At 48.3% G+C, this 105,003-nt stretch overlaps 1 protein-coding gene across 1 annotated transcript; it reads left to right on the top strand.

Moving 5' to 3' along the window:
- Positions 1-16,478: 16,478 nt before the first annotated feature.
- Positions 16,479-83,490, top strand: IGFBP2 (insulin like growth factor binding protein 2). The gene is made up of 5 exons (XM_069982379.1): positions 16,479-16,757; positions 16,968-17,891; positions 72,287-72,492; positions 73,728-73,868; positions 77,254-83,490. The coding sequence occupies exons 2-5, from the start codon at positions 17,543-17,545 to the stop codon at positions 77,413-77,415; spliced, it is 858 nt and encodes a 285-aa protein (XP_069838480.1). The 5' UTR covers positions 16,479-16,757; positions 16,968-17,542; the 3' UTR covers positions 77,416-83,490.
- The last annotated feature ends 21,513 nt before the right edge of the window (positions 83,491-105,003 follow it).

The following is a 105,003-nucleotide window of genomic DNA, read 5'->3' as shown; positions in this document are numbered from 1 at the left end:
ACACTGATTGAGCCCTGAACCTGAATAGTTACAAGCAGGAAAGACCCACTTAGCCAGAAACCTTCTTCTTCACAAGCAGTGAACCGTCATCGCGCCTTGAGCCTGCATCTTCACAAGCAAGAAACAACAATTGATCCCTGAACCTGCATCTTTACAAACAGGAAACACCCACTGAGCCCTAAACCTGCATATTTACAAACAGGAAACACTCCTTGAGCCTTAAACCTGCATCTTCACAAGCAGGGGACACCCACTGAGCCCTGAACCTGCATTTTCACAAGCATGAAACACCCATTGGGTCCTGAACCTGCATCTTTACAAGCAGGAAAAATCCACTCAGCCCTGAACCTGCATCTTTACAAGCAGGAAAAATCCACTCAGCCCTGAACCTGCATCTTTACAAGCAGGAAAAACCCACTCAGCCCTGAACCTGCATCTTTACAAGCAGGGAGCACTCGCTTAGCCCTGAACCTACTTCTTCATAAGCAGTAAACACCTACTAAGCCCCAAACCTGCATCTTTACAAGCAGGAAACACCCACTCGGCCTTGAATCTCTAACTTCACAAGCAGGGAATACCCACTGAGCCCTGAACCTGCATCTTTACAAGCAGGAAACACTCACTGAGCCCTGAACCTGCATCTTCATAAACAGGGTGCACTAACTGAGCCCTGAGCCTGCATCTTTACAAACAGTAAACACCCACTGAGCCCTGAACCCCCATCTTCACAAGCATTAAACACCCAGTGCACTTTGAACATGCAGCCTTCGGCTACGTTCACACAGAGCAAAAGGGGCGGATTACGCAAGGAAATATTTCCGCCTGAAATCAACTGACGCTGAATTCCGAGCAGAATATAAGCAGGATGTAAGCAGAATCCCTGCGTATTCCGCTAGGAAAGTGTTCAGCTCGTAATCAGCTCTTGACAAATTCAGCGCGGAATACTCGAGGAATCCGCATGCATTCAGCTCTGAAATTCAGCGAGTATTTGGCGAGTAAACTAGACTATACCAGAACATATACTAGAATCCTCCTCCCCCCCTTTTTTCCCCATTTCCGCGCTGATTCAGCGCGTAATTTCCACTTGTATTACGCTTGTATTCCGCGCTGAAACAGAAAATCAGAGCCCCATTGGTTTGTATAGGCTTCCGCTAGCGGAAGAATGAACATGTTCATTCTTCTGGCGGAAAGCGGATTAGTTCAGTGCGGAAATTCCACCGTGCGAACTGCAGAGCAGAATTTCCATTCAACACAATGGAAATTAGCTCTGCACCTATTTTAACGGCTGAAATTTCAGCGCTGATTCAGCGCAGAAATTCAGCTGCTTTTGCTCTGTGTGAACGAGCCCTTACAAGGATATAGAAAAGGCAGTCAAGGAAATTAAGGGAGCAAAACAGAACGCAGCTTATAAAACGCTGTAATGGGCGGGCCATGTCACTGCATGGGGCACTGACAGCTAGCGCCCTAACCCTGTCCTGAGCGCCCAGTTCCCTGCACTCACCATATCATTGGTGCCACATTCCCTTGACCCCACTGAGCTCTGAGCTGAATGTACCAACTCAGCCCAGCCAGCAACAACCAAACACTATTACTATAGGGGCACAGCACAGGGGGAAATTTCTATGGGGGCACAACACAGGGAGACATTACTATGGGGGTACAGCACAGGGGGGCATTATTACTATGGGGGCACAGCACAGGGGGACATGATTACTATGGGGCACAGCACAGGGGGCATAGCACAGGGGACATTATTGCTATGGCGGGCACAGCACAGGGGGACATAATTATGAAGCAAAGCAGAGGGGCACATTAACCCCTTAGTGACCACCATGCTGCCTTTTCACGGCGGCCACTAATGGGCTTTATTCCGATGCGTAAGCCTTTTAACAGGGGTGGGGGGGTGGGGCATCGGAATAAATTACCGCCCGGCGGCGGCTGCAGGATGGGAGATCAGCGGTCAGTGTGACCGCTGACACCCTCCTGTAACTGCCCGGAGCGGAGGATTCTCCGCTCTGGGCAGTTTAACCCGTTAAATTGCGCTGTCAAACCATTACAGCGGCATCTAACGGGTCCCGGTGGATCCCGTACGGCGCCGTGGGTCGCTTACGCGATTGTGATGTCCCGCGGCGCCGTCCGGGGTCCCGATGTCTCCATGGTGATCCTGCGGTCCTAATGAAGGTCCCCGGGGTCACCATGGAGATGCCTCATGCTGACAGGGGTGGCTGTGGCTATTGCCTGTCAGCATGAGGCATGATACAATACACTGCAGTACATCAGGTACTGCAATGTATTGTATCAGTGATCAAAGTATTTTACACTAGTGCACAGTAATGTACACTAGTGTGAAAGTGAAAAAAAGTGAAAAAAAGTGTGCACCAAACACAACACAGCCCCCCCCAATAATAAAGATGCATTACATTCCCTATACCCAATAAAACGTGACTTAAAAGTGATCAAAAACACAAATCCTATACATATTTGGTATCGTTACGTCCGTAACGACCCAATCTATAAAACTATATCAATAATTATATCGCACGACACACGCTGTAAAAAAACAATAAAAAAAACAGTACCAGAATAGCTGTATTTTATCAATCCACTTTAGAAAATACGTCATAAAAGAGATCAAAAAGTCATATACATATAAAACTTGGTATCAATAGAAACTACAGCGCAAAAGATGAGAACGCTATGGATCTTGCAATGTGGCGACAGTTTTTGTGGGTTTTTGCTAGGAAGATAGTTTCTATTGCGCCAAAGTGATAATAGTTAAAAAAACCTATATAAATGTGGTATCGCCGTAACCGTAGTGACCCAGAGAATACATGTATTATGTTATTAGTGACCGCCGATACGGATTTTTACGGCGATCACTAATGGGCTCTATTCTGCTGCCATCAGCTCTTTATGGCAGAATAGTGCAGCGGCGCCGGTAATGCCCGCAGCCCCCTCCTCTCAGGTACCGGAGGTCGCTGAGGGGTTGGGGCAGAGTGTGGGGTCAGTCCCGGCCAGACCCCTCACCGGCGATCGCCGTTATTACCAGTATAACGGCGGCCACCGGTAACAGACATTGCCAGCGCAGCTGAACGCTGTCATCTCTTCTCACCGTGAATCCACAGTGAGAGGAGATGAGAACATGTCCCCCCCTGTCCCCAGAATTAACCCTAGTGACCTGGTCACTGACCCTCCCCTCCCAGGGCGGCCATCTGATCCAAGATGGCCGCCGCCATCTCTGTGAACAGACTCTGTTCACAGTGATGGATTACTAAAAATGATCAAAGCTTCATTCTCTCCAGCACCGGAGGTGGCAGAGAGCATGTAGCAATGATCGGTGACCACCCGGTATGGTCCCAGTACAAGTGATCAGCGGTATATACTATATACCACTGATCGCTTGTTCCAAATGGTGTCGGCACTTTTTTACGCCTGTCACCAAAGTCAAGTGCCCTGGATTACCCGTAACCACCCTGGATTACTTGTAACCACCCCAGATTACCTGTAACCACCCCAGATTACCTGTAACCACCCCAGATTGCCTGTCACCACCCCAGATTGCCCGTAACCACCCCAGATTGCCTGTAACCACCCTAGATTGCCTGTAATCTCCCCAGATTGTCCGTAATCTCCCCAGATTGCCCGTATCCACCCCAGATTGCCCGTATCCACCCCAGATAGCCCATAACCATCCCAGACAGCCCATAACCATCCCATAAAACATATATCCTCCACTCCAACCACTGGGTAAGATCGGGCGCTGGTCCAAGATAGGCCTTTCTGTGCTTCGCCAGTGTCCTCCTACATCATCTTTGGGTCCCCGGCTGAGTAATCCTTCCTCCACTTCCGAAATGGACTTTTCTGTCCCGGGGTCCTGATCGGCCTGTAACCACCCCAGATTACCTGTAACCACCCCAGATTGCCCGTCACCACCCCAGACAGCCCATAACCACCACAGATTGCCCATAACCACCCCAGATTGCCCGTCACCACTCCAGATTGCCCGTCACAACCCCAGATTGCCTGTCACTATCCCAGATTGCCCGTAATCTCCCCAGATAGCCTATAACCATTCCAGACAGCCCGTAACCACCACAGATTGCCCGTAACCACCCCAGATTGCCACAGACTGACTGTAACTACCCCAAATTGCCTGTAACCACCCCAGATTGCTTGCAACCAGCCCAGATTGCCCGTCACCACCCCAGGTTGCCCGTTGCATCCCCAGATAGTCAGTGAACACCACTAGATTGCCCGTCACCACCCCAGATAGCCAGTGAACACCCCCAGATTGCCCATCACCACCCCAGATAGCCAGTAACCACCCCTAGATAGCCAGTAAACACCCCAAGATTGCCCATAACCACCCCATATAGCCAGTAAACACCCCATAACCACCCCATACAGCCAGTAAACACCCCCAGATTGCCCGTAACCACCCCAGATTGACCGTAACCACCCCATATAGCCAGTAAACACCCCATAACCACCCCATACAGCCAGTAAACACCCCCAGATTGCCCGTAACCACCCCAGATTGCCCATAACCACCCCATATAGCCAGTAAACACCCCATAACCACCCCATACAGCCAGTAAACACCCCCAGATTGCCCGTAACCAACCCAGATTGACCGTAACCACCCCAGATTGGCACAGACTGCTCGTAACCACCCCAGATTGCCCATAACCCCACTAGATTGCCTGTTGCCACCTCAGATAGCCAGTAAACACCCAGAGATTGTCCATTACCACCCCAGATAACCAGTAAACACCCACATATTGCCTGTAACTAAAATGACACTCCTTCTCTTCTGAGCCCAGCTGTGTGCCCATACAGTGGTTTATGCCCACATATGGGGTACCATTGTACTCAGGAGAACCTCCGTTATAATTTTTGGGGTGCTTTTTCTCCCCTGTTCCTAGTGAAATTGAGAAATTTCAAACCAAACAAACATGTTATTGGAAAAATTCAATTTTTTTCATTTTTATGGTCTAGTTTTGAATACTTTCCTCCAATACCTGTGGGGTCAAAATGCTCAACACACCCCAAGATGAATTCCTTGAGGGATGTACTTTCCAAAATGGGGTGACTTTTAGGGGGGGTTCTCTTCTGCAGACACTACAGGGGCTCTGCAAACGCACCTGGCTCTCAGAAACTTCTTCAGAAAAATCATGCACTGAAAATGCTAATTGGCGCTCCTTCCCTTCTGAGGCCCGCTGTGTGCCCACACAGTGGTTTATGCCCACATATGGGGTACCGTTCTACTCAGGAGAACCTGCGTTACATATATTGGGGTGAGTTTTCTCCCCTGTTCCTCGTGAAATTGAGAAATTTCAAACTAAACAAACATGTTATTGGAAAAATTCTATTTTTTCATTTTTACTGTCTTCTTTTGAATACTTTCCTCTAATACCTGTGGTGTCAAAATGGTCACCAAACCCCAAGATGAATTCTTTGAGGGGTGCACTTTCCAAAATGGGGTGACTTTTGGGGGGGTTCTATTCTGCTGACACTACAGGGGCTCTGCAAACGCACCTGGCGCTCAGAAACGTCTTCAGCAAAATCTGAACTGGAAATGCTAATAGGCGCTCCTTCCCTTCTGAGCCCGGCTGTGTGCCCATACAGTGGTTTACACCCACATATGGGGTACCATTGTACTCAGGAGAACCTGCGTTACAAAATTTGGGGTGCATTTTCTCTCATGTTTATTATGAAAATGAGATACTTTAATCTTAACAAATATATTATTGGAAAATTTCTATTTTCCATTTTTTTCCGGCCTAATTGTGAATACTTTCCTCCAGCCCCTGTAGGGTTAAAATGCTCATTATACCCCTAGATTAATTCTTTAAGGTGTCTAGTTTCCAAAATGGGGTCACTTATGGGGGTTTCCAGTATACAAGCCTCCTAAATCAACTTAAAAAAAGAACTGGTCCCTAAAAAAAAGTTTTGGAAATTTGATAATTTGCTGATACATTTCTAAGCCCCGTAACACCCTAAAAAAGTGAAATATGTTTACGAAATGAAGCCAGAATAAAGAGGACATATTCATAATGTGACTTACTAACTAATTTTTGTCATGTGCCTTTTTTTTTTTAGAAGCAAAGAATTTCAAAGTTTGTAAAGTGCAAAATTTTCAAATTTTTCATTATATTTTGATGTTTTTCACAAAAAACACACAAGACAGTGACCAAATTTTGCCACTAACATAAAGTACCATATGTTACGAAAAAACAATCTCAGAATCGCTAGCATACGTTAAAGCATCACTGAGCTATAAGCGCATAAAGTGAGACAGGTCAGATTTTGAAAAATGAACCTGGTCATTAAGGCCCAAACAGGCTTGGTCCCTAAGGGGTTAATACTATGGTGCACAGCACAGGGGCATTGTCACTATGGAGGCACAGCACAGGGGGCATTATTACTATGGGGCAAAGCACAGGGGGCATTATTACTATGGGCACAGCAGAGTACATTGTTTCTAAATAGAAGGCACAGCAAGGACATTACTATATGGAGGGCATTATTGCTATATGGGGGCACAGCAGAAGGCAATATTTCTATATGGGGGCACAGCAGGGGACATTATGACTAAATAGAGGCACAGAAGGAGACAATATTACTATATGGGGGCCACCCTACAAAGCAACCAAGACTTTAAGTGTAATATATCACTAGAATAAAAATCAACTACCAAATATAGTATAATCCATAACTTTATTAATAAAGAATGACAGTAAAAGAATGGCAGTAAGAATTCAGAAATCCACACATGACATTATTACTATATGGGACACAGCAGAGGGCATTATTACTATATGGAGGGTACAGCAGGAGGCATTATTACTATATGGTGGCACAGCAAGAGACATTATAACTATATGGGGGCACAGCAAGAGACATTACTATATGGAGGAACAGCAGGAGACATTATTACTATATAGAGGAACACCAGGAGGCAGTAGTACAATATGGAGGAACAGCAGGAGACATTACTATATGGTGGGCACAGCAGGAGACAGTATTACTATATGGGGTGCATAGCAGAGGACATTATTACTATATGGAGGGCATAGCAGGAGGCATTATTACTATATGGAGGCACAGCAAGACACATTATGACTATATAGAGGCACAGCAGGACACATTACTACATGGAGGGCACAGCAGGAGGCATTATTACTGTATGGATGGAAGCGCAAGCGACATTACTATATTGGGTACAGCAAGAGGCATTATTACTATATGGGGCAAAGCAGGAGACATTATTACTATATGGTGGGTACAGCAGGAGGCATTATTACTATATAGGGTGCATAGCAGGGGACAATATTACTATATGGAGGGCACAGCAGGAGGCATTATTACTATATGGAGGAACAGCAGGAGACATTACTATATGGAGGGCACAGCAGGAGGCATTATTACTATATGGAGAAACAGCAGGGAACATTATTACTATATGGAGGCACAGCAGGAAACGTTATTACTATATGGAGGGTACAGCTTGAGACATTGTTACTATATGGAGGCACAGCAGGGGACATTATTACTATATGGAGGCACAGCAGGGGGCATTATTACTATATGGAGGCACAGCAGGAGACATTATTACTATATGGAGGGCACAACAGGAAGCATTATTACTATATGGGGGCACAACTGGGGACATTATTACTATATGGGGGACAGCAAGAGACATTACTATATGGAGGGCACAGCAGGGGACATTATTACTTTATGGGGCACAGCATGGGCCATTATTACTATATGGGGGCACAGCAGGGGGCATTATTACGATATGGAGGACACAGCATGCCCCATGATTGGTTCCAATTCCCATCTTGTCTTTGATGCTCCAGCCTTGTCTCCAATGACCCAGCCTTCTCTCCGATGCCCCATGCTTGTCTCTGATGCCTCAGCCTTGTCTCCAATGCCCCATCTTTGTCTCCGATGCCCCATCCATGTCTCCAATGCCCGTCTTGTCTCCAATGCCCCAGCCTTGTCTTTGATTGCCCATCCTTGTCTTTGATGTCCCATTCTTGTCTCCGATGCCCCATCCTTGTCTCTGATGCCGCAGAATTGTCTCTGATGTACCATCCTTGTCTCCCGATGCCCCAGTGTTGTTTCTGATGCCCCTGCCTTGTCTCTGATGTCCCATCCTTGTCTCTGATGCCCCATCCTTGTCCCTGATGCCACAGCCTTGTCCCTGATGCCCCAGCCTTTTCTCTGATGCCCCATCCTTGTCTGTGATGCCCCATCCTTGTCTGTGATGCCCCATCCTTGTCACTAATGCCCCAGCCTTGTCTGTGATGTCCCTGCCTTGTCTTTGAGGATGGATTGTGCAGTTGTTACTGTGAATTCCTTGATCGCTGGCTGCATCCAGACCCAACGCAGAACCACTAGACACAATGAGACAGATGAGATTCACACTCCAGTCACATTCACATTATTAGACTGGCAGTCCAATACTAGATACAGGACTGATAACAGACTCACAGGCTTTCTCTATTACTGGTGGAGGAAGGAAGACTCACAGGCTTTCTCTATGAGTGGTGGAGGAAGCAGGACTCACGGGTTTTTTCCATGAGTGGTGGGGCAAGCAGGACTCACAGCCTTTCTCTATGAGTGGTGGTGGGGGAAGCAGGACTCACAGGTTTTTTCCATGAATGATGGGGGAAGCAGGACTCACAGGCTTTTTCTATGAGTGGTGAGGGAAGCAGGACTCACAGGCTTTTTCTTTGAGTGGTGGGGGAAGCAGGGCTCACAGGCTTTCTCTGAGTGGTAGGGGAAGCAGGACTCACAGGCTTTCTCTATGAGCTGTGGGGGAAGCAGAACTCACAGGCTTTCTGTATGAGTGGTGGGGGAAGCAGGACTCACAGGCTTTCTGTATGAGTGGTGGGTGAAGCAGGACTCACAGGCTTTCTCTATGAGTGGTGGTGGGGGAAGCAGGACTCACAGGCTTTCTGTATGAGTGGTGGGGGAAGCAGGACTCACAGGCTTTCTCTATGAGTGGTGGTGGGGGAAGCAGGACTCACAGGCTTTCTCTATGAGCGGTGAGGGAAGCAGGACTCACAGGCTTTCTCTATGAGTGGTGAGGAAAGCAGGACTCACATGCTTTCTCTATGGGTGGTGGAGGAAGCAGGACTCAAAGGCTTTAGCTATGATTTTATATCATCCATTCAGCTAATTACTTTTTCACTTCTAGTCAGACCCATATTGACCAGCCAATCACCACACAAGTCTCAATCTAATAGCCAATCCTTAATAGGTTTTGCTGGACGTCACATCTGAAGCACTTTCAGATGACTAGAACCTATGTGCCGTGCTAAGAGGCTGCACCATACTCCATCCTGAGCCATTCCTAGAGTAAAGAAAGCGGAGCCCCCCAGGAAAGCCCAGTGTCCCCCCTTTGCAGGTTGACACATTCCATAGGTGCGTTTTACTGAAATAAGCTTTAGGGTCCATGACTGCTTAGTCATAGTTCTGGCACTGACACTTGCATGATGGACCCGACCATGTGAATTCCACAGACCGGGCCGTCACTCCTCATTACTGCGTCCTCAGGGGATTTATAACATCTTGTCTCTGAATTACAGACATTTTATTTCCGTTCCTTAGGGTCTTGTAGGAGCTGGGAACGCCTCCATATATTTCTAGGTGAGAGAGGCTCGGTGCAGAGTATAGAGGGTTAACCTTACAGTCTGGGGGGCTTTACTTCTACGGGAACACTCACCCCTCTTGCTTAGGAGCCCCCCGTCATAGTGGCCACCTTCTAGATTTTCACGAGGGGTCATTCATGCCTTGTGGACACCTTGTACCACAGTAGTGTCACTAGCAATCATCAGCTTGGGCAAAGTGTAGCTATATTGGGTGCAGAGGTTAGCTTTACACCAAGGACCTGGTGCTTAGGGGGCACAAAGATCCCCCTATTACATAAGGACTTGGTTGGCGTTAAAGTCAGCACAGATATGCTGGGATCAAGGTTTAGAGCAGGCCGAAACGCATCTAGCATTTTTCTGTTTTTTGTATGTAACGATTTTATGGAATTAACACAATAAATACGGGATTTTATTGGACTGCTGGAATACGTTTCTTTTATCCATGCTGCAACGTCTGATCACCCACAGGTGAGGTCCTTTGCACTCCTATTCCGGGAAAGAGAATAGCCAGCTATATTGCAGCAAGTAAAGCATATACAGAGTAGCAGCGGTGAAAAAACTTTTGCCTGGTGGTTAGGGGGCACCTGGACCTGGTGGTTAGGGGGCACAAAGATCCCCCTATTACATAAGGACTTAGTTGGCTTTAAGGTCAGCAAATATAAAGCCTGTAATAGACCATCAGTAGGCTGCTGCTAATCTATGAATATATTTTATATTTAGTACTTTCCGTGTCCTGATGTGCAAGGGGGCATCGGAGACAAGGATGGGGCATCGGAGACAAGGATGGGGCATCGGAGACAAGGATGGGGCATCGGAGACAAGGATGGGGCATCGGACACAAGGATGGGGCATCGGAGACAAGGATGGGGCATCGGACACAAGGATGGGGCATCGGACACAAGGATGGGGCATCGGAGACAAGGATGGGGCATCGGAGACAAGGATGGGGCATAGGAGACAAAGATGGGGCATAGGAGACAAGGATGGGGCATCGGAGACAAGGCTAGGCATCGGAGACAAGGATGGGGCATCAGAGACAAGGATGGGGCATCGGAGACAAGGATGGGGCATCGGAGACAAGGATGGGGCATCGGAGACAAGGATGGGGCATAGGAGACAAGGATGGGCCATCGGAGACAAGGATGGGGCATCAGAGACAAGGATGGGGCATAGGAGACAAGGATGGGTCATCGGAGACAAGGATGGGGCATCAGAGACAAGGATGGGGCATAGGAGACAAGGATGGGGCATCAGAGACAAGGATGGGGCATCGGAGACAAGGATGGGGCATCGGAGACAAGGCTAGGCATCAGAGTAAAGGATGTGGCATCGGAGACAAGGATGTGGCATCGGAGACAAGGATGGGGCATCAGAGACAAGAATGGGGCATAGGAGACAAGGATGGGGCATCGGAGACAAGGATGGGGCATCAGAGACAAGGATGGGGCATAGGAGACAAGGATGGGGCATCGGAGACAAAACTAGGCATCGGAGACAAGGATGGGGCATCGGAGACAAGGATGGGTCATCGGAGACAAGGCTAGGCATCGGAGACAAGGATGGGGCATCGGAGACAAGGATGGGGCATCGGAGACAAGGATGGGGCATCGAAGACAAGGTTAGGCATCGGAGACAAGGCTAGGCATCGGAGACAAGGATGGGGCATCAGAGACAAGGATGGGGCATCGGAAACAGATGGGGCATCGGAGACAAGGATGGGGCATCGGAAACAAGGCTAGGCATCAGAGACAAGGATGGGGCATTGGAGACAAGGATGGGGCATCGTTAACAAGGCTAGGCATCAGAGACAAGGATGGGGCATCAGAGACAAGGATGGGGCATCAGAGACAAGGATGGGGCATCGGAAACAAGGCTAGGCATCGGAGACAAGGATGGGGCATCGGAAACAAGGCTAGGCATCGGAGACAAGGATGGGGCATCGGAAACAAGGCTAGGCATCAGAGACAAGGATGGGGCATCGGAAACAGATGGGGCATCAGAAACAAGGCTAGGCATCAGAGACAAGGATGGGGCATCAGAGACAAGGATGGGGCATTGGAGACAAGGATGGGGCATCGTTAACAAGGCTAGGCATCAGAGACAAGGATGGGTCATCGGGAAAAAAGGATGGGTCATCGGAGACAAGAATGGGTCATCGGAGACAAGAATGGGGCATCGGAGACAAGGATGGGGTATCGGAAACAAGGCTAGGCATCGGAGACAAGGATGGGGCATCGGAAACAAGGCTAGGCATCAGAGACAAGGATGGGTCATTGGAAAAAAGGATGGGGCATCGGAAAAAAGGATGGGGCATCAGAGACAAGGATGGGGCATCGGAGATAAGGATGGGGCATCGGAGACAAGGATGGGGCATCGGAGACAAGGATGGGGCATCGGAGACAAGGATGGGGCATAGGAGACAAGGATGGGGCATCAGAGACAAAGTATGGAGCATCGGAGACAAGGATGGGGCATCGGAGACAAGGATGGGGCATCGGAAACAAGGCTAGGCATTAGAGACAAGGATGGGGCATCGGAGACAAGGATGGGGCATCAGAGACAAGGATGGGGCATCGGAGACAAGGATGGGGCATCGGAGACAAGGCTAGGCATTAGAGACAAGGATGGAACATCAGAGACAAGGATGGGGCATCAGAGACAAGGCTAGGCATCAGAGACAAGGATGGGGCATCAGAGACAAGGATGGGGCATCGGAGACAAGGATGGGGCAACGAAGACAAGGATGGGGCAACGGAGACAAGAATGGGGCATCGGAGACAAGGATGGGGTATCGGAAACAAGGCTAGGCATCGGAGACAAGGATGGGGCATCGGAAACAAGGCTAGGCATCAGAGACAAGGATGGGTCATTGGAAAAAAGGATGGGGCATCGGAAAAAAGGATGGGGCATCAGAGACAAGGATGGGGCATCGGAGATAAGGATGGGGCATCGGAGACAAGGATGGGGCATCGGAGACAAGGATGGGGCATCGGAGACAAGGATGGGGCATAGGAGACAAGGATGGGGCATCAGAGACAAAGTATGGAGCATCGGAGACAAGGATGGGGCATCGGAGACAAGGATGGGGCATCGGAAACAAGGCTAGGCATTAGAGACAAGGATGGGGCATCGGAGACAAGGATGGGGCATCAGAGACAAGGATGGGGCATCGGAGACAAGGATGGGGCATCGGAGACAAGGCTAGGCATTAGAGACAAGGATGGAACATCAGAGACAAGGATGGGGCATCAGAGACAAGGCTAGGCATCAGAGACAAGGATGGGGCATCAGAGACAAGGATGGGGCATCGGAGACAAGGATGGGGCAACGAAGACAAGGATGGGGCAACGGAGACAAGGATGGGGCAACGGAGACAAGGATGGGGCATCGGAGACAAGGATGGGGCATCAGAGACAAGGATGGGGCATCGGAGACAAGCATGGGGCATCGGAAACAAGGCTAGGCATCAGAGACAAGGATGGGGCATCGGAGACAAGCATGGGGCATCGGAAACAAGGCTAGGCATCAGAGACAAGGATGGGGCATCGGAGACAAGGATAGGGCATCGGAGACAAGCATGGGGCATCGGAGACAAGGCTAGGCATCAGAGACAAGGATGGGGCATCGGAGACAAGGATGGGGCATCGGAAATAAGGATGGGGCATCGGAGACAAGGCTAGGCATCGGAGACAAGGATGGGGCATCGGAGACAAGGATGGGGCATCGAAGACAAGGTTAGGCATCGGAGACAAGGCTAGGCATCGGAGACAAGGATGGGGCATCAGAGACAAGGATGGGGCATCGGAAACAGATGGGGCATCGGAGACAAGGATGGGGCATCGGAAACAAGGCTAGGCATCAGAGACAAGGATGGGGCATTGGAGACAAGGATGGGGCATCGTTAACAAGGCTAGGCATCAGAGACAAGGATGGGGCATCGGAGACAAGGATGGGGCATCAGAGACAAGGATGGGGCATCGGAAACAGATGGGGCATCAGAAACAAGGCTAGGCATCAGAGACAAGGATGGGGCATTGGAGACAAGGATGGGGCATCGTTAACAAGGCTAGGCATCAGAGACAAGGATGGGTCATCGGGAAAAAAGGATGGGTCATCGGAGACAAGAATGGGGCATCGGAGACAAGGATGGGGTATCGGAAACAAGGCTAGGCATCGGAGACAAGGATGGGGCATCGGAAACAAGGCTAGGCATCAGAGACAAGGATGGGTCATTGGAAAAAAGGATGGGGCATCGGAAAAAAGGATGGGGCATCAGAGACAAGGATGGGGCATCGGAGACAAGGATGGGGCATCGAAGATAAGGATGGGGCATCGGAGACAAGGATGGGGCATCGGAGACAAGGATGGGGCATCGGAGACAAGGATGGGGCATAGGAGACAAGGATGGGGCATCAGAGACAAAGTATGGAGCATCGGAGACAAGGATGGGGCATCGGAGACAAGGATGGGGCATCGGAAACAAGGCTAGGCATTAGAGACAAGGATGGGGCATCAGAGACAAGGATGGGGCATCAGAGACAAGGATGGGGCATCGGAGACAAGGATGGGGCATCGGAGACAAGGCTAGGCATTAGAGACAAGGATGGAACATCAGAGACAAGGATGGGGCATCAGAGACAAGGCTAGGCATCAGAGACAAGGATGGGGCATCAGAGACAAGGATGGGGCATCGGAGACAAGGATGGGGCAACGGAGACAAGGATGGGGCAACGGAGACAAGGATGGGGCAACGGAGACAAGGATGGGGCATCAGAGACAAGGATGGGGCATCGGAGACAAGCATGGGGCATCGGAAACAAGGCTAGGCATCAGAGACAAGGCTAGGCATCAGAGACAAGGATGGGGCATCGGAGACAAGCATGGGGCATCGGAAACAAGGCTAGGCATCAGAGACAAGGATGGGGCATCGGAGACAAGGATGGGGCATCGGAGACAAGGATGGGGCATCGGAGACAAGCATGGGGCATCGGAGACAAGGCTAGGCATCAGAGACAAGGATGGGGCATCGGAGACAAGGATGGGGCATCGGAAATAAGGATGGGGCATCGGAGACAAGGATGGGGCAACGGAGACAAGGATGGGGCATCGGAAACAAGGCTAGACATCGGAGACAATTATGGGGCATCGGAAACAAGGATGGGGCATCGGAAACAAGGATGGGGCATCGGAAACAAGGATGGGGCATCGGAGACAAGGATGGGGCATCGGAGAGAAGGCTGGGGCATTGGAGAGACTGGACTGGACTGAAACAAGGATGGGGCATTGGAGAGACTGGACTGGACTGAAACAGTCGGAAACAGATGGGGCATCAGAAACAAGGCTAGGCATCAGAGACAAGGATGGGGCATTGGAGACAAGGATGGGGCATCGTTAACAAGGCTAGGCATCAGAGACAAGGATGGGTCATCGGGAAAAAAGGATGGGTCATCGGAGACAAGAATGGGGCATCGGAGACAAGGATGGGGTATCGGAAACAAGGCTAGGCATCGGAGACAAGGATGGGGCATCGGAAACAAGGCTAGGCATCAGAGACAAGGATGGGTCATTGAAAAAAAGGATGGGGCATCGGAAAAAAGGATGGGGCATCAGAGACAAGGATGGGGCATCGGAGACAAGGATGGGGCATCGGAGACAAGGATGGGGCATCGGAGACAAGGATGGGGCATAGGAGACAAGGATGGGGCATCAGAGACAAAGTATGGAGCATCGGAGACAAGGATGGGGCATCGGAGACAAGGATGGGGCATCGGAAACAAGGCTAGGCATTAGAGACAAGGATGGGGCATCAGAGACAAGGATGGGGCATCAGAGACAAGGATGGGGCATCGGAGACAAGGATGGGGCATCGGAGACAAGGCTAGGCATTAGAGACAAGGATGGAACATCAGAGACAAGGATGGGGCATCAGAGACAAGGCTAGGCATCAGAGACAAGGATGGGGCATCAGAGACAAGGATGGGGCATCGGAGACAAGGATGGGGCAACGGAGACAAGGATGGGGCAACGGAGACAAGGATGGGGCAACGGAGACAAGGATGGGGCATCAGAGACAAGGATGGGGCATCGGAGACAAGCATGGGGCATCGGAAACAAGGCTAGGCATCAGAGACAAGGCTAGGCATCAGAGACAAGGATGGGGCATCGGAGACAAGCATGGGGCATCGGAAACAAGGCTAGGCATCAGAGACAAGGATGGGGCATCGGAGACAAGGATGGGGCATCGGAGACAAGGATGGGGCATCGGAGACAAGCATGGGGCATCGGAGACAAGGCTAGGCATCAGAGACAAGGATGGGGCATCGGAGACAAGGATGGGGCATCGGAAATAAGGATGGGGCATCGGAGACAAGGATGGGGCAACGGAGACAAGGATGGGGCATCGGAAACAAGGCTAGACATCGGAGACAATTATGGGGCATCGGAAACAAGGATGGGGCATCGGAAACAAGGATGGGGCATCGGAAACAAGGATGGGGCATCGGAGACAAGGATGGGGCATCGGAGAGAAGGCTGGGGCATTGGAGAGACTGGACTGGACTGAAACAAGGATGGGGCATTGGAGAGACTGGACTGGACTGAAACAAGGATGGGGCATCAGACTGCACCCGAGTGTCTGCTGGGCTGAGGACAGACGAGACCCCTTATAGTCACTTATAGAAGAGATACAGTGATGAGAGGGAAATAGACAGAGCGGCCACAAAGCGAGAGAGACAGAGCCCAGAGAGTGGGAGGAGGAGGAGACAGGCAGGAGGGGAGAGGAGAAATAAAAGCAGAGGAAAGGTGCAGAGAGAAGTGAGAGAGACAGGAGCAAAGTGCTGAACCAGCTCCAGCTGCCAACTAGTGTCTGACTGCACAGGGCAGGGGCAACAGGGTGCAGCGACAGACTGGGGTAACAGGGTGCAGCCACAGACTGGGGTAACAGGGTGCAGTTACAGGTAGAGGCCAGAGGATGCAGCTATAGACTGAAGGGAAGGGCTGGTGGTAATTTGCAGTCCCTCGTTGTCGGGCAGTTAGAGGGGCAGCAGTCAGACCCCCGGCAGTTAGAGGGGCAGCAGTCAGACCCCCGGGCAGGTAGAGGGGCAGCAGTCAGACCCCCGGCAGTTAGAGGGGCAGCAGTCAGACCCCCGGCAGGTAGAGGGGCAGCAGTCAGACCCCCGGCAGGTAGAGGGGCAGCAGTCAGACCCCCGGCAGGTAGAGGGGCAGCAGTCAGACCCCCGGCAGGTAGAGGGGCAGCAGTCAGACCCTTGGCAGGTAGAGGGGCAGCAGTCAGACCCCCGGCAGGTAGAGGGGCAGCAGTCAGACCCCCGGGCAGGTAGAGGGGCAGCAGTCAGACCCTTGGCAGGTAGAGGGGCAGCAGTCAGACCCCCGGCAGGTAGAGGGGCAGCAGTCAGACCCCCGGGCAGGTAGAGGGGCAGCAGTCAGACCCCCGGCAGTTAGAGGGGCAGCAGTCAGACCCCCGGCAGGTAGAGGGGCAGCAGTCAGACCCCCGGCAGGTAGAGGGGCAGCAGTCAGACCCCCGGCAGGTAGAGGGGCAGCAGTCAGACCCCCGGCAGGTAGAGGGGCAGCAGTCAGACCCCCGGCAGGTAGAGGGGCAGCAGTCAGACCCCCGGCAGGTAGAGGGGCAGCAGTCAGACCCTTGGCAGGTAGAGGGGCAGCAGTCAGACCCCCGGCAGGTAGAGGGGCAGCAGTCAGACCCCCGGGCAGGTAGAGGGGCAGCAGTCAGACCCTTGGCAGGTAGAGGGGCAGCAGTCAGACCCCCGGCAGGTAGAGGGGCAGCAGTCAGACCCCCGGCAGGTAGAGGGGCAGCAGTCAGACCCCCGGCACGGTTCCGGACCCCTTCCCACCGTCTCTCCAGGATGCGTCTCCCCGGGCACCTGCTGCTCTTGCTCGCCTGTGTGTGCGCCCCATCCGCCGCGGACGTCCTTTTCCGCTGCCCGCAGTGCACCCCGGAGCGCCTGGCCGCCTGTCCCTCCGCCCGGCCGCCCTGTGTGGAGCTGGTTCGGGCTCCGGGCTGCGGCTGCTGCTCGGTCTGCGCCCGGCTGGAGGGAGAAGCGTGCGGTGTGTACACGGCGCGATGTGCGGGCGGACTCCGCTGCTATCCGCACCCCGGCTCCGAGCTCCCCCTGCAGGCGCTGGTGCAGGGGCAGGGGACGTGCGCCAAGAGGAGGGACACCGAGCCCGGGGGCAGCCAGGAGCGCCTGACAGGTACCGGGGCTCATTGCTGGGGGGCAGAGGTTTATTATCACTGCAGGGTGGGGTACATTCAGTATTGGGGGGGCAGAGGTTTATTATCACTGCAGGCTGGGGTACATTCAGTATTGGGGGGCAGAGGTTTATTATCACTGCAGGGTGGGGTACATTCAGTATTGGGGGGCAGAGGTTTATTATCACTGCAGGGTGGGGTACATTCAGTATTGGGGTCCCCTGCCCCCCTGCATTCCTTGTGTATGTTGCCTTTAGTTCCCCACTTGTGTTGAGCTTTTGGGGCCATTTGTTGCTCTGCCCCCCCCCATTCCCTGTATTTATAATATGATTATATTGGGGGGGGGGGGGGGGGAGTGGGCAGTGGGCCCCCCATCTCCGTGTATACCCGCTATATACCAGAAATCTCCTCACTAGGTTTTCTTTTTTGACAATGCAGAAATAACAAACCCCAGTAAAGGCGGCTACGGCCACAAACAGTATACAGGTATATAGAGGTGCAGGTGTACACAGTATACAGGTATATAGAGGTGCAGGTGTACACAGTATACAGGTATATAGAGGTGCAGGTGTACACAGTATACAGGTATATAAAGGTGCAGGTGTACACAGTATACAGGTATATAGAGGTGCAGGTGTACACAGTATACAGGTATATAGAGGTGCAGGTGTACACAGTATACAGGTATATAGAGGTGCAGGTGTACACAGTATACAGGTATATAGAGGTGCAGGTGTACACAGTATACAGGTATATAGAGGTGCAGGTGTACACAGTATACAGGTATATAGAGGTGCAGGTGTACACAGTATACAGGTATATAAAGGTACAGGTGTACACAGTATACAGGTATATAGAGGTGCAGGTGTACACAGTATACAGGTATATAGAGGTGCAGGTGTACACAGTATACAGGTATATAGAGGTGCAGGTGTACACAGTATACAGGTATATAGAGGTGCAGGTGTACACAGTATACAGGTATATAGAGGTGCAGGTGTACACAGTATACAGGTATATAGAGGTGCAGGTGTACACAGTATACAGGTATATAGAGGTGCAGGTGTACACAGTACACAGGTATATAGAGGTGCAGGTGTACACAGTATACAGGTATATAAAGGGAGAGGTACACGTAATATACAGTCACACACAGTATATAGGTACAGGCAGTATACAGGTACATGTAATGTACAGTCACACACAGTATATAGGTACAGGTAGTATACAGTCACACACAGTATATAGGTACAGGCAGTATACAGGTACATGTAATGTACAGTCACACACAGTATATAGGTACAGGTAGTATACAGTCACACACAATATCTCCACCATGACATTGACCTGCCTGGAAAATGTGACGTCTTTGGTCAATAAACATTGTGAGGCCAAACTGCCCTCAGGGGCAAAGTGTGAACACGGCCCAGAGACAATAGCAGATAATGTGCAGATTATTATGGGGTGCAATCCTATGTAGAGCCAGTAGGGGGGGTCCATGCAGCGCTCTCTACAGAGGTCTACCATGTGGGCACATTTATACAGATGCCAACTCAGAAAGACAATCCCTGTACATATACTCATGTCATAGAGGGGTCCCCTCCACAGGACCCCTCTGTATAAGCCTAATGGAGAACAGCTGCTCTGCTAAACACTGGCTCCTGCCCTGGTGATCCCTAGCTCCTGCCATGGTGATCCCTAGCTCCTGCCATGGTGATCCCTAGCTCCTGCCCTGGTGATCCCTAGCTCCTGCCCTGGTGATCCCTAGCTCCTGCCATGGTGATCCCTAGCTCCTGCCATGGTGATCCCTAGCTCCTGCCCTGGTGATCCCTAGCTCCTGCCCTGGTGATCCCTAGCTCCTGCCGTGGTGATCCCTAGCTCCTGCCCTGGTGATCCCTAGCTCCTGCCGTGGTGATCCCTAGCTCCTGCCCTGGTGATCCCTGGCTCCTGCCATGGTGATCCCTAGCTCCTGCCCTGGTGATCCCTAGCACCTGCCGTGGTGATCCCTAGCTCCTGCCATGGTGATCCCTAGCTCCTGCCATGGTGATCCCTAGCTCCTGCCGTGGTGATCCCTAGCTCCTGCCGTGGTGATCCCTAGCTCCTGCCGTGGTGATCCCTGGCTCCTGCCATGGTGATCCCTGGCTCCTGCCGTGGTGATCCCTAGCTCCTGCCCTGGTGATCCCTAGCTCCTGCCCTGGTGATCCCTAGCTCCTGCCGTGGTGATCCCTAGCTCCTGCCCTGGTGATCCCTAGCTCCTGCCCTGGTGATCCCTAGCTCCTGCCGTGGTGATCCCTGGCTCCTGCCGTGGTGATCCCTAGCTCCTGCCGTGGTGATCCCTGGCTCCTGCCGTGGTGATTCCTGGCTCCAGATTCTGTCACTTGTCCAAAGATTTGCCATGTTATATAGCCATTGTTCAGTCCTCGCTGCTGTGTCTATATAACTACGTGAGGGAGGGGGCATGGATCCATTATGTTTCCTGTATGGATCCAGTAGGTTGCCTGTATGGATTCTGTATGGATCCTATATGTTTCCTGTAGAGATCATGTATGTTTCATGTATATTTCCTGTATGGATCCTGTATGTTTCCTATGTGGATCCTATAGTTTTCCTGTATGGATCCTGTATGTTTCCTGTAGGTTTCCTGTATGGATCCTGTAGGTTTCCTGTGTGGATCCTGTAGTTTTCCTTTATGGATCCTGTATGTTCCCTGTATTGATCCTGTAGGTTTCCTGTATGGATCCTGCATGTTTCCTGTATGGATCCTGTATGTTTTCTGTAAGGATCCTGTATGGATCCTGCATGTTTCCTGTATGGATCCTGTATGTTTTCTGTATGGATCCTGTATGGATCCTGCATGTTTCCTGTATGGATCCTGTATGTTTCCTGTATGGATTTCCTGTATGTTTCCTGTATGGATCCTGTAGTTTTCCTGTATGGATCCTGCATGTTTCCTATATGGATCCTGTAGTTTTCTTGTATGGATCCTGTAGGTTTCCTGTATGGATCCTGTAGGTTTCCTGTATGCATCCTGCATGTTTCCTGTATGGATCCTGTATGTGTCCTGTGTGGATCCTATATATTTCCTGTATGGATCCTGCATGTTTCCTGTATGTTTCCTTTATGGATCCTGCATGTTTCCTGTATGGATCCCATATGTGTCCTGTATATTTCCTGTATGGATCCCATATGTGTCCTGTCTGCATCCTGTATATTTCCTGTTTAGTTCCTGTATGGTTCCTGCACATTTCCTGCATGGATCCTGTAGGTTTCCTGTAGGTTTCCTGTATGGATCCTGTAGGTTTCCTGTATGGATCCTGAAGGTTTCCTGTATGGATCCTGAAGGTTTCCTGTATGGATCCTGAAGGTTTCCTGTATGGATCCTGAAGGTTTCCTGTATGGATCCTGAAGGTTTCCTGTATGGATCCTGAAGGTTTCCTGTATGGATCCTGTAGGTATCCTGTAGGTTTCCTGTATGGATCCTGTAGGTTTCCTGTATGGATCCTGAAGGTTTCCTGTATGGATCCTGTAGGTTTCCTGTATGGATCCTGAAGGTTTCCTGTATGGATCCTGAAGGTTTCCTGTATGGATCCTGTAGGTTTCCTGTATGGATCCTGTAGGTTTCCTGTATGGATCCTGTAGGTTTCCTGTATGGATCCTGAAGGTGTCCTGTATGGATTCTGTAGTTTTCCTAAATGGATCCTGTAGTTTTCCTGTATGGATCCTGCATGTTTGCTTATGGATCCTGTATGTTTCCTATATGGATCCTGTAGTTTTTCTGTATAAATCCTGTAGTTTTCCTGTATGGATCCTGTAGTTTTCCTTTATGGATCCTGTATGTTTCCTGTATGGATCCTGTAGTATTCCTTTATGGATCCTGTATGTTTCCTGTATTGATCTTGTAGGTTTCCTGTATGTTTCCTGAATGGATCCTGTAGTTTTCCTTTATGGATCCTGTATGTTTCCTGTACGGCTCCTGTATGTGTCCTGTGTGGATCCTATATGGATCCTGCAGTTTTCCTATATGGATCCCGTAGTTTTCCTGTATGAATCCTGTAGTTTTCCTGTATGGATCCTGTAGTTTTCCGTTATGGATCCTGTATGTTTCCCATATGGATCCTGTAGTTTTCCTGTATGAATCCTGTATGTTTCCTGTATGGATCCTGAAGTTTTCCTTTATGGATCCTGTATGTTTCCTGTATTGATCTTGTAGGTTTCCTGTATGTTTCCTGAATGGATCCTGTAGTTTTCCTTTATGGATCCTGTATGACTCCTGTATGTGTCCTGTGTGGATCCTATATGGATCCTGCAGTTTTCCTATATGGATCCCATAAGTTTTCTGCATGGATCCTGCAAGTGTCCTGTATGGATCTTGTAGTTTTCCTGTATGGATCCTGCATGGATCCTGTAGTTTTCCTGTATGGATCCTGTAGTTTTCCTGTATGCATCCTGTAGTTTTCCTGTATGGATCCTGTAGTTTGTCTGTATGGATCCTGTATGTGTCCTGTATGGATCCTGTAGTTTTCCTGTATGAATCCTGCATGTTTATTGTAAGGATCCTGTATGTTTCCTGTATGGATCCTGTAGTTTTCCTGTATGGATCCTGTAGTTGTCGCGTATAGATCCTGCATGTTTCCTGTATGGATCCTGTGTGTTTCCATTGCAGCAGGGTATACTGTCCCTTATGATGCTGCAGTACAGTCCCAGCCCAGACGCCCTTTGTTTTACTCCTTAGACTGTCTGGTTTCTGGAGCAGCTGGAGGTGATTTATAAGGTGTCTGCAGAGTATACAGAAGAGCGCCAGGTGCGCCGGTTACAGAAAGGTACAGAAAGGTCGGAAATACGGGAGGGAACGGGAGCAGCGGACGCTCAGGTCACATGATCTATCACTCATCTCATTGGGTTTTTAAGCTAAATATCCGGTGTCCTGTGGGTTACTGCTTATATCCCTGGTGTCCTGTGGGTTACTGCTTATATCCCTGGTGTCCTGTGGGTTACTGCTTATATCCCTGGTGTCCTGTGGTTACTGCTTATATCCCTGGTGTCCTGTGGTTACTGCTTATATCCCTGGTGTCCTGTGGTTACTGCTTATATCCCTGGTGTTCTGTGGGTTACTGCTTAATATCCCTGGTGTCCTGTGGTTACTGCTTAATATCCCTGGTGTCCTGTGGTTACTGCTTAATATCCCTGGTGTCATGTGGTTACTGCTTATATCCCTGGTGTCCTGTGGTTACTGCTTATATCCCTGGTGTCCTGTGGTTACTGCATATATCCCTGGTGTCCTGTGGTTACTGCTTATATCCCTGGTGTCCTGTGGTTACTGCTTATATCCCTGGTGTTCTGTGGGTTACTGCTTATATCCCTGGTGTCCTGTGGGTTACTGCTTATATCCCTGGTGTCTTGTGGTTACTGCTTAATATCCCTGGTGTCCTGTGGTTACTGCTTAATATCCCTGGTGTCCTGTGGTTACTGCTTAATATCCCTGGTGTCATGTGGTTTCAGCTTATATCCCTGGTGTCCTGTGGTTACAGCTTATATCCCTGGTGTCCTATGGTTACTGCTTATATCCCTGGTGTCCTGTGGGTTACTGCTTATATCCCTGGTGTCCAGTCGTTACTGCTTATATCCCTGGTGTCCTGTGGTTACTGCTTAATATCCCTGGTTTCCTGTGGTTACTGCTTAATATCCCTGGTGTCCTGTGGTTACTGCTTTATATCCCTGGTGTCCTGTGGTTACTGCTTTATATCCCTGGTGTCCTGTGGTTACAGCTTATATCCCTGGTGTCCTGTGGGTTACTGCTTATATCCCTGGTGTCCTGTGGGTTACTGCTTATATCCCTGGTGTCCTGTGGGTTACTGCTTATATCCCTGGTGTCCTGTGGGTTACTGCTTATATCCCTGGTGTCCTGTGGGTTACTGCTCATATCCCTGGTGCCCTGTAGTTTAGAGCTGCAGTCCATTGTGTTCTGTCATTTGGAGCTTAATTCACTGTTGTCCTGTGGTTTAGATTGCAGGTCCCTGGTGTCCTACAGGTTAGTGCTCAGGTCCTTTGTGTCCTGTGGTTTAGAGCGAAGGTCCCTGGTATCCTGTGTGTGTGCAGGTGAACGACAGGCTCCCTCTCTGCACATAGCACTAGCTAAGCCCCACCCCTACTTTGTGTTCAGTCTTGGTCTCTTTCTTATTAGAGAGGGACTGAGCCTAACAACAGGCAGTGGACAGCAGATTGCTGGCAGGTGAGACACCTAGTGGCCAAGACTTTAGAGCTTCTTTTCTGGGGTAAATTAAGTAAATCACAATGATCTTAGGAATCCCAAAGGCTACGAGATGAGGGAAAGATGTTTGATACAATGGCGCCCCTTTAATACTGCAGGTGATGTTACTAATTACACCCTGATCCCAATCACTATTATGAGGCTTCATGCAATGTAAAAGTGACTCTTATGATAGCGGGACTGGCTGTGCTCTCCGCTGTGACATAAAGGGGTGTGCTGACTGTGACATGAGGGGCGTGCTCGCTGTGCTCCCCGCTGTGACATGAGGAGCGTGCTCACTGTGCTCCCCGCTGTGACATGAGGGGCATGCTCACTGTGCTCCCCGCTGTGACATGAGGAGCGTGCTCACTGTGCTCCCCGCTGTGACATGAGGAGCGTGCTCACTGTGCTCCCCGCTGTGACATGAGGGGCATGCTCACTGTGCTCCCCGCTTTGACATGAGGAGCGTGCTCGCTGTGCTCCCCGCTGTGACATGAGGAGCGTGCTCACTGTGCTCCCCGCTGTGACATGAGGAGCGTGCTCACTGTGCTCCCCGCTTTGACATGAGGAGCGTGCTCGCTGTGCTCCCCGCTGTGACATGAGGGGCATGCTCACTGTGCTCCCCGCTGTGACATGAGGAGCGTGCTCGCTGTGCTCCCCGCTGTGACATGAGGAGTGTGCTCGCAGTGACATGAGAGGTGTGCTCGCAGTGACATGAGAGGTGTGCTCGCAGTGACATGAGAGGTGTGCTCGCAGTGACATGAGGGGTGTGCTCGCTGTGCTTCCTGTTTTGAAATAAGAGACCTACTCGCTGTGTTTCCCACTGTGACATTAGGGGTGTGCTCGCTATGCTATGCTATGGTATGAGGAGCGTGCTCGCTGTGCTCCCCGCTGTAAAATGAGGGGGCTACGCGCTGTGACATGAGGGGCGTGCTCGCTGTGCTACCCACTGTGACATGAGGAGCGTGATCGATGTGCTCCCCGCTGTGACATGAGCGTGCTCGCTGTGCTTCCCGCTGTGACATAGGCGTGCTTACTGTGCTCCCTGCTGTGATATGAGGAGCGTGCTCGCTGTGCTCCCCGCTGTGACATGAGCGTGCTCGCTATGCTCCCCGCTGTGACATGAGGAGCGTGCTCGCTGTGCCTCCCTGTTGTGACATGAGGGGCGTGCTCGCTGTGCTCCCCGCTGTGACATGAGGGGCGTGCTAGCTGTGCTCCCCGCTGTGACATGAGCGTGCTCGCTGTGCTCCCTACTGTGATATGAGGAGCATGCTCGCTGTGCTCCCCGCTGTGACATGAGGAGCGTGCTCGCTGTGCTCCCCACTGTGATATGAGGAGCGTGCTCGCTGTGCTCCCTACTGTGACATGAGGAGTGTGCTCCCTGTGCTCCCCGCTGTGATATGAGGAGTGTGCTCGCTGTGCTCCCCGCTGTGACATGAGCATTCTCGCTGTGCTCCCCGTTGTGACATGAGCATGCTCGCTGTACTACCCGCTGTGACATGAGGAGCGTGCTCGCTGTGCTCGCCGCTGTGACATGAGGGGCGTGCTCGCTGTGCTCCCCGCTGTGACATGAGGGGCGTGCTCGCTGTGCTCCCCGCTGTGACATGAGCATGCTTGCTGTGCTCCCCGCTGTGACATGAGGAGCGTGCTCGCTGTGCTCCCTGCTTTGACATGAGCATGCTCGCTGTGCTCCCCGTTGGAACATGAGCATGCTCGCTGTGCTCCCCGCTGTGACATGAGGAGCGTGCTCGCTGTGCTCCCCGCTGTGACACGAGGAGCGTGCTCGCTGTGCTCCCCGCTGTGACACGAGGAGCGTGCTTGCTGTGCTTCCCGCTGTGACATGAGGAGCGTGCTCACTGTGCTCCCCGCTATGACACGAGGGGCATGCTCACTGTGCTCCCCGCTGTGACATGAGGAGCGTGCTCACTGTGCTCCCCGCTGTGACATGAGGGGCATGCTCACTGTGCTCCCCGCTTTGACATGAGGAGCGTGCTCGCTGTGCTCCCCGCTGTGACATGAGGGGCATGCTCCCTGTGCTCCCCACTGTGACATGAGGAGCGTGCTTGCTGTGCTCTCCGCTGTGACATGAGGAGTGTGCTCGCAGTGACATGAGAGGTGTGCTCGCAGTGACATGAGAGGTGTGCTCGCAGTGACATGAGGGGTGTGCTCGCTGTGCTCCCTGTTTTGAAATAAGAGGCCTACTCGCTGTGTTTCCCACTGTGACATTAGGGGTGTGCTCGCTATGCTATGCTATGGTATGAGGAGCGTGCTCGCTGTGCTCCCCGCTGTAAAATGAGGGGGCTACGCGCTGTGACATGAGGGGCGTGCTCGCTGTGCTCCCCGCTGTGACATGAGGAGCGTGATCGCTGTGCTCCCTGCTGTGACATGAGCGTGCTCGCTGTGCTTCCCGCTGTGACATAGGCGTGCTTACTGTGCTCCCTGCTGTGATATTAGGAGCGTGCTCGCTTTGCTCCCCGCTGTGACATGAGCGTGCTCGCTATGCTTCCCGCTGTGACATGAGGAGCGTGCTCGCTGTGCCTCCCTGTTGTGACATGAGGAGCGTGCTCGCTGTGCTCCCCGCTGTGACATGAGGGGCGTGCTAGCTGTGCTCCCCGCTGTGACATGAGCGTGCTCGCTGTGCTCCCTGCTGTGATATGAGGAGCATGCTCGCTGTGCTCCCCGCTGTGATATGAGGAGTGTGCTCGCTGTGCTCCCCGCTGTGATATGAGGAGTGTGCTCGCTGTGCTTCCCGCTGTGACATGAGCATGCTCGCTGTGCTCCCCGTTGTGACATGAGCATGCTCGCTGTGCTACCCGCTGTGACATGAGGAGCGTGCTCGCTGTGCTCCCCGCTGTGACATGAGGGGCATGCTCGCTGTGCTCCCCGCTGTGACATGAGGAGCGTGCTCGCTGTGCTCCCCGCTGTGACATGAGCATGCTCGCTGTGCTCCCCGCTGTGACATGAGGAGCGTGCTCGCTGTGCTCCCAGCTGTGACACGAGGAGCGTGCTCGCTGTGCTCCCCGCTGTGACATGAGGAGCTCTGCATCTCATAATAAGGGAATTTTATTAACCTCAATGCCCCCAGGGCCAGGACTGTGTAATAATGATATAATAGAGTGATGTCATAGCCGGTCTATCTGCAGATACAGAGGGGTCATACACCCTATACAGACACCTACATGTTACAGGGGGATCAGAGATTGTATACATCCTATTATATCATATGTGGGAACAGACCGTACCTGGGCACTAATCAGCTGCTGCAGAACCTCATCCTACACCTCAACTGCTGCACAACCTCATCATACACCTCAGCTGCTGCAGAACCTCATCATACACCTCAGCTGCTGCAGAACCTCATCATACACCTCAGCTGCTGCAGAACCTCATACTACACTTCAGCTGCTGCAGAACCTCATCATACACCTCAGCTGCTGCAGAACCTCATCATACACCTCAGCTGCTGCAGAACCTTATCATACACCTCAGCTGCTGCAGAACCTCATCATACACCTCAGCTGCTGCAGAACCTTATCATACACCTCAGCTGCTGCAGAACCTCATACTACACTTTAGCTGCTGCAGAACCTCATACTACACCTCAGCTGCTGCAGAACCTCATCATCCTACACCTCAGCTGCTGCAGAACCTCATCATACTGCACCTCAGCTGCTGCAGAACCTCATCATCATACACCTCAGCTGCTGCAGAATCTCATCATACTACACCTCAGCTGCTGCAGAGCCTCATCATACACCTCAGCTGCTGCAGAACCTCATCCTACACCTCAGCTGCTGCAGAACCTCATAATACACCTCAGCTGCTGCAGAACCTAATCCTACACCTCAGCTGCTGCAGAACCTCATCCTACACCTCAGCTGCTGCAGAACCTCATCCTACACCTCAGCTGCTGCAGAACCTCATCCTACACCTCAGCTGCTGCAGAACCTCATCATACTACACCATAGCTGCTGCAGAACCTAATCCTACACCTCAGCTGCTGCAGAACCTCATCATACTACACCATAGCTGCTGCAGAACCTAATCCTACACCTCAGCTGCTGCAGAACCTGATCTTACACCAGAGCTGCTGCAGAACCTCATCATCCTACACCTCAGCTGCTGCAGAACATCATCATACTACACCTCAGCTGCTGCAGAACCTCATCCTACACCTCAGCAGCTGCAGAACCTCATCTTACACCTCAGCTGCTGCAGAACCTCATCTTACACCTCAGCTGCTGCAGAACCTCATACTACACCTCAGCTGCTGCACAGCCTCATCGTACTACACCTCAGCTGCTGCAGAGCCTCATACTACACCTCAGCTGCTGCAGAACCTCATCGTACTACACCTCAGCTGCTGCAGAGCCTCATACTACACCTCAGCTGCTGCAGAACCTCATCGTACTACACCTCAGCTGCTGCAGAGCCTCATACTACACCTCAGCTGCTGCAGAACCTCATCATACTACACCTCAGCTGCTGCAGAACCTCATCATCCTACACCTCAGCTGCTGCAGAACCTCATCATACACCTCAGCTGCTGCAGAACCTCATACTACACTTCAGCTGCTGCAGAACCTCATCCTACACCTCAGCTGCTGCAGAACCTCATCATACTACACCTCAGCTGCTGCAGAACCTCATCATACTACACCTCAGCTGCTGCACAACCTCATCATACTACACCTCAGCTGCTGCAGAACCTCATCATACACCTCAGCTGCTGCAGAACCTCATACTACACCTCAGCTGCTGCAGAACCTCATCATCCTACACCTCAGCTGCTGCAGAACCTCATCATCCTACACCTCAGCTGCTGCAGAACCTCATCCTACACCTCAGCTGCTGCAGAACCTCATCATACTACACCCCAGCTGCTGCAGAACCTCCTCATACTACACCTCAGCTGCTGCAGAACCTCATCATACTACACCACAGCTGCTGCAGAACCTCATCATACTACACCTCAGCTGCTGCAGAACCTCATCATCCTACACCTCAGCTGCTGCAGAACCTCTTCATCCTACACCACAGCTGCTGCAGAACCTCATCCTACACCTCAGCTGCTGCAGAACCTCATCATACACACCTCAGCTGCTGCAGAACCTCATACTACACCTCAGCTGCTGCAGAACCTCATCCTACACCTCAGCTGCTGCAGAACCTCATCATACTACACCCCAGCTGCTGCAGAACCTCATACTACACCTCAGCTGCTGCAGAACCTCATCATACTACACCTCAGCTGCTGCAGAACCTCATCATACACCTCAGCTGCTGCAGAACCTCATCATACACCTCAGCTGCTGCAGAACCTCATCCTACACCTCAGCTGCTGCAGAACCTCATACTACACCTCAGCTGCTGCAGAACCTCATACTACACCTCAGCTGCTGCAGAACCTCATCATCCTACACCTCAGCTGCTGCAGAACCTCATACTACACCTCAGCTGCTGCAGAACCTCATCATCCTACACCATAGCTGCTGCAGAACCTCATCCTACACCTCAGCTGCTGCAGAACCTCATACTACACCTCAGCTGCTGCAGAACATCATACTGCACCTCAGCTGCTGCAGAACCTCATCCTACACCTCAGCTGCTGCAGAACCTCATCATACACCTCAGCTGCTGCAGAACCTCATACTACACCTCAGCTGCTGCAGAACCTCATCATACTACACCACAGCTGCTGCAGAACCTCATTAATGTATATTATCAGATTAGTCCTTCTACCTTATGCTTTGACTGACATTGGGGGAGGGAAGATTCCATACCTCGGCCCATGGGCCCCATTATCTTGTGTGGCTTGTTATTGGTGGTTACAGGTCATGTGACGGTCCCGGTCCCTGTAATTACACAGTCCCAGGATTACAGAGACGTCTGATCTCAGCAGTCTGGATAATTACTCGTCTGGTGTCAGATCCACAGCGGCTCCTGATTCCATCCTGAGAATATTCTAGTATCCGGGCAGTGAGCCGCCTCTTTACCTGCGCTGATACATTGTTGCAAAATCCCAGAAGTTTCCCTGAAACTACAACCCCCATTATTCCCTAAGAGCGGGGAGCACAGGTCAGAGGTCTCAGACACCGTCAAAGTCAATGGCACTTGAGTAGTGTCTGTTATCCGTCCCGTCAGGCTCACACTGCTTCCACAGACATTGCATTCTTGGTGGAGAGCAGCAGATGCCATTGACTTTAATGGTGGAATGCCCGCACCTGTGCCCTATACTGATGATACTCGGGCCTAATAACAGGGTCCTATAGCACACACAGCCCACACTCAATCAGTGAGATGGCGATGGATACAATGCTGTGTATTATTAGATACAGAAGCATCAGATCTGCACAAGTCTGGCGGCAAAGGGGACGAGGTATATACATATAGGAATATATCATATAGGAATATATCATATAATAATATATACTATCCATATAGGAATATATCATCTACATATAGGAATATATCATCTACATATAGGAATATATCAGGTACATATAGGAATATATTATCTACATATAGGGATATAAAATCTACATATAGGAATATATAATATAATAACATATAATATCCATATAGGAATATATAATAACATATAATATCCATATAGGAATATATCATCTACATATAGGAATAAATCATTTACATATAGGAATATATTATCTACATATAGGAATATATAATATATAATATCCATATAGGAATATATCAGGTACATATAGGAATTGTAGGGATCTTCCCGGGGGATGGTGTGTTTGGACACAGTTCAGGCAGCAAACTTGGGCTCATAAAACAGCTTTGGGTGTTTATTTGTAGCATAAACAGTCCAGTAACATAAATACAGCAACACCGTGCAGTGAGAATAAACAAAACAAAAAGTCCTGCCCGTCTGGGCGCTTACTAATACAGCAGGTTACCTCTCTGGCACTTCAGTGATCAGTATTGCGGGGTGTGAACAGGCCCCAGCAGCGGCTGTCTTCCCAGCTCTCACCAAACAGCATGCAGGCTGTTCACTCCTGGCTGAGAGAGAGACCTGTACACTGAGCACAGCTTTTGCCTTCTCAGGCTGATTGGGATCAGAGCTCACCTGATCCCAAAACCCACACTGGATCGAGGGGGAGGGAATGGCAAGTCCCACTACCAAAACCTACCTGCCATTCCATGTAAGTCCAGGCCCGGCAATAATAAATAATAGCTCAGCAGCATAACACTGCTGAGCACAGATGCCTCCTGGACTCACCATCTCACACTGTGTATCAACCTGGGTGAGATGTACATCCCCTCGAGCACTTTACCAGTGACATGTCCACATATCCCCCCCCTCTTCTTCAGACCGGAGGGCTGAGCGTATTGTCCCCACAGGCAGTGTACCCTTGATAGGGCGTCAGCATTTGCCTGTAATTTCCCTGGCCGGTGTTCCACAGTGAAATTAAAGTTTTGTAGGGACAGAAACCACCTAGTCACCCTTGCATTCTTCTCCTTGTTTATTTTCATCCATGTTAGGGGGGCATGGTCTGTCACTAACTTAAACCTCCTGCCTAGTAGGTAGTACCTCAGGGATTCTAGGGCCCACTTCACTGCCAGACATTCTCGCTCAACTATGGCGTAGTTTTTCTCGGCCGGGGATAGCTTCCTACTTAAGTACATCACCGGGTGCTCCTCGCCATTCACGACCTGTGAGAGGACGGCACCTAACCCTGTGTTAGAGGCGTCTGTCTGTACCAAAAACTCTCGCCTAAAGTCAGGGGTAACTAGCACAGGCTGTTGGCACAGGGCAGACTTGAGGCTTTGAAAAGCCTTCTCGGCCTCTGGAGTCCATGTCACCATTGCGGACTTCGCACCCTTTGTCAGGTCAGTTAGTGGGGCTGCAACTGAGGCAAAATTTTGCACAAACCTACGGTAATAGCCCGTAATACCCAGGAAAGCTCTGACCTGTTTCTTTGTGAGGGGTTGAGGCCAATTCTGTATTGCCTCGATTTTATTTAGTTGTGGTTTCACTAACCCCCTCCCTCCGGGCTTCTGGTATCCTATAGGGCTTAAGGTTTACTCTGCTTCTAGGCTCAGTTTCAATATGATGACTAATGAGATGCGTACGCCCTGGTAGGTCAGAAAACTTGTTTTTATTTTTCTGCAGGAACTCCTTAGCTTCCTGCTTCTGGGATACTGATAGGGTGTCACCAATCCTGACCGGAGGGATTGGTGGTGACAGATGACCAACAGGCTTTGTCGCCACCAAGGATTCCCTGTCTTTCCAGGGCTTGATCAAGTTTATGTGATAAACTTGGAAAGGCTTCCTTCTACCTGGTTGGTGTACCTTGTAGTTGACCTCACTGATCTTCTCTACAATTTCATAGGGACCCTGCCACTTTGCTAAGAATTTGCTTTCTACAGTGGGAACAAGTATGAGTACCCGGTCACCTGGGCTAAATGTCCTGATTCTTGCAGAACGATTGTAAATTCTGCTTTGGCCCTCTTGCGCCCTCTGGAGGTGTTCCCTTACTAGGGGCATTACAGTGGCTATACGGTCCTGCATTTGTGCTACATGCTCTATAACACTCTTGTATGGGGTGGACTCACTTTCCCATGTCTCTTTCGCTATATCCAATAAACCCCTAGGGTGACGACCATAGACTAATTCGAAGGGAGAGAACCCTGTGGACGCTTGGGGTACTTCCCTAATAGAAAACATCAGATAAGGTAGTAAGTGATCCCAATCACGACCATCCTTTTCCACCACTTTTTTTAACATATGTTTCAGGGTTTTATTAAACCTCTCCACTAACCCGTCTGTCTGTGGGTGATATACAGAGGTACGTAGGTGTGAGATTTTAAACAGTTTGCATAGCTCTTTCATCACCTTTGACACAAATGGTGTACCTTGGTCAGTCAAGATTTCCTTGGGGATCCCCACCCTGGAAAACATATAAAACAATTCCCGTGCAATTGTTTTAGAGGTAGTGTTTCTTAGGGGTACAGCCTCAGGATAGCGGGTCGCGTAGTCCAACACCACTAGAATGTACTGGTGTCCCCTAGCCGACTTTACAATGGGACCCACCAAGTCCATTGCGATCCGGTCAAAAGGTACCTCTATGATGGGGAGTGGGACCAAAGGACTGCGAAAATGCGACACTGGAGCGCTAAGCTGACATGTGGGGCACGACTCACAGTATTTTTTTATGTCAGCATAAATCGCAGGCCAATAAAACCTCTGGAGGACTCTCTCCTGCGTTTTATCTGTCCCCAAGTGGCCCCCAAGGACGTGATTATGGGCCATGTCGAGTACCTGACGCCGGTACGACTTAGGCACCAGAAGCTGTTCCACCACCTCATCATTAATTTTAGTGACTCTGTAGTAGAGATCATTTGTCATAGAAAAATGTGGAAATTTTTTCTCAGCTTCTGGTTCCTGAGGTACCCCATTCATAACAGTGACCTGCTCTCTCGCATTTTTGAGAGTGGGGTCCTGTAATTGTGCAGTACCAAAATTATCCCTAGACACCTCTAAGTCTGGAACATTTTGCGCAGTGGGAGGAGCCTCTTCCTCACCAGCCAGGACCTGCAAAGGAAAAGCATCATATTCCTCCTGTACATTTTTATCATTTACCGTGGGTAATGCAATAGGCTTAGGGGTCTCCTCACTCCTTTCAGGGGATTGTTGTTTTCCCCATAGAGCCCAGAACAAAGGAAAATCACGCCCCAATATAACATTATGCATAAGGTTTTTAACCACACCCACTTCATATTGTACAGCACCTAGTTCAGTCCCGACATTAGCCCGTACTATAGGGTAAACCTTTGTATCACCATGTATGCATACCACACTCATATGTCTTTTTGGCACAAAGTCCCCAGTCACCAGGCTGGCATGCACCAGGGTGACAAGGCTTCCTGAGTCCAGCAACGCCTTAACAGGAAAGTCATTTACAGTAATGTTGCAGACTTGTGGTTCAGTCTCTAGTCCAGTGACTGCAACAAAAGACGGCTCCGCAAATAGCGACTGACGCCGGCTAGTGTCACACTCCATGGGCTCAGAGGTAAGAGGGCAATGGGCAGACATATGTCCCGTCTCGTGGCATCTCCAGCACTGGATAGGGCCTGGTCTCCTGGGCAGGGAGTCCTTTTTAGGGCCACTTAGCCACCGGGGTCCCCCACCAGTCTTTTGCCCCTGAGACACCTCCTGAGCGCTCTTCCCTCTATCAGCACCCCTCCACACTCCCCCAATAGATGGAAGTCTCTTACCAGATGATGGCACAGATCTGGCACTCCGGGGAGGTGACGGTGCTGCAGGAACATCACGGAGGTAGTCCTCGGTCGCCTGGAACCTCTCCACAAGGCTGACGAGTTCGTCGGCACTCCTAGGGTCGCCTTGTCCCACCCAGCGTTGTAGATCAGCAGGAAGGGCACGGAGGTAGCGATCCATCACGACCCTCTCTAGGATCTGGGCAGGAGTAGAGGTGTCTGGCTCCAACCATTTTCTTGCCAGATGAATCAGGTCGTACATCTGGGACCTCGCTGACTTGTCCAGACTGTAGCTCCAGTTGCGGACCCTCCGGGCACGGACAGCAGCAGTAACTCCTAGTCGGGGCGAGTATCTCTGCTCTTAGCCGAGGATAGTCCTTGACCTCTTGCTCACTGAGGTCATAATAGGCCTTTTGAGGTTCGCCTGTTAAATAGGGAGCAATGACCTCTGCCCACTCAGTGGAGGGTAACTTTTCTCGCTCAGCCACACGCTCAAAGACAGTTAAGTAGGCCTCAACATCGTCATCAGCAGTCATCTTTTGCAGCGCACGCTGCACAGCTCTTCTCACAGACAAAGTCTCTGGCGCGGCTGCTGCCACCAGCTGGGGATTAGCACCTGCAGACGCCTCTTGCTTTGCTATCAGGTGCTCAATAAGTCTCTGTTGTTGAGCCATTGCTTGCTGATGTGCAGCCATTGTCTGTTCATGGCGCAGATTAGCGGCTGCCTGATCCTGTTTAGCGGCTGCCTGAGCCTGTTGTTGTGCGGCCAGTGCCTGTTGTTGTGCGGCCAATGCTTGCTCATGGCGTAGGTTAGCGTCTGTCAGAGCCTGTTGTTGCTGCATATTCACTTGCATTAACTGCTTCATCATCTCCTCCATGTTGCTTGACTGTTTTTGGAGTGAAGCCGCAGCCTTCACCCAGGACATAAGCAGCTGTAGCCAAGTTGATGCACACCGTTGCCCCTAGCAACCGTTTTGCCCGCTCCGCAGCACCAATTGTAGGGATCTTCCCGGGGGATGGTGTGTTTGGACACAGTTCAGGCAGCAAACTTGGGCTCATAAAACAGCTTTGGGTGTTTATTTGTAGCATAAACAGTCCAGTAACATAAATACAGCAACACCGTGCAGTGAGAATAAACAAAACAAAAAGTCCTGCCCGTCTGGGCGCTTACTAATACAGCAGGTTACCTCTCTGGCACTTCAGTGATCAGTATTGCGGGGTGTGAACAGGCCCCAGCAGCGGCTGTCTTCCCAGCTCTCACCAAACAGCATGCAGGCTGTTCACTCCTGGCTGAGAGAGAGACCTGTACACTGAGCACAGCTTTTGCCTTCTCAGGCTGATTGGGATCAGAGCTCACCTGATCCCAAAACCCACACTGGATCGAGGGGGAGGGAATGGCAAGTCCCACTACCAAAACCTACCTGCCATTCCATGTAAGTCCAGGCCCGGCAATAATAAATAATAGCTCAGCAGCATAACACTGCTGAGCACAGATGCCTCCTGGACTCACCATCTCACACTGTGTATCAACCTGGGTGAGATGTACATCCCCTCGAGCACTTTACCAGTGACATGTCCACAGAATATACCATATAGGAATATATCAGGTACATATAGGAATATACCATATAGGAATATATCAGGTACATATAGGAATATACCATATAGGAATATATCAGGTACATATAGGAATATACCATATAGGAATATATCAGGTACATATAGGAATATACCATATAGGAATATATCAGGTACATATAGGAATATACCATATAGGAATATATCAGGTAGATATAGGAATATATCATCTACAAATAGGAATATATAATAACATATAATATCCATATAGGAATATATCAGGTACATATAGGAATATATCATATAATAATATATAATATCCATATAGGAATATATCAGGTACATATAGGAATATATCAAATCAAAAGTTTCAGAAATTTTCATTCCTCAGAGAAGAAATTGAACACTCCTGAGAGGCGGGAACACAGAGTCTGACCACCAGGTGGGGATGTAGAGTGATCTGTACACAACTCTTCTGGGTCACAATGTTGCAGTTTTTTACTTTTATTCGATATATGTAATAATTATATGGATACTAGTGACTCCAGAGCTGCACTCACTATTCTGCAGGTGGGGTCACTATGTACATACATTACTGATCCTGAGTTACATTCTGTAATTCTTTTATTAGAACAATATAAAAATGAACAAACAAGGCATATCTCACCATAACTTAAACATAACTGGGAATTACAGAATTAAATAACAAATATTATTAATAATAATAAAACATTATTATAGTATGAAGCAAAAAATAAAATCCTTAAACTTTTGTCCCCAAGCCAGCCCAGCATTCATACTAACTATTCACACACAAAAAATAAATAAATTAATTAATTAATCCAGGCAATTTAAGCCATAAAATGTAAACTACAAAAGCCATCCCCGGCTGTAATCATAATGGAAAAGAAGCCGCCCGGCTGGAGAAAGAACCAAAAGAAACTCCCAAACCTGGGTGATAATAAATAAACAAAACTATACATATATACACACACACACACACACACACACACACACATACTGTATATACATATACACAAATACACACACACATACTGTATATACATATACACAGATACACACACACACACACACACATATATATATATACATATACACAGATATACACACACACACATACAGTATATACATATACACAGATATACACACACACACACACACATACAGTATATACATATACACAGATACACACACACATATATACATATACACAGATATACACACACACACACACATATATACATATACACAGATATATACACACACACATACTGTATATACATATACACAGATACACACACACATACTGTATATACATATACACAGATACACATACACACACATATATATACATATACACACATACACACACATATATATATATATACACAGATACACACACACATATATACATATACACAGATATACACACACACACACACACATATATACATATACACACACATCCCTAATACAACCACCGTTAGACTAACACACATGTCCACCTAACACTACAAACAATAACTGTACATGAACTGAAAATGAAAGCCGTCCAGGGGTAACCAAGAAGAAAGCATATAACATATAGTCATATAACAAGAATAAACTACTAACTAACTGGTTATTCCAGCACAACACATGAGCCCTGAAAAACAAAAAGGGACCTAAACACCAGTAACAGCAAAACACACAACAATTCTATCTATTACCCACGTGCCCTTCCACCTACCCCTAGACGCCAGCTCCATTCAGCCCACACCTTCCCACAGACCCCCCCCCCCCAACCTATTCTGTATCCCCTCATATATACAATATATACAATGACTATAATGTCCATAAAGTTCATATGGCTTATTCAGCTATAACCCTGCCTATACTTATCACATAACATATATAAACATAAACATAGCACACCATAATAACATAACAACAATACAATATTATACAATATTATAATAAGGCCCAAGTTCGGTAGCCTGTAAGCCCTTTACACCTACTGCTGACCAGAAAAACAAAACAAAAATCTAAAGTGGCATGCACCAGCCCTCCACCGGGATTGGAGGATGGCAGACCGGGCACTATAAATTTATAAACTATCCCTTACTATCTTACTATACTAACTATCCCTACTCTCCCCCTATCTCTAACCCTAAGTTTAAACTGACCCTATGTGCTTTTCCTATCGCTGTCCCTACCTACTCTGTCCGTAACCAGAATTGTGATACCTCACCCAAAGGGCTCAGTACCTAGGGCACAGCAAAAGAAAACCCTCTCCACAGGAAAGAAGCCCTACTTGTACCCAGCCTGCCATACTCCAAAGACCTGATCTTCCCAAGGTCACCAGTGATGTTCCTACAGACCTCCACCTCGGAGAGGACTCTACGCTGTGTAGATACTAGACACCGTGCGTTCCACGTGTGGTACCTAACCACTAAGCTGACTAGAAATAAGGTGCAGCAATCTCGGCCACCCAGGTTCCTGAATGCCCCATAAGCCCACTCCGGATAGGTGAGACTGACTAACTGACTCCAACCTATGGAGGCGCCCACCCTGGTAAACCTCTATATTGAAGGGACAATGAAGCAGGTAAAGATCCATGCTCTCTAGCGTATTCCCACACTCCCCACGGGGACACCCCCGATCATCGGAGCTCCTGCACTTCAAATTGTCCCTTACATATAGCTTCCCCTGGAAGCAGCGCCAGGCCAAATCCCAAAACTCCTGAGGGATCTGTTTCGAGTTTTATGATGCGTTAACACCTACAGGATCTGCAGCTGATTTTTTGCAGCAGATTTCATTTAAATAACTGAACACAGCATCAAATCTGCTGCAGATCCTGTAGGTGTGAACGCACCCTAAAAGATTAACCCAACCTTTAGATCCTGGCCTGGGCAATCCCTGAGCACCAAGGGCTTCTGGAAATGGGTCAACAGAACTTTTGGTCAAGGAATTTCCTCATCCTGATCTCCCACATTCCCATCGGCGTATCATCTTCAGAGTCGGGGTAGCGTAAGCCGGAAGATACCCATGGGGCGTATGAAGGTCCTTCACTCGCCCTCCTGTCTCCCATTCCTGGAAGAAAGGCCGAAACCATTCCCTGCAGGAGAGTACCCACAGAGGAGCCCTCTCTTTCCAGATGTTTGCGATGTTAGCTTTCAAGAAGGTGTTCGCTAAGAACACCACAGGGTTCACCATAGACAAACCCCCAAGTCTCCTCATGCGGTACGTAACCTCTCTGTTAACCAGGTTCAGCCTATTCCCCCATAACAGCTGGAAGAACAGGCTGTAGATCCTAGTATAGGAAGCCTCTGGTATGATACATACACTGCCCAGGTAGATGAACAAAGGGAGCAGGTACGATTTGATCAGGTGTACCCTTTCCCTGAGGGTCAAAGACCAACCCTTCCAGTGGTCCACCTTCTGAGCGGCATTCTGGAGCCTACCATCCCAGTTTTTAGTGGGGTAATCACCCTGGCCTAATGTAATGCCTAGGATTTTTACTGAGTCTTGGGGCCTCGGGATCTCCCCCTCCCAGCCAGAGACTTTCACACTTATCCAGGTTGATGCTGGACCCAGATGCCTCTAAGTAGCGGTCCACCTCCGACATCACCATATCGACCTCCTCTCTCTCGGATATTAAGATAGTGACATTATCAGCGTACGCTACCAATCTCAGCGTGGCTTCTAGCTCCTCCAGGCTCATCCCAACCCCTGTAAATGGTCCACAACCAACCCTCCTAATGAAAGGGTCGATCAAAAACACATACAACAGTGGGCTTTAAGGACAGCCCTGGCGAACCCCAGACCCAACCTCAAAAGAGCGGCCAGACCAACCGTTCACCAGTGGGAAACTTTCTGCCCTTGCATACAAGATGTTAAGCCAATTGACAAAAGTATCTGGTAGGCCATATCTCAGAAGGACAGACCAGAGGTACTTGTGGTTCACCCGATCAAATGCTTTGGCCGGATCCAGGGACAGCAAGTACCCCTTCCAAAGTACTCCCCTCCACTGCCTCCTTGACACTAAGGACAGCACTTAAGGTGCTTCGGCCTGGAACAGAGCAGTGCTGAGCCTCCAAAAGATGCTGGGGTGCAAACTTCACCAGCCGATTTAACAGTATCTTTGCCAGAAGCTTCCTGTCCACATTGAGAAGAGCTACGGGCCTCCAATTCTCAATACGGCTCGAATCTTTACCCTTTGACAAAAGAATCAGGGCTGACCTCCTCTTTGACCTCGGGAGAGTGCCTGAGGAAAGACACTCATTGAAGACCTCGGTCAAGAGGGGTACCAAAGTGTCCTTCAAGGTCTTATACCACTCAGATGTTAAACCATCTGGACCTGGCGACTTCTTCAGGGCAAGCCCTTCAATCACCAGCCTGACTTCTTCCATGTTCTCTTCTGCCAAAACGCCAAGAGAGGGGTCTACCCCTCGCTCAGGAATGGCTTCAGCCAGGAAACCAGACATCACATCCCGATCTAGATCCTTCCTCCCCAAGAGGTGTGAGTAAAAGGATCTGACGACCTCCAAGATCCCTGATCTAGACCGGCTCAGAGACCGTACTATCAACCAGTCCAGTCACGATCTTACTATTCACTGACATCTTACAATTTCTGTAGGGGTCGAGCGAGCAGAACCTTCCGAAATCCCTCTAAAAAATTATGTTGCCTCGTCAGGCCCCGATACACACAATACCTATTCAGGGACCTGAGGCACGAGAGCTGGCGGAAGAACCTCGCAACCCGCTTCTTGAATATCTCCCACCACTCTGACTTACTACTACATAGGCCGAGTAAAGGTACCTGACTCTGAAGAAAATCCTCAAAGGACTGTCTTACCTCTGCTTCTTCCAGGAGGGATGAATTCAGCCTCCAGTAGCCTATACCCATCCGGGGGGGTCTCTGAAACATTTAGGGAAAATAAAATCGGACAGTGATCGGAGAACTCTACCTCAACCACCGACGGCTTCCTCCTTTAACTAAAACCTGTCTAATCTAGACCTGCAGCTACCTCGATGATAGGTGAAACCCGTGTGGCCCGAGGGGGTCTGGATGTGGGCATCCTCTAGGCGAGCTTCCCTAACTAAGATCAGGCACCTCCCCATTTCCAACTCGATAACCCATCTGGATTTTACAGGAGCGGTAAAAAGGACCCCCACCCCACTATACAGCTCAGCCGCAAGAGACCAGTGTGAAGGTCCATGCCTCCACTCTCTCTTGGCTTTTACTAGCAAGGCTAGATCTGTCAACCTGGTCTCCTGCAAAAACAAAATGTCGGCGTTAATACGACCGAGAAAATCAAAGGCTGCAAATCTAGCCGTATCCGACTTAATGCTGGCACAGTTAATGGATGCCAGAGTCAATGAGGTGAGTGCCGCCATCATGAGTGATCGAGTTGGACGGCCTTAAACCCCTACTTACTTGTTTTCTTACTCTTTTTCATTCCACCCCTTCTACATCAGAGGAAGACCCCTTAGATGGTTCCTTAGCCCGTTTTAGAGAGGTGGACATATCCATCTCTTGATCTTCACTTCCACCATCTGAGGCCACCTGACCCCCTGAGGAAACTACCTCTGGGGGAGCAGGCTCTGCACCTCCTGAAGGTTCCTTTGCCCTAGACACCAATTCCTCGACCTCTTCCCCTAAAAATAAGGAAGTTCCTTCCCTGAGGGACTGATAACTGTTAGATAGACCGATCAGAGGGGGGGTCAGTCGGGGCATCCTTTGACATCTGGCCTTTTATTAGTTTTTTGAGAAGAGGAAGAAGTCACCTTAGATTTTTTAGGCATCTTCTTAACCTTCTTCCTTATGCTGCGCTTGTGTTTTTCCTCTTGCCATCTCCCTCCATCCTCATCCAGACTTTCATACTGGGAAAAACCTAGGAGATGGCTATATCCCCGCTATCCTCTATGCGCAGTCTCCCCATCTCTTCATCTAGTTCAGCGTCCCCCAAAGCCTCAGCCTGACCATCTGAGCCAACGCCAGGAGCAGGACCCTGGACTACACCGACCACCTTGGAACTCCCAAGGTCCTTGCTCCTTCTGCGCCTTGTCTCTCGCCTCAGCTGAGTGGGGCTCTTACGCTTTTTCTTGTCAGTTTTCTTCCTTGGCTCTGGTGCTCCCTCTCCTCTGCTGGTCCCCTCCCCCGCTGAGGCGACCTCAGGGCTCTCCCCAATTTGGGTGGCTGCAGCATAAGAGAAAGAACGGGACACCTACTAAATGGGTGACCAAGGTCACCACACAGGTGGCACCTAATCCGGCCACAGGATGCAGCAAGATGACCCTCCGCACCGCACAGAGCGCACATCAGCTTAGAGCAGTTTGCGCTGAAGTGGGTGGGATCACGGCACCTGTGGCACAGCTTCGGCTGCCCCTGGTAAAAGACCTGGGTTCTGTCGCGACCAAGGAAAGTGGGTGATTTTATGTGTGCGACAGTATTGCCTGAACGTCTTAGACGGACTGAGAACGTCCAGGCCCTAGACCAGATGCCATGCTGATCAAAGTTCTTCCAGGGAACGTCCGTCACTTCCCCGTACCTGCCCAACCAAGTTAAGATATCATAACAAGAAAGTGATTAGTTAAGTGTCAAAACGGCCACTTACTTTTCCATGCTCTGGCGAGATATCGCTTTAACAACGAAATCTCGCCATCCGGGCTCGTCCTTCACCAGCTTATAATTAGACCAGAAAAGTTCAAGCCCCTCTGGTCTTACAAAGCTGATGTCGAACTCAGAGGAGCCGTAGGGGTGGATCAAGGCAAAGATGTCACTGGCCTTGAACTTCATCTGGAAGAGAAGCTCCACCACCTTCCCTCTCTGTGGGCACGCATCACTGCCTCTCCATACCAGACGGGCCACGTTCCTACGGCCCACCTCCTGCCCGGGTGTTGGAAGCGACCAGACCACTTCCCCATTGTTCTCTCGGAAGGCTCCTAGTCCATGTCTTTTAATTTAGAAGGACAGGTCGACCTCCCTCCCCTCTACCTGGAGCGTTCTATCTTATTTCCTAAGTGCCTCCAGAATGATTATCAGGCAGCTCTGGGCTCAATCACCATTTTTTAAAGTACTTCCATTTTTCCCATTTAAAATGTGGTCCCTAAGTACCTTAACGGAGGCACCATTGTCTCCGCTCCCTGCTGTCTGTATCTGAGGAGGCGCCGTTGTCTCCGCTCCCTGCTGTCTGTATCTGAGGAGGCGCCGTTGTCTCCGCTCCCTGCTGTCTGTACCTGAGGAGGTGCCGTTGTCTCCGCTCCCTGCTGTATGTATGTGTGGAGGCGCCCTTGTGTCCGCTCCCTGCTGTCTGTACCTGAGGAGGCGCCGTTGTCTCCGCTCCCTGCTGTCTGTATGTGTGGAGGCGCCGTTGTCTCCGCTCCCTGCTGTCTGTACCTGAGGAGGCGCCGTTGTCTCCGCTCCCTGCTGTCTGTATGTGTGGAGGCGCCGTTGTCTCCGCTCCCTGCTGTCTGTACCTGAGGAGGCGCCGTTGTCTCCGCTCCCTGCTGTCTGTATGTGTGGAGGCGCCGTTGTCTCTGCTCCCTGCTGTCTGTATGTGTGGAGGCGCAGTTGTCTCCGCTCCCTGCTGTCTGTGAATTAGGAGGGGAAGCTTCCTGATTAGAGATGCACGAACCGGGTTCGGGTTCGAGTCCATCTGAACCTGAACGTTCGTCATTTGTGACACCCACACGTTCGGCATCTCCAGTGTGACACCCAGTGTAATGTGATTCTATGCTGCGGTCTCCTAATGCACAGATACGCTCAGCAGTGGAGTTGATCGAACCTCTGGGAATCCTAGGCTCGATCGAACATTCACGAACCTGCCGCATTTGATTGCTGAAGCCTTCCCGGTCCGTAGGGAAGGAGGAGACTGCCCGGGTATCGCCTGGAGTTTCAGAATTCAGCCTTTTACTTAGGATTTCCCGAGGTTCGATCAACTCCACTCAGCAGTGGAGACAACAGCAGTAACACCTCCAGTAAGGTATCCGATCACCTCCAGTAAGGTATCCCGTCACCTCCAGTAAGGTATCCCGTCACCTCCAGTAAGGTATCCCGTCACCTCCAGTAAGGTATCCCGTCACCTCCAGTAAGGTATCCCGTCACCTCCAGTAAGGTATCCCGTCACCTCCAGTAAGGTATCCCGTCACCTCCAGTAAGGTATCCCGTCACCTCCAGTAAGGTATCCCGTCACCTCCAGTAAGGTATCCCGTCACCTCCAGTAAGGTATTCCGTCACCTCCAGTAAGGTATCCCGTCACCTCCAGTAAGGTATTCCGTCACCTCCAGTAAGGTATTCCGTCACCTCCAGTAAGGTATCCCGTCACCTCCAGTAAGGTATTCCGTCACCTCCAGTTATGTATTCCGTCACCTCCAGTAAGGTATTCCGTCACCTCCAGTAAGGTATTCCGTCACCTCCAGTAAGGTATTCCGTCACCTCCAGTAAGGTATCCCGTCACCTCCAGTAAGGTATTCCGTCACCTCCAGTAAGGTATTCCGTCACCTCCAGTTAGGTATTCAGTCACCTCCAGTAAGGTAGTCTGTCACCTCCAGTAAGGTAGTCCGTCACCTCCAGTAAGGTAGTCTGTCACTTCCAGTAAGGTTTTCTGTCACCTCCAGTAAGGTTTTCTGTCACCAAATTCAAAATAGAAATAATTTAGAAAATTGACTCTTGTATCATGGTCGCTGTATATACAGATACAGGTGCTTTATAGATTGGCGTAGGGAACCTTGGCTCTCCAGCTGTTACAAAACTACAACTCATATCATACATGGGCAAAGCTAAAGCTAAGTAGTGTATACTAATCCTTATGGTATACATTACAGTACACTGCAGTAATAATGTAAGTAGTGTATACTAATCCTTATGGTATATATTACACTGCAGTAATAATGTAAGTAGTGTATACTAATCCTTATGGTATATATTACACTGCAGTAATAATGTAAGTAGTGTATACTAATCCTTATGGTATATATTACACTACACTGCAGTAATAATGTAAGTAGTGTATACTAATCCTTATTGTATATATTATATTACACTGCAGTAATAATGTAAGTAGTATATACTAATCCTTATGGTATATATTACAGTACACTGCAGTAATAATGTAAGTAGTATATACTAATCCTTATGGTATATATTACACTGCAGTAATAATGTAAGTAGTATATACTAATCCTTATGGTATATATTACACTACACTGCAGTAATAATGTAAGTAGTATATACTAATCCTTATGGTATATATTACACTGCAGTAATAATGTAAGTAGTGTATACTAATCCCTATGGTATATATTACACTGCAGTAATAATGTAAGTAGTGTATACTAATCCTTATGGTATATATTACACTACACTGCAGTAATAATGTAAGTAGTATATACTAATCCTTATGGTATATATTACACTGCAGTAATAATGTAAGTAGTGTATACTAATCCCTATGGTATATATTACACTGCAGTAATAATGTAAGTAGTGTATACTAATCCTTATGGTATATATTACACTGCAGTAATAATGTAAGTAGTGTATACTAATCCTTATGGTATATATTACACTGCAGTAATAATGTAAGTAGTATATACTAATCCTTATGGTATATATTATATTACACTGCAGTAATAATGTAAGTAGTGTATACTAATCCTTATGGTATATATTACACTGCAGTAATAATGTAAGTAGTATATACTAATCCTTATGGTATATATTATATTACACTGCAGTAATAATGTAAGTAGTGTATATACTAATCCTTATGGTATATATTACACAGCAGTAATAATGTAAGTAGTGTATACTAATCCTTATGGTATATATTACAGTACACTGCAGTAATAATGTAAGTAGTGTATACTAATCCTTATGGTATATATTACACTGCAGTAATAATGTAAGTAGTGTATACTAATCCTTATGGTATATATTACACTGCAGTAATAATGTAAGTAGTATATACTAATCCTTATGGTATATATTACAGTGTGCGGCTATAACTATGGCATCTAGGGATTTTCTATTGCTTCCCCAGCATGGTGACTATGTGTACAGGCTGTGGGGGCGCTGTGGGTGCTGTACATACAGGGCAGACTGGATACACACATACACACATATATATATATATTTATATATACACACATATATATATATACACACACACACACACACACTAACCTCCTGTGTCTCCTCTGTAGCAGATGTCACACCCCAGGCCAGCAGTGAAGGGGTCAGGAGATCAGGCTGTATGGGAGAGGACAGGACACACACAGCTTCCAGTCATACCTGTTGTGGTGCTGGGCCTCCCTCCCCCTTCTCGCTGCTCCAACACAGACAGACAGACAGCAGCTAGAAGACAGCCGCCCCCAGTGACAAGGCTGTCAGTCATGGAGCTATGGAGAGGGGGGCCTGAGGAGGAGGCAGGGGTGCTTGGGAATGTGCCTGCAGTAAAAGTGAAAGTAAGGGATTTGCCGCCCCCTAGTGGAGCAAAGAATCTGCCACCTGAGGCAGAAAGCTCATTCTGCCTCATGGCAGAAGCGGCCCTGCTTCCCACACACCTGTATTTTCTTTCTTCCTCCCCCATAGTGCAGTGTACATACAGGACCTGCAGTGACATCATAGTGACATGTCAAGGTCCTTCACCATTAGTAACTTTTCTGTACTGTCTCCTGGCTGCTGTTTAGCCCTGATTTGCGCAAAATCTCGGTAAAAATGCAGCGATTTTGGCCAAATTATTGCTAAACAGCAGCCAGGAGACAGTGCAGTATGGGAAATACCTCGGCTGATGAAGTAATAATCGCCCCCTGCCTCCTCACACTGACAGAGGGCAGGAGCTTCCAGGCTGCCTCACCCACTGTCATCCTCTCTCTGCTCCCTGTGATGCCCCCCCCCCCCCGGCTACACCCCTGCCTCCGGCTGCCACAACATTAGCGTAACTCCTAACAGCAGCCGGACCCGGCCCTAACTGACTAGTAACCTCATTACCAGTACATACCCCAGCAATATCTGCCCTGACAATTGCCACTTCTCCATTGGCACCTGAAGGGTTAACTTCACCACCCCCAGCATTCCAATCACTCACATCCCCATCATGCACACCACTACCACTCCCATCATTACCACCACTCCCTCCCCCAGTCTGCACACCATTCATACTACTACGACTCCCCCCATCCATCACCTCCATACACTCAGCAGCTGGGCTGGCCTTGTGGATCAGTTTGGCAGGGATGGACAGAGTGGTGTAGTGACCCTCCTGCACTATTGGATCTGCCACCCACAGAAAGGGGAAGTGTCCCAAGGCTGTAGTGTACACTGTGTCAGTGTGAGGTGAAGAATCACAGCTTTACTTTGACAAGATAAGTTACACTTGATAGTTCCCTTGATAAAGCACTTGATAAGACACTTAATAGTATAATAACCAGATCTGTGACAGGAATTCAGCGAAGAGTACAGTCGTGCTGACTGAGTAGCGTTCTGAGAGGTACAAAGAAGCAGAGTATATTTAAGAATATTATATATATATTATATAAGAATACTTTTGCCCACTAATGCCCACCAGTGTTGGGTGACCCGTCCTATGAGGGTGACACAAGGCCCCAGATCTTGTTACCTGGGATGAGCGGAATGCTGAGGTTTCCCTGTTGAGATAGAGTTCCTAGGCCTTAGCAACTTTGCTTTATCCGGATCAGTTCCTAGCTTACTGCTGTCTGTAGATACTGTCCTGCACTGTGACTCTCCTAGTCCACGGCGTGGATTGAGGTTGTCTCTGACTTGTCCTCTCTTGAAAGAGGTTTAACACTGTGTAGCATTACTGAGAAGAAACTGTTAGTTGTGTCCTGTCTTGCTTCCTACCCATGCGGGGTTCTAGCTAAGGCTGCATTCCCACATTCTGTGTTCCTGACAGAACACGGAACGTGGAATGCCAGTATCGGAGTCCCCCCGCGCTCGGACAGCATCTGTAACTAGATTTGCATTTCCAGGGAAATACATAGTGCTTGAAAAGAGCGCCCCTTTACCAGTGACTTCCAGAGCGCCCCTTTACCAGTGACTTCCTTTTAAGAGAAACTTTAATCCTGGGTGCCGTCTCTTTAAGAGCGACTTAGGTCACATCCCTTTAAGAGCAACTTGGCTCCCGTCCCTTTAAGAGCAACATGGGTCCCTTTAGGAGCGACCGGGGTTGCTTTAAGAGCGACCTGGGTCCCTTCGCTCTTAAAGGGACCCAGGTCACTCTTAAAGGGACCCAGGTCGCTCCTAAAGGGACCCAGGTCGCTCTTAAAGGGACCCAGGTCGCTCTTAAAGGGACCCAGGTCGCTCTTAAAGGGACCCAGGTCGCTCTTAAAGGGACCCAGGTCGCTCTTAAAGGGACCCAGGTCGCTCTTAAAGGGACCAATTTCACGCTTAAAATTGATATATTTTGCTCTTAAAGGGACCCAGTTCGCTCTTAAAGGGACCGGGTCGCTATTAAAAGGACCCAGGTCGCTCTAGTGACATGCGTCTCTTTAAGAGCGACATGGGTCCCATACCTTTTGGAGTGACTTGGGTCCCTTTAAGAGCAACATGCGTCCCGTCCGTTTAAGAGTGACTTGGATCCCTTTAAAAGCTACATGGCTCCCGTCCCTTTAAGAGTGACTTGGGTCCCTTTAAGAGTGACTTGGGTCCCGTCCTTTTAAGAGCGACTTGGATCCCTTTAAGAGCGACATGGCTCCCGTCCCTTTAAGAGCAACTTGGGTCCCTTTAAGAGCGACTTGCGTTCCTTTAAGGGCGACCTAGGTCCCTTTAAGAGCGATCTGGGTATTTATAATGGTAAAGATCATTGCTCGGTTACCATGACAATCTTCCTCATGTCAGTGAGACAAAATCATTAAGGACCTTCCATATATTACATCTTCTATTGGCCAATAGTGGACATGTGACTGTGGATGGTGTGATACATTGCCTGACAAAACCTTAGAGTTCCTATTGGCTGCTATTTTTCAGCTATTTGCATATGTGCTGTGATTGGCTGTTAGCAGTTAGTGTGGCCATTATTTGCAATGGGCCATTATTTTCTATGGGAAATTTGGGGTCGTTTAACGTAAATTTCTTAAAAACAACAAATCCGATCGAAACGAAAAATAGATAGCACACCACACACCGCCGAGGGCTTCGAAACGCAGTTTGAATGGAGTGTGTGCGCAAAGCGGTTCGGGCTGTATTACGCGCAGAAAAATGGCTGGAAGAAGAACAAACGGAAGAAGAAGAAGAAGAATACGGATTACAATATAGGGATTTTCAAGCACTATAATTAGATGCTGGGAGCGGGGGAACTGTATTTATAAGCGCCGCGCTGTAGTAACAGCACCGCACGGCTGATTCATTACAGAGCGTCGCTTATGAATACACTTCCCCCGCTCCCAGCATCTAATTACAGATGCTGTCCGAGCACGGGGGGGACTCCGGTACTTGCATTCCACGTCGGAACACGGATTGTGGGAATGCAGCCATAGACTGAACTTGAGTAGCGGACCTGGCAGAGGGCCAGGGCCCAGAGAGGACCACTGTAGAGAGCTGTCTAGCTTGCATCCTTCCTCTACAATGTCCAGCTCAAAAGACTCGTGCACTTCCTCTACCCATGTGACTTCCTTTCTCAGCGTATCTAAAAGAGAGAAGAAAATGAGATTCCCATAGGTTCACATATCCATGTGACATAGAAACAAACAATAACCCTTTACATACTTCAGCTGTGCAGCATCTGAATACATACATCTATAACAGCGACATCTAGTGGTGAAACTTTATCACTACCTTCATCACCACTTAAGTACAATAAGTACAGGCTACTTACGAGGGGTGTAACCAATAGCAATACCCGTGGTAGCACACCACAAACCCATTGTAGGCTCCTATATTCTTGGCCTGGCTAAGTTGCTTACAGAGTTCCCGGAAGACGCACCATCCCGCTGTGACCCCGCAGAGCCAACAGCAGAAGACACGGCAACCGGAAACGCTGTCACTCCTGGTGAATGTGGCATTTGGGAACCTTACGCACCAGTCTTTGATGCCCGGGCACCCCCCTCTCCCACAGAGGAGCGTCCTGCAGCACCTGAGACCACCGAGTGGCCCTGAACCTTCCTGTCCGGCCCTTTTTTGTCTTTACTATTGCCGCCCCCACTACTGACACAAGCAGGTGCGGGTTTCTCCGCCATCTTGCCATCTCTCTCTCCTCCTTGGTGGCCCCATTCCACATCAGAAATGGGGACTGGCAGTGTAGAAGAGTCACCAGCCGCTCGGACTGACTTCTCAGCCGCCCTGGACTGCTGGAATGGAGTAAATACAAGACTCACACTCTCTTGCTTTTTGGCTGCTTTTCTTTTTACAAGAACATCATCACCAAGATCTTCTCCAAATGTGAAGGCCTCCATCCTCAGGGGGGACTCCTGCCTGATTATGGCCTGTAGTAGCCTCCATCCTCATGGGGGACTCCTACCTGACTATGGCCTGTAGTAGCCTCCATCCTCATGGGGGACTCCTGCCTGACTATGGCCTGTAGTAGCCTCCATCCGCATGGGGGACTCCTGCCTGGCTATGGCCTGTAGTAGCCTCCATCCTCAGGGGGGACTCCTGCCTGACTATGGCCTGTAGTAGCCTCCATCCTCAGGGGTGACTCCTGCCTGACTATGGCCTGTAGTAGCCTCCATTCTTAGGGGGGCTCCTGCCTGGCTATGGCCTGTAGTAGCCTCCATCCTCAGGTAGAACTCCTGCCTGACTATGGCCTGTAGTAGCCTCCCTCCTCAGGGGGGACCCCTGCCTGACTATGGCCTGTAGTAGCCTCCATCCTCAGGGGGGACCCCTGCCTGACTATGGCCTGTAGTAGCCTCCATCCTCAGGGGGACTCCTTCCTGACTATGGCCTGTAGTAGCCTCCATCCTCAGGGGGGACTCCTGCCTGACTATGGCCTGCAGTAGCCTCCATCCTCAGGGGTGACCCCTGCCTGACTATGGCCTGTAGTAGCCTCCATCCTCAGGGGTGACCCCGGCCTGACTATGGCCTGTAGTAGCCTCCATCCTCAGGGGGGACTCCTGCCTGACTATGGTCTGTAGTAGCCTCCCTCCTCAGGGGGGACTCCGGCCTGACTATGGTCTGTAGTAGCCTCCATCCTCAGGGGTGACTCCTGCCTGACTATGGCCTGTAGTAGCCTCCATCCTCAGGGGGGACTCCTGCCTGACAATGGCCTGTAGTAGCCTCCATCCTCAGGGGGGACTCCTGCCTGACTATGGCCTGTAGTAGCCTCCATCTGACAGACCATCATCATCATCATCAGTGTTTGGCAAGGCCACTTGTGCTGCCATAATGCTCTAGCTCTCCTGTATGCTTTAAGGGAGTTACATCAGAGGGGTCTTCATTCACTACACAGTCCTCCTCCTTACACTCCATTAAGTCCTCAGCTTTCACAGCCTCCATTTCTTCCTCCTCATCACTACTACTCATCTCCTGCACCATCACCCCCATCATCCGCTCTGCTGCTTGGGGATTTCATAGTGGCAAAGCGATCCTTATTGTGCAATTTCTCCCTGAACAGGTCGCTCCCCTCCAGGATGGCCGCCCTCCTCTCCTCTGTAGTTATATCCCTGTATATAGGAGCAGTATTATAGTGGTATATCCCTGTATATAGGGAGCAGTATTATAGTAGTATATCTCTGTATATAGGGGCAGTATTATAGTGGTATATCCCTGTATATAGGGAGCAGTATTATAGTAGTTATATTCCTGTATATAGGAGCAGTATTATAGTAGTATATCCCTGTATATAGGGAGCAGTATTATAGAAGTTATATTCCTGTATATAGGAGCAGTATTATAGTAGTTATATTCCTGTATATAGGGGGCAGTATTATAGTAGTTATATCCCTGTATAAAGGAGCAGTATTATAGTAGTATATTCCTGTATATAGGGGCAGTATTATAGTAGTTATATTCCTGTATATAGGAGCAGTATTATAGTAGTTATATTCCTGTATAAAGGAGCAGTATTATAGTAGTATATTCCTGTATATAGGAGCAGTATTATAGTAGTATATTCCTGTATATAGGGGCAGTATTATAGTAGTATATTCCTGTATATAGGGGCAGTACTATATTATTATATTCCTGTATATAGGAGCAGTATTATAGTAGTTATATTCCTGTATATAGGAGCAGTATTATAGTAGTATATTCCTGTATATAGGGGCAGTATTATAGTAGTATATTCCTGTATATAGGGGCAGTACTATATTATTATATTCCTGTATATAGGGGCAGTACTATATTATTATATTCCTGTATATAGGAGCAGTATTATACGAAATATTTTTAGCATTTAGTAATGGAGTGCTACAATATATTAAAATCTTCTTCCAGAAGTAATAAAGTTTTGATTTTCTATAGTCCAGTTACTTTACTGTTTCAGATTAGTTCCCATTTGATGCTTTGTGGGGCTCTGATCTTCCTTCTGTTCTGGGACTTTTTCCTTTTTATATTTGTCTTTCAATCCCATCAGTAGACACACATCCTCTTTGTTGTTAGGACATGGCTGATACTGTACGCTGCCCATGCTGTTCACTGTTGTCCTCACCTCTTTTGACCTGGCAGGGTCAGCTATCGAGGACCAGCTGACTCTGGGGTCACAGTATGCCCAAATCAACCAGATCAGATTTTATTTGCTTTTAGGCACCACTAGGGGGAGCTTACTGTATACAGTTCTTATCTATCTATCTATCTATTTGTAGAAATTCCCACAGCACTCCAAATTAGCAAAGCAAACGTGGTTTATTTCATAGTGAAGCAGCACAACATAGTCAGAAGCGACGTTTCGACGACCTACGTCGTTTTTTTCAAGCGTGACAGCACATCAAACAACAGATCCTCTTATACAGGTGAGTAAATTAGTGGCAAACAGTGATTGGTGCAGCAGTGCACGTGACTTACATGTGACTACAAGGTACAAACATTCTTGTACAGGTGTTCCAGTGTAGTGAGAAAAGCTCGAGCTTGACGGCGTAGCGTCCATAAGATCCATAAATAAGACCATGATTGGAACGTAAATAAATAAAAAGTAATTGCAGCGGATCTCGTTCACCACCAGTTGAGTCAGGGCTTGAACTTTGGCACTGTGCGCATGTCTGCGCTAGATAGAAACTGTTAGCGCCCATCATGCCCGGGTCTTGTTGTGAATGTTGTGAGTAGTAGTAATCGGATCTAGGTACTTAAGACAGTCCACTGCGAGACAGTATTACCCCGGATCACCTCTTCATCCGGTACCGCCGTCTCTGCATATATGACTGACTATTCCCTTGTCCGTCACTGCATATACATATTATAAACAGTCACCCAGATTAGTAGGATAGCAATAATACCGGTACTTGGGACGAATCATAGGAGAATTGCATCACCCCAGACTGTACAATTAGTCCGGTACCGCATCCTCCCGTCATCCTGTGGCCCCTCCGGGCCCCTTCCCGCGGATCGCTTCCAAAAACATTACAGCAATCGCAGTGTGTGAATGGTGACTGTGTATCCCCAAGTTGAAAAACATCTAGTTGTACTATATCTCAGCTGCTGCCTCGGTTCATCTTTACTCCGGTGGGTGGTGAGTTTGTCCGCTGCATTCCAATGTACATAATATGGTCTTATCTGTAATACAGAACAAAAGTTAGAATATAGAAGATCAGCTGTATACAATTTTCACATTAAGGATAGCAGTACAGAAGAGAATATGGAGTATTAAAGGACAAGTGCCATGAAAAACTTTTTCCCAGTAATTGAAGCACATTACAAAGTTATATAACTGTAATGTGCTTCAATCACCTATCTGCCTCCCTTCCCTGTCTTTTCCCCCCTCCACCCCCCACCAGGAAGTGTCCTAACTCACACAGACCTGATTACTGTCGTCACGGTCACCAGGCTGCTCCTGCTTGTGAGGATGAGTCATCAGCAGGAGAGCTGCTCTAGCTCCTGTTACACCAGCCTCCCCCTCCCCCTCCTTGTCTAGTGACATGACTCCTTCACTGAGTCCACGGCAGCAGGAGAGAGGGTATGAGGGGAGGGGGAGAGAGGGTATGAGGGGAGGAGTCAGTCTGAGGGAAGATAAGCAAGTGAGATGTGACAAGTGATGGCTTGCAGTTGTTCAGCCAATGGGAGCTGAGCAAGCCTGTCACCTGACAAGGCAGGGGAGGGGGGAGGCTAGTGTAACAGGAGAAGGAGCTGAGAGAAGAGCTTGGTGACGGTGACGGCAGTCATTAGGTCTGTGTGAGTTTTTTACACTTCCTGGTGGGGGGTGGAGGGGGGAAAAGACAGGGAAGGGAGGCAGATAGGTGATTGATGCATATTACAGAGTTATATAACTTTGTAAAGTGCTTCAATTACTGGGAAAAAGTTTTTCATGGCACTTGTCCTTTAAGGTGTCACATTCTACCTGGTCATATGTTGTGAAGTTTTGTATTCTACATTGAGTCCGTCCGGGCTCAATGCATGAGTTTTAAAAAAAGGCACCCACATCACGCTATTACGGTAGTGCTGCTTCTAGATACAGACTATCTATCTATCTCCTATCTATCTATCTATCTATCTATCTATCTATCTATCTATCTATCTCCTATCTATCTATCTATCTATCTATCTATCTATCTATCTATCTATCTACTACAGTGCTTCCCAACCTTTTCCACCTCGGGGCACACCTTGAAAAAAAATTTTCCTCGGGGCGCCCCTACAAAATAATGTTCTACAAAATAAGAAAACCATCATACAGGGACTCACAGGTGACGTCTTCTTTGATCTGAGGCGTCACTTTCCCTTTTCCTCTCCATGCTCCATGATGATTTCTTCCAGCTACTTTTCATCTCTTTAGAACCTGCGAGACAAACAATTTAGGCTCCGCACTTTTCTAGCAGCTTCCTTTCCTTTCTCCCTCCTGTAGGCTCCCATAGTAACTGCGCTGTTTGGTGTTATGTGCAATAAAGCGAGTAGGAATGTGGGATGCCCCCCTGTATGTAGGATCCCCCGCTGTGCCCCCATGAACTAATAATACCCCCAGAGGTGCCCCCATGAACTAATAATGCCCCTAGAGGTGCCCCCTATGAACTAATAATGCCCCAGAGGTGCCCCCTATGAACTAATAATGCCCCCATGAACTAATAATGCCCCCAGAGGTGCCCCCCATATACTAATAATGCCCCAGGGGTGGCCTCCATATACTAATTATGCCCCCAGAGGTGCCCCCATGAGCTAATAATGCCCCCAGAGGTACCCCCATGAGCTAATAATGCCCCCAGAGGTGCCCCCATATACTAATAATGCCCCCAGAGGTGCCCCCATATACTAATAATGCCCCCAGAGGTGCCCCCATGAACTAATAATGCCTCCAGAGGTGACCCCATGAACTAATAATGCCCCCAGCGGTGCCTCCATGAACTAATAATGCCCCCAAAGGTGCCCCCATATACTAATAATGCCCCCAGAGGTGCCCCATATACTGATAATGCCCCCAGAGGTGCCCCCCATGAACTTATAATGCCCCCAGAGGTGCCCCCATGAGCTAATAATGCCCCCAGAGGTGCCCCCATATACTAATAATGCCCCCAGAGGTGCCCCCATATACTAATAATGCCCCCAAAGGTGCCCCCATATACTAATAATGCCCCCAGAGGTTCCCCAATATACTAATAATGCCCCCAGAGGTGCCCTCATATACTAATAATGCCCCCAGAGGTGCCCCCATATACTAATAATGCCCCCAGAGGTGCCCCCATATACTAATAATGCCCCCAAAGGTGCCCCCATATACTATTAATGCCCCCAGAGGTGCCCCCATATACTAATAATGCCCCCAGAGGTGCCCCCATGAAATAATAATGCCCCCAGAGGTGCCCCCATATACTAATAATGCCCCCAAAGGTGCCCCCATATACTAATAATGCCCCCAGAGGTTCCCCAATATACTAATAATGCCCCCAGAGGTGCCCTCATATACTAATAATGCCCCCAGAGGTGCCCCCATATACTAATAATGCCCCCAGAGGTGCCCCCATATACTAATAATGCCCCCAAAGGTGCCCCCATATACTATTAATGCCCCCAGAGGTGCCCCCATATACTAATAATGCCCCCAGAGGTGCCCCCATGAACTAATAATGCCCACAGAGGTGCCCCCATGAACTAATAATGCCCCCAGAGGTGCCCCCATGAAATAATAATGCCCCCAGAGGTGCCCCTATGAACTAATAATGCCCCCAGAGATGCCCCCCTGAGCTAATAATGCCCCCAGAGGTGCCCCCATGAACTAATAATGCCCCCAGAGGTGCCCACCATGAGCTAATAATGCCCCCAGAGGTGCCCCCATGAACTAATAATGCCCCCCTGCTCTGCCCCTAAAAAAAACCCAAACATCCTACTCACCTAATCCGCTCTGTGGCTGCAGGAAGCAGCTCTTCCTCCTCTTCAGGCTCCATCTTGCGAGCCGCGGGGACGGGACTTTCGGCAGGCGTGATGACGTCACATGATCACGCCTGCCGGAGAGGTCACGTCCCGGCCTCTCATAGGCTGCTGGCATGAAGTGTCGGCGGCCTATGGGAGTGAATGTAGGAGCAGGACGCTGACACTTCCTGCTCCTACATTATGCTCACAGTGCGGGAAGAACATCGAATCGATCTGTGCATCCCGAGAAGCTGCGCGGCCGCAGCTTCTCGAGATGCTTAAAGAGACAGCGCACATTTCCCACCGGGTTCCCGCGGCACCCCTGGTGGGTTCTCCTGGGACCCCAGTGTGCCGCGGCACCCCGGTTGGGAAACGCTGATCTACTATCTATCTATCTATCTATCTCCTATCTATCTCTTATCTATCTATCTCCTCAGTGTCGGACTGGAGTGCCTTGGGCCCACCAGGGGAAATCATTCTTGGGGCCCACCCTTCAGCCACCGCACTTATCTATGGTAACATTAATAAGGGTCCAGTAACACTGTGTGATATGGGGCTGCAACCGACTGCTAATCAGCAGGGCAGGAATACACAGAGATGTGCGGCCAACAACAATAATTTTTACAGACGCACAAAAGATCAAATCAGCCTGCTATGGGGCACTTGCGTGTCAGCTGATCTCTGGCACTGTTACATGGGGCTTCCTAGGAGCGCTTGTTACCTATAATTGGCCTGTGTGATTGGCTATAAAACAATTGTCTTTGCATGATAACGCTGTATACTTAGATACATAGGTCATACAGCTACCAATAACACCAGTATATAAAGAGCAAATATCCCCACACTTATAACCACTATACTGTTACTGACCAGATCCTGTATACCAAAACTGATATTACCAGCATATAGGAAATATTATCACCATACATGTTACCGCCATACTGGTGTTGACCAAATCCTGTATACTATGACCAATATTACCAGTATACAAGGGGAAAACATTACCGCCACACCACAACCATGTTGTTACTGACCAAATCCAGTATACTAAATCCAATAAAACACCCTACCAGATTACAAGTAACAAATAATACCACCACATACTGACTAACACCACCACATACTGACTAATACCACCACATACTAACACCACCGCTGCTACTGACTAGTACCAGCACATACAGACTAATACCACCACTGTTACTGAATAAAATCCTCTGTACACAGACCACTATCACCTCATACAGTCATATAGAGGCACCCAGCTCTACACAGGTTCTGTACACCATATACATTACAGTGCAGTAACATCAAGTGACTCACATGGGACGTCTTCTCTGATCGGAGTTCTTCCCTTTTCATTTTTTTCTCCATCCGTCCTGGGCCGTTATGAGAACTTCTCCGAGCCACGAATCCACAGAACCTTCCAGACAGACATATTAGGCTCCTCACTCTGGCACCATCCTCATCTATATACACACTGCACATTTGTATTGGACCCTTTACTCCCTCTTTCAGTGGGAAGCCCTGACACTATGTAATAAATATATATATATATCTATCGGCCTTATAGTATATACCCCCTCTCTGTAGACACCTTATATATGGTCCCTTGTTCAGTCTTCCATATAGATGGCCCCATGTGCATCTACTATAGTAGAAATCCCCCTCTGTGCAGTCTCCCTATAGTAGATGACAACCTCTGTGCATCCCCTATATGAGGGGTATGGAACCTTGGCTCTCCAGCTGTTGCAAGACTACAACTCCCATCATGCCTGGACAGCCACAGCTAAAGCTGTCGTTTTGCAGCAGCTGGAGAGCCAAGGTTCCCTATCACTGCCCTATAGTATATGACCCCCTCTGTGCATGCCCTATTGTATACCTCCCCCCCGTGTTGTCTTCCTTGGCACCCCTATGTTGTCCCCCTTATAAATGGCTCCCCTGTGTTATCCATCCCCCATATAGATAGCCCCCTTATGTTGCTCATCCCCCATATAGATAGCCCCTTATGTTGCCCATCCTCCATATAGATGGCCCCCTTTTGTTGTCCATCCCCCTAAACAGCCCCCTTTTGTTGTCCATCTCCTATATAGCCCCCTTCTGTTGTTCACCCCCCTATATAGCCCCCTTCTGTTGTCCATCCCCCTATACAGCCCCCTTTTGTTGTCCATCCCCCTATATAGCCCCCTTCTGTTGTTCACCCCCCTATATAGCCCCCTTCTGTTGTCCATCCCCCTATACAGCCCCCTTTTGTTGTCCATCCCCCTATATAGCCCCCTCCTGTTGTTCTCCCCCCTATATAGCCCTTTTGTTGTCCATCCCCCTATATAGCCCCCTTTTGTTGTCCATCCCCCTAAACAGCCCCCTTTTGTTGTCTATCACCCTATATAGCCCTTTTGTTGTCCACCCCTAAACAGCCCCCTTTTGTTGTCCATCCCCCATATAGCCCCCTTCTGTTGTCCACCCCCCTATATAGCCCCCATCTGTTGTCCACCCCCCTATATAGCCCCCGTCTGTTGTTCACCCCCCTATATAGCCCCCTTCTGTTGTTCTCCCCCCTATATAGCCCCCTTCTGTTGTTCTCCCCCTATATCCCCCCTTCTGTTGTCCAACCCCCCTATATAGCCCCCTTTTGTTGTCCACCCCCTAAACAGCCCCCTTTGTTGTCCACCCCCTAAACAGCCCCCTTTTGTTGTACCCCTCTGAAAAAACAAACCAAAAAAACAACTCACCTTACAACACGCTCCCCCGTCGGTCGCGTGTCTCTTCTTCTATCTTCACGTCAACAGCGTTCTGGTGAAGTCCAGAGCTGCACGTCGCCTCTGAGTTCTGTGTGCGCCGCAGCAGCTGGGACTTCCGGTACGCGCTCCCAGCCGGAAGTCCCAACCGCCACCGCGCACACAGAACTCAGAGGCGACGTGCTGCGACGTGGGGCGGAGGTGACACTGACACTCTTGTGATCGCAAGCAAACGCTGCTTGCGGTCAAAAGAGTGATTGAAAGCGCGGGAAGCCTATGGCTGTCAATCAGCACACTACATTTAACTGGAAGCGATTGTTACGATCGCTTCCAGTTAAAAAGGAAGGTGCGGCACCCGGCGACCAAGTGGGCCCCCCGGGAGCACGGGGCCCCGGCTAGAGACCACATTGCTGCAGTCTCCAGCCCTGTGTCCCATGACAGGGGGCCGGGGCCCACTCCAGCTTGGGGCCCACCGGGGGCCCAGTCCGAGCCTGTATCTCCCATCTATCTATCTATCTATCTATCTATCTATCTATCTATCAGCAGTACAGTGGGGACGGACCTTTATCGGGGCGGCCTCTATCTCCAGGTCCTTGGAGCGGGTGGATGCTTGGGACTTTTGCGCTGGGGCTGTTTCAGAGCTGCGGTTTTGGTTCAGTTGCTTTGTATCTGAGGCCGGGGCGCTCCTCTGTAAGGGTGATTGCTCTGACAGGCAGCGGTGCCCAGAGGGCAGGCTTATCTGGGTGATGTTCTCTGAGACACAAGAACTATTCCAGCCCTGGAGACGGCTGACGTGTCCCAACAGCGAAAGCCGGGAAAACGTTTACGCCTAAAATTAGTGCGCGGCTCCAGCTCTCTCCAGATTGATGTCGTGAAGGAACTTGTAGAGTGGGATCCTATGTGGACGTCCCCATTGTAATCACCCGTCATTCTTACATAACTTACCGTCATTTACATCCAGAGCTGCATTGAAATTCTGCTGGAACCTGGAAACAGACGACGTCATAGCACAGCCCTGGCGGACATGTCAGGTCAGAAGAAACGTTTAGTGGTGCCTCAAAGTCTATGAACCCTTCAGAATTTTCTGTATTCCTGCTTCACCTGAAATCATCCAATATCACATGTCTGTGTAATAGGGCTGGGCGATATAAACGATATGCCAAAATATCGTCATCAATTCGGTTGACGATATGGATTTTTGGCATATCGTCATATCGCGATATACCACGGAGCGGTAGTGAATAAGCTTCTCACTTACCGCTCCGTGGTACCGCGCTGCAGGGCCTTCCGTTCAAGCATTGTCAGCGCGCTAGCGCGCTGATGCGTGTGACGTCAGGTCTCCCAGTGCATGCTGGGAAGAAGACGCGGCCCGTCTCGCCTCACGGTCTCCATCAGCCAGCCCTGCAGGAAAGGTAAGTAGCAGAGGGGTCGGGGGCGGGCGGCAGATGGCTTGGCATGGGGCTGATGATGGCCCTGGCTGGGGGGACATGATGGCTGGCACATGAAATGCCTGGAAAACAGTGAGGGGTGAGATGGCTGGCACCGGGGGGGGCGGGGGTTGGGGGTGCTGATGACTGGCAACGGGGGGCTGATGACTGGCGACGGGGGGCTGATGACTGGCGACGGGGGGCTGATGACTGGCACAAGGGGGGCTGATGACTGGCACAAGGGGGGCTGATGACTGGCACAAGGGGGGCTGATGACTGGCACAAGGGGGGCTGATGACTGGCACAAGGGGGGCTGACTGGCACAAGGGGGGGCTGATGGCACAGGGTGGGCTGATGACTGGCAAGGGGGGGTGATAACTGGCACAAAGGGGGCTGAAGGCATAGGGGAGGGCTGATGACTGGCAAGGGGGGGTGATAACTGGCACAAGGGAGGGGGGGCTGATGACTGGCACAGGGGAGGGCTGATGACTGGCACAGGATGGGCTGATGGCACAGGGGAAGGCTGATGACTGGCAAGGGGGGTGATAACTGGCACAAAGGGGCCAGCATAGGGGAGGGCTGATGACTGGCAAGGGGGGCTGATAACTGGCACAAAGGGGGCTGAAGCCTTTGTGCCAGTTATCAGCCCCCCTTGCCAGTCATCAGCCCTCCCCTCCCTTGTGCCAGTTATCACCCCCCCTTGCCAGTCATCAGCCCTCCCCTATATATTTATAATTATATATCGTGATATATCGTTATATCGTGCATGCATCAAATTATATCGTGATATATCGTTATATCGTGCATGCATCAAATTATATCGTGATATAAATTTTAGGCCATATCGCCCAGCCCTACTGTGTAATAAAGTATGTGAACCCCTGATGGGACCAACTTGTGCAGCAACAAACATCCCCGGTAATTGTTGATCAGTCCTGCACATTGGTTTGAGCCACTTTTTGTCCCATTCCTCAGTATTCAGTGGTTTCAGCTCTGCTGTGTCGGGCTGTGATGGGTCCCTTGGGCTCTTGTGTCCTGAGTGGCAAATGGCCCTCCCGGACTATTGGTACTGCCACCCACAGAAAGGGGAAAATAACCCAAGGGGTGTAGCGGAGATCTATAGGTGCTGGTGCAATAGTGAGTCCAAGTGAATAAATAGAACAGCTTCACTGAACAGTCTCTTGGAAATACAGTAAAAAAACATAACAAATAATTATCAGTGGGTATATGACCTACAGGGGGTTATAGGCAAATAATGTTGCTACCATGATAATATATGATCATAATAATTCATCATTATATATTTTTCTATATATCTTTATTTTGGGTCATGGTAGCAACATTATTTGCCTATAACCCCCTGTAGGTCATATACCCACTGATAATTATTTGTGTTTGGGTAGACCATGAATTTTTGTGTTCCTGATTGGAACTTTTCATTGTTTTTAACTGTGTTTTGTAGTGTCTTGTGTGATTTCCAATATAATTTAATAAAACATATTTGTACTTTGTCTTGGAAATACAGAACACTTTGGCAGTCGATTGCTTATCTGGATACAGACTTTATTGTTTCACTGGATCTGTGCTGAGAGATACTTGTAAGTGCTGGTATAAGAGAGGTAGTTGTAGCGGTGCTTGGATAGTTTAGAGTTTAGCAGTGAAGAGGAGGGGAGTTTGTCAAGGGAGTGGTTTTGTGCTCTGCTGGAACTTGAGAATAGAATACTTGAGAGAGAGAAGTTACTTGTGCCTGTGTTTAGACTGATGTCTGACCACCTTCTGCCCTACAGTGTCTTGTTACCTGTCCTACTAGGGTGACACAAGCCCCAGTTGTGGTTACCTGGGTGAAGCTAAGTGTCCGAGCCTTCTCAGTTTCACCTGAGCTGCGAGGTAGAATACGTAGAATCTTTGGTTGCTTTGTCCTATCCAAGTCAGTTCCTCTTGTAGCTTAGGATACTGCCCTGCATTTTGTAGAGTGTTTCTCAGTGTGGGCTGGAATGATATCCTCCTTGTAGTGTCTAGCACTGCATAGTGGAAGTAGATCTATACACTGCACACACAGGAGAAGAGATCCTGCTCCCTTATATCTCTATACACTGTATACACAGGAGAGGAGATCATGCTCCCCTATATCTCTATACACTGCACACACAGGAGAGGAGATCCTGCTCCCCTATATCTCTATACACTACACACAGAGGAGTGGAGGTTGTGCCCCCCTATATCTCTATACACTGCACACACAGGAGAGAGGATCCTGCTTCCCTATATCTCTATACACTGCACACACAGGAGAGGAGATTCTGCTCCCCTATATCTCTATACACTACACACAGAGGAGTGGAGGTTGTGCCCCCCTATATCTCTATACACTGCACACACAGGAGAGAGGATCCTGCTTCCCTATATCTCTATACACTGCACACACAGGAGAGGAGATTCTGCTCCCCTATATCTCTATACACTACACACAGAGGAGTGGAGGTTGTGCCCCCCTATATCTCTATACACTGCACACACAGGAGAGAGGATCCTGCTTCCCTATATCTCTATACACTGCACACACAGGAGAGGAGATTCTGCTCCCCTATATCTCTATACACTACACACAGAGGAGTGGAGGTTGTGCCCCCCTATATCTCTATACACTGCACACACAGGAGAGAGGATCCTGCTTCCCTATATCTCTATACACTGCACACACAGGAGAGGAGATTCTGCTCCCCTATACAGAGGTATAGACATACTGCATACATAGGGGGCAGGATCTCCTCTCCTCTATTTCTATTCAGCCCTATATCTATCTTTTGCCCTAAATATTTTCTCACAATTTTCCTGTGTGCACACAGAGCCTTACAGCTAGTAGCCTCACTGCAGTCTCTTTGTGCCCCATTTCACCCCTCCGGGCCCGGCTGGGTTCACACTATGTATATTTGAGGCAGTATTTGGTCCTCATGTCAGGTCCTCATAGCAACCAAAACCAGGAGTGGATTGAAAACACAGAAAGGATCTGTTCACACAATGTTGAAATTGAGTGGATGGCCGCCATATAACAGTAAATAACGGCCATTATTTCAATACCACAGCCGTTGTTTTAAAATAACAGCAAATATTTGACAATAAATGGCGGCCATCCACTCAATTACAACATTATGTGAACAGAGCCTTTCTGTGTTTTCAATCCACTCCTGGTTTTGGTTGCTATACAGCCTCACAAATACAGCCTCAAATATACATAGTGTGAACCCAGCTTAGACTGTATGGGTGATGTATAACTTGATCCCTCAGTGAGCTGCTTGTATAGTTTTTTCCCAAATGAATGAAAGTTTAGCAGGGTGTGAGGAAAGAGACATTTTTGTCGGATAAGATTTGTTATATTGTGTTATTGTACTGATTTATGCAGTTTTTTTTAATCAGGGTGTGAGAAAAGAGGCATTTTTGTCTCATAAGATTTGTTATATTGTGTTATAGTACTTATTTATGCAGTTTTTAGCAGGGTGTAAGGAAAGAGGCATTTTTGTCTGATAAGATTTGTTATATTGCCTTCTAGTATACAGTTTGGTGACACAACAGCGATTGTTTATGTTTGCTGATGCTGTCAGTAGAGCGGACTATTCCAGAGAGGAATGTTCTGATCCACAGGGAGGAGCAGCAGCACAGAGTATTTTAGGATGTCATTTCTATGTGGCGCACACTATATTCTTTGTTTCTTTTTCTGTATCCTCAAGTTACGGGGGGGGGGGGGGGGGGGGGCACATAGTTTTAATACCTGGATCCAAACAATGCAATTGTAAACAAGAAGTCACATGTCTGCTGTCTTGTCTAGTGTGTGTGTGTGTGTATGTATGTGTATGGGGGGGGTTAGTGTGTCAGGAATGTTCTCAATGTGCTGATGGTGATGGAGCGCTGCCATATTCCCTAATCACTGTGTAAACAGCGGATAATCCCGGGATTGTGGCGCACAGAGTGATGACTAGCCGATCCTCACGAGATTGTGTGCAGGTCCCTGCAGGCTCCTCTCCTACACAAGGTGCCCGAAGGGATGTGAGAGGAGAAGCTAACAGCAGTGCAGAGCATCTTCAGCAGTGAGGGATGCTGATCCTAGGAACATTAAATGGCGGAGAGAACAGCACAAAGTATTTCAGGAGGGGAGCAGTCTGTCCTGCGAAATGTTACATGGTAGAAGCAGCAGCATCTGTCAGCAGTACAGAGTATTTCAGGAGGGGAGCAGTCTGTCCTGTGGGGGGGGGGGGGTCAGAGGCTAAATGTTACATGGGGTCTGTCAGCAGTACAGAGTATTTCAGGAGGGGAGCAGTCTGTCCTGTGGGGGGTCAGAGGCTAAATGTTACATGGGATCTGTCAGCAGTACAGAGTATTTCAGGAGGGGAGCAGTCTGTCCTGTGGGGGCGTCAGAGGCTAAATGTTACATGGGGTCTGTCAGCAGTACAGAGTATTTCAGGAGGGGAGCAGTCTGAGGCTAAATGTTACATGGGTTCTGTCAGCAGTACAGAGTATTTCAGGAGGGGAGCAGTCTGTCCTGTGGGGGGGTCAGAGGCTAAATGTTACATGGGGTCTGTCAGCAGTACAGAGTATTTCAGGAGGGGAGCAGTCTGTCCTGTGGGGGGTCAGAGGCTAAATGTTACATGGGGTCTGTCAGCAGTACAGAGTATTTCAGGAGGGGAGCAGTCTGTCCTGTGGGGGGTCAGAGGCTAAATGTTACATGGGGTCTGTCAGCAGTACAGAGTATTTCAGGAGGGGAGCAGTCTGTCCTGTGGGGGGTTAGAGGCTAAATGTTACATGGGATCTGTCAGCAGTACAGAGTATTTCAGGAGGGGAGCAGTCTGTCCTGTGGGGGTCAGAGGCTAAATGTTACATGGGGTCTGTCAGCAGTACAGAGTATTTCAGGAGGGGAGCAGTCTGAGGCTAAATGTTACATGGGTTCTGTCAGCAGTACAGAGTATTTCAGGAGTCTGCTGATTTTGTGAACTCTTGAGACGACAGGCACCATTTCCTGTGCCGCTTCTCTCAGCATAATGTTTACGAGCCCCTGAGGAACTGCCCATGTGACCCAGGAAGGGGCACTAACCCTATAGATGGGGGCTATTATGTGATATCCAGCTAGGTTGCCCGGTTCCTGAGCACCCTACATCCAGCATGCAGGTAAGGGGAACCTATAGGAAAGGGGCAGCATCTAGAGACTCTAGGAGCTGCCCCCCTCCCATCAGCCACTGTGTATCCTATGGGACCCCCGACCACATTCCTGACTATTGCAGCCTGGTTTATCTGGGTGAGGGGCTGACAATGAGACGCTGCGTCTGGGGGAATCGGAGCAGCTGGGACATTGGGAAAGAGTTTATTTAACCTGATGTGACTGGGACAACAGTGACCACCAGATACATGATCCCTGTATGTCAGAGATCTTTTCATACGGGGCTAAATATCTCACAGAGCCGGTGCTCTAGAATAGAAGAAGCCGCAACATTGTGCTCTAGAATAGAAGAATCCACAACATTGTGCTCTAGAATAGGGAAAGGGGAAAAAAAAAAAACAAAAAAAAAACAAAACCCCACAACATTGTGCTCTAGAATAGAAGAATCCACAACATTGTGCTCTAGAATAGAAGCCACAACATTGTGCTCTAGAATAGAAGATTCCACAACATTGTGCTCTAGAATAGAAGAAGCCGCAACATTGTGCTCTAGAATAGAAGAATCCACAATATTGTGCTCTAGAATTTAAAAAAAAAAAAAAAAAAAATTAATAATCCACAACATTGTGCTCTAGAATAGAAGAATCCACAATATTGTGCTCTGGAATACAAAAAAATTAAAAATTGATAATAATAATAATCCACAACATTGTGCTCTAGAATAGAAGCAACAATATTGTGTTCTAGAATAGAAGAGGGAGCAGTAACATTGTGTTCTAGAATAGAAGAGGGGAGCAGCAACATTGTGTTCTAGAATAGAAGAGGGATCAGCAACATTGTGTTCTAGAATAGAGGAAACAGTAACACTGTGCTTTAGAATAGAAGAAGCCACAACATTGTGCTTTAGAATATATGAGGTAGCAGCAACACTGTGCTCCAGAATGGAGGAGGTAGCTACACTGCTGTAGAATAGATAAAGTAGCAACATCGGGTCACATTTTGGAGGTTCCAAAAGGGCATACGAGTATGCTGGTCTTAATATATGTCTCCCATTGTGCTCTAGAATAGCATAAGTTCCTACACTGCTCTAGAATTGAGGAGGTTGCAACACTTGGCTCTAGAATAGAAGTATCTACATTGTCCTCTAGAATAGAAGAAGAGTCTACATTGTAACAGCATTGAGTTTTAGAATGGAGGAGGTAATGACATTGTGCTCTAGAATAGAGAAGGTACTGACATTGTTTTCTAGAATAGAGAAGGTACTGACATTGGGCTCTTGAATAGAGGAGGTAGTGACATTGGGCTCTTGAATAGAGGAGGTAGTGACATTGGGCTCTAGAACACATGACACATGGCTACGTGTAATAGTGACACATGGCTACGTGTAATAGTGATACATGGCTACGTGTAATAGTGACACATGGCTCCGTGTAATAGTGATACATGGCTATGTGTAATAGTGATACATGGCTACGTGTAATAGTGATACTACGTGTAATAGTGACACATGGCTCTGTGTAATAGTGACACATGGCTCTGTGTAATAGTGATACATGGCTACGTGTAATAGTGACACATGGCTACGTGTAATAGTGATACATGGCTACGTGTAATAGTGATACATGGCTACGTGTAATAGTGACACATGGCTACGTGTAATAGTGATACATGGCTACGTGTAATAGTGACACATGGCTACGTGTAATAGTGATACATGGCTACGTGTAATAGTGACACATGGCTACGTGTAATAGTGATACATGGCTACGTGTAATAGTGACACACGGCTACGTGTAATAGTGATACACGGCTACGTGTAATAGTGATACACGGCTACGTGTAATAGGGATACACGGCTACGTGTAATAGTGATACACGGCTACGTGTAATAGTGATACACGGCTACGTGTAATAGTGATACACGGCTACGTGTAATAGTGATACATGGCTACGTGTAATAGTGGCACATGGCTACGTGTAATAGTGATACATGGCTACTTGTAATAGTGACATATGGCTACGTGTAATAGTGATACATGGCTACGTGTAATAGTGACACATGGCTACGTGTAATAGTGACACATGACTACGTGTAATAGTGACACATGGCTACGTGTAATAGTGACACATGGCTACGTGTAATAGTGACACATGGCTACGTGTAATAGTGACACATGGCTACGTGTAATAGTGATACATGGCTACGTGTAATAGTGACACACGGCTACGTGTAATAGTGACACACGGCTACGTGTAATAGTGACACACGGCTACGTGTAATAGTGATACACGGCTACGTGTAATAGTGATACATGGCTACGTGTAATAGTGATACATGGCTACGTGTAATAGTGACACATGGCTACGTGTAATAGTGACACATGGCTACGTGTAATAGTGACACATGGCTACGTATAATAGTGATACACGGCTCCGTGTAATAGTGACACACGGCTACGTGTAATAGTGACACACGGCTACTTGTAATAGTGATACAGGGCTACGTGTAATAGTGATACACGGCTACGTATAATAGTGATACACGGCTCCGTGTAATAGTGACACACGGCTACGTGTAATAGTGACACACGGCTACTTGTAATAGTGACACACGGCTACTTGTAATAGTGATACATGGCTATGTATAATAGTGATACACGGCTCCGTGTAATAGTGACACACGGCTACGTGTAATAGTGACACACGGCTACTTGTAATAGTGATACATGGCTACGTGTAATAGTGACACATGGCTACGTGTAATAGTGACACATGGCTACGTGTAATAGTGATACATGGCTACGTGTAATAGTGACACATGGCTACGTGTAATAGTGATACACGGCTACGTGTAATAGTGACACACGGCTACGTGTAATAGTGACACACGGCTACGTGTAATAGTGATACATGGCTACGTGTAATAGTGATACATGGGTACGTGTAATAGTGATACATGGCTACGTGTAATAGTGACACATGGCTACGTGTAATAGTGACATATGGCTACGTGTAATAGTGATACATGGCTACGTGTAATAGTGATACATGGCTACGTGTAATAGTGATACATGGCTACGTGTAATAGTGATACATGGCTACGTGTAATAGTGACACATGGCTACGTGTAATAGTGATACATGGCTACGTGTAATAGTGACACATGGCTACGTGTAATAGTGACATATGGCTACGTGTAATAGTGATACACGGCTACGTGTAATAGTGATACACGGCTACGTGTAATAGTGATACATGGCTACGTGTAATAGTGATACATGGCTACGTGTAATAGTGACACATGGGGATGTGTAATAGTGACACATGGCTACGTGTAATAGTGACACATGGCTCCGTGTAATAGTGACACATGGCTACGTGTAATAGTGACACATGGGGATGTGTAATAGTGACACATGGGGATGTGTAATAGTGATACATGGCTACGTGTAATAGTGATACATGGCTACGTGTAATAGTGATACATGGCTACGTGTAATAGTGATACATGGCTACGTGTAATAGTGACACATGGCTACGTGTAATAGTGACACATGGCTACGTGTAATAGTGAGACATGGCTACGTGTAATAGTGACACATGGCTACGTGTAATAGTGACACATGGCTACGTGTAATAGTGACACATGGCTACGTGTAATAGTGACGCATGGCTACGTGTAATACTGGTACACGGCTACGTGTAATAGTGATACATGGCTACGTGTAATAGTGATACATGGCTACGTGTAATAGTGATACATGGGGATGTGTAATAGTGATACATGGCTACGTGTAATAGTGATACTACGTGTAATAGTGACACATGGCTCTGTGTAATAGTGACACATGGCTCTGTGTAATAGTGATACATGGCTACGTGTAATAGTGACACATGGCTCTGTGTAATAGTGACACATGGCTACGTGTAATAGTGATACATAGTGTAATAGTGATACATGGCTACGTGTAATAGTGATACATGGCTACGTGTAATAGTGATACATGGCTCCGTGTAATAGTGATACATGGCTACGTGTAATAGTGATACATGGCTACGTGTAATAGTGATACATGGCTACGTGTAATAGTGACACATGGCTACGTGTAATAGTGACACATGGCTATGTGTAATAGTGACGCATGGCTACGTGTAATAGTGATGCATGGCTCTGTGTAATAGTGATACATGACTACGTGTAATAGTGACACATGGCTACGTGTAATAGTGACACATGGCTACGTGTAATAGTGACACATGGCTACGTGTAATAGTGACACATGGCTACGTGTAATAGTGACACACGGCTACGTGTAATAGTGATACATGGCTACGTGTAATAGTGATACATGGCTACGTGTAATAGTGATACATGGCTACGTGTAATAGTGACACATGGCTCTGTGTAATAGTGATACATGGCTACGTGTAATAGTGATACATGGCTACGTGTAATAGTGACACATGGCTACGTGTAATAGTGACACATGGCTACGTGTAATAGTGATACATGGGGATGTGTAATAGTGACACATGGCTACGTGTAATAGTGATACATGGGGATGTGTAATAGTGATACATGGCTCCGTGTAATAGTGATACATGGCTACGTGTAATAGTGATACATGGCTACGTGTAATAGTGATACATGGCTACGTGTAATAGTGACACATGGCTACGTGTAATAGTGACACATGGCTACGTGTAATAGTGACGCATGGCTACGTGTAATAGTGATACATGGCTCTGTGTAATAGTGATACATGACTACGTGTAATAGTGACACATGGCTACGTGTAATAGTGACACATGGCTACGTGTAATAGTGACACATGGCTACGTGTAATAGTGACACACGGCTACGTGTAATAGTGATACACGGCTACGTGTAATAGTGACACATGGCTACGTGTAATAGTGATACATGGCTACGTGTAATAGTGATACATGGCTACGTGTAATAGTGATACATGGCTACGTGTAATAGTGATACATGGCTATGTGTAATAGTGACACATGGCTACGTGTAATAGTGATACATGGGGATGTGTAATAGTGACACATGGCTACGTGTAATAGTGATGCATGGCTACGTGTAATAGTGACACATGGCTACGTGTAATAGTGACACATGGCTCCGTGTAATAGTGATACATGGCTCTGTGTAATAGTGATACATGGCTACGTGTAATAGTGATACATGGCTACGTGTAATAGTGACACATGGCTCTGTGTAATAGTGACACATGGCTACGTGTAATAGTGATACACGGCTACGTGTAATAGTGACACATGGCTCTGTGTAATAGTGATACATGGCTACGTGTAATAGTGATACATGGCTACGTGTAATAGTGACACATGGCTACGTGTAATAGTGACACATGGCTACGTGTAATAGTGATACATGGGGATGTGTAATAGTGACACATGGCTACGTGTAATAGTGACACATGGGGATGTGTAATAGTGATACATGACTACGTGTAATAGTGACACATGGGGATGTGTAATAGTGATACATGGCTACGTGTAATAGTGACACATGGCTACGTGTAATAGTGATACATGGCTACGTGTAATAGTGACACATGGCTACGTGTAATAGTGATACATGGCTACGTGTAATAGTGATACATGGCTACGTGTAATAGTGATACATGGCTACGTGTAATAGTGACACATGGCTACGTGTAATAGTGATACATGGCTACGTGTAATAGTGATACATAGTGTAATAGTGATACATGGCTACGTGTAATAGTGATACATGGCTCCGTGTAATAGTGACACATGGCTACGTGTAATAGTGATACATGGCTACGTGTAATAGTGATACATGGCTACGTGTAATATAGATACATGGCTCCGTGTAATAGTGATACACGGCTACGTGTAATAGTGATACACGGCTACGTGTAATAGTGATACATGGCTACGTGTAATAGTGATACAGGGCTCTGTGTAATAGTGATACACGGCTACGTGTAATAGTGATACACGGCTACGTGTAATAGTGATACATGGCTACGTGTAATAGTGATACATGGCTACGTGTAATAGTGACACATGGCTATGTGTAATAGTGATACATGGCTATGTGTAATAGTGATACATGGCTATGTGTAATAGTGATACATGGCTACGTGTAATAGTGATACATGGCTACGTGTAATAGTGACACATGGCTATGTGTAATAGTGATACATGGCTATGTGTAATAGGGACACATGGCTACGTGTAATAGTGATATATGGCTACGTGTAATAGTGACACATGGCTGTGTAATAGTGATACATGGCTACGTGTAATAGTGATACATGGCTCCGTGTAATAGTGACACATGGCTCTGTGTAATAGTGACACATGGCTACGTGTAATAGTGATACATGGCTCTGTGTAATAGTGACACATGGCTACGTGTAATAGTGATACATGGGGATGTGTAATAGTGATACATGGCTACGTGTAATAGTGACACATGGCTCTGTGTAATAGTGACACATGGCTACGTGTAATAGTGACACATGGCTACACGCCACTGATGGGTCTCCTGTCTTCTGTTGTCAGATGCTCCAGAGGAACGCTCTGACGGCACGCTCGTGGATAACAACTTGGATGCAGGGCCGATGGTGACTGATAATTTCCCCAGAAGACCGGTGAGACCTCCGGTAAAGGAAGATGCTGTAAACCGCGGGAGAGCCAGCGAACATCACCGATCCAAAAACAACAAACTTCATGATGAGAAGAAAATCCCAAGACAATCGGCACAGAGGGTGAGAACCAAACCCCAGGGGCTACCAGAGTACGGAGTACAGTATTACCAGGCTTCATCATGTGATCAGTATTACCGGGCTTCATCATGTGATCAGTATTACTGGGCGTCATCATGTGATCAGTATTACCAGGCTTCATCATGTGATCAGTATTGCCAGGTGTCATCATGTGATCAGCATTACCAGGCTTCATCATGTGATCAGTATTACCGGGTGTCATCATGTGATCAGTATTACCAGGCTTCATCATATGATTAATATTACCAGGCTTCATCATGTGATCAGCATTACCAGGCTTCATCATGTGATCAGTATTATCAGGCTTTATCATGTCATCTGCATCATCATCATGTGATGCAGTGACCCTGGGTGTTGTGGTACCAACTGGGCACTTGTCACAGTGGCCAGGAGTGGTATGATGAAGCCCAGTAATACTGATCACATGATGAAGCCCGGTAATACTGATCACATGATGAAGCCCGGTAATACTGATCACATGATGAAGCCTGGTAATACTGATCACATGATGAAGCCTGGTAATGCTGATCACATGATGAAGCCTGGTAATGCTGATCACATGATGAAACCTGGTAATACTGATCACATGATGAAGCCTGGTAATACTGATCACATGATGAAGCCTGGTAATACTGATCACATGATGAAGCCTGGTAATACTGATCACATGATGAAGCCTGGTAATACTGATCACATGATAAAGCCTGGTAATACTGATCACATGATGAAGCCTGGTAATACTAATCACATGATGAAGCCTGGTAATACTGATCACATGATTAAGCCTGGTAATGCTGATCACATGATGAAGCCTGGTAATACTGATCACATGATTAAGCCTGGTAATGCTGATCACATGATGAAGCCTGGTAATACTGATCACATAATAAAGCCTGGTAATACTGATCACATAATAAAGCCTGGTAATACTGATCACATGATGAAGCCTGGTAATACTGATCACATGATGAAGCCTGGTAATACTGATCACATGATAAAGCCTGGTAATACTGATCACATGATAAAGCCCACATAGTCAATGTAGACAACATTGCAGAGATCACATAATCAATTTGACTGTAATTTTGTATCAAAAACCAAAACATACATGTAAACACAGCCTGAGGTAGTGATCCCTGCAGGATTGATAAGGGCATCTGAAACCAGTGACTGATGCAATGCTCTGCAGATCTTACAGCCTCTTCCCCACTTTTCAGAGTCTCTGTCAGCAGCAGCTGGATCAGGTCTTAGAGAGGATTTCATCCATGAATCTTCCTGATGAGAGAGGGCCGCTAGAACATCTCTACGCCCTGCACATCCCCAACTGCGACAAGAACGGATTATTCAACCTTAAACAGGTGAGTGCCGCTATAATGGTGACTAAAAGGGGTGAGTGCCGCTATAATGGTGACTAATGGGGTGAGTGCTCACTATAATGGTGACTAAAGAGGGTGAGTGCACGCTATAATGGTGACTAATGGGGTGAGTGCACGCTATAATGGTGACTAAAGGGGGTAAATGCGCGCTATAATGGTGACTAATGGGGTGAGTGCACGCTATAATGGTGACTAATGGGGTGAGTGCTCGCTATAATGGTGACTAATGGGGTGAGTGCTGCTATAATGGTGACTAAAGGGGTCAGTGCACGCTATAATGGTGACTAATGGGGTGAGTGCACACTATAATGGTGACTAAAGAGGGTGAGTGCTGCTATAATGGTGACTAATGGGGTGAGTGCTGCTATAATGGTGACTAAAGAGGGTGAGTGCTGCTATAATGGTGACTAAAGAGGGTGAGTGCTGCTATAATGGTGACTAAAGGGGGTGAGTGCACGCTATAATGGTGACTAATGGGGTGAGTGCTGCTATAATGGTGACTAAAGGGGGTGAGTGCGCGCTATAATGGTGACTAATGGGGTGAGTGCACGCTATAATGGTGACTAATGGGGTGAGTGCTGCTATAATGGTGACTAAAGGGGTCAGTGCACGCTATAATGGTGACTAATGGGGTGAGTGCACACTATAATGGTGACTAAAGAGGGTGAGTGCTGCTATAATGGTGACTAAAGGGGGTGAGTGCACGCTATAATGGTGACTAAAAAGGGTGAGTGCTGCTATAATGGCAACTAAAGGGGGTGAGTGCACGCTATAATGGTGACTAATGGGGTCAGTGCACGCTATAATGGTGACTAATGGGGTGAGTGCACACTATAATGGTGACTAATGGGGTGAGTGCACACTATAATGGTGACTAATGGGGTGAGTGCACGCTATAATGGTGACTAAAGAGGGTGAGTGCACGCTATAATGGTGACTAATGGGGTGAGTGCACACTATAATGGTGACTAATGGGGTGAGTGCACACTATAATGGTGACTAATGGGGTGAGTGCACGCTATAATGGTGACTAAAGAGGGTGAGTGCACGCTATAATGGTGACTAATGGGGGGAGTGCATGCTATAATGGTGACTAAAGAGGGTGAGTGCACGCTATAATGGTGACTAAAGAGGGTGAGTGCACGCTATAAAGGTGACTAAAGGGGGTGAGTGCACGTTATAATGGTGACTAATGGGGTGAGTGCACGCTATAATGGTGACTAATGGGGTCAGTGCATGCTATAATGGTGACTAATGTGGTGAGTGCACGCTATAATGGTGACTAATGGGGTCAGTGCATGCTATAATGGTGACTAATGTGGTGAGTGCACGCTATAATGGTGACTTATGTGGTGAGTGCATGCTATAATGGTGACTAAAGGGGGTGAGTGCACGCTATAATGGTGACTAATGGGGTCAGTGCACGCTATAATGGTGACTAATGGGGTGAGTGCTGCTATAATGGTGACTAAAGGGGGTGAGTGCGCGCTATAATGGTGACTAATGGGGTGAGTTTACGCTATAATGGTGACTAATGGGGGTGAGTGCACGTTATAATGGTGACTAATGGGGTGAGTGCACGCTATAATGGTGACTAATGGGTTCAGTGCACGCTATAATGGTGACTAATGGGGTGAGTGGATGCCATAATGGTGACTAATGTGGTGAGTGCACACTATAATGGTTACTAATGTGGTGAGTGCATGCTATAATGGTGACTAAAGGGGGTGAGTGCACGTTATAATGGTGACTAATGGGGTGAGTGCACGTTATAATGGTGACTAATGGGGTGAGTGCACGCTATAATGGTGACTAATGGGGGTGAGTGCACGCTATAATGGTGACTAATGGGGTCAGTGCACACTATAATGGTGACTAAAGGGGGTGAGTGCACGCTATAATGGTGACTAATGGGGTGAGTGCACGCTATAATGGTGACTAAAGGGGGTGAGTGCTGCTATAATGGTGACTAATGGGGTGAGTGCTGCTATAATGGTGACTAAAGGGGTCAGTGCACGCTATAATGGTGACTAATGGGGTCAGTGCACGCTATAATGGTGACTAATGGGGTGAGTGGATGCCATAATGGTGACTAATGTGGTGAGTGCACACTATAATGGTTACTAATGTGGTGAGTGCATGCTATAATGGTGACTAAAGGGGGTGAGTGCACGTTATAATGGTGACTAATGTGGTGAGTGCACGCTATAATGGTGACTAATGGGGTCAGTGCACGCCATAATGGTGACTAATGGGGTCAGTGCACGCTATAATGGTGACTCATGGGGGTGAGTGCACGCTATAATGGTGACTAATGGGGTGAGTGCACGCTATAATGGTGACTAATGGGGTGAGTGCACGCTATAATGGTGACTAATGGGGTGAGTGCACGCTATAATAGTGACTAATGGGGTGAGTGCACGCTATAATGGTGACTAATGGGGGTGAGTGCACGCTATAATGGTGACTAATGGGGTCAGTGCACGCTATAATGGTGACTAAAGGGGGTGAGTGCACGCTATAATGGTGACTAATGGGGTGAGTGCACGCTATAATAGTGACTAAAGGAGGTGACGGCGGGGATAGTAAGGAAGTAAAACAGTAGATTAGAGTCCTTGTGCGTTAGTGAGAACTCTGAGGAACTCTGGCTTGTGTTTCCCATGCTGGGCAGCAGTGCGTCAGAGAGAAGCAGAGCTGGGTTGTCTGGGAAGTTATGGAGTAGTCAGAGCACATATGGCCTTCTATACTGGGGGGAGCTGGCAGATCTGATACTGGTGGTTATCCTCACTATCCCTCCTTCTCCCTCTCTGACTCAGGGATCTTGTTTAACATTCTGGGCTGCAGTGACTAGAAGAGTAATATCAGTAGCAGGGTTGTGTTGTCTGTGAAGACATGGAGTAACGACAGCACTACCTTACACCTTGTAATAAAGGGGCATGCTGGCAGCTGTAATACAGGGAAGAATCACTGGAAGTGTAGGGATCCTGTTTCACACGCTGGGCAGCGGTGAGTAGCTATACAGAATATTGACTGCAGAGTTGTTTTAGCTGTGAAGAAATTGTAGTACAGCAGCACCTAGTAATAGCAGGACATGGCGGTGAATGTAAGAGAAGCAGAGATGAATCATTGGGTGCGTATACCTATAGGGCAGTGCCACTTGGAGCAAGTCCTGGCAGCATAAAAACAACTGTACTGGGCAGAGAAAGGAAATAGAAGATACTTCAAGGCTGCAGTGGAATCATCTTGCATAACTATATATTTACAAGCCTGTATAAAGAAAGCAGAATATCCCTTGAAGTCTCAGTCACCTGCACATACTTAGTAGTCACACAGTAAGCGTCTTTGTACTTTCTCCCATGTCCTGCAGTGTAAGATGTCGCTAAACGGTCAGCGAGGAGAATGCTGGTGCGTCAACCCCAATACCGGAAAGATGATTGCTGGAGCCCCCATGATCCGAGGCGACCCTGAGTGCCACCTGTATTATCCAAGCACCGAGGAGGACCGCAAGCAGCAGCGCACCCAGAAATAACGTCCCCGCGCACGCTGCCAGCTACTCTCGCAATCTCTGTATTTATACACTTGGGGTCACTGACAGTTTTGAAAGTGGGCTGGTTAATGATTAAGCTCTACACGGCGCCATAGACAAGGTGCCAAAGCTTTCCCCAAACCTCCAAAATTTGACCTAAAAGAAACAAACCTCAACATTTCCCATCCAAACCAGCACCATAAGCTGTGGGACCTGGGAGACCGGCGCATGAGGTTTCCTGCCAATGAAGCTGGAAATCCAAGGACTGTTAAATAAGGGTGATTATCGCTAGGCCCAAGGGTGTCCGAGACATGTCCACAACCAGGTGGAGGCTGTGCATGGCATCTGAGCTATGTCTAAAACCAGTTAGAGGCCATGCAGGCGGTCCAAGTCATGTCCACGACCTGGTGGAGGCCGTGCAGGGTGTCCGAGCCATGTCCACAACCTGGTCTAGGCCATGCAGGGTGTCCAAGCTATGTCCAAAACCAGTTGGAGGCCATGCAGGTGGTCCGAGCCATGTCCACAACCTGGTGGAGGCCATGTAGGGTGTCCAAGCTATGTCTACAACCTGGTGGAGGTTGTGCAGGGCCACCATGACCTGTCACCTGTCTCTCATACTCAACGCATGATTTTGTATGCGTCGCTTTCTTTGGCAGAGGTCGGTGTATTCTTAGCTTCTGCCATACAGGGTCTTAGTTTTTATTTCCTGACTTACAATTCAAGACTGTACAGTGAGCGGCAACCGCCAAGACATGACATCCAGCTGTACAGTCAGCAAGTGGGGGGGGGGCTTTCCTGCAGGGTATCTATATCACAGAACCACGTATTAAAATTTAACTTTTAATAAATATACTTAAATATAGAAACATTTGAGAAAATTCAGTACTGCGAAAAAAGGCACACCCAGATAATTGTAACCTCATAAATGTCTGCCTACCAAAGCGTAGGTCCTAGATAATACTAATTCTGATATATTGTCTTGTCTCATTGGGGGTCTCCCAGTACGGGGGTCTGCTGCTGTAGTCACATTGGGGGAATCGCAGAAACACATTGCTACATTGAGGATGGATCAATGGGATCTGTGAGGTGTGGCCCCTCCGGTTACTGATTTATTACAGCAGCTGCCGCCTCTTATCCTCTAAATTATCACCAGAGACGCAAAAGTTCTGATTTGCTTCATGATATAGGAGAATCCTCGGATGTAAGTGACCGAAGTGTCTAATGCAGCAGTCCCCGAAGGGATAGAAGATAAAGGAACCATAAGCTGATGTATGTGCCGCCTGTAGTGCCCAGTCCGGGTCCCCCCACATATGTCCAGGGATCGGTGAGACATCTCCTCCATAGGCTGCAATAAAGATTGTCATCTCACCTATTGGCAGCCGTACTGAAACAGCCTGTATGTAATGTTTTCTGGTCTGCGGCAGCCACGCCGGCGGGAAGCTACACTGATCCCGCACTGAGATCCATGTTACTAGTAATCTGAGGGGTCGTCTTCTCTCTGGGGTCTTCTTTTCTTGGGGGTCACCTGAGGGGTCGTTTCTTTTGGGTGTCGTCTTCTCTTGGGGGTCATCTGAAGGAACATCTTCTCGGGTCGTCTGAGGGGTTGTCTTCTCTCGGGTTGTCTGAGGAGTCGTCTTCTCTTGGGGGTCATCGTAGGGGTTGTCTTCTCTTGGGGGTTGTCTGAGGGGTCGTCTTCTCTCAGTGGTCATTTGAAGGGTCATCTTCTCTCGGTGGTCATTTGAGGGGTTGGCTTTTCTTAGGGGTTGTCTGAGGCGTCATCTTTTCTCGGTGATCGTCCGAGGGGTTGTCTTCTCTCTAGCGTTGTCACCAGGGCGTTGTCTTTTCTCAGGGATCATCTGAGGGGTCGTCTTCTCTTGGGGTTTGTCGGAGGGGTTGTCTTCTCTCAGTGGTCGTCTGAGGGGCCGTCTTCTCTCGGTGGTCATTTGAGGGGCCGTCTTCTCTCGGTGGTCATTTGAGGGGCCGTCTTCTCTCAGTGGTCATTTGAGGGGTTGGCTTCTCTTAGGGGTTGTCTGAGGTTTTGTCTTTGCGACGCCTTCTCCCCGAGGGGTTGTCTTCTCTCGAGCGTTGTTACCAGGGGGTTGTCTTTTCTCGGGGGTTGTCTGAGGGGTTGGCTTCTCTTGGAGCAGGGTCACTAATGTGTAGTATTGTGGGTTTAGTGGAGCAGGGGGCCCAGTGTAGCTTTCTATTACCTATAAGATGGAAGGGAAAGGGTTACCATGACCTGGGACTCTTTGCCTCAGAAACTTTATTCAGGGACCATCCCAGTGGCGCTCGTCCTCAAAATATACGGGCTTAGTAATATAATATGTAACACTATATGTTATACGCTTTATAATGCACATATGCTACGAGATACAAACATATATACCTCTGAGTCGTGTAATGGAAAATACTGAATGATGTCCAGGACTGATCAGTATCTTAAAGGGAATCTCCAACTTTTACCATCAGGTCATAGATAGATCATAGATCTCCAGCTTTATGAGCTGATTTACTTCTGGGTTTCCTAGGACTAAAGACTGTTCTCCATCCACTGAAGGGTGAGTGTCTAACCTGTGGGGGTCTGACTGCTAGGTCCCCTTCCAATGATGAGAACACAGGTCCTGATCAGCAATCCTATCGGTCCTATTCATGGACAGATTTAAAGTGAAACTGTCATTTTATAAAACTTTTGACATGTCCTAGAGCAGAGATGGGGACCCTGTGGCCCTCTACTACAATTCCCATCATGCCTGGACAGCTAAATAAAAAGCTTTGGTTGTCCAGGTATGATTGGAATTGTAGTTTTGGAATAGTTGGAGGGCTGAAGGCCCCCCATCCCTGTCCTAGAGGAAGGTCAAAAGTTAGCTCTGACCCCTATTGAATGTTAGATGGAGCTGGGAGAAACACTCAGCTAAGTTCTTCACTCCGCTCTGGCTGTGATCTTTGTCTCACTGCTCCAGAGGGATACAGAGAGCGAGATGGAAAAGGCAGCACATAGCCTGTATTCCCTGCCATCTCCACCTCCATGCTTAAACCTCCATATTGTACAGGCAGGACTATAGTGATATCAGGAATCCCATTATAGTGACATCAGGAACCCGGACTATGGTGATACCAGGAATCAAGACTATAGTGATAACAGGAAACCCGGACTGTAGTGATGTTAGGAACCCGGAATGTAGTGATAAGAGGAACCTCAGACTATAGTGATATCAGGAACCCGGACTGTAGTAACATGAGGAACCCGGACTGTAGTAACATGAGGAACCTCAGACTATAATGATATCAGGAACCCGGACTTTAGTGATGTCAGGAACCCGGACTGTAGTGATATCAGGAACCTCAGACTATAATGAAATTATGAACCCGAACTTTAGTGATGTCCGGAACCCGGACTGTAGAAATATCAGGAACTCGGACTGTAGTGCTATCAGGAACCCAACTATAGTGATAACAGGAACCCCACTATAGTGATATCAGGAACCCCGACTGTAATGATATCAGGAACCTCAGACTATAGTGATATCAGGAAGCCCAACTGTAGTGATATCAGGAACCTCAGACTATAGTGATATCGGGAACCCGGACTGTAGTAACATGAGGAACCCAGACTGTAGTAACATGAGGAACCCGGACTGTAGTAACATGAGGAACCCGGACTGTAGTAACATGAGGAACCCGGAATGTAGTAACATGAGGAACCTCAGACTATAATGATATCAGGAACCCGGACTGTAGTAACATGAGGAACCTCAGACTATAATGATATCAGGAACCCGGACTTTAGTGATGTCAGGAACCCGGACTGTAGTGATATCAGGAACCTCAGACTATAATGAAATTATGAACCCGGACTGTAGTAACATGAGGAACCCGGACTGTAGAAATATCAGGAACCCAACTATAGTGATAACAGGAACCCCACTATAGTGATATCAGGAACCCCGACTGTAATGATATCAGGAACCTCAGACTATAGTGATATCGGGAACCCGAACTGTAGTGATATCGGGAACCCGAACTGTAGTGATATCAGTAACCCGAACTGTAGTGATATCAGTAACCCGGACTGTAGTGATATCAGGAACCCCGGACTGTAGTGATATCAGGAACTCCGGACTGTAGTGATATCAGGAACCCCGGACTGTAGTGATATCAGGAACCCTCTCCTGTATTCAGGAACGTTGTGCGATCTGTAATCCGGTGGAAGAAAGAAAGAAATGCAGCTTCTTGCTGATTGTTCCAGAGACTCTTCTCACCTGCAGAAATGTTTCCTGTGTAGTGTATATACCTGTCCGGGGTATGTGTACAGCCCCCAGGGCAGAGGATGCCATACTGACCCAGCCCATGCTGATTAGTTCCAGAGAATCTCTGCAGGTCCCGACTCACCCTGTTTCTCTTATATATGATACTTTATGTGTATTCTTGTATCTATATAAAGTGCAGCTCCATCTTTATGAAAAGTGTGCACCCTCACTCTTACCCATGGGGGGGGTATACAAGCAGGGGCTGATGGTGGAGGAACTACCTGCCACTACAAGTGATGCAGGAATGACCTCAGAGCAGTTGTCACTTCTTTTATATATATTACTCAATAAGAGGTAACACTGACAGCAGGAAAAGACACCCACCCTGGTGGATAAAGCAGTGACCGCCAACCTCTGGCCCACCAACTACAACTCAGCTGAATGGACATAGTGAGAAGTTTTGCAACAGGTGAGGAGCGGCAGGTTGGCTGGTATACAGAGCATGAGAGGGGTTTTCTGGGACCTTAGTATTGATAACTACCCATACTAGAAGCTACCAATATTCGATCAGGTGGGGTCTGACTCATAGCACTTGTCCCAATCAGCTGATTGGTTACATTGCAGCCTCTTCTTTATCGAGAAGGCACAGCACCATACATTTTGTAGTGGTTGTGCCTGGTACTGCTCAGTCTCGTTTAAAGGGGAACGCCAGCAAAAAATATAATGCACAAAACATATAGGTGCATTCATTATCTATCTATCTATCTATCTATCTATCTGTCCATTCATCTACATAGATAGATTAGAGAAAGATGAAACAACAGGGTCTCTTTCCCCTATACTGCTCAGGAGAGGCTGTTGTTTCCTTGCCCTTGGCCTGATGATCACTGTGTGATATCAGTGGTGGGCAGGGTTACAAACATGGACACTTCCCCCTACTGTTGTCTCGAGTTTGGGTGGGGTTTTGAAACTCGGTTCCATTAAAGTAAATGGAGCTTAATTGCATACCGCACCTCACTGGAGACAACAGTAGGGGGGAAAAGTGGCCATGTTTTTGTAGCGCTGGATAACCCCTTTAAATTGGACTTAACTGCAGTAAGCTGCAATACAAGATGGAGCCACTACAAAATGGATGGAATTGTACCTGTTAAGGGGGTTCTCCAGCATTAGAGAAACATGGCCACTTTCTTCCAGAGACAGCACCGCTCTTGTCTCCAGGTCAGGTGTGGTTTGTAATTAAGCTCCATTCCCTTTAATGGAACTGAGTTGCAAACCTGCATCCAACCTAGAGGCGAGAGCAGTTTTTCTAACACTAGATATCGCCTTGAAACAAGGTGCTTTTCAGCCGGTCAATCAGGAGTCCTCCAATCCAATATTGATGGTTTGTCCTGAAGTCCCAGAAAACCCCTGTATCAAATGATTAATTGTCCACATCTAAAATCCCCTATACAAAATCTCTTAATAGATGGGGGTCCTGCAGTCAGCACCCCTTCTCTCAGCTGGACCCCACAGTACTAGAGCCCCACAACTGACCACGGAAACAGTTAACGCACATTGAATTCCATGGTTTCCCCTCCATAATTAGAATTGTGAGGTGCATTCTATACAGTGACCTCTAGGGGTCACCGCTTCCTGTCTCAGACGAGTCTGTACCCCCTGATGCAGTGGTTTATGTTATCGATTCTCCTGGAGAGATCTCTGTATTGATCTGTCATTGTAATTTGATGAAATATTTGCATGTTGATGAAGTTTAATTATTCAATTATTGGAAGTGCAGATGGTGACTCTCTGCACCTATAAGGACACGGAATAAACATTCTCACACATTGTCTGTGGTCATTTTGTTGACAGGAACAAAACTCGCTGTCTTATTGTTATTAGGTTAAGAGTTCAAACATATAATATAATCCAAGGTTCTTCCCAATTGAGTCTCCTCCCCTGCAGTCCACTGATAATTTTAGGCTCCACCCCTTTAGTGAGGCTCCTCCCCTGCAGTCCACTGATAATTTTAGGCTCCACCCCTTTAGTGAGGCTCCTCCCCTGCAGTCCACTGATAATTTTTAGCCTCCATCCCCTTAGTGAGGCTCCTCCCCTGCAGTCCACTGATAATTTTAGGCTCCACCCCTTAAGTGAGGCTCCTCCCCTGCAGTGCACGGATAATTTTAGGCTCCACCCCCTTGTGAGGCTCCTCCCCTGCAGTCCACTGATAATTTTTAGGCTCCATCCCCTTAGTGAGGCTTCTCCCCTGCAGTCCACTGATAATTTTTAGGTTCCACCCCCTTACTGAGGCTCCTCCCCTACAGTCAATTGATAATTTACAGGCTCCACTCCCCTACTGAAGCTCCTCCCCTGCAGTCCATTGATAATTATCAGGCTCCACCCCCTTACTTAGGCTCCTCCCTTGCAGTCCAGTGATAATCTTCTGGCTCTTCACCCTCATTAATACTCCCAATAATTGAGCCTCCTCACAGTCTCCTGATAATCTTCAAGCTCCTCCCCCTCAGTGGGGTTCTTACCATATAATCTCCTGATAATCTGTGTTCTTTGTTGAGTTACTGTCTTATCCAATCACAGGTGCAGATGCCTCACACTACTGTCCTCCTTTTACACTTCTCTCTTCTTTTCTCACCAATGGGAGTTAGTCCCACTTTCCCCTTTAAAAAGGGTGGTTAGTTCCTGTTGGGAGGTCTTCAGTTGGTAGATGGTGTGAAGAGACACAGCTACGAGAGAGTTCCTGCTGCAGTGAAGCCGGGCCCAGGCCAGAGCCCCTCTCAGAGACTAGAGACTTAAACAGATTCTTACATACAAGCAACTTTCTGCAAGATGCAGTGCTAAAACCTCAGGAGTAACTGTCCTCTAGGGCACACCTTGTCCACACCAGGGATCCTTCTCAAGTATTCTCTGGACAGTTACCAAAGCAAGGATCTGATCCCCAGTAAGACAAAGAGCAGAAAGCTGAAGTATCTTACTGAAGAAGGCACGGCTCTCCTGGGAGGTCTCGGGAAGTTTGCTACACCCAGTAGGCCTGGGGCTCGTACTACCTCACAACGCAGTTTCTGATATTTTGTAGGCAGAAGGCGGTCAGATAGAAGGTTATCTAAATGTGAGTACGAGTATTGTTCTCTACACTCTTCTCTACCACCACATCTTGGCAGAGTAGACTACTACCTGGACAAGACCCCCAAGATGGCTCCTATACCTGCACTGAACTTCCTTCACTTCTCTTCTCTGTAACCTGCACCTGCGACGTTTGCCCTTGTTACTTTGTATTGCACTAAAGTTCTTCCAAGTAAAGTCATGGGGGGAGATTTATGAAAGGGTGTAAATATACCCCTGGTGTAAACTGCCCACAGCAACCAATCACAGCTCCTCTTGTATTTTACTAGGCATGATAGCTGATAGCTTGATTGGTTGCTGTGGGCAGTTTACACCAGGTGTATATTTACACCCACTGGCGTAGCTACCATGGGGGCAGGGTACGCCGTCGCTATGGGGCCAGGGGGTTCAGGGGGCCCGGGCCCCCGCGTTAAAACATGCCCCCGCCCCCTGTATTGCCGCTCACTATGCATATACATAGTGAGCGGCCCTGAGCCATCCCCTCCGCCCGCCCCTTCTATCGCCGCTCAGCTGAGCCGATCAGAAGCCCGGAAAAGTGCAATGAGCAGCACTTTCCTGGGCTCCTGATCGGCTAAGCGGCGATAGAAGGGGCAGGCTGGGCGGGCGGAGGGGATCGCTGTCCTACTCACCTGTCCGCCGGCCTCAGCAGCTCCTCTCCCGACACTCCGGTCTCCCGTCATCCGGCACAGGCAGTGGGGTACAGAGACGCTGCCTGTGTCCCGGAAGTGTTCTGCAGCGGCAGTCTCTCTGTCCCCCGCTGCCTGTGCCGGAGGATGACGGGAGACCGGAGTGTCGGGAGAGGAGCTGCTGGGGCCGGCGGACAGGTGAGTAGCCTGTTTGTTGTTTTTCTGGTCGCAGGGGGGGATTGGCTACTATGGGGGGCACTATATGGGGCATTGGCTACTGTATGGGGGCATTGGCTACTATGGGGGGGCACTGGCTACTATGGGGGCACTGTCTGGGGGCATTGGCTACTATATGGGGGCATTGGCTACTATGGGGGGCACTGTCTGGGGGCATTGGCTACTATATGGGGGCACTGTATGGGGGCATTGGCTACTATATGGGGGCACTGTATGGGGGCATTGGCTACTATGGAGGGCACTGGCTACAATGGGGGCACTGTATGGGGGCATTGGCTACTATATGGGGGCACTGTATTGGGGGCATTGGCTACTATGGAGGGCACTGGCTGCAATGGGGGCACTGTATGGGGGCATTGGCTACTATATGGGGGCATTGGCTACTATATGGGGGGCACTATATGGGGGCACTGTATGGGGGCATTGGCTACTATATAGGGGCACTGTATTGGGGGCATTGGCTACAATGGGGGCACTGTATGGGGGCATTGGCTACTATGTGGGGGTATTGGCTACTATATGGGGGCATTGGCTACTATATGGGGGGCACTATATGGGGTCATTGGCTACTATGTGGGGGGCACTATATGGGGGCATTGGCTACTATGTGGGGGCACTATGTGGGGGCATTGGCTACTATGTGGGGGCATTGGCTACTATATGGGGAGCACTATATTATGGGGGCATTGGCTACTATGTGGGCACTATATGGGGTCATTGGCTTCTATGTGGGGCACTATATGGGGGGATTGGCACCAATTACACTGCTGCTATCTCCAAACTGTGACAATGAGCAAAATATTTTTTTTCTATTTTCCCCCCTAAAATCAGGGGTGCGTCTTATCAAAAGGCGCGTCCTATAAAGCGAAAAATACGGTACTGCATGGGGGGGGGCAGAGAAGGGTCTAACTACTTAATGAGGGACACAGTTGTCTAACTACTATTTTAATACAGAGGGGACCACTATATGAGGGAACAGATGGAGCAAATAGATACATAGGATATTGGGGCATGAGTGAGGAACCTAAACTGTTTGTCTGGCAGATCCTACTGAGAGAAGTCCTTATGGTGGCCAGGCTGGATGGAGAAGAAGGGGAAAAGTGAGCGACTCCGATTGGAGAAGACGCCTGTAACTGCACTGTGATCACTTATGGTGTGTAAAGCCTGTGTGGAGCCTATACATGCCACTCTATGGCCAATGGTGATATTGGACTGTGGATTTTATTCCGTAGCAGTGGTAGCATTATTCAGTATGTGGGGGTTTAGTCAGTGAGAGGGGGTAATATTTGTCCCATGTAAACTGGTACTGTTTGTATTATTCATCTTAATATACTGGATTTGGTTGGTAACAGTATAGTGGTAATGGCAGTGGTCATGGTGCTATAATGCTTTTCCTAATACTATATATACATATTGTTCTCTCTTCACAGCTTAGTGGTCAGTTGTTTGAGGGGGGGGGGGCCCAATCAAAAGTTTGCTATGGGGCCCAGCTAGTTCTAGTTACGCTCCTGTTTACACCCTTTTTATAAATCTCCCCCATTGTGGTTAAAGAGGATGTACCACCAGGTACATTCTCTTTAACCTGAACCCACTGATCGAACGGTGCCTCCCCTGTATGACGCGGCTCCATTAGAATGAATGGAGCCGTGTCATACAGGGGAGGGAATACCCTCCCATTGGGGGGCGGCCTGGCCGACCTCCAGTGCTTGAGCACCGGCCGGTTCCGGTGCATAGAACAGCGCTGTGCACGGGAACTGGGCCTTTGAGGGCAAGCCTCTCGAACGCCAGCCTAGCTTCCTCTTCTCTGTCAAAATGTTAAGAGAGGGGTTTACGCTTGACTGGGAAATCGTATCAGTCAGGAAAGCTGACGTCTTGCCCCAATCAAGATTCTTCTTCCCCAAAAGATGCGAGTAGAAGGCTCTGATGGCCTCAAAGATCCCTGATCTGGACAAGTTCAGAGATCATGTTCTACCAGGCCTGGCACACTCTTACAATACTCTGACATCTTACAAAAGGGTCAGGCAAGCAGTACTTCCAAAAATCCCTCTTATTTAGCATAAATTTTACCCCTAAGATCTCCTTTCTGTCACCTCCAGTTGAGGAAAGAACCTTGAGGGGGAATAGGTCTATCACTGTAGAGGGTAGAGAGGTAGAGCTGTTTTTCTGGATAGCGAGGCATGGCTTAGCCGCCTTCCCAGAGCAAAGGAGGGGGAAGGAGTAATGGTCACTCCCCACAGCCGGGTCCGGTGTCACCAGGAGGAATGTGGTCCGTCTTAGGTGGAGGGGCAATGATCCCTGTCCAGATAAGACAAAAGTAGCGGAGCTCCTCCTCAAAAAGCATTTCAGGGCTAATGACATCTGTCACGGCCGCGGCGGCTTCCCGCGTCCCGGGTTGCCGCCGCGACCGCCTCCTGTCCCGTGCAGCCGCCGGGGTCCTTGTGTTGGGACCCGGCGCTGCTGCTGCTTCGGCCCCTGGGGCGCCTCACCTCTCCTCCGTGCATGTCGCGGTCTGTGCCGGCCGGCGCGCGCGTCCCCGCCTCCTAGGGCGCGCGCGCGCCGGCTGTCTCAGATTTAAAGGGGCAGTGCGCTCCTAATTGGTTAGTGGCACCAATCACTCCCCTATAAATCCCAGCATGCCCTGTCCTTAGTGTTGGAGCCTCTACATGCTTCCCATAGCGTTGGCCCAGCCCCCTGTTGTTCCTGTGTCCTATTCCGCTACCTGGTCCTAGTCCCTGTTCCTGAGTCCTATCCGTTACCTGGTCCCTAGTCCCTGTTCCTGGTTCCTGTTCCCCTGTCACTCCATCTGTTCCCGTGTTCAGCCTGTCACGTGCGCTCTCACCTGCAGACCATTGCCTGTGCCATCTCCTGCCACACCTCGCCTGCCGACACCAGCAACCAAGCCAGGGGTAGCGACCTGGGGGTCGCCTGCCGCAGCAAGTCCATCCCGCCTTGCGGCGGGCTCTGGTGAAATCCAGCGGCCCCTTAGACTCCGCCCCCTGGTGAGGTTAGTGCCATCGCTGGTGTCGGTCCAGTGGATCCACTACTCCAGGCATTACAGTAGGCTCCAACCATGGATCCCGGCGAGGTGCCTGATCTCCGTGGCGTCGCCAAAGTGGTCACTCAGCAGGCGCAACAAATCCAGAAACAGTCGCAGCAGATCCAGCAACTCACTGCCGCCTTACAGCAGCAGACTACTGCCCAGCGCACACCACCTCCTGACGCTTCTTCTTCACTCCGACTGGCTCTCCCAAGCAAGTACTCTGGGGACTCTAAGTTGTGCAGAGGATTCTTGACTCTTGAGTAGTCAGTTTTCCACCGAGCACTCTAAAGTGGCTTTCATCATCAGCCTATTGGAAGGTAGAGCCCTGGCCTGGGCCACGCCACTGTGGGACCGTGATGATCCTGTTGCTGCCAATCTCCGGGCCTTCCTATTCGAGTTTCGCTCCGTCTTTGAGGAACCTGCCCGTGCTTCTTCAGCCGAGACTGCTCTCCTCAACCTCTCTCAAGGCAGCTCCTCTGTTGGTGACTACGCCATCCAGTTCCGCACCCTGGCAGCTGAATTGAACTGGAACGAGGCCGCCCTATTGGCCACCTTCAAGAAGGGTCTGTCTAGTCGAGTGAGAGACGTGCTCGCTGCCCGAGACCTGCCTACCTCCCTGAACGAACTCATTCTACTGGCCACCCGAGTTGATACTCGTTTTTCGGAGAGGGAGGAGGAGGTTCGGCATGAACATTTACTAAGCCGTTCCCGTCGCCATCCCCAGCTGGCGCCGGTTTTCCAGAATCCTGACCTTTCGATGTCCCAGTCCTCTCCTGAGATTCCTATGCAGGTGGAACGGGCTCACCTGACGCCTGATGAAAGAATCCGGCGCCTGGAGCGGAATCTCTGTCTCTATTGCGGTGGTTCCGATCACTTCCGGCTGGGATGTCCCCTACGTCCCCAAACATCCGGAAAATGCTCGCACCTAGGTCCGGTGGGACAGGTGTCCCTAGGTGTGAATGCCACCTTTCCAAGTCTGTCTATGCCAGTTTCCATCCGGACTCCCTCAGGACAAAATCATCAGACTACTGCCTTCCTCGATTCTGGGTCAGCAGGCAGTTTTATTGCGGCAACATTGGTCCAAAGATGGCGGCTACCCGTGACCCGACTAGCCAGGCCCCTGACTATCTCCTCGGTCACGGGCGAAATTCTTACCGACCATGTGTACTACCAGACCGCACCTCTAGTCCTCCAGGTGGGTCCTTTACATCAAAAAGAGATATCCTTCTACGTCCTGCCCCATTCTTCCCCCGCGGTCCTCCTGGGACTCCCGTGGCTGCAAGAACATGCCCCTCAGCTGGACTGGAGAACCGGGGAGATTCTCAGTTGGGGTCAGGACTGTTCCAACCAGTGTCTCAAGTCACCTCAGACCAAGTATACTATGTCGTTTTCTGTCCCTGCCAAGCCTCTATCCGGCCTACCGGCAGAAGACCAGGTCCTAGTCCCTGTTCCTGAGTCCTATCCGTTACCTGGTCCCTAGTCCCTGTTCCTGGTTCCTGTTCCCCTGTTACTCCATCTGTTCCCGTGTTCAGCCTGTCACGTGCGCTCTCACCTGCAGACCATTGCCTGTGCCATCTCCTGCCACGCCTCGCCTGCCGACACCAGCAACCAAGCCAGGGGTAGCGACCTGGGGGTCGCCTGCCGCAGCAAGTCCATCCCGCCTTGCGGCGGGCTCTGGTGAAATCCAGCGGCCCCTTAGACTCCGCCCCCTGGTGAGGTTAGTGCCATCGCTGGTGTCGGTCCAGTGGATCCACTACTCCAGGCGTTACAACATCTTTGCCCTGATACATCCTCACGGTTCGCCGATTTTCAATGCCAGCTTCGTCCGGGCTGAAGTGCTTGAGCTCTTTTGGTCTCAATATGAGCTGGCAAAGATAGAACACGAATGGAGGCCTTTGCTCTCCAAGCAGTTTTTTGGCAGAATGATATCAAGAAAGTGACGGTATTAACATGTAACGAATCTCTTTCTTGCATAGACATCATGACCTGGATTGGGTGTTACGGAGAGGTGGTCAACATTCCCCAGAAGAACAGGGATGAGTTTGGTATCTGGTCGGGGGCCTGGACCTTCATGGTCAAGTTGAAGGTTTCAGGTAATTCTGTCACCCACCTTCCCTCTTCCACCTTCTTGGGGGGGCAGGATTCTGGTCTTCTACCAGGGGCAGCCGAAGGTGACCCGACACACTTTAGTGCACAATGTAAGGTTCAGAAATGAGCCTTGTGTGGAGGGATAGGACTTTTTGCCACAGCCTATGGAGACATTTGTTGCCACCTGTGTGGTGACCATGGTCATCTTTCTGTCTGATCTCCTATATCAATGAGGTCCAAACTTCAGCTGGGGTTAGCCATGAGGCTGACTTTACCAGAAAGTGTACCAGCAGAGGCAGGGAGGCTACTGGTCCAGGGAAGAAAGAAATAACACTGTCTAAGCTGAAGAGTATGGAGGCACAAGCTGAGGTGGTTTCTGTATCTGAGCCTGAGATTAGATGGATATTGCCGAGGACCTAAGGGACAGTGGGCTGGAGGAGGAGTTCAGGAGACTGGATAGAGAGAATGAGCAGAAGAAGAAAAATAGAAGATTGGGTGCCAGAAAAAAAGAGAAGGAAGGTTAAGAGGAAGGAGTCTTCTTCTGTTGAGTAGGATCATTCAGTTCCCCTCACCCCTGCCCAGCTACCATCTGAGGAACCTACTGACTCCCCTCTGGTAGACTGCCCTAACCAGTATTAAGTCCTCCGGGTTATCTTTTTCTCTGATGAGATGCTGGTGTCTGAGGTGAAGTCTCCAAGAAGCATCATGTCAGAGGCAAGATTTATGATTTTCTCAGGCAAATACAGGTCAACATTTTCTTTTTGCAAGAGACCAGGCTTACAGATTTAGCAAATATCCATTGGCAAAGCGTGAGTGGAGCCGTATAGTGGGGTGGCAGATCTTTTTAATACCACACAGGTTGGGTGCAGATGTGTAATCGTGTTAGAAAAGGGTAGATGTCTGGTATAAGGGGACAAGAGCTATGTCTCATAAACATCAAGGGGGACATTTATGAAGGTCCTGCCTGAGGCATACGCCAGGAAGAAGGCTCAGATTTGCGGGCAGGGGGGACAGCAAGGTGGGGAGGAGGTGTGGCCTCCTCCTGCACCCCATTTATTATGATTTACGTAAGTCATGATCCATGACTGGAAACAGGTGTACATTTGGTATGCTGGTTGCAGGTTCAGTCACCTGGCCGACCAGATTAGTGAATCTTAGTGAATCTGGCTGTGAAAAAGGAAGCAGGGCCTAATTTATCATTGGCGTACAAGGAAACTTGAGGTTCTTTCCTCAACTGGAGGTGACAGAGAGGAGATCTTAGTGTGGTGACCCCCGGATGGTGTTATAGCGGTGGGACGGCCGGTCACTTGCCGAGATACAGCCGGACCTTAGGGTTTTGTCACGTGACGCCAGTGCCTGGTGGGCACACAGGTGTGATGGCACGCCTGCTTTTAAGGTGTAAAGCCGGTTGTACCCTTTTCCCTGTGGTTGGTCTTATGTTGGGTTGCTGCTGGGTCCCTCGGGATAGTGTTGTCACAGGTGATATAGTCACAGGTGGCCAGAGCGGTGTAATGACCCTCCCGAATAGTAGGACCCGCCACCCACAGAAAGGGGAGATGTCCCAAGGTTGCGGTGCCAGTGCTGTGCACGTGGTAGTGAATAATCACAGACTCCGTTGATAACGTTGACTTGGTTTACTATTGGCAAATGTGCAACAGGTGATACCGAAGTACTTGGATGGATATATATATATATATATATATATATATATACACACACTTGACAAAGTTCCAATGAATACTGAGACGTAGAACCACCAGATCTGCTTAGTAGGATATAGTAGGGTTGGTAAGGTTGTACTGAGGTAGCGTAGTAGAGAGGAGGGTGCCGTGAGAGTCTCAACCCAAGTAGTAATGTACTCTGCCGGGATGTTGGAGTGTAGAGAAGAATACTTGTAGAAGAAGAAGGAGGAGAAGAAGACAACCTGTGCCCATGTTTTGACCTTTCTATAGTCTTCACACCACCTAATGCCCACTAGCTTTGGCAGAACCGTACTAATGGGTGACACAGGCCCCAGACCTTGTTACCTGGGATAAGCAGAGTGCTGAGGGTTCCCGGGCTGCGAGATGGAGTTCTTAGACTTTCCAGTACCTTAGCTCCACCGGGATCAGTTCCTAGCTCTTTGGCTTTTAAAATGGATACTGTCCTGCACTGTTGTAACTCCTAGTCCTCGTCATGGGTTGAGATGATCTGTTGGCTAGTCCTCTCCTGAAGGGTTTAGCACTGCATCACTCGCGATACAGGTACTTCCAAAAAGAAGTTTGTAAGAGGGCTCTGTCCTGTGTCCTACCCATGCGGGGTACTGACTAAGACTAAGGGCCACATGTATCATCCTGCGAACGGATGATTTTCGGCGGAAAGTGCCGATTTGCGTATTTTTTTATACGCAAATGGCCGATTTGCGAATAAAATATTCGCAAATCGGCACTTTCCGCCGAGTACGCCAGGGGGGCGGAAAGGGGGCGTGTAGTGGGCGTAGGTTTTCGGCGGTGCGCACCGGCGCGCACGGGATTTATGTAGAGGCAGTCCGCCTCTACATAAATCTCCGTAGCGCCGGAGCTGCGGGGGCATTTTTAAGTCCGGCGTAAAAAATGCTGGACTTAATAAATGCCCCCCTATGACTTCTCTGTCAAGGGTACCTGGCGGAGGGCCAGGGCCCAGGTAGAACCACTGTGGAGAGCTATCTGAGTTGTGTCCTTTTTCCACAGAGGCACAACTAAGACTCCTCCCTCACCCACGAGACTAACTTCCTAACCAGCCTATAAGGTGCACTGTGGTTGGTTGGACGCGGCCACGTCATCAGCTGCTCAGCTGCGATTGGCTGAGCACAGTTATGCTCAGCCAATCGCGGCTGAGCTTCGGATGACGCTGCAGAGGGCGGCCGGCACTCGGGAAGATCCGCCAGCCGCCCGAAGACGTCACTGCTGAGGATCGGAGACTGTGGTCGGCACGTGACAGGTATGTATAGCGCACCACACTTCCGGGTACACGGGTGGGGGTGGTGGGACACGGGGAAGGGGGCCATTCACAGACATAACATACATTACAAAGTTGTATAACTTTGTAATGTGTGTTATTCTGTGAATAATTTTTTTAGCGCCGGACAACCCCTTTAAGGACACTTTGGTTCCCCTCTTGACTGAAGTAATAAATGAGTGTCTCTCCTCGGACATTCTGCCGCCAATGAGGACGTCAACTCTGGTCATTTTGTCAAATTGAGAATTGGCGTCTCATAGGGCTGCTCAATGTGGAAAGAAAGATCCTGGCAAAAGTGGTAAAGGTTGGTAAAATGTGCATCCCAGCTCCTTTCGGGGTCTCAGCATTGCTTTGTTTCTGTTCGTAGCACTTCTAGTGCTGTGCTGTGTGTCTGTTATGCTGTGGAGCAGGGTAGGGCTGGTCATTGGAAGGGGCTTCTACTGTCCTTGGACTACGTACACTAACCTAGGGCTGCTAGGTGTTGTTAGCAGTGGGCTGGGGGTTCGGATGTACTGACTAGGCACTTGTCAGGGTGACGAGGAGTGGTATGCCCACCACTGGGTGTTCTAGAACTAAGCTTTGTAGAGTTAGAATCAATGTAGGTGCAGAATAACCACAGAGTCCAGCACTTAACCAGGAACAGTTTACTAAGAGAATCTTCAGTGAAATACAATATATACTTTGGCAGCAAGATGGAAGGTATAACAAAAATAGAACAGTCCTTTCTCCTGATGGACAATACAGAGTAGTTAACATGGGGTATTCAAGGAAAATTTCACTTTTCTTCTATCCACAGGATAGGGGAAAAGTAGGAGATTGCAGGGGAACCAACGGAAAGAGATGAGTACATCGCTCTCCTGCTGTACTCGGCCCTTTCCGTCGCTCCAAAGGAATGAATAGAGCCGCGGGTCACATGCCGACTCATAACAGAGCTGGCGGGGTCTGATACAAAGAATGCCGGGGGGTTCAGGGGTCGGAACCCCCAAGATCTCCTACTTTACCCTATCCTGTGGATAGGGGAAAAGCTAATTTTTCCTGGAATACACCTTTAGGCTATGTTCACACTGCGTATGAATCCCTCCGTAGTGCGAACCGCGAATATACGCACCTAGTTTTGAGGTTGATGCGTTCGCTTGGAAGTATACGATATACGGCCGCACAATGCACACTACGTATGAGCTTACGGCCGGATCGTATGCGGCGCCGTGAAAAATGAACAAGACCAATGTTTGAGGACGGAAATGTTCCAACTCACGGCCGTGGATTTCCATGCGGTCCCGTACTAAGAACTTATTTCAGCCAAATTGAACTTGATTTTTCGATCCAAAAGGTTCTGTGTGGTTTACGGGGCTGGGCGAAGATTTCCAAGTAAATGACCTGCCTCAGATCGCTTCGAAACAAGCTAGGGAAGCAGAACTGTACTACGGGCGTATGTTCGCGGTTCGTACGCATTCGGCCACATGTCTATTTTTCCCACGCCCGTAGTTTCAGCCGCACATGTACGGCGGCGTACGATCTACGGACGGATTCATACGCAGTGTGAACATAGCCTTAACCGGGTCACTAGAGGTATCTGTGTATAGTAGTAGAATAGGGTGCCTGGCTTGTAAGTAGGTCTGGGTTTGTGTAGGAAGGCTAATGGGGCTGCCAGGGGCCTTGTCTGGTAGTACAGAACTCTGCCGGGTAACTTAGACTAAATAACTGATAAAAGCTCATACTCACGGTTTTACTATACCGCCTCCTGCCAGAAGCGGCAGTCCCACGCTTACACAACCAGGTGAAGCTGGCCCCTCAAGCTTTACAAATATCAACAATGTTCATCGGCTTTACTTGCATTTTGCTCTGCTGAAGATGAATCCCTTAGACTGTTAGACTGACTTTGCTAGGAAGATGGTACGGGCATAAACTTCTGGAGGATCTTTTCTCTCTGTCACTACTCTCTCTCAGAACACAAACTAAAAGCCCCACCAGGACTAAACTCCCATTGGTTTAAGTGTGTGTTAGGCTGTGAGGTACCCAGGCTAACGACTGGACAACAAAGTGACACATAACACACATAACCCATTATATGTTAACCCATTTGTGAACCTTCAGCTGTGTAAGAAAAAGAAGAAGTGAGACACCAAGTGGTGAAGCAGTGAAAGGCAGCCATCAGCCCAGATTGTGACGCATAACAGAAATACCTGACGACAGGTGGTGCCAGGACGTAGTGGCACGCCTGCCCGGGGACATGCAAAAGCTTTCCATTGGATTGGTCAAGAGTATATGTGGTGTACGCTTTGGAAGTACGGTCTGCCAGGGATGTGTGGATTGGTTGAGAACATTGTACACAGGGGCTTAAGGCCCTATTCCCCGGAACGATTATCGTCCATATTCGGACGATATGGATGATATTCGTCCCGTGGAATACAGTGTAACGATCAGCCGACATCGTTCATGTCGGCTGATCGTTGTAGTCGCTTGTTTTTCAACATGTTGAAAAACAAGCGACTGATGCAGCAACGATCTGCTGCCGTCGCTCCGTTGAATAGGACGGAGCATCGGCAGCAGACGCTGCTGTATCTTATGGGCTGCCCGGATGATCAGCGATCCCCTGGGCAGCCCCCCCGCAGCTCCCCGCCGCCCCTCCCGCACTCACCCGCTCGCTGCTGCAGCGTTGAATAGGCTCCTCTAAACGACTCGTGAAATAGGGCTTTTAGACTTTTCCGTTGGTTCATGGTTGTGTGGGCCGCCCTTTTGGGGTAAAGTCTGGTGTGTATTGAGGCTGACCTTTAGGCCTTTTGCTTTATGCGTTCACAATCAACCCCATCCTTTTTTTTAAGAAAAAACTTTTGATTTAGAAGAAACAGAAGACGATACAGCGAAACTCCAACATGCAGGGTAGATAATGAAAGGCACAATAAAAGGAAAAGGTCTAACATCTTGTAACAATATAATGACATCTAGTACAAGTAACATAAGCAGTGACACACAGCGTATTCAGGAGAGCCCGGAAATTGCATCCATGCAAACCAGGCGGCATATGCTGATGATGTCTCCGTTCTTGTCTCTCAGCAAGGGGAGGCAGAGTGGCTGATGTCAGAGGTGGATTAAAGATCAACCATGACAAGTGCAGAAGTCTTTAGTTTGGAGGGGGAGACCCTGAATTTTGTCTCCCGAACCCCCTCCCTGTGCCCCAAGAATCTGCAAAAATTCTGGGCATGAAATTTGGTCATGGGGATTCCTCCACATGAAATTGGGAGAGCAGACTGGGTCTCCAAAACAATGGAAAGCTCTGCCCTAATGGATGGATCTTCTTGATCACTTCTTTCTCGCTCTACTTGGGCAGTGTCAGCCCTTAGCCAGAACCCCTCTGGACGCCGGTCTACGGTCTGTTTTTCCTAATGTTGGGGGGGGGGAAAGATTTAGGGGCCTATTCCATGGAGCAATAATCGGACGAATCGGAGCAATAAGGCCGAATCGGCCGATTATCGCTCCGTGGAATAGAGAGAATGATCAGCCGAAGACCTAAAATCATCGTTTGCCACCAGGGCATCGCTACGGTGGAATAGCGGTGCGCAGCGGCGACCGACGATTTCAGCAGCATCATACAATACCTGTCCGGGCTGCAGGCCTTCTTCTCCTGATCCCGCGCCATAGCAGCTTCGGAGCAGGACTGTCTGAACTGACAGACCATTTAGCCAATGACTGACCGGAACCGCCGCGGCCAGTGATTGGCTGAGCGGTCTGTCAGTTTAGACAGCCCCGCTCTGAAGCTGCTGCGGCGCGGGACTGGGAGGAAGAAGGAGAAGACCTGCAGCCCGGACAGGTAATGTATGAAACAAGGGCTTAACCTAGTTAGGAGGGAGGTGACTGTGATGTACAGCATATTGTATTACAGATGTCTCTGTATATGCAGGAATATGCTGCTATGTTCTTTTGTTATGTATTACATTTATATTACTGTTATTTGTCAGTCAATTGTTTATGATTCATTGTTACGGTTATCTATTTATTTTTAAGTTCCCTTTACTAAAGCATTTCCATTCTAGTCAATCCCATCTATAAGGCTACAGGGCCATCTAGTGGCAGGAAAGAAGAATGCAGCTATTGGTCTGTGTTTCTGGAAGAATCATGGGCTTAGTGCCATCTGGTGCAATCTCCTATCAGACACGTATATTCTGTGTGTCAGACAGAAGGAAAGAGGCCTCGGCTTAAAATGTGGAGGAGCGCAACAAGGAATCGCCAGAACGCTAGCATACAATATCACCTACTAGACTTGTACGCAGTGTAACGTCAGGGGGGAAGAGACGTCAGGGGGGAAGAGACGTCAGGATGTGCTCATTGCAGAGGTGGCCAATATACTTTACATAATACATTGTATTGGTCCTTCTATCTGCCCTTTGTTTTCCTCTGACTGGGCGGTAGGTAATCGCTTCGGGTAATTGGTGGATTTTATACAGCACAGACCCCAAGAAACAAGCAAACTAAAGGCCCTATTACACAAAGTGATTATTGGCCGTATTCGGCTGGTATTGGCCGATACGGACGATAATTATCTCGCTTAATAGAAGACAACGATCAGCCGACATTGTGCATGTTGAAAGCAATCTGCTGCCGTAGCCCCATCCAATTGGAGCGGCGGCAGCAAACTGCTATGGGCTTCTATGGGCTGCCCGGACGATCCAGCGATCTCCCAACCAGCTCCCACGAAGCTCCCGCAAGCAAACGCTGACCTGATAAGTTGGCGCTCGCTTGCTCCTCTTAATCGCCCCGTGTAACAGGGGCTTAGGCCCCTCAATATACTATTCATTCTTTGGCTCAATCCTCATAGTAATAGAGTAAAATAATAGAGCCATTTACAGCTCACATAGTAATACCGCCATAGTGATAATATTGCAATTTACTCCTGCCGCTAATAATAATAATAATAATAATAATACTATATAGTGCCAAGATAATACTACTATTTACAATTCATAGAGTTACATTAATAATGCCATACAGTACCAAGATAATACTGCCATATACAGCTCATATAGTAATACTGCCATATACAGCTCACATAGTAAACTGCCATATAGTGCCATGATGCTACTGCTATATACAGCTCGCATACAGGGCCGTTTCTAGGTTATTTTGACTGCAGGGCGAATCTTGCTTAAAGCGCTCCCATGTTCTGCTCCATAATAATACAGCCCCCCCCCCCCCCTTCATTGCCAAACACAACACAGAGACACACACAAAAAAAACAACAAAACATTGTACTCACCTGCTTGTATACAGCTGATCCCTCGGCAGGCAGGCGGTGAGGTATGGGGAGGTGCAGCGAGCGCCCCCTAGCTATCAGCGCCCCGTGCGGTCGCCCGGCCCGCCCGCCGATAGAAACCGCGCTGCTCACATAGTAATACTGCCCTATAATGCCATGATGATACTGCCATATACAGCTCACATAGTAATACTGCCGTATAGTGCCATGATGATACTGCCATATAGTGCCATGATAATACTGCCATATACAGCTCACATAGTAATACTGCCATATAGTGCCATGATGATACTGCCATACAGTGCCATGATGATACTGCCATATACAGCTCACATAGTAATACTGCCATATAGTGCCATGATGATACTGCCATATACAGCTCACATAGTGATACTGCCATATAATGCCATGATGATACTGCCATATACAGCTCACATAGTGATACTGCCATATAATGCCATGATGATACTGCCATATACAGCTCACATAGTAATACTGCCGTATAGTGCCATGATGATACTGCCATATAGTGCCATGATAATACTGCCATATACAGCTCACATAGTAATACTGCCATATAGTGCCATGATGATACTGCCATACAGTGCCATGATGATACTGCCATATACAGCTCACATAGTAATACTGCCATATAGTGCCATGATGATACTGCCATATACAGCTCACATAGTGATACTGCCATATAATGCCATGATGATACTGCCATATACAGCTCACATAGTGATACTGCCATATAATGCCATGATGATACTGCCATATACAGCTCACATAGTAATACTGCCATGATGATACTGCCATATACAGCTCACATAGTGATACTGCCATATAGTGCCATGATGATACTGCCATATACAGCTCATGTAGTAATACTGCCATATACAGCTCACATAGTAATACTGCCATATAGTGCCATGATGATACTGCCATATACAGCTCACATAGTAATACTGCCATATAGTGCCATGATGATACTGCCATATACATTTCACATAGTGATACTGCCATATACACCTCACATAGTAATACTGCCATATAGTGCCATGATGATGCTGCCATATACAGCTCACATAGTAATACTGCCATATAGTGCCATGGTGATACTGCCATATACAGCTCATGTAGTAATACTGCCATATACACCTCACATAGTAATACTGCCATATAGTGCCATGGTGATACTGCCATATACACCTCACATAGTAATACTGCCATATACAGCTCACATAGTAATACTGCCATATAGTGCCATGATGATACTGCCATATACAGCTCACATAGTAATACTGCCATATAGTGCCATGATGATACTGCCATATACAGCTCACATAGTAATACTGCCATATAGTGCCATGATGATACTGCCATATACAGGTCACATAGTAATACTGCCATATACAGCTCACAAAGTGATACTGCCATATAGGGCCATGATGATACTGCTATATACAGCTCATGTAGTAATACTGCCATATAGTGCCATGATGATACTGCTATATACAGCTCATGTAGTAATACTGCCATATAGTGCCATGATGATACTGCCATATAGTGCCATGATGATACTGCTATATACAGCTCACATAGTAATACTGCCATATAGTGCCATGATGATACTGCCATATACAGCTCACATAGTAATACTGCCATATACAGCTCACATAGTAATACTGCCGTATAGTGCCATGATGATACTGCCATATACAGCTCACATAGTAATACTGCCGTATAGTGCCATGATGATACTGCAATATAAAGCTCACGTAGTAATACTGCCATATAGTGCCATGATGATACTGCCATATACAGCTCACATAGTAATACTGCCATATAGTGCCTTGATGATACTGCCATATACAGCTCACATAGTAATACTGCCATATAGTGCCATGATGATACTGCCATATACAGCTCACATAGTAATACTGCCATATACAGCTCACATAGTAATACTGCCGTATAGTGCCATGATGATACTGCCATATACAGCTCACATAGTAATACTGCCGTATAGTGCCATGATGATACTGCAATATAAAGCTCACGTAGTAATACTGCCATATAGTGCCATGATGATACTGCCATATACAGCTCACATAGTAATACTGCCATATAGTGCCATGATGATACTGCCATATACAGCTCACATAGTAATACTGCCATATACAGCTCACATAGTAATACTGACGTATAGTGCCATGATACTGCCATATACAGCTCACATAGTAATACTGCCATATAGTGCCTTGATGATACTGCCATATACAGCTCACATAGTAATACTGCCATATAGTGCCATGATGATACTGCCATATACAGCTCACATAGTAATACTGCCATATAGTGCCTTGATGATACTGCCATATACAGCTCACATAGTAATACTGCCATATAGTGCCATGATGATAATGCCATATACAGCTCATGTAGTAATACTGCCATATACAGCTCACATAGTAATACTGCCGTATAGTGCCTTGATGATACTGCCATATACAGCTCACATAGTAATACTGCCATATAGTGCCATGATGATACTGCCATATACAGCTCATGTAGTAATACTGCCATATAGTGCCATGATGATACTGCCATATACAGCTCACATAGTGATACTGCCATATACAGCTCACATAGTAATACTGCCATATAGTGCCATGATGATACTGCCATATACAGCTCACATAGTAATACTGCCATATACAGCTCACATAGTAATACTGCCGTATAGTGCCATGATGATACTGCCATATACAGCTCACATAGTAATACTGCCGTATAGTGCCATGATGATACTGCAATATAAAGCTCACGTAGTAATACTGCCATATAGTGCCATGATGATACTGCCATATACAGCTCACATAGTAATACTGCCATATAGTGCCATGATGATACTGCCATATACAGCTCACATAGTAATACTGCCATATAGTGCCATGATGATACTGCCATATACAGCTCACATAGTAATACTGCCATATAGTGCCATGATGATACTGCCATATACAGCTCACATAGTAATACTGCCATATAGTGCCTTGATGATACTGCCATATACAGCTCACATAGTAATACTGCCATATAGTGCCATGATGATACTGCCATATACAGCTCATGTAGTAATACTGCCATATACAGCTCACATAGTAATACTGCCGTATAGTGCCATGATGATACTGCCATATACAGCTCATGTAGTAATACTGCCATATACAGCTCACATAGTAATACTGCCATATAGTGCCATGATGATACTGCCATATACAGCTCACATAGTAATAATGCCGTATAGTGCCTTGATGATACTGCCATATACAGCTCACATAGTAATACTGCCATATAGTACCATGATGATACTGCCATATACAGCTCACATAGTAATAATGCCGTATAGTGCCTTGATGATACTGCCATATACAGCTCACATAGTAATACTGCCATATAGTACCATGATGATACTGCCATATACAGCTCACATAGTAATACTGCCATATAGTGCCATGATGATACTGCCATATACAGCTCATGTAGTAATACTGCCATATAGTGCCTTGATGATACTGCCATATACAGCTCACATAGTAATACTGCCATATACAGCTCACATAGTAATACTGCCATATATAGCTCACATAGTAATAATGCCGTATAGTGCCTTGATGATACTGCCATATACAGCTCACATAGTAATACTGCCATATACAGCTCACATAGTAATACTGCCATATACAGCTCACATAGTAATACTGCCATATACAGCTCACATAGTAATACTGCCATATACAGCTCACATAGTACTGTTCACATACGGCTTTATACAGTCCATACACACCCAATAGCGCTGATGCTGTTATTTTCTGTGGGGTTCCCCCTTATTCATACCGCCCCAGGCATGGCTCCTGTATTGAGGGAGTATTCTGCCACTACAACTCCCATCATGGCTGCAGCTGTCAGGGTGACTGGCAGATAATTATCTCTGATTACCTCATCTATTATCTCTGATAATCCACAATCTGTCTGGATCTCCCAGTGTCAGGTAGAAGTGTTTTCTTTATAAGACGTCGGCCGCCATATTGTTCCTCACAGGCCGCAGCAGAAGACAAGATGATAACTGCCCATAGCAACCATCCATAGCAACCAATGTCTGTCCAGCTCTCAGCTCTGGTAACATGAAAGCGGAGCTGTGATTGGTTGCTATGGGTGGTTGCTATGAGCAGTTTACACTCTCTGGGTCCCTGTGCGGATGAAGTGGCCGCTGTCCTTTCTGTGTGGCTTCCATAGTTGTCTGGATGGATTGACCCTCAGCAGCCTCCTTATTTATAGGATGGATTGCAGTGCCACCATCTTGTATCGGGACATGAGCGAAAGGTGGCAAAATCACGTCAAAATCTCATCAGAGGTAAAATTTACAGGACTCACATTCCATAGTTGCCAACAGTCCTGGTTTTGCCGGGACTGTACCGGATTTGACAGGGCAGTCCCTGCAAATTAATGTCCCGGCAGGCCCCGCCCCTGTGTCGTCATGCCCCTCCCCAGTTAGGGCTCCCAAAGCAATCCATAAGGCTGTCAGTATTGGCTGGAGTCTGTATATTCCACCTCCAGCCACTAGAGGCCGCTCTTTCCTCCCAGCTACAGGGCAGGGACGCCACTCCTGCTTATGGGATAGAGGAGCCTGATGGAGGAAGATGGCCGTGTGCAGGTACTGAGGAGCCCACATGGAGGGACAATGGTGGATGAGGAAAAGCTGTATACACTGGTGTGAGGGGAGAATAGTGATCAGAGCTGTGACTGGTATATACTGTATATACAGCTCTGATTACCAATATACCAGTATATACCAGCCTCTCACACCACACTGTATATACAGCTCTGATTACCAGTCTCCCAGTATATACCAGCCTCTCACACCACACTGTATATACAGCTCTGATTACCAGTCTCCCAGTATATACCAGCCTCTCACACCACACTGTATATACAGCTCTGATTACCAGTCTCCCAGTATATACCAGCCTCTCACACCACACTGTATATACAGCTCTGATTACCAGTCTCCCAGTATATACCAGCCTCTCACACCACACTGTATATACAGCTCTGGTTACTAATACACCAGTATATACCAGCCTCTCACACCACACTGTATATACAGCTCTGGTTACCAGTCTCCCAGTATATACCAGCCTCTCACACCACACTGTATATACAGCTCTGATTACCAATACACCAGTATATACCAGCCTCTTACACCACACTGTATATACAGCTCTGGTTACCAATATACCAGTATATACCAGCCTCTCACACCACACTGTATATACAGCTCTGATTACCAGTCTCCCAGTATATACCAGCCTCTCACACCACACTGTATATACAGCTCTGATTATCAGTCTCCCAGTATATACTGTATATACACCACACTGTATATACAGCTCTGATTACCAGTCTCCCAGTATATACCAGCCTCTCACACCGCACTGTATATACAGCTCTGATTACCAGTCTCCCAGTATATACCAGCCTCTCACACCACACTGTATATACAGCTCTGATTACCAGTCTCCCAGTATATACCAGCCCCTCACACCACACTGTATATACAGCTCTGGTTACCAATATACCAGTATATACCAGCCTCTCACCACACTGTATATACAGCTCTGATTACCAATATACCAGTATATACCAGCCTCTCACACCGCACTGTATATACAGCTCTGATTACCAGTCTCCCAGTATATACCAGCCTCTCACACCACACTGTATATACAGCTCTGATTACCAGTCTCCCAGTATATACCAGCCTCTCACACCACACTGTATATACAGCTCTGATTACCAATATACCAGTATATACCAGCCTCTCACACCACACTGTATATACAGCTCTGGTTACCAATATACCAGTATATACCAGCCCCTCACACCACACTGTATATACAGCTCTGATTACCAGTCTCCCAGTATATACCAGCCTCTCACACC

This window comes from Dendropsophus ebraccatus, chromosome 9, assembly GCF_027789765.1.
Source record: "Dendropsophus ebraccatus isolate aDenEbr1 chromosome 9, aDenEbr1.pat, whole genome shotgun sequence".
NCBI lineage: Eukaryota > Metazoa > Chordata > Amphibia > Anura > Hylidae > Dendropsophus > Dendropsophus ebraccatus.
The sequence above is the reverse complement of the archived record's forward strand: the minus strand, read 5'-3'. Positions and strand labels throughout refer to the sequence as shown.

What these genes read in the sequence shown, in the direction of transcription:
- IGFBP2 (XM_069982379.1), top strand. Translation starts at nt 17,543, where the DNA reads ATGCGTCTCCCCGGGCACCTGCTGCTCTTGCTCGCCTGTGTGTGCGCC. An exon ending in CAGCCAGGAGCGCCTGACAG is followed by an intron (nt 17,892 to 72,286) that starts GTACCGGGGCTC and finishes TTCTGTTGTCAG; the next exon opens with ATGCTCCAGAGGAACGCTCT. An exon ending in GATTATTCAACCTTAAACAG is followed by an intron (nt 73,869 to 77,253) that starts GTGAGTGCCGCT and finishes CATGTCCTGCAG; the next exon opens with TGTAAGATGTCGCTAAACGG.